A 143,702-nucleotide genomic window follows, 5' to 3' on the forward strand; every position below is an offset into this window, starting at 1 on the left:
ATGTCTGTAATTCCAGTGCTTACGAAGTAAAGCCCAGAGGATTAGGAGTTCCAGGCCAGTTTCAAATACATAGCCAAGTAGATGCCAGTCTCCGCTACATGATCTCAAAAATAAATAAATATATAAATAAATAAAAATTTAAAGAATGAATAAATACTTTTTTTTTTTTCGAGACAGAGTTTCTCAGTGTAGCCCTGGCTGTCCCAGAAATCACTCTGTAGACCAGGCTGACCATGAACTCAGAGACCCGCCTGCCTCTGCCTCCCAAGTGCTGGGATTTTTAAAGGCACGTACCACCACTGCTTGGCATATCTGTTTGTCTAGGAAAGGCATGCGCAACCACACCTGGCCATAGATAAATAAGTTAAATAAATAAATAGATAGATAAATAAACAAAACCTGGTGCGGTGTCACGTGCCTGTAATACCGAGGCTTGGAGATCGAGGCTGGAGGATCAGGAGTTCAAGGTCATCCTCACCTACAAAGACAATTTCCATTAAGACCCTTGTCTCAAAAACATACGGACAGACAGGCCGACTGGCTGACTGGCGGACAAACAAAGCCTGAGCTCAGTGGCTTGCCAAGATGGCCCTGGCAGTAAATAGAGCAGGTAGGCTTCAAATCCAGTCTGTCCATTCCTAACCCACGCGAACTGAACTTCACAGCCCGCGCCTCCCTAACTACCCGGCTCTCTGCTTCCAGGCTCTCCGCACACCGGTCGGACCGCCTGCTGAGCTCAGCACGAGCGACTCAGCCTGGCCCAGCACCGAGCCGGTGACCTGCGGGAGCGGGCGCCTCCTCCCAGCCGTGCTCCCTCGGCAGGTCACACCTTTCCCGCCCGCAGCCCCACGCGCGGCCCGCAGCGAACTACACTTCCCGGCAGGACGCGGCGCGCGCACGCGCACGGGGGGCCTCCGCCATGGCGACAGTGCTGTCCAGGGCGCTCAAGCTCCCGGGTAAGGAGTCTGCAGCCCGGCGACCACCCCGCCGTGGAGGCCTGGCCTGGGGAGAGGGGCAGGCGAGGCGAGGCAGGCGCGGCGGGGCCTGGCTGTTAGCCGGGAGGGCTGCAGCGCCCGGGGGACGGGAAGGGGCGCCCGGGTGTGGGTCGGGGACCGGGGACGGGAAGGGGACACTTGGGGACTCCCGGGGTAGAGACTGCTGGAGGCGCGCGGGGCCGGGTCGGGGCGGAGGGGCGCGACGGTGACTGTCAGGTCCCAGCGCGTGTCGCCGCGGTCTCCCAGGGAGGGCCGGCCACCGGAGCATCCTTCCCTGAGCTCCGGGACTCGCTGCTGCTATCTGGGGTTGGACCAGAGGGGGAGCCGGGGGCTGCAGGACTGTAAGTGAGTGGCCTGGGCGGAACAGCATCTCCACTCGCTGACAGCCGCCTTGCAGCAGAGAGCTAGCCGAGGCAGGTGTTCCCCTTCCTCCTGTGTGGAGGAGGAGGGCGAAAAGATTAGGAAAATGGCTAATTGAATCGCACGGGGTCACACGGCAGGGGGCTGTGCTGTTTGAAATGCGCTGTTTTAACCAAAGCGCATTTATTCTGCCGTTAGCAAAATTTGAACATTCAGAGTTTTCGAAAAATTTGTTGCTCTACTTAAACATTTAAACACCAAGTTGTAAGCATTTATCGGCTGATCTCCTAAGAGCGGAAGCAGTTGCTTTCCCCGGCATGTTAAAAAGGGTATCTCCGATGCCCAGCTTGAGGCTATTGGTGGGGCTCAGGGCCCTTGTTCTCCAAGAGTTTCTAGTCTGCTACCTTGAAACCAGCCTGGTGTCTTAGCTGACTGGAGACTTCATGTCTTTAGATCTTTTCCCCTTTCATGGGCCGCTTGGAACACTGGAAAGAACATCGATAAGATCTATCTTGGAATGTGTACATAATACTGAAATTAAAAGAGACATGTTTTCCCTGCAGGATTCATTTACTCTGAAGAAAGTACTACCCCACCCCACCCCCCGCCGTTTGCATGCTGTCAAAGGCATAATTAAATGACAGGCACTTTTAGCTTTTTTATTTGTTTTGGAGTCCTTGTTTTATTTCAGCATAGATGATTGTTATTCTCTGAGAATAAAGCTGCAGAAAGGGGGTGTACTTCATGGGCAGAGTGCTTGCTTAGCACACAGCCAAGCAAGTTCAATCCCCATCAGTGGAAAAAAACGTTATTAATATTCAAATGGAGGGGGAACAAGAGAGAATAATGAGATGAATATAAGCAAAACACAATACTATACGTGTGTAAAAATGTAATGACCCTGTCTCGAAAAAACCAAAAAAAAAAAAAATGTAATGAAACCGGCATTTTGTATACTATTCAAAATAATATTTAAAAAAAATAATTGGAGAATATCTTGCCTGATCACTTCTGTGTCTTCATTCAGAGAATGTGGTGCACACAGTATACTCCTCGGTGTATTGGGTTGTAGTTATTTGGTCAACCGACAGCATAAAGTGGAAGATTCCTGTGTTTGGAAGGCAATTTGGCCCTGAGGGCTGAGCTATGATCAATACTAAGGCCTGCATACAGATCTATATGCCCTGCTCTGTATGTGATGTGGATTTTTTTTTCTTTTTTGCTTGTTTTTCTCCTGGTCTTTCCTTGGCCCTTTTTCTTCACTACCCAAAATATAATTTGTGGTTTTTATATTAGGTAGAAGTTGCTTTCTCAAAGCTGTTTTTGGATACCTTGTAATTGGGGCTTCGAGGCTGCGGTCCTGGTTGTTACCGTGCTGTGTTTCCTTAGGTAACCCTCTTAGAACTTTTCTGTGTGGGAGAAGTGAATGGAACTGTGGCTAAGACCAGGAGACGGCTCTGGATTTGACTGGATCTGTTTTGATTTGACTTCTGTGTTGAGGATCTGATCCAGGGTGTTGTAAATACATGCTAGGCATGCAAGCTACTGGCTGAGCCTCATCTGCAGCCAGGCTCCAGACTCACTTGGTTAGCTGTTTTACCCCTATAAGCTTCAGTTTCCTCATCTGTAATAAATAGTGTTGTTCTAGAACATTCTCTACATGCCACACACACTGTGTTGCATGTTTACCTCACAGGGTTATTTGGAATGGTAAAAGAGATAGTTGTACTTAGGAATGTAATTATCTTCTCACACATTAGCTATTGTTTTGGTCATTAGTAGCTTCTGGGGGGGGGGCGGTACACTCTGAAGGCCTGATCCAGCAGTGAGTGACACAGGGACCGAGCTCTGCTGGGGATGCATTTCATCATCTAAAACCCTTTCACTGAGGTCACAATGGAAAAGCATTTGGCTCTCATGCCTGGCATGAGGTTAATAAGTAACAGAGGGACAATATGACATTCATAAAGCCTGTAGGACGGCTTATCTCTTAGGTATATGTTTTTTTAGTTTTAAAGTTAGAAGGTCAAACACTGAAGGGACTGTTGGAGTACAGTGTTATTGTTGTGGTTTGTTTTATGATACGTGACTTCGAGGACTGTATCTCTAGATAAACTAAGCCATATTGGGAATTATTTGCATTGGTACAGGCACATGTCCCATCACATGGGTGGGTTACAGTGTAAGCTGAGGTATAGGATGTCACAGGGTAGCATATGTCTCAGTGTATTTCCCTAAGCACACCTGGGCATAACTCAGTCGCATCCCTTCATAGGAATGCTTCCTCTGCACATTTGGGAACACTGTTGAGTCACTGTCTCAGTCTCCTAGGAGGAAAGCAGTGACTATGAAGAGCTTTTCTATCAATGTGTTATGAAACCAGTGTCTTCTCTTATATTCTTTGCAGACATAAAAGAAAAGTTATATAAGTGTGTGTGTGTGTGTGTGTGTGTCTATGTGTGGGTATGTGTGGGGGTATGTGCATGTGTATGAAGGAGCCCATGGTGGCTAGAGGCAGAGGATCTCCCTGGAGCTAGAGGAACAGGAGGTTGTGAGCTGCCTCATATGTGCGCCAGGAATTAAATGCAGGTCCTCTGCAAGAGCAGTGCATACTCTTGACTACTAAGTGATTTCCCAGCCCCTCTTTGCAGACATTTCACTGACTGGAAACCTGGGTTTGGGAAGAGGGCTCAGCAGGGAAGAGCGGTTGCTGTCCAAACCCGAGGCTCTGAGTTTGAATTCCTAGTACCCACATAAAAAGCTGGGCGTGGCTACACATGTGCCTATAACCCCAATGCTGTAGGGGGTAGAGGCAGGAGGATTCCTGGGACTTCCTGGCCACTAACCTAGCTCCAGGTTCAGTGTGAGATCTTTTTTCAAGAAAATAAATTGGAGAGCAATGTAACAGGACATCTGCCGTCCTCCTGGCATGTGCATGGGCACATACATCTGCATACACATTGTACATACACCACACACACACACACACACACACACACACACACACACACACACACACACACCCATACCACTACGAATACCTATACACCATGTATACACACACCACAATACATACATACATATATACATGCACACACATACCTTACACATGTGTAACACACATCACACACACATATACATCACATACAGGCACACCATAAACACACACATGTACAGGTGCTTGTGTACACACACACACACACACACACACACACACACACACACACACACACACACACACCCCTGGGTCCTCACCAAAAGCAACAGATTCAGAAAGAGTGAGTGCTCGGACCCTGGACTATGAAGCACAGACTCATGTCTGGTCTGAGTGTGGCCTAGGGCTAGTCAGGGGCTTCTTGTTCTGCTGTTTTGTTTTAGTGAATAGTCAGGAAAAAAACAAAACAAAACAAAACAACCTTGCATAGTCAGAACTTGCAGTCTGTAATAACTAAACCAAAGTTTGTTTTCATACTACCTGTGTTAATGTAAGTTTGAATAGTTATCATGCTCCAAAGGTTGGTCTAGAATTGGCCCTAATCTCCTGAGGTCTTTAAAGGCACCAGCCAATGATAGCTCTGTGCTCTGGTGTGCTTGTCTTCATACTTCAGAGGCCCTGGACTTTATACCGTAAGTTCTTCCTGTGATGACTTTGGAGACACGGTCCTGCTACTCCCTCCCCACTGTCCATGTAGCCTAGGCTGGCCTGGAACTCACTGCACAGCACAGAAGGACCTTAAATGCCTGATTCTCTTGCCTCCACCTCCTACATGCTGTGATTACAGGCATATGCTACCACACCTAGGTGAAGTTAGCCTATTACAATTTTTTTAAAAAATACATTTAGTGTGTGTGTATGTGTGTGTGTTGGTGTGGGGAGGCAAGGGGCATGCACACTTGGCACACATGTGGAAGTCAGAGGGTAGCTTGCAGGAAGGGAGTTTATGTCGTGTGGTCCTGGGGATTGAACTCACGCTGTCACATTGGCACCAACTGAGCCATCTCTGGCCATTTCCCAGACTGTCCTCAAACTCTTGACCCTCCTGAATTACATGCTCCACCACACCAGCTGCCAGTTTGACTTTTGTCTGTCACCGTTAGACATGATCCTTCACCCTAAGCCTGGATGCTGTGCCATTCCTTGCCATCCTTGAAGTCCTGTACTTTTACTAGAATGTTCAGTGATGATTATTCTCTGTGTACCCTTTATTCTGCAGTTAGGTTTGGCTTTATTGTGGTCTCTCTCCATCTTTCTTTTGCGTCTCCTTTAAGTACTGCATGATGGTCCAATTTTTTCCCTCCAGTTATACATATCCTGTATCAGTCAGTTTCTTAGGGTTCTTAGTGTTTTTATTTGGTTTGAGTTTTATGAATACCTGTGTGGGTTTGTGCATGTGACTGCTGTGCCTATGGAGGCCAGAAGAGTGCGTCAGATTCCCCTGAAGCTGGAGTTACAGGCAGCTGTGAGCTGTGAGCTGCCTGAAATGGATCCTGGCAACTGTACTTGGGTCACCTGAAAGAGCAGTGTGTGTGCTTAACCATAACCATTGAGCCATTTTTCCAGCCCTGGTTTGAGTGTTTTGAGATGGATCTCTTTTTGAAGACAGGGTTGGTCTGAAACTCACTAAACAGCCCAAGCTGGCCTGGAACTCGAGGCGGCCCTCCTGCCTGAGCCTGTAAGTACTGGGATTACAGGCATGGGCACCACAGTCTGTTTGGAAAGCTTTGGCCTTGGGAGGTAGGAGTAGCCAGTGCAGGCTTTGAAGAACTTACTTGCTCTTTAGCTATGGGCCAGTTTCCTAAATGCTTAAACCTCAGTTTCCTCCTCTAGAAAATGGGAGGCATTTCTGTCTTAAAGCTATTACACAGGCTTACCGAGGTGAGATACTCCAAGTGCTCAGAAGGAACGCCCAGCCGTGTTATCCTTTTAATTTAGCTAGGTTCTCAGTAGTCATCACCTGTGTCTGATTTCAGCAATATCTATTCTTTTTGATGATTCTATAATTTTTCTGTTGTTGACTTTTTTTGAGACAGGGTCCCACCACACAGCCTTTAAACTCATGATTCCCCTGTCTCAGCTCCCTGAGTGGGGAGACTGAGGGTGCCAGACAAGTAAGAACGTTTTTTCTATATATACTCTGTTATTTTCTTCATTGTTCTGATCCCTGACTGTTGATATTTCATCTTTTCTATTGAATTGTAGTTGCTTCTTAGAAGTATTACATCTTTTTATGAATCTTTATTTCAAAAAAGATATTAATTTTTTTTGGAATCCACTGGGAAATAATCTGTTTAATATTTCTTTCGTCTTATGGTAGGACTGGTCTATCTTCTTCCCTAAAGCAGTGCTGAAGATAAAACCCAGGACCTTATTCGTGCTGGGCAAATGCTTAACTCTAATCTATATCCCTAGTTGCCCACCCTCCCAAATGTTCTTTTCCTGATCTTATTTGCTGTGTTTTGTTGTAGCCTTCCTTGAGTATTTGTAGAACTCTGTAGTGTCTTAGGGAGTGAATGCTAATGTTGGTTTCTTTCCCAAGACTATTCCTGTTTTGATTGGGTAGCTATTTTCCTTTGGGTTAGTGGCTGAGCAGGTAGCAGAGTTAGCCAGGACACAGAGGGAGCTGGGGCAGTTGGAAGCTAGGATTTAATGAGGGCTTGGAGCTCAGATCCTGTGATGGTTTGAAAGAAAATAGCCCCCAAAGGGAGTGACACTATTAGGAGGTGTGGCCTTGTTGGAGGAAGTGTGCCACTGTAGGGGCGGGCTTTGAGGTCCCTTTTTCTCCAGCTTCCATCAGTGTGACTGTCAGTCAACTTCCTGTTGCCTGCAAGATGTAGGACTCTCAGCTGTTCCTCCGGCACCATGTCTGCCTGCACACCACCATGCTCCCCACCATGATAATAGACTGAAACTATAATCGAGCCACCCCAGTTAAATGTTTTCATTTATAAGAGTGGTTGTGGTCATGGTGTCTCTTCACAGCAATGAAAATCCAAACTGAGACAGATTCCTTTCCCAGCAGTTCACTTCTGGCGGCCTCTGTCCAGGCTCGCAGAATGCATGGGGCTCAGAGTGCTGACACAGCTTTGCTTCTTCTGTGCTGACTTTATCTCTTACCTTTGCTACTTGAGTTGTGGAAGTGGATCTGGGCTCGTTTTGGTTTATTCTGTTTTTGTTTTGTTTCTGTTTGTTTGTTTTGAGACAGTCTTACTATGGAGACCTTACTAAGGCTGGCCTGGAACTCAGAGAGATCCATCCTCTTCCCTCTTGAATACTGGGATTAAAACTGTGCACCACCATACCTGGCATCTTAGAGCTTGGGCTGGCCTGCAGCTCACTATGTAGACCAGGCTGATCTGGAACTTGTGGCAATCCCTTGACCCTGCATCCCACATCCAGATATTTTGTTTTGTTTTGCTTTTGAAAGAGGATCTTATGTAGCCCAGGCTGGCCTGCAACTTGCTTTATAGAGAAGGCTTCTAATCTTCCTGCTCCCACTTGCCCCAAGTGCTAGGATGGCAGGTGTGTGCATGTGCCCGGCTTTATGTGGTGCTGGACTCAAATCTGGGCAGGCACTCTCCTAGATTCCCAGTTTATGCTTTGGTCACCACCAGTTCAGTCCAGGGCAGCCTTAAGTTCTCCAACCACGATTATTGTGATCTTGTCACAGTCCAGTGATATTTTGTATTGATTTCTCTGAGTTATTGTCTGGTTTCTGTCTCCCAACTGTGTTGTGTTTATCTAAGTTGTTCTATTGCCGATAAAGACTGGGGAGTCAGATATTGGGGTGAAAACCTTATAGATCAAAGAAGCAGCGGCAGAGCGACCAGCTGATCTTCTCTCTAGACTTCCTGGACCAAAAGGGGTGAAGAAAAGCCCAAGAATCTCCAAGTGCCTCCCCACTCCTTCCTGTGCCCCTCTATCCATATCCCAGATCCTCCATGTTCTCTATGGCTAATTCTTGTCAACTAGTTCAGTCAGCTAGTTGCTGGCCCTGCCCCCTGATTCAAGGTTAACTTTATTAACACAGTCTCACAGTGCCATGGTACAATCCAATATCCTGCAATATTTCCCCCTTTTTTGTCTAAATAAAAAGGAAAGGTTTTAACTCTAACACAGTAAAACTATGTATAATATGAACAATTATCAAGTAAGAATTACATTCACAATGTCTAGTCCATTTGTATTTGAAGAAAATACTAATCTATCCTATAATCTATCTATAATAATAATCTATCCTATCTTGATGAATCCAAAGTTTTATACCTAAACTATTGTAGTGGGTAGCTGTTCTGGCTATGACCTTGAAGCACCATCCTTAGAGATGCAACAGGTAACTGCTCCACCTGCCAATGACCTTGAAGTACATGCCACTGGGGCATGGCCCCTCGGGACCCTTAAGACCTGAGGCACATAGGCATCTTGCCTCTCTTCGCTCCATGGTAAGACTTGGATGTGAGACTGATCCAGGCAGCTGGAACAGCATTCCAGAACCTGTATCAATTCTGTTCTGCACAGTGAGTTTTTCCCCTTAATAAATCCTTTGCCCTTTAAACAGACTTCCTGGATTTCTTGTATTACCAGCCTAAAATATCCTTTTAGACCTTAAAACATTTTCTTAAATAAGCAACTTAAGCTTTTATAAATTTTACATCTCTTGGTAATTTTTTTTCTAAATTTAGTAACAAAGAAAACTATATAACTATCTAGTCTTCAACCCCCATCAGAGATCTGAGAAGGATAAAATATTGCCTGAGTAAAATTTTTGGAAGTGCAGGGCAAGCATCTTCCAAAACTATAGAAATGACAGAGACAGCTGCCTGGACAATCACCCAAGGTTCCTTTGCAATGCTAGGGCATTCATCTTCAGCCTACGGGCCTAGAATATCTGACAGACTTTTCTGTGAAGCAGGAATTTTAAAGTACTGGCCTACTTTGTCTTTGCAAAGTTCGGCAATGAGCTTTCTTTGTGTCCTTCTTGTCCAATTTGGACAGCATTCTGTCAGCAGTTGAGGCAAGGGAAGTTTCTTGCCCAGTGGCTAACTTTCCCACAGTGAAACAAAATGTATGGAGGTTCGTCGGTGCCCATCATACTCTCTGAAGTAGATTGGTGCTGCCAGGAGTAGACATGTCTCACTGTCATGAAAAGCCTTATGTTATTAAAACATCTTAAATGTTATATTCTGTAGATCTCTGAAGTGTTTGAAGACCACCTATCTATCTAAAATACATGAAGCTAAATAAAGCTTTTTTCTGTCTACATCTAAACTCTTACTACAAGTTTGATTGTTATCTTAATTATCCTAAATAATTTTTTTTTTTTTTTTTGGTTTTTCGAGACAGGGTTTCTCTGTGTAGCTTTGCACCTTTCCTGGAACTCACTTGGTAGTCCAGGCTGGCCTCGAACTCACAGAGATCCGCCTGGCTCTGCCTCCCGAGTGCTGGGATTAAAGGCGTGCGCCACCACCGCCCGGCTATCCTAAATAATTTAAGAATAGCTTTCAAGGACTAGAACTTTACATTACAATTTTAAATGAGTTGCATAGGTACAATACCTTACAGTATGTTATAACAAAAATAACCTTAAATTTGTATTAATATACAAAAATCCATACCAATGCAAAGTATTTGAGACTAATAGTTGCTTTTTAGTCTAAAAGTAGATTCAATAATCTACCCTTTTATCCTATCATTCCCATATACCCTCTTTTTTCTTTAGAAAGAGATCCTGAATCTAACCTCCTTTTCTTAATTTCCTCCCTGACTATGACCAATAACAACTTGCAACTAATCCTCCTAAAAAAAGGCAAACATCCATAACCCACCGAATGACCAAAAACCATTAACTCTACCTCTTGGGAATGTGGGGTTGTGTTCTTAAAATTACCTCCTGTTGTCTGGGGGTGACGGCATCTTTAGGGAACCCTGAGAAAGTTGGGATAATGGTTAAGTCCTGGGAGAGCTGGCTGTATCATTTGTTGTCCAGTCTCTGTGTGATGGGAAAGTGCAGGGCTTATCTGAAGTCATGGCTGGTGCAGTCTATGAGGTTGGACCATTTTAGCTGGCCACTTTGAAGTTGTTCTGGATGCAGATTTTGAGGAAACTGCAACAGAGGCATTCTATGAGGCTGGATCACCTGGGCTACTTGTCTTATTGGTGTCTGGTCCTTTTTTTTTTTTCTGAAAACACATGCACACTTTTAAAGGTAACATATATCTGCATTAACACAAGTGTGGAATGTATACTGTGCACAAATCAACTAAAAATGATCTTTTGCTCCATGTTTGAGCAGGTAAAAGGCATCTGTCAACTTTATAAATCTGTTGTAAAGTATAACCAAACTGTAATATAAATCTCCATCTATGCCATATGAAAGGATGGCATGTAATAAGTCATGGGGACTCTGTAGCCAACAAGATTTATCATTCTCATCCAGTCTTAGAGCTGTTCCCATGTTGAGAGATCAGCATATACATCACCTGTCTTGTAGTTTTTCTTGGTTTCTTTCCTCATGTCTGCAACCAGGATTTTCAGGATGTCTCCCTCAGTCAAATCTGATCTTTATTAATTTTGAAGGAATTCATAACTTTTTGTTTTCTGTGGAAACAAAGGCATAACTTCTCACCAAATGCAACACATTTCCTGACTTCCAATCTGAAGTTAAGACAGCCTTAAAATATATAAGCTGGTTTAATTTAGCAATTTTTTCTATAATCTACTATCTCTCAGCAGTTGTTTTTTACTTACTAGCATTTAAAGATTTAAAGTTAGTAAAGCTCTATATAGGATCTAGATGCCCTGTGTTATAATATTCCCATCCTTATGTGGTTTATTCTTTTTATATTACTTTACTCTCTTTAAAGACTTTATTATTTTTAAACTATTTTTTTCTATGATAGTCTTTATCCATTTTTTTTCTTCAGCAACTAAACACATTTTCAAGCATATTATACCTGTTCAGAGGTTTTTTTGGTCTGGATGTGGCTTTTTTTGTTTTTTTGTTTTTCGAGACAGGGTTTCTCTGGTACCTGTCCTGGATCTCACTCTGTAGACCAGGCTGGCCTTGAACTCACAGAGATCTTCCTGGCTGTGCCTCGAGAGTGCTAGGATTAAAGGTGTGTGCCACTGCCGCCTAGGCGACTTGGCTTTTTGCAGTGGCTTCCTGGCTTCGTGAGCCAAACCTTTAAGGGCTAGGTTGTCTGCCTTGTGGCTATGCTTAGCACATGACACTGACACCTGGCTCTGCCCCCCTCAGGTTGGTTCAGCAGGCCATCCAACTGGTTCTGGGCTGTAGCAGCTGTGGCTGCTTACCTTTCCCTTTCCGTGAGAGCCTAGCCTCACACCCGCAGGCACAAGCTAGGTGTCAGGGCCCAGTGATGGGGCTCAGCCCCAACTTATCGAAGGGTTTCTTGAAGAGGGGAGTGAGGAATTGAGAAATGCTAGTTAAAAATATAGATGAAGAAAAAGACAGAGTCACAGGATAGTTTTGGGAGGGCCCTGGGTCAATACTCAGCAGTTTTGAGTTTATTTTTGATGGGCTTTTTATACACTAGCAAGGGGAGAGGCAAAGGGCTTCTCCCTTTCAAGATCAAAGCACAAATGTACAACCAAGTGTAGATCCTTCAATCCACCTGGTAACCACGCCCCATTGCAAAGCATCTTGTGATTAGGCCTTGAAGAATAAGACACTTGGTAACCATGCCTTTGCACCCTATTATGCAGCCTTGGAGAGCAGCATAAAGCCTGACTCCCTGACCTTGAGTAAAACCACAAGTTGGAATCTTTGTGGGTTCCCAGAGCCAGGAGCCACGTTTACTTGCCCCAGCTCTGGGAAGTTGTTGGGCCCACACTGCAGCAGGCATTTATACTAGTCTTGTTGTGAGTAGCTCCACAGCTGCTACATTGGGCACCAAGTGTAGTTGAACTTCCTTTGGACAACCAGCTCCCAAATAATGACACAGAGACTTCTTATTATGTACAAAAGTTTGGCCTTAGCTTAGGCTTGTTCCCAACTAGCTCTTATAACTTAAATTAACCTGTTTATATTAATCTACATTCTGCCTCGTGGCTCATTACCTCTCCATACTGTACATCTGATTTCTCCATGTCTCACTGGTGAATTCCACCTCTCTTCTTCCCAGAGTTCCTATCTGTGTCCGGAAGTTCTGTCTATCCTCTCCTGCCTAGCTATTGGCTGTTCAGGTCTTTATTAAACCAATCAGAAGATGCCTTGGCAGATACACATCTTCACAGTGTACAAAAATTTTATCCCGCAACACAATTGGCCTCTTCTGTCTGTCAAAGCAATCAGCCTCTTCAGGATTTGATGGTGTCTGTAGTTAGTTTTTCGCAACTAGACAGCTTGCCTCTGTAGAGATTGTTTTTATACTTCTGCTTTCTGTTTGTGGGTGTTCCTGTGACCCTAGACTTTATTTTTTCAGGCGTGAAATTATTAGTTGGGTTACATATTCATGAGATAAGGAAGAAGTGTCTTACCAGGTCAACAAGTGGGTTTTATGCTTAGATGCCTGGATTTGAATCTGGGCTTTGCTTCTCAGTAGGTTCTTGGTCGTAGGGAAATGACCTCTGTTTTTTAATTCTTTTGTTGATAAAATAGGGATTAGACCTCTCATGGGGTCATCATGAAGATTTGATGAATTAAGACACTTTTGGATCAGTTTGGATGGTAATCAGTCAAGACATTTTTAGTTCTTTTTTTTTTTTTCTGAGACAGGGTTTCTATTTTTAGCTCTGGCTGTCCTAGAACTCGCTGTGTAGACCAGGCTGCCCTTGAACCCATAGAGATCTGCCTGTCTCTGTCTCCCAAGTGTTGGGGTTAAAGGTGTGCACCACCACCCGGCAACATTTTCAATTATCACAGTATGGTCATCACTATCAATTCTGTGGACTCTGTTCCTTGTTCAAGCACTGATACATGTATCTACTTCTACTGCATTTCCTCAGGGAGATAGAGTTTCACGAATTTGCAGCAATTGTTCCTGTTGGGAATGTGCTGTTTTCTCCTTCCTCTCCCTTCCCCTCCCTCTCTTTCTCCTCCTCCTCCTCTTCTGCCTGCCTCCTCTCCTGGTTTTAAGGAAGGGAATTATGACAGAAATACCTCCTGTGACTATTAGAAGTGTGTATTCCTATACAAGAGCATCCATTAATTATTCTTCATAGATTCACTAAAATTGTCTGCATTTCTGTAGCGTATCTCGCCAGGGCCCCTTCCTTCCTGTCACAGCGTAATCATGGTAAAAGTGAATTGCCTTCAGATGTTCTGTTAGCTGGTATTTTGTTAGTTTGACAGTTTCACTTCTTTGGGAATTTAGGGAGGCAAAGATGGACAAGATTGATTGAGGTAGATGCTGCTTCTAAATTTTTCACTTGGTGCTTAAGATCCAGTGGTAAGGCCACAGGGTGGCCTGGGCACAGTTCAGAATCCTAGGAAGTTTTAGGAGGATTGGTGGGTGATGAGGCTACCAAGAGCTACCAATATTAACTGAGTCAATAAACCATCTGTAGGATGATGGCGTGGTTCTGTCCTGTCTGTGGTCAGATCACACCCTTTCATAATGTTAAGTTCCAGAAACCTTACTTTAAAAACTGTGGGCATGTCATATTGTATCCAGAGAAGGGTCACCTGAAACTGTTCCTTCAGATCATGGGTTGAAGGACACGAAAGAGTTTAACCTGGAGATAAGAAGACTGGGCAAAGGCTGTCAACAGATTTAGACAGTAATAATAGAAGCCAAAATTGATTATGACTATAAACCAGGCATGAAAGGCCATTTGTATGTTTTCTTACTTAGTCCTTATAACAATCAGGAGATATAACAATAGTTATTGTATTTTATAAATAGGGTAATTGAGCCCCTATAGAGTTGAAAAGGAAGGACACACATAGCTGATAAGAGAGCCAAATTTGTCTTTATGTCATGAAGACCTGGACTCTTTTCTTTTTCATAAGACAATACCTCATGTAGCCCAGGCTAGTGTAAACTCACTATGTAGCTGAGGCTGGCCTTGAGCTCCTGATCCTCCTGCCTTAGCCTTCCAAGTGGTAGATGGACAGTGGGCTCCTGACACTGGCCACACTCAGCTGTGTGCTGAGTGACTGCTTGCTGTGTGTGAAAGGGAACAGAGATTGTATGAACTTTAAAATTCACCCAGCCCTGAGATTTCAAGATCTAGTATGTTTTCTTGGTTATCAGAGGGATTTTTTAAAATATGTTTATTTATCAGGCTGGGTGGTAGTGGTGCACACTTTAATCCTAGTGCTCAGGAGGCAGAAGCAGGTGAATCTCTGTGAGTTCAAGGCTAGCCTGGTCTACAAATTGAGTTCCAGGGATAACCAGACTACACAGAGAAACCCTGTCTCAAAAACCAAAACAAAACAAGAAAACCAAACCAAAACAACAACAATAAAAAAGACACCCCCCCACCAATTATGTGTTTATCTTATATGTATAGGTGTTTTGTCTACATGTATGTCTGTGAACCACATGTGTGTCTGGTTCCCTCGGAAGCCAGAAGATGGCATTGGATCCTCTAGAACTGGAATTACAGACAGTTGTGATTCACAATATGGTTGCTGGGAGTCGAACCTAGGTCCTCTGGAGGAGCAGCCAGTACTCTTAACTGATGAGCCATCTCTCAAGCCTCTTTTTGTTTTTAAATTTTTTCTTTTATGTGCATGGGTGGTTTGCCTGTATGAAGGTATGTTCAGCACATGCATGCAGTGCCCATGGAGGTCAGTCAGGAGAGGATATGGGACCTGCAGGGACTAGAGTTACAAACAGTTGTGATTTGCTATGTGGGTGCTGGGAGTAGAACCCGGGTCCTCTGGAAGAGCAGCCAGTGCTCTTACCTGCTGAGCTATCTTAACGGCTCCTGTCAGGAGTATTCCTAACATGTTTGTTTATTTGCCTTTTAAGACGCAGGCTTACCATGCAGTCTGATAACTCAATATGTAAACCAGGCTGGCCTCGGTTTGGGGTTGATCCTCAATCCTCTTGCCTCTGTCTCCAGTGTTCTAAGAGTCAGAGATAGGTGGATCCTGGGGGCTTGCTGGCTAGCCATCCTAGCCCAAAATGGCCAGCTCAGTTTTAGTGAGAGACTGTGTCTCAAAAACTAATGTGAGGATTGATGGAGGAAGATACCCGGACATGACCTCTGGCCTCCACATGGGCACATATAGGCAAATGCATTCAGATACACATGTATGCACACACTTAGAACAGAGAGAGAGAGAGAGAGAGAGAGAGAGAGAGAGAGAGAGAGAATGAGAGAGAAGAGAGAATGAGAGCCAACTCCAAGCCAAGCATGGTGGCACACAACTGTAACCTCAGCATTTAGGAAATCAGGGCACAGTTTAAGATAGACCCAACTTGAAGACAAACAAAAGACCAAATCCAGTCTTCACTGTTCAAAATGAATAACTTTGAAAATGAAGACAAAGAGACACCTCGAGTTAACCGATTACCACATTACCTAGTGTAGTCTGAGTTTTTGGAAAGTGCTGAACGCTGCAGAGTGATCCTGTAGAATATTGTTTAATCAACCATTTATTAAACAAATGCTAAGCTTTATCCTCCAGGTTTCCCCTCTGCATCTGGCCTCCCTGTCTGTTTTACTGCTTCCTTCTGTGTGTTAGGACACAGAGGTCATTTCCAGAAGGACGTCAACAAGGCAGAGACCGGTACCAGGGGTGCTTCCTCAGTCCTGGCCGCAGCACTGTGCTTCCCTTTCTAATTCTCCAGAATTCAAGGTTTCCCGTGAGTTCTCATTAGTCACAGCGTGCGTTTCCCAAGAGAGAGCTTTTGTCAGCCACAGCCTGCCTCGAAGGCACAGGTCACTGCACCGAGAGCCAGGAGTCGTGTGGGGATGCACTCAAGCCTCTCTATAATTTACCCCTCAGAGTCAACGCAGAATCTGAGTAGAAGCAGGATGCAGACTGTGCGAACGAGCTTTGCATAAGTCTGCCACCTCTCCTAGGACGCATGCTCAGAATAGCAGTTTTTACACCTTTACTGAAAGGTATTCTTAAAGGATATTCAAATTGTAGGACAATTCTGAGAAGTGAGGTTTCGTCAAACACCTTCAGCTGACATGTAGTATTCAACTTGCTAACTTGTTTCCATAGAAACAACCGGGAAACCATAGACACCCAGTGAGAGAGAGCATACAGAAGAGAATTGTTCTAGAAGTTTACCAGGAACAATCATGCATCATGGCTCTGAGAAAATCTAAAGCAGGAACAGACCTTAGGTGTAAGGAGAGTTTCCTCAAGAGCCACAGCCTCAAGCTAGCAGTGGTGGTACACACTTGCAATCCCAGCACCAGGAAGGCTGCTGAGGGTAGGAGGGTCACCACAGGTTCAAGGACAGCCTGGGTTACATAGTGAGTCCCTGCCTCAAATGAATGAATGAATACATGGCATGCATCATGTGTGAATGAATAAAAATATTTAAAAATCAAAAGAGCCGTGGCCATCTTCATTAGTGATATTCAGTCAAATTTAGAAGCTTATAAGAGGAACAGATGTTTGGGCTGGCAAGATGCCTCTGTCAGTAAAAGCGCTTGCCAGCAAGACTGATGACCTGAGTTCAATCCCTGGACCTCACAGGAACAACCATAATTATCGATTGTGCTACAGAACTCTGGAAGTTATTTTCCTGTCTAGCTGAACCTGGTAACCATGGTCTGTTCTTTGCTTTTTTTTTTTTTTTTAAGGTATTTATTTTATGTGTATGGATATTTTGCATATTTGTATGTCTGTTTGCCAAATGCATGCCTAGTGCCCCAGGAGGCCAGAAGAGGGCTGGGGATCCCCTAAAACTGGAGTTGCAGCCAGTTGTGAGCCATCTTGTGGGTGCTTGGGAATCAAACCCTGGTCTTCTGAAGAGCAGCCAGTGCTCTTAACACACCCTTTTAATGACCCAGAGTCTCATATGTAACAAACTGGCCTTAAACTAAGCTGAGGATGTGTAGTAGAATGTTATTTTAAGGTGTGTTACTTTTGTTTATGTTGCATTTGTTTAACTCTGTGAAGCTGTGTTACTGTGTCTGTCTAAAACACTTGATGGTCTAATAAAGAACTGGCCAATAGCATGGCAGGAGAAAGGATAGGCGGGGCTGGCAGGCAGAGAGGATATATAGAAGGGGAAAACTGGAAGGAGGGATCTAAGATCTAGGATCCAGAGAAGGAGGAGGACTCCAGGGGCCAGCTACCCAGCTACACAGCAAACCACAGAGTAAGGGTAAGATTTACAGAAGTAAGAGAATGGGAAAAGCCCAGAGGCTGGACATTCATAAGTAAGAATAAGCCTCTGTGTGCGATTATTTGGGAGCTGGGTGGCGGGCCCCCCAAAAGAGCAAAAAACCTCCAACAATAAGGATGACCTTGAATTTCGGATTCTGGCACTGTTTCCCAGTGTTAGGATAACAGGCATGCACCACCATGCCTGGTTTATCCTAGGGATCAAACCCAGGCCTTTGTGCATTCCTAGCAAGCATTTTACCTGAAACTAAGTACACCCCAGCTTCTTTTTTATGTTTTTTGGAGACAGGGTCTTTTTTCATTATTACATTTAAAAAATTGTATGTATGTTGTTAGAAGACAACTTGTGGAAGTGAATCTCTTCTGTTGTGTGGGCCCTAGGGATTGAACTCAGGTCATCAGGCTTCGTGGGAAGCGTCTTTACCCACGGAGCCATGTCATTAGCCCATGAGGCAGGATCTTGCTTGGTAGCCCAGGCTGGCCTCACACTCATGGCAGCCCTCCTGTTAGAACAAGCACTGAGATTAAAGGTGTGAGCCATTATGCCTGGCCCTCTGCGCTCAAGGTTATTGTCTTAGCTTTCACGTGGGTGAACATGCAGCATGTATCTGACCAGACCTGGGTTATTTTAGTTAACATGGTGTATTTTTTTTTTTTTTTGAGACAGGGTTTCTCTGTAGTTTTGCGCCTTTCCTGGGACTCACTTTGTAGACCAGGCTGGCCTCGAACTCACGGAGATCCGCCTGCCTCTGCCTCCCGAGTGCTGGGATTAAAGGCATGCGCCACCACCGCCCGGCAACATGGTGTATTTTACTTCTACCCTAGCCTTTTCAATTTTCTTAACCCCCAAAGACAATAATTCTAGAACAGTTGACTCCCTTGGGGGCTCCTGTGCTGACAGCTAATTAATTATACAGAAAGCCGCTAAGGTGAAAACCATGTAAAGCTAGGGGTTTTTTTTTAGTGGTGGTTGTGATTTTGCTTCTGTGTCACCATGGTCTGGTGAGGCTCTTTCCTTCCGTGCTCTCCCTGACTCTGTCCTTCTGTCTTTTCAGGGAAGAAGAGCCCAGACCTCGGGGAGTACGACCCCCTCACCCAGGCCGACAGCGACGAGAGCGAAGATGATCTGGTGCTTAACTTGCAGCAGAAGAACGGAGGGGTCAAAAACGGGAAGAGCGCCCTGGGGGAGCCGCCGGAGCCCGACTCAGATGCAGACGTGGCTGGGGCTGCGAAGCCCCACCTTTCAGAAGTCGTCCCAGAGGGGTGCCCCTCGGAACCGCTTGGGGGTCTGGAGCAGAAGGCCACCTCTTCCCTGGTGCCCTACGTGCGCACTTCTGTCTTTCTGCTGACACTGGTGATCTCCATGGTCCTGGTACTCCTCTGCGCCTTCCTCATCCCCTGTCCTCCCAGAGACCTGCATAGCACTTGGAGCCGGCGCCTGGGCTCCCAAGGAGGTGAGTTGCGGGATTTTAAGACATAGACCTGTAAATTTTCATATGTTAGTACATTCAAGTTTTCCTCCAAACCGTTTTTTTATATTTGAGACAGAGTTTCACTGTAGCCTTGGCTGGCCTGGAACTCACTCTGTAGATCAAGCTGGTCTTGAACTCACAGAGATCTGCCTGTCTCTGCTTCCCAAGTGCTGGGACTAAGGACATGTACCACTATGCCCGGCCTAATTTCTTTTGGGAGACAGTGTCTCATCACCGTCACCCTGACTGGATTAGAATTCACTGTGCAGAACAGATTGTTCCTGAACTTGTGCCAGTCTCCTGCCTCAGCCTCCCGAGTGCTGGTTTCATGGCTGTGCACCACACCACTATGCCTGGCTTTCCCTCCAAATCTTAAAAACTAACGTGTGTTATGTGGTTTTCCCCGCTGTGCATGGGGTTGCTCAGGAGGTGAAGGTTTGAGACTAAAGGCTGGGTTGCTGTGCCTCTGAGCTCTGCTCTCACCAGAGTTCTCTGAAGGCAGCTCCAGGTTACAGTGGTGCTGTGGGTCCAGCACCCAACTGAGGGGATGAGACATGGCCGAGGCCTCCAAGTCTCCCGAATATATCCCTTTCTGCCCCCCAAAATTTTGCTTCTGAATCTGTGCTGATTATTAATTTACTTCAATGTTTTGCCACATTGATATGTTCATTAATTTTTGTCTCTTTGAATTTTATATAAATGTAATCATAATCCCCTGTGACTTTTGTTCAACATCATTTTTGTTTTTTGGAGACAGGATCTTACTGTGAAGTCCAGGCTGGCCTTGGCCTTCCACCTTCCTGCCTCAGCCTTCTGAGTGCTGGGATTATAGCCACGTGCCACCACACCTGGGTGCCACCACACCTGGGTTGTCAGTACAAGTTTTGTTTTGTATTTTTGTTTCTGAGATGCCCCCCTGAGATGTAGGCTAGTCCTGAACTCAGTGTGTAGCTGAAGATGACGTCGAATCCTAGATCTTCTTGCTCCCACCCGGGGTTCTTGGGGTTACAGCACTCAGTGCCACTGACTTTACCCTTTTGGGAAAAAATTTTTTTCAGTGTTGGAGGTTGAAGCCAGGGCCTTGTGCATACAACATAAACACTCTACCACTCACATCATTTTTAAAGAGACATTTCTGAGACTAATCTGTACTGATGCACTGTAGCTAGAATCTATTAATTTTAACCAATGTCTAATTTCCCATGTTATGAATACCCCGTGATTTATTTATCTATTCTACTGTTGATAAACAGTTAAATGATTTCTAATCTTTTTTTTTTAAAAATAAGTGATTCTAAGAACATTTTTATACATTTCCAAAGGGTTATTTATATACAAATTTCTCCAAGGCCGAAGCCTAGTAAAGTTGCCCGTCAGAGGATGGGTGTGTTCTTTCTGAACAGTTCTTTACATTATTTGCTGAAGTGGTTGTACCAGCTTGTGAATTCCCTACAGATCTGGCAGGCATCCTTTCACTCCTCAGACACATGGAGGGGATCCTCCCTCGTCTCTGCTCCCCACACAGGGCTGGGCGGAGCTCCACACCTGCCTCCCCACCGCAGGTGGGATGGTCCTGGCTCCCCATGGCCATTTTGACCTTGGCTCTGGAGAGAGGGAGTGTGACATGATGGTGCCAGAGCAAGGTTCCAGAAGTCAGGTCCCACAGCCTTTGCTGTGGGTGGGGTGGGGCCGTTATTATCTATAATCAATTTGCCTTGCTGGGCTGCACCCTCCCTGGGCCTCTGGCCAGGGGAACCAGGTTTCTTAGGGCTTCTCTTGCCTGTGGCATTTCTGAGTTGCCAAGTACTTCACTATACCTTGACTAGTGTGGGCAGGAACCCCAGGGGATCCATACATTACCATTCCTTAGGTCTTGTAGTCTCCAGTCAGTCTCCTTTCAGAACCTGACTGTTTGCTTTACGTAGGATGTCCAGGTTCCGGGCAGGCCAGGGGAGATGCATACCTCTGCCATCTTGTTTGGGAACAGACAGTCCACCTGGGCCAGGAGGGGGTGCTGGCAACATCTGCATCTGTCTTCTTTCTAACCTGGCAGAAGAGAACTAGTCTGTGGTAACTGGCTCAGGCCCTTTTTGTTTCATTATGTGTACGCCAGGCGGGGACCTGTCTCCCCTGGAGTTGGCTGACGTGAATAGAGATGGCCTTCGGGACGTGCTTCTGTCCTTTGTGACAACCAGGAATGGGACTGAAGGAGGTAAGAGATACATCTTCTGGAGGCTGCCGAGGGGGAGGTGTCAGCCGAGAGAAAGCGATAGTCAGCTTCCCAGGGACGATGCACTAGAGGGTCTGCCGGTCACTACAAATTCACCATGCATGATGTGCCTCATCAGAAAGTTCCTGATGTAAATAAAGATCATTTCAAGAAGCCAGGGCCCAGAATGGTGGTGCACGTGCACCCCTTTTATCCCAGCACTCAGAAGGTGAAGGCAGGCCAGTTCCTGTAAATTCAAGACCAGCCTGGTCTACATATTGAATTCTAGGACAGCTAAGGTGAATGGAAGCTGGAGGGACTTTGAGTGGTCACCCAGGCAAATGAAGACACTGGTTCAGAGAAGTGACTTGCTCATACCTTGGAATGACAGCCTTAGTAATTAGGTGTGAGTGTGTGTGGTTTTTCCATTGGCTTAGTGGCTGCATCTGAACCTACTGATGCTTTGTGTCTGCTTCCCGAAGTCAGTGACCTTCTGCTCAGGCCAGGGCCTGGTGGGATGTCTAGTCCCACCAGCACTGGCTCTACAGCTTCTGCCAAATGTCATTTCTAACTAAATGTCATTTTATTTACCAATAAAGACTCAGGAGTCAGATGTTGGGGTGAAAACCTGCTAGCTCAGAGAGGCCAAGAAGCAACCAGCTGACCTTCCTGTTTGGCCAGAGACCCAGCAAGAGAGCATTTCCAGTCATCCCAAACCAAAAAGACCAAGAAAATCCAAGTCCCTCTCTACTCCTTCTTGTGTGTCTCTATCCAACTTCCTGGCTCCTCCCTACTCTCTATGGCTAATTCCTGCCAACTAGTTGCTGACTCTGCCCCCCACCCAAGGTTGATTTTATTAACACAGTCTCAGGTTTCATGGTGTGATTAAATATCCCACTGTGTGTGTGTGTGTGTGTGTCTGTGTTGGGGGGAGGGGCAGAGCCACCTCAGGTGTCATTCCTCAGGAACCATCCACATTATGTTTTGAGACAGTGTCTCTCACTGGAGCTGGCTAGCAATCCTCAGAAGCTACCTGGCACTGTGATTCCAAAAGAGCGCCACCTCGCCAGACTTGTTTATGTGGGTTCTGGGGATTGAACTTTGCAGGCTTTCTTGCTTGTGTAGAAAGCGCTTTACCAATGGAGCCACCTCCCCAGCCAGTTTTCCACTGCCCACTAGATTGCAGTGAACGTTGAGTCTACCCTGCCCTCACAATCCTGGCAGGGTTGGTCATGGCTTATACACCTTTGCACACAGATGTTTGGGCAGGTGGCTTTCCTTTCCCCTCTCAGTTTAATTCTCCAGGTTTGCCCTCCCTGGGAAGGCTAGACAATTGGAGGATATTTAGGCTCCCTGGCTGGCTGGGAGTGAGAGTGAGGAGGGACTTCCTGCCCTGGCTTCCTCATAGCTGGGTTAGAGCAGCATGGCAACAAACTTGACCACTGTCAGAGCTGGTGGCAAGCTGGCCCTCTTAGAGAACTTTCTTTCTGGATTCAGTAATCTCTTCTTCCTTTGTCCCTGGGGGCATTAACAGCTCTGAGGGGCTATCCTGCCACTAGTGGGGTCCTCCACCCTGACACATCTTTGTCAGTGGTCTCCTTATTAAAGCCTCCATAGCTTACACTAGCTGAGCGTGCTGTTTCTGGGACTCTGTTACACAGAACAACCAAAAAACAAGCAAAAATGCCTCATTTCCATGATGGTTCCACAGGGTCCTAATTTACCTGCAATATCTACTAAATTGGCAATGGCTGTAGCATACCAGCTGATACAAGAACCCTACCTAGAGGGTGAAGAAATCCTGGGAAGTGCTTTTTTAATCATTGAGGCCCAGAGTGAAGGCTGGGGATGCTTTAAGGATTTCTGTACTGTACATTTGCCTGATATTACTAGGAATGCCTTTCGGGAGCATGTTTGATTATAGAGATGTGACTCTGTGACAGAGAAAGCTTCTGGGTTTAGGCAGACTTTCTTATGCTCTTAGCTTGATTTCATTTTCCTGGTCTGTGATTCATTCACCTTTGAAGTAAGGTTAAGGATACTGAAGTTATTTGGTATTCTGCCTACTTTGCTTTCTGTCAAGATGCAGAGACCAGACTAGAGTTTGGACACTATGTAGACAAACATGGTTTGCCCACAGATTGTAAAAGTAAGGATGTAATTGTTTTTGTCACTTTTTTTTTCCTGTGACGAACACAGCATGCCCAAAAGCAATGTACAAAAGAGTTATTTTGGCAATGAGCTCTCAGAGTCCTCCCTCCCCTGGTGACATACTTCCTCCAGCAAGGCTTCACTTCTCAAAGGTTCCATAATGTCCTCAAATGGTGCCACCAACTAGGGACCAACCGTTCAAACACATGAACCTGTTGGGGACATTTCTCATTCAAACCACTACAGTGACCATCACTAGCTACTTCCTGTGTGTGGAGCCCTGCTGTAGACACACAGCACATTGAATGAATTTGCTCCTCAATACAACCCTACCAAGTAAGCTAATATTATTGTCCCCTTTTCCAGATGAGGAAACTGAGATACACTGAGGCTAAGGAAACATTTTAGAGTCCCACATCTGATAAAAGGTAGAGTTGAAGTTCAGCTCCAAGAATCAGGTTCTGTAGTTCATATCCTCAACCCTCACACCTTATGGATGTACCTCTAAACCCACAATGCTTTGTGCCACTGGGAAGAGAAGGATAGAACTAGTTGCTCATGATTCATCCAACAAGCATGCATCGGCTGCAGCAGGCACTCTTCGCCCTTGCCTGGGTTGTGCTGATTAGGGAGCTGCAGTGTCGTGGGGGGGGGGGGGTGCAATCCTTCACTCTACCAAGAAAGAAACATGAGTCAGAGAGTGACTCTAGACTCAGTGGGGTTCTTTATTATTATTATTTTATAATTAATTTAATTTTACATATCAGCCACGGATTCCCCTGTCCTCCCTCCTCCCACCCCCCAGCCTTCCCCCCCAATCCACCCCCCATTCCCACCTCTTCCAAGGCAAGGTCTCCCCTGGGGATTCAGCTCAGCCTGGTAGATTCAGTTGAGGCAGGTCCAGTTCCCTCCTCCCTACACCAAGGCTGAGAAAAATGTCTCAGCATAGGCCCTAGGTTCCAAGAAGCCAGCTCATGCACTAAGGACAGGTCCCGGTCCCACTGCCTGGGGGGCTCCTAAACAGTGCAAGCTAATCAACTGTCTCACTTATCCAGAGGGCCTGATCCAGTTCCATGGGGGCTCCTCATGGGAATAGGAAGAAGCAGAGTGCTAGAGAGGTCCCCAGAAATCCACAAAGATACCTCCACAATAGACTACTGGCAGTGGTCGAGAGAAAGCCCGAACTGACCTACTCAGGTGATCGGATGGCCAAACAGCCTAACTGTCGTGGTAGAACTCTCATCCAGTGACTGATGGAAGCAGATGCAGAGATCCACGGCCAAGCCCCAGGTGGAGCTCCAGGAGTCCAGTCGATGAGAGAGAGGAGAGATCATGTGAGCTATTGAGACCATGATTGGAAAAAGCACAGGGACAAATAGCCAAACTAATGGAAAAACATGAACTATGAATCAGTGGGGTTCTTAAGCAGAAGAAGAGCACAGGACTAGACTGGTAAAGTCTAGAGGGTAATACCGATTACTACCTCTGGCAGGAGGTCGAACATGGCGAACCACACCCTGTTTCCTGTTTGAGGCTGTATTGTTTAGTTAGCACTGCCTAGGAACAGGAAGACTGAAGCTTTGTCACTGACGTTGGCTGAAAGTAGAAAGTGTGAAATGAGTCAAGCTGTCCGTTCCTGAGAGAGAAAGCAACGCTGGCAGGAAGTTGAGCTGTTCTTAAGTCCCGGCCTTAGCTGCTGTGGTTCCGACTCCTTGGCCCTGGGTCTTGTCGTCCCAAGTGTTCTTTTCCTGCCTAGGAGCCAACCAGAGAGCTGCAGACAGCCAGGCCTCCTCGCTGCCTGCTACTCTAACCTTCAGGCAATTTCTGAAAACACCCTTTTCTGCTCCCGGAGCAGCGTTTGCTGCTGGTGACTAGGGTTGGGATTTACTCCCTGCTCTGCATGGATTCTATCTAGGTCAGCGTCTGTGTTCCTGAACATTCCTTTCCCTCCTGAGTGGCTGTTTTGTTTCTCCTTCAGCAACTACTACTCAGTGTTCTGTCTTTTATTTACTGTGTGTGTGAAGGCCAGAGGACAAGTTGTAGGACAAGTTGTACCATGTGGGAATACTGGAATAGCGCTGGGGACCGGGGCCTGAACTCAGGCCATCAGCCTCGGCAGGAGACGACTTTACCTACCCTTTTGCTGGCCTTACTCTGTCTTTTGCTCAGCAAACAACTGGCTGCTTTGTGTTGCAGGCATCCTATGATGTGCTGAGAAATCAGAAATTAGTGTCTGTCTTCAAGGATGTCACTGTTTAGTGTGGGCGCAGGTGGCTGACAGGTAAACAGATGTGTTGGGAAAGGTGCCAAGATGGAGACATGGTGAGGTCGTGTAGAGGAGCCCACAGCGGCCGCTCTTACACTTGTCCTACACGAGGTGTGAGGTAGGAGAGATGACAAGTTCTGTGTTCACGCCTTGTCAGAAACACAGGAGGGAGCTGAGCACACACGTGTGAGCTGCCGCCTCACCGCGCACGGTTCGCTTTGCGTTTTCAGGTGTCTTGCCTGTGCCTGCCACTCGTCTCTTCTGCCCCTTCCTCATCTCTCCTACCTGCCTTTAGGTGGTGGCTCACAACCAACTGCAGATCTTGTGTGCCTCTCGGGGATGAATGGCAGCACACTGTGGTCCAGTCCCCTCCCAGAGGAGGCTCAAGATGTCACATGCTTGGATCTGATGCCGGGAAGCATGGCCAAAACCATCTGCCTCGTGACAGGGACACGCAAGATGCTCAGGGCATTCAATGCGACGTCAGGTAGAGTGGCCTTGAGCTTGCCTCTGCGAGCCTCGGGTTTGTATTTAAACAGCCTGCAGGGGAGGTTTGTCCTCGGACAGGCTGGAAGCTGCTTTGCTGCTCTGGTTCAGAAGTGATTATTAAGGAAACGAGATAAGGGGCTTGGGCAGATAGTAGACTCTTGTTGCAACCAGTTTGGTGGTAAGCTCTTCCCCCAGACAGAAGAGCCTGGGGGTGGGGAGGCTTGGATTGTGAATAGTCTCTCTGCTCTGTTCTCTGGGCAACAGGCAGGGAAGTGTCACCTCCTCTTTGAATTATGTGGGTCCATGTGTGAACCTGCGTACTGACTGGATACTAGGGAAAAGAGCTAGGCTTGGGGAGGCTGGTGATATGGCCTTTTAGCTTCTTTTCCTTCTTAGGTCCACAGACCAGAAGTGATGGAAATGAGTCTAGAATGATAAAGATGTCTCCTTACAATATGCTTGTCACAGGGGCCATAATCTCAAGAGAAGCTGACATCTTTCCCACATCAAGTGCCATTGTGGGGTGCTTTATTTTTACCCCTCCTTTTTGAGACATGGTTTTACACTGTACCCCAGACCTTGAATTCATTAAATCCTCCTGCCCCAGCCTCCCAAGTGCTGGGATTACAGGTGTGACATGCTTGGCTAGTGGAGTACCCCTGAGTGGGGGAAATTTGTATATATATTTTCGGTAGAGCAATTCCTTAGCATGCATAAAGCCCCTGTTTTGATTCCCAGCACCACATAAACGGGGCATCGTAGTGTAGCCCTGTGAGCTCAGCACTCATTTAAGAGGTAGAAATAGGATCAGAAGGTCAAGGACATCAAGGCTAGCCTGGGTTATATGAACTCCTATATTTAAAAAAAAAAAAAAGACACATACTCCCTTAGCTCAGGACTGAAGTTCTTGAAAGCCTTCTGCAATTTCTCTGGTGTGGGCTCCTTAGTGGCTGCAATGCCCTGTGGCAGACACATTCCTCAGCCCTAGTGGAATGAGCTCCTACTTGCCAGGGAGACGTACATATCTCTGTTTGCTATACAAAATCCAGATGTATGGGACCGGAGAGATGGCTCAGTGGTTAAGAGCACCGGGCTGCTCTTGTAGAGGACCCAGGTCCTAGCAGCACAGGGTGACTCACAATGAGCTGTAACTCCAGTTCCAGGGATTCTGATGCCCTCTTCTGACCTTCCTGGGCATCAGCATACATGTAGTGCATAGATATACATGCAGTCAAAACAGTCACATACATAAAACAATAAATTAAAATTCAGACGTGGGGTTGTTGCATGGAAGTGTGGCCAGACGCTCGAGCATCTTGAATCCCACTTCCTGCTCCCTTTGTCCTCAGACGAAGCTAAAGGGGAAAGTGGGGAGAAGCTGCTGTCCCCTGCTCAGCCCTCTGAGTTTTCTTTTTCTGGCTGGGGAACGCTGCGGCTGCCTTTTGCTGGGGCAGAAAGCGGAAGTGATCTGCCTCTTTCTCCTACCCCAGGGAAAGTCATGTGGACCCTGAACCCGAACCATCTGTCCAATGGCACCTTGGCCGCCCCAGTTGTGGTGCTGCCTGACCTGGATGGGGATGGTGCCAGAGACCTGGTGGTGCTGGCCATTGGAGAACTGCAGGTATGCTGTCTATTTCAGAGGTTTTAAATTTCTTATGGAGAATGCTTCAACTGTCTTGATCTCAGTTCGAGTGGTGTTATTGTGAATCCTGCCTAGGACCTTGTTTTTGTAATGGCTTAGGCTGAAATAGATTCTCTTGGTGAGGTTAAGTGAACCGAGAGCATTCCAAATTCATTTTCCATGATGCCATTGTGGTTCCAAGGACTGTGGTGTGGGAGAGCTCTGGAGGCAGATGGCCTATGTAAATTCCTTCTGCACCACTCTGTAGCTTTGTGGCCTTGGGCAAACTGTACTCTAATGATGTTCCTTCACATGTCAAACTAGAAAGTTCTATCTCCTTGTAGGAGGCTTATGGAAATTAGAGCTAACAAATTAAGTCCGTAGAAAACTGCCTATTTTTTACTCTATAAATATAATATTAGTTTTACTATATTGTATGCATTTAAAATTGACTTCAACTGTAAAACAGTGGGTTGGGTTGATAGAAGGCTCATAGGATGCAGGCTTTGGTTATAGCTCAGTTGGTAGCATGCTGGTGTAGCATGCATGAAGCCCTTGTTTGATCCCCTGTTGTAGCTGGTGATTTCTCTGGTCCTGCCTTGCCCAGCAGTCCAGACGAATCTCTTCCTCCTGAGGTTCCACAGCTGCTTATAAAATAATTACTCAGATGCTTATATCAATTACAAACTGTATGGCCTACGGCTTTAGCTTCTTGCTAGCTAGCTCTTTCTTCTTAAATTAACCCATTCCTATTAATCTGTATGTTGCCACGTGGCTGTGGCATTACCAGTCTGCTGGCATCTTGTTGCTCCTTTGGCAGCGGCTGGCATTTCTCCTGACTCCATCCTTCCTCTCTCTGTATCTCTGCTTGGATTTTCCACCTGGCTGTAAACTTTCTTGCCATAGGCCAAAATAGATTTATTTACTATCCAATGGGAGCTACACATATTCACAGCATACAGAAAGACATCCCACAGCACCCTGTACTGCATGGATCAGGTGTGATGGTAATACCTACACTTAGGATCAGAAGTTCAAGGTCATCTTTGACTAGTAAGCTTGAGATCAGTCTGGGACACAAGAGACCACATCTCAACAACAATAACAACAACAAAACTCATATGCAAGGGATTCACCTTGGTAATCCCAGCACAAAGGAGATTGAGAGTTCCAGGTCAGAGTGAGCTACACATTAAGACCTGTCTAAGAAATCAGACCAAAAACCTCTCTGATTCATCAATGACCAAAGGAAGGTGCTGGACAAGACAGACTTTCAGTGTGGATGTGGTAGTTTACGCCTATAATCCCAGCACTTGGAAGGCGAGGCAGGAGGATTGCTGTAAATGTGAGGACAGCTTGGTCTACTTAGTAAGTTCTAGTCTATCTAGTGCTCCACAGTAATGTCATGTCTCAGTTCCTCCCTCCTCCCTCTAGAAAGATAAACTTTGACTCTAGCCCAGTGGCCTCCCAAGCCGAGTGTATGCACTGTGAAACAGTTGCCCTGTAAACATATACAACAGATCTTTTCCCTAGTCAGATGAAAGACTAGATTAATGAGTGCTTATCTCAATGAAAACTTTTGTTTGTTTTTTGAGACAGGATCTCACTGTGTAACACTGGCTGGCCTCAAACTGACAGAGATTTGCCCGCCTCTGCCTCCCACAGTGCTGGGATTAAAGAAAAGAGGACCACCGTGCCTGGCCTTCAATTTTAAAATTTTAAAAAAGCTATATTTATTTTACTGTATATATGGATGTCTGGCCTGCATCTGTATACCTGGTGCCCTTGAAAGTCAGAAGAAGGCATCAGATCCCCCGTGCCTGGAGTCACAGATGGTTCTGAGCCGCCATATGGGGGCTGGGAACCAAATTCTAGTCCTCTGCCAGAGCAGCAAGGACTCTTAACTGCTGAGCCATCTCTTCAGCCCGTCCATTAAAATTTTATTTGTAAGCCAGGTTTTAGAGGCAAAGAGTTTGTGGTAAGTGTGGTTATTTTGGTTATTTTGTCTCATTTTACTACTTTACTTACTAATTTACTCAGTGTGTGTGTGTGTGTGTGTGTGTGTGTGTGTGTGCGAGCATGTGCATGTACCAGCCTCAGTGTGCATGTGGAGATCCGGGTTGCCTTGTCAGAGCCAGCTTCTCCCCTCCCACCATGCAGATCCCAGGGATTGGGTTCTCAGACTTGGTGACAAGTGCCGCCTTTACCTCTGGGCCATCTTGCTGATCCAGCCCATCTTAATTTAAAATGAGTTTTACTGGCTCAGTCTATTTTATTTTTATTTTTGAGACAGGATCTCCTTATGTAGCCCTGGAACTCATGATATAGACTAATTAGCCTCAGACTCAGAGATCTGCCAGCCTCTGCCTCCAGAATGCTGGGATTAAAGGTGTGCACCATCATGTCTGTCTCTTTTAACTAATATATATATTAATATATTATATATTAATTATATATTAATATATAATATATTAATATATAATATTAATATATAATTAATATATATATATATTCACCCATAAGTACTTTTTGTTAGTTTTCTTGAGCTAGCTACTTTGGTCTTTAGATTATCCTAAACCAAGGATCCAGGAATTGTTCACATGGTGTTTTTAAACTTTTTATCCTAGCCACTATGACTAGAAGGGGAAATCCATTATTCCCCCTTAGGAAGTGATTTCCTGAAAGCTGGAGAAAGTGTGGGAAACCCCTTTTGATGGAACCTAGTTCTCACAGCCCAGCAAGTCACCACACATGGGTACAGCATCAGCACATTTGGAGAGCTGGTTCTTTTGTTTGAGACTTCTGGGGACAGGATCACCGTGTAGCTCAGGCTTACCTTTAACTTGGACAGTCTCCACCTTCTTGTCTCTGCTTCCCTAGTGCTGGGATTTCAGGTGTCCACCACTGTGACTAGCAGATATCTTAGTCTTAATGCCTCATCTGCGTCTTACGCCCAGTGGTGTTGAGGGGCAGTGGGCCAGGCTTTCAGGACCCTCCACACTAAGGGCCCTTGTTGGAGAATCAGCTCACCTGCTCTTAACCCTGTGTTTCTGTTCCACCCATTGCTCAGCGGGCCTCACGGAATTTACTCATTCGAGCCGTAGTGTATAAATAATAGAACGGTCTCCATTCTGCCTGAAAGTGATAGTTACAGGCTAGTCCCAGAGAGGCCATGGGTTTAGAACAGCCCCTGCATATCCCCTGCTGGCTCCTTCTGACCTCTGTGTTGATTGCAGGCAGTGTGAGGAGCCATTTGAGCTGCAGACACAAGAGAGGGAATATATTTAGGGCTGTGACTTAGAGTGGTGGAATTCTTAGATCTGGGTGGAGTGTGAGCTGAACTTGGCAGAAGGGCCTGCTTTGGGGCGTGGGGACTGGTTGGTCTAGAGTGTTTGGGAGAAGGGACCTGAGAAGCCTGTAGTTATTGTCTTCACACCGTGTATCAGTCTGAGTCTGTGCCCAGACCCATGGTCACACGTGCTCCTCAAGCACTCAGGCTAATGGGAATGTCACTCCGTGTGAGGATCCCCATTACCTGTTAACCCCTGAGCTGTTTTTTTTGGAGGAGATGTTCATCCTAATGACTTCCATTCACTGTTACCACCTCAGTGCCATTTGGCTGGCATCTTGGATGAATCTGATCTCCACCTAGTTTAGGAAACCCAGTGGCTGTTAGCCTGGTCCCACTAAGCTGGTTACCCCAAAGGCTAAATATCCAGTTTTTTATACAGTCCTCTCAGACAGAGAGTCCCTTTTCCCTTGATCCCAGTCTTTCCATATGTCCTTTAACATATGGTATCCACATCTGCAAAGAGTTTTTTCTGTTCATGGTTATCTCAACCCAAGGATACTAATAGGTTTTCTGGCCTCTCCCGCCATAATAGGTTTCTCCACTGACACAGTAAGCCAATCAAACCGATTTGAAAAAATATAGCAACAGGTTTATTTGAGCAAAGCAACCTTCGGGCAGGTTCTTCAATCCCAGAGATGGTCCACACCCACAAATGAAAGCAGGGAGACTGTAGGATATAGGCAAGGTACAATGATGTGTCTGTAGATGGACTTTTCTTTCCCACCAGCCAGTTCCCACATATCCACAGAGACTTAATATTAATTTTAAATGCTTGGCCGATAGCTTAGGCTTGTTACTAGCTAACTCTTACATTTTAAATTAACCCATATTTCTTATCTACCCTCTACCACATGGCGGTACTTTCTTTTATTTATTTATTTATTTATTTATTTATTTATTTATTTATTTATTTATTTATTGTTTTTTTGAGACAGGGTTTCTCTGTATAGTTTTGGTGCATGTCCTGGATCTTGCTCTGTAGACCAGGCTGGCCTTGAACTCACAGAGATCCGCCTGGCTCTGCCTCCCGAGTACTGGAATTAAAGATGTGCACCACTGCTGCCTGGCTGGTACTTTCTTTTAACATGGCGTGTTCATCTTGCTTCTCTCTGCATCTGCTCATGACTCTCAAGACTCCACCCTTCTTCTTCCAAGTGTCCTTTGTGTCTTTCTGTCCCACCTATGCCTTCTGCCTAGCTACTGACCGGTCAGCTCTTTTATTAAACCGATCAGAATGTGCCTTGGCAAAGACACATCTTCACAGTATACAGAAAGATTATTCTATAACATTTCCCCCTTTTTGTCTAATTTAAAAAGAATGTTTTAACTTTAACATAGTAAAATTATAAAAAAAAAACCAGTTATCAAGTAAGAATTACAGTTACAATATCCAGTCTACTTGTATTTGGCAAAATTGGAAAAAATAATCTATTATGTATCTTATCTTTGTGAATCTAAAGTTTTATCCCTAGTTTACTTTTTATCACAACTAAAGAAAACCTTAACTTCAATTATTTAGTCTTTAACTCCATCAAAGACCCCAGAAGGATGAAATATTCCCTAATGACAGGGACATTTTGCTTCCTGGACAATCACTGAAAGTTCTTCTATAATGTTGGGGTATCCAACTCTGGCCTACAGGCCTAGAATATCTGACAGTTATTTCTGAGAAACAGGGAATTTTGAAGGACTGTCCTACCTTGTCTTGTCAAAGTTTGGCAGCTGCTTTTTTGTGCATCCTGCTGGTCCAGTTTGGACAGTATACTGTTAACAGTTGAGGCAAGGGTAGATTCTTGGTCCAAATGGCTAGCTTTTGCCATAAAGAAAACAAACTCCATACAGAGTTTTTTCAATGCCCATCATCATCCTCTTTTGAAGCGAATTAGTGCTGTCAGGAGCAGACATGTCTCACTGTCATGAAAAGCCTTAGGTTATTAACACCTTAAATGCCATATTCTGTAGGTCTTTGAAGTGTTTGAAGACCATCTATCTATCTAAATACATCTGTGTATGACCTTGAAAACATACCTAACATGACTATAAGTTTGACTATTACAGATGACTATTAATCTATATTTCTTAATTATATATTACATTTTTAAATGTGCTGCATAAACATAATACCCTAAACAATAGTAGAAACATAATAAAGTATAACAAAATTAACTTTAGATTTGTATCAATAAACCAAAATCCAAGTTTTGATTTCGATTTTTTTTTGGGGGGGGGATTGGTTACAAGTTATTAGTCATAGTCAGAAAAAAAAAACTACGCAAAAGAGTTAAATTCAAAGATCTCTTTCTAAAGTAAAATAGGGGGATATGATATAGAAATGATGAGATAAAAGGGTAGATTATTGAATCTATTTTAATCCCAAAAAACAGCTATTAATCTCAAAATATTAAAGTCCTAGGCCTGTAGGCCAGAGTTGGATACCCCAACATTATAGAAGAACTTTCAATGATTGTCCAGGGAGCTGGATGTCCCTGTCATTAGGGAATATTTCACCCTTCTGGGGTCTTTGGTGGAGTTAAAGACTAAATAATTAAACTTAAGAAAATTCAAATTTAAGAAAAAAAAACTAAAGACAACACAATAACATATAAGATCCAGACCCTCTGTATATTTCCCATTTTTATGTGGCTTATTATATTTTTTTTTACTCTATTCCTTTTTTAAGGACTTTAATATTTTGAGATTAATGGTTTTTTGTATTAAAGGAGATTCAATAATTTACTCTTTTATCTCATCATTTTTATATTATATTCCCCTATTTTACTTTAGAAAGAGATCTTTGAATTTAACGCTTTTGTTTAGTTTTTTTTCCTGACTATGACTAATAACTTGTAACCAACTCCCCCTCTCCCAAATGATGACAAACATCCATTACTAATGCTTTGGGAATGTGGGTGTTTTTTCTAAATTGCTTCTTGTTGTCTGGGGGCATTGGAATCTTTGGGGAGAACCTTGAGAAAAATCAGGATAATTGTCAAGTCCTGACTGGAGTGTTCTGTGAGGCTGGGTCATTTCAGCCAGCAGCCGTGAAGCTGTTCTGGAGGCTGGATCACCTGGGCCATCCATTTGAATTGGTGTCTGGCCCCCTTGCTTTGAAAATACATAAACTTTTTTTTTTTTTGGTTTTTCGAGACAGGGTTTCTCTGTGTAGCTTTGGATCCTGTCCTGGAACTCACTTTGTAGACCAGACTGGCCTCCAACTCACAGAAATTCACCTGGCTCTGCCTCCCAAGTGCTGGGATTAAAGGTGTGTGCCACCACCACACTGCAAAAATACATAAACTTTTAAAGGTCATATACATATCTGCATTAATACAAGTATAGACTATGCATTGTACATGAGTCAGCCAAAGATGACTTTTTGTATTAATGTGTGAGCAGGTAAAAATATATATCACATGTCTTGTAGTTCTTTTAGGTTTACTTTTTTATGTTTGTAGTCAGGATTTTCAGGGGGTCTTCCCTAATCAAACCTGCTTCATATCAACCTGGAACAAATCCACAGCCTCTCATATCCTTTGGAAATAAAAGCATAACCTCTTCCCCAAAGTAACATATCTTTTGTCTTCCATTTTGAAGTCAAGACATTTTAAAAACATATAGGTTGATTTGATCCAGCAGTTTTTATAATCCAATGTATTTTAGCAACTGTCATTCCTTCCTCAGCAATCAGAAAATCTAAAGACAACACAATAACATACAGAATTCAGACTCTCTGTGTATTTCTCATCTTTATGTGGCTTATTATATTTTTTTACTCTGTTCCTTTTTTAAGGACTTTATTAATTTTAAACTATTTTTTAATCTGAGACTATCTCTACTCTTTCTCTTTACTCTTCCAATGTTTATATTTTTAAACACACTGTAACCCATTTAGAGGTTATTTTCCATCTGGATCTGTCTTTACTTAGCATCTGTGCTGTTTTTTGATCGCATGAGACAAATCTTAAACTGCTATGCCAGCTGCTGCCGATGTAGCTTAGTTTAGTGCATGGTGGTAGTGCATGGCGGCTGGCGGCTGGCTCCTCCTGTAGGCAGCTGTTGGAAGACATGTCTTTGCTCTGTGGTTGGCATGAGAGACACCAGACTAGGAAGCTGCATTTTGGCTCTGTTTTTGCATGTTTAGAACCTTTTTAAAGCTTTGTTAGGGATTATGTGGAAATTCTGGCCCCATGCTGGAATGCCATGAGTAGGCAGAGTTTCTCTGTGTCCCAGCAGCCACTCTCAAATAATCAGACTGAGTCTTATTATTTATTACAGATGCTCAGCTGATAGCTTAGGCTTGTTACTAGCTAACTCTTACATTTTTAAATTAACCCATATTTCTTATCTACCCTTTGCCACATGACGGTACTTTCTTTTAACATGGCGTGTTCAACTTGCTTCTCTCTGCATCTGCTCATGACTCTCAAGACTCCACCCTTCTTCTTCCCAGTGTCCTTTGTGTTTTTCTGTCCCGCCTATACCTCCTGCCTAGCTACTGGCCAGTCAGCTCTTTTATTAAACCAATCAGACGGTACCTTGGCAAAGATACATCTTCACAGTGTACAAAAATATTATTCCATAATACATGTCTGCCACAAGCTGGGCTTGTGCCCAAGTATGGTCAAAAGCTGACCACTTTAGGTGGGGACTTGGGCAGCTGGCAACTTCAGAGGAGGAAGCTCCAGTAACCACCAAGAATGTGGAACTGGGCTTTTAGTGACTTTCTTTTATTTGGAGACTCTCTGAGTGGGAAGGGTTTGGAGAGAGAGAGATAGGAATTGGGCTTTCTGGATCATGCAGGGGCCAGCTGGAGGTTCCAGCTGAGCAGATACCATTACTACTGCTTCTCTTTTTTTTTTGAGACAGGCTTTCTCTGAGTAGCCCTGGCTGTCCTGGAACTTGCTCTGTAGACTTGGCTGGCCCTGAACTCTCAGAGATCCACCTTCCTCTGCCTGCAGAGTTCTGGAATTAAAGGCTTGCATCATCACTAGGCATTTTGTTTTGTTTGTTTTGAAACAGAGTTTCTCTGTGTAGAGCAAGCTGGCCTTTGACTCAGAGTGATCTACCCTCCTTCCTCCTGAATACTGACTGGATTAAAGTTGTGTACCACCACACATCTTTTCTTCTTCTAAGACAGGATCTCAGCAGGGTAGTGGTGGTGCATGCCTTTAATCCCAGCACTCCAGAGGCAGAAGCTGAGATAGGTGGATCTCTGAGTTAAAGGCTAGTGTGGTCTACAAAGTGAGTTCTAACATAGCCAAGGCTACACAGAGAAACCCTGTCTTGAAAGACAAGCCCTATAGACCTTGGGATGGCCTACAGCTCACTATGTAAACCAGGCTGGCCTGGAACTTGTAGCAATCCCTTTGATTCTGCTTCCCACACCCAGATATTTAGTTTTGTTTTGCATGTCCAGCTTCTTACTTCTTTTAATGCAAACTTGATTTCTATATTTGTAGCTGAAGACTTTCTAAGCTTTGCCCCTTGCTTATAATCAGTAAAAGTGTTCATATCTTTTAATTAATCAATTGATTAGTAAAACAGTTTTCTCTTACAATTTTGATTCTGGCCTTTTAGAGCATTAGGTTTGTTTTATAGTGTGTCAGCTCTTCTTCTTAGCTTTGCAGTACATTTATTCTGTTCATCTAGTCTTTGACAAGAGTGTTTTAGAATACATAATAGCAGAGTGCTATGGTTTTCCTCTAAAAACTCCACTTTGTTTTTCAAATCAAATAACACCCTTCTGTCTTCTCTAAAAGAGTTTGTAATGATAAACCTTGTCAGAAACTTTTGAAGGGGCTAGGGAGGTGACTCAGGAGTGTTTGCTGCTCTTTCAGAGGACTGGAGTTTGGCTCCTAGCACACATGTCACTCACAGCTGCCTGTAACTTCTGCTCAAGGAGCTCTGACACCCTCTTCTGGCCTCCAAGGGCACCTGCTCACTTATAGCATATACTCAACAGACAGATACACATATGTAAATAAAATAAAAATAAATGAAAAAAGAAAAAGAAAATCTTCTAGATCTGGGGCTAATAAACCGTGGCCATGAGTTAATTCCTCCCACTGTTTGTTTTCTCAAAAACTTTTGTTGGAGCGTAGTCATTTCCTGTGTTGCCTGTGACAGATTTCATGCTAGACTAACAACAGAGAGTAGTTTCTATGGAGACCATGCAACTGGGAAAGCCTACAATATTTACTCACTGGCCGTTCACAGGAAAGTGAATCTTGATTGTGAAGTTGGCGGTGGCCATGGCTGGACATCTGAAGCTATGGTGGGAGAATTCTATGGGCTGATACACTGATGCACCAGTGTGTTTGTCACTTTCCCATTACTGTGGGCAAACACCTGGCAAACGCAACTTAAGGGAGGAAGGTTTTACTGTGTCTTACAGTATGAAGGGGCATGGTGGGAGGAGCTTAAGGCAGCTGGCCACCTTTCATCCACAGCCAGGAAGCAGAAAGAGATGAAGGCTTATGCTCAGTTCTATTCCTTATTAAATTGTCACTTTATTTATGTGTGTGCATGTGTTTATATGTATGTCTCTATGAGTGTGTGTGCACATACATGTGTATGTGGGTGCCCTGGGGGGCAGGAGATGATTTCTGATCCCTTGGAGCCAGTTATGGAGATTTGTTAGCTGCTGGACGTATGTCTTGGGATTGAAACACTGGTTCTCATAGTTGAGCCACAAGTACTTACAATAGCTGAACCATTTCTGTAGCCTGTGACTTCTTTTTCTTATTCAGTCAATGCCCCAAGCAGATAGGATGAAGCTGCTCACATCCAGGGTTGGTCTTCCTACTTGGTTAACTCTTTCTGGAAACACCCAGAAGAGACACACCCAGATGTATTTTCCTGGTGATTCTAACCCCTGCCACGCTGGCCATCAGGGTCTCTGGTAGGTCCTGGCTCTTGTGAACGCTCCCTGCATCAGCATCTTCTATTTAGTTCTCGGCCTTGGGAGATGATACAGTCAGTAACTACGGTGTTCCATCACCTGAGGAATCCTAAAGATGCTCTTCACACATATCTAGTTAGAGAGCATACATTTGTCCCGTTTCTTATTCCCAGGGCAGGTAAGCAAGTAAGTTTGACTTTGTGCTTTCTAGCCATGGGAAGTGTTTCTGAGCCCCTAGCTCATGAGGCATTAGGAAATGAAAGACTTCTATTGACACGTTCCCATCTTTTATTTCTTCAGCCAGATCTGTGTTTTCTGCTGGTATCTGGTCGGACAGGGAGTCCCGTGGGCCGACCTGTGAAGTACAACATCGTGGGAGTGGGGAACCTGATTGGTCCCCAGGTTTACATCACCACCAGTGGGGCTGTCTACATCCTGTTTGGCTTTGGTAAGAAGCAAGACTGGGCGGTGGTGGTGGTGGCACATGCCTTTAATCCCAGCACTCGGGAGGCAGAGGCAGGCAGATCTCTGGGAGTTTGAGGCCAGCCTGGGCTACTGAGTGAGTTCCAGGACAGGCTCCAAAGCTACACAGAGAAACCCTGTCTCGAAAAAACAAAACAAAACAAACAAACAAAAAGAAGCAAGGCTGATTTTGGCTTCTGCTCCCCTGATGTCAGTGGCTAGGCTTCCTGTGAGGTAGGGCGAACACACACTGGGATTGCTGGTGTTATGAATTATTGAATGGGGGTACCTGCATGTGGTTCTGCTGATGCCCCAGAGGGGATCGTATATGTCTCTGGGCCCTGCCCACATGAGCGGCTGTGGAGGAATGAACAACAGGCCTTGACTGGACTTCTGCCTTGCCTAGACAGCTGGAGCCTGAAAGAGGCAGCTGGGGAATGCCATGCCAAGGAAAAGGACTTTTCCTTGGCTCTTAAAACAATGGTGAACCAATGCATGGCGGGAGGTGATTCCCTAACCTCCCTCCATACCAATGGCCTGAACCCTACCCATGATGCCTTTAGTAAAAATAGTGGCAAGGTCGTATGACCTGCCTGTTTTGACCTTAGTCAAGATGGCAGCTAGACCATATGGTTGCCCTTATTCAAGATGGTGCTGCCTGATCACGTGTTGCCCCTATCAAATATGGCGCTTGACCACATGTTTGTGTGGGTTTTTTTTTTTTTTTTGAAAATAAATTGAGCAGATAAGAAAACAGATAAATTGAAACATTTAAAAGTCAGTCAGAAAGAAATACAGATGGCCATATCAATCATTCATTTCCATTTGCACATAGGAAATAGACTTTGTGAAAGAAAGACAGAGAAGTAGCAGTGCAGCCGGGCAGGAGAGCAGCCTCAGGGGAATGAACCCAAGCCATGGGTCAGTGGCCGTGGTGAGGGAGGGGTGCCATAGTGCATTTTTCCACAATGAGGTATAAGGCCCCGAGGACTGATCTCTGGCATCCCAGAGGGTCAGCAAGGGCCAACTATTGAAAGGTACAGGCTGTTTCCATATGCCATCATATAGGGACAGGGGCCAAAGGGCTATGAGCCCAAAAGACATGTGGTACCAGCAAGCAAAATGAGACAAATCTGACCTCTAGCATCCCAGAGAGTCAGTGAGGAGTGGGCACAAGCCATCTCCATATGCCATCACATAGGGACCGGGCTGAGGGGCTTAGAGCCCAAAAGACATGTGGGCTCTAAGTGAGCAAAACAAGATGAATCCTCACTTGTGGGAAAATGTCAGAAGGGAAGGAAGGAATCTTACTGATCTGGTAGGGTGAAGAGTCCCCCGGTGGTGCTCCAGCCTGAAAAATGGTGGATCGTACAGGATCCCAGAGCTCCTCAGACTGCCGCGGGCAGGAGAAAGCAGTGGGATTGCCTGGTGATGTTGGGCAGCAATGTTATGAATTATTGCATGGGGTGGGGGACAGGGGGACCCTGAGGGTATCCCTCACATGCAGGGAAACCTGCTGGACAGATGCAGTGGCAGGCTGGGCAGATGCACACAATGAGGGCGTGGTGACGGTGGTAGCCAGTAATTCACAACCCAGATGCTGCATCCATTTAGAGAGTTTATTATAATAGAGAGATGAGGAGAAAGATAGGAAAGAGAGAGAGAGAAGGAGAGAGAGAGAGAGAGAGAGAGAGAGAGAGAGAGAGAGAGAGAGAGAGAGAGAGGTCAAAGGTGCACACCTCATGGGAGGAAAAGTGGAAGAGAGAGAGAGGAAGGGGAGGAGTTTTTCCTTAGAATGAGACTTTTATGTCAGGACGCAGGGTGGCGCCAAGGTGGGATTTGAAGAGGCGGATCAGAATATTAACAGCTGGTGTTGGCTCTTTCCATCTCCTGTTATAGGGCCTCTCACCTGTTGCAGGTCACTAACTCTGCTTTCCCTTGACGCCTTCTCTGGAGAGGGGACTGCCCTGCATGGGCTTGGTCACTTCCCCATCACTCCAAATGGGACCAGCTGGAGTGGGCTCTATTGGACCCATGTGACCTGCTCTGTGTCTTCTGCCTAGAACCCCACCCCACCCTGGGATAGGCTGGGTAGTTCTTTTAAACCCAGCTTCTCAGTGTTGACTCTTCCTGTGGCACTAGGAAATATACAAGCTGTGGCCCTGCGGGACATTTTTGTTCAGGCCCAAAATCGAGACAGCTCGCCACCCTCTCTGCAGATAGAAGAGCCGGAATGGGAGAAGCGCAGATCTGTCAACCTTTCCGAGCTCATCGATGTTTACAGGTATGGCTGAGCTCTGTCTTTGGCCATAGGGAGGTCTTCTGGAGACTCATGCACCATGGAGTCTCTGAGTTTGGGTTGACTAGTGACTAAGGGTGGGGACTGGTGACTAAGGTTTGGAGAAGGTGGAGCTAACCTTGAAATATCAACTCCTTCCTGATCTGCTTAACACAGTGAGAAATTCTCTTCTCTTGGTCGTGGAATGTTGGGTCTATGTATCAATGACCAGGGTGTACTTCATAACTGGATTACAAGGATGGATATTAACTTACGGGTCTAAATTAGAACTTCTAAGGGGATATATTTATAAAATGATTGTGAAGCTCTATGAAAGCTTTGACCTACTCTTTCCTGTATTTTTCTCCCAGTTGAAGAATTATTTTGACAGAAGCAAGAATAGAAGGCATGAAATCTTGTTTTGTTTTTTAACTTTTATTTATTTCTCAACTAAAGCATGTGGTTGTCATATGAAATGATCTGCATATTTTAACTACATAGCTCTCGGCTTGGGTAATAATTGTATTATTCTTTTCTGTCAGAATCTCAGGTATTATGTCTCAGTGAATTTGATGGAGTGATTCCAGCAGTGGAGAAAAAGAAATAATTTGATGAAGTAAATGCCAAGAGTTAGTGTCCAAGTTTAGTGACAGTTTCAGGCCACCTGCTCCCATCTCTGTCCTCTGTGCCATTGTCCTTGCCTCTGTTACTGTCCCCAGAGGGCACAGGCAGAGAGGTATCACACCACAGCTTTGCTTTGTGAGCTCTCTTTGAATGACAAAGTGCCCCACTTGACAAGACAATGGTGGGAAATGGATACAAGAGTAGAGTGGGGTACACATCCTGGGGTGTCCACATTTGTGGATTCACCCCCTCCTAACTGAAAATATTTGGAAAAAATTGTGTCTGTACCCACCATACAGACTGGTTTTCTTGTCACTGTTCCCTAATGCATGGAGCATTGCGACTATTTTCGTTGTCCTCCGAGTCATAACTAATCTAGAGGTGGTTTACACTACATAGGAGGATATAGGTTGTATGGAGACACTGGATCATTCTGTGTAGGGGTGATGAACGTGTGAGTTTGGTATCTGCAGCAGGTCCTGGCCCTGGTTTCCACATAGATAGACACTAAGGGACGACTGTATATGCAAGCAGACACACAATGGGAATCGAATGTCAAAAATAAATGACTGTGGGACTCTCGGCCACAGCAGAGACTAACTGTTGGGTTTTTTGTTCAATATAGTGATGGGGTTGAGCTTCTCCAGTTGGTGAAGGCCCCGGATGCCAACTGCAGCAGCCTCTTGATCACAACCAGACAAGGCCTGGTCCTGCTTCGGGGACAAGATCTTACGCCGCTCTGGAAATTGAGCCTGCAAGGCCTGCGCAGGTTTGCAGAGTGCCCTTCAGCGTGGCTGCTGTTCTGAGCAGCTTTCCCATTTGACAGCGTGCCTAGAACAATGGCTTGTTACCCATGGCTGGTGCAAGGGAAGCGGGGGAGGGGGCGCCCGTTCCTTTTCCGTATGTGCTGTTTATTGTTTCCGTGTCTGTTTGCAGCCAGCCCACTCCTGGGTATTTCACTGATGACCAGACATTGGACTTCCTTCTGCAGACACAGGATGGAGTTGGGATGAAGAAGGTAAACCATGGGCCTCCAATCAATCAGAACATATGGAAAGAATGGGCTGTGGGTCCAGCCCTGGGGGAGACACTGGGTAGAGTAAGAGCCTCCCTTGAGACCGCCAGTCTAGGGAGTGAATACAGTGGAAGCTCACAGCTCATCGCTATAATCTGCCGCTCTCCTAGACTAATGTTACGTTCGTTCTGGAGCCTGTACTTAAGTTAGGTGGGAGGAACCATCTTACAAAGCTGGGTGGGGAAAGGTGGGTATAAATGAGCATCACATTTCAGTGCAGGCAAACTAAGGTTTCGGAGGAGGCAGCTCTCAGCGGTGGCTGGTGTTATGGAAGGCTTTTGATAAAGGAAGGAACTATGGGTAGGGCCGTCAAGGTTGAATTTATGTGACTGGAAAAGAATACCAGGTCAGGAACACTAAGACCAGAGCTCAGAAATGGAAATGCTACAGCACGTTCAGGGATGCTGAACCATGGGCTCCACATTTTGGTTTTCCTGTAAGACTGTGTGTTATGAGGATGTAATACTTTGATAGACTATTTTCATTCATTTAATCTTAAAGGCAGAATTATAGAGTTTTAATTTTTAAAAAATAATTGGCCTAGATTTTTGTTGGCCATCAAAGCTAACCAACCATGGGCTGAAAATAGGCTAAAAAACTGTAACACTTACAGACTTTTTTCTTACTGGTCCTTTATTTATTTATATTTATTTTATTTTTTAATGCCGAATGCTGTTTATTGAAGGAGGGAAGAGGTCTTAAATACAGGCTTACAGCACAATGGGAGAACCCCGGAGGGCAGAAGTTCGCTACCGATGTTTTACAATCTTGCATCTAAGCTGTTAACGCCCATTATGCAGGATATACATACAAGGAGCTTCCCTTAACTTACTGTTCCTTAAATAGCACAGCAACAACTATTGATATAGTTATTGTATTGTGATAGGTATTGTAGGTAACCTAGAGAGTGATTTAAGTGTTCGTGAGGACGTGTGTAGCTACACGCAAATGCTTGCCCTTTCTATGAGGGACTGGGCATCTGCTGGTTCTGAGTGTCGGGTGTTGGAGCTCAGGGCCTCACAAACATGGAGGAGGAGGAATATCTGCTATCTGGGATGTTTTTCTTCCTTTTTGTTTCTGTGTGTTTTCTTGTCCGGCTGCTCTCCTAACGGCTGGCTCTCTCCTTTGCCTTCTCATTTGCAGATGATGGTGGTGGATGGTGGCTCTGGCTCCATCGTCTGGAGTCACAGTATCCCGTGTCACATGAAGGAAACACCAACCACTTCTGCAATTACTTCAGACCAGAAGTCTGTGTTCCTCTTCTGGGCAGAAGCGCTGACTGCTGCTTCTCTCAATTCTGTGAGTGAGAGCAGGATGGAGGGGTTGAGGGTGGGGGTGGGACTGTCCCCTTCTCTGTCACATAGACATGGCTGTAGCCCTACGGGGCTGATGTGGTTCCCAGGGTGTTTTCTGATCAGTCACCTTCTAAGGGGTTGAGTGGAAACAGATTTGTGCTCCTGAGCTGGGCTTCCCGTTTGCCTTTCCATCAACAATGTGAGCTACCAACAGTGAGGGGGCCGGATGAGAAAATCCCTCGAGACACCATGTTCAGAGCCACAGGCCAGTATGTTGCTGTGGAAGAGCAGAGATCATGATGATTGGCCTGGTTGGGCAGGCTCTAACGCAAGTAAACTTAGCTAGTAGAGAGCATGAGAGGGTAGAGAGAACTCTGGGAGCCAGACGCTGAAGAGGCTGAAGCTGAAGGGTCCGTGGGGGTCATGGGAAGGAGTCCTGACACCTTGAAGGCTGATGTACTGTTCTTGTGTCACTCTGAAGTGTCTGGGTGGGGTGGGTGAGGCCGGGGTTTATGAGGTAGAGTTGCTCCCTAGAATAGGCGCCAGGACTCAGCGGTAAGCATGGCCGACTTAGACCAGTGAAGTACATTATGCCTCACTTGCTGTGTGCCAGATGATGGAATTCCCTCTGTGGGGATTTGAACATATCAGGACGTAGCTCTGAACCTCTGGAGAAGGCAAGTGACCCAGGGTTGGGGAAGCATGGTGGACACACGGTTCTGAGTTTGTCAACCAGGCCCTCCCAACAAGTTACTCTTCGGAGCCTTCTGGTTTTGCTTTGTTTTGTGTTTAGCCTCCTGTTCTTACTCACAAAGATGCTGTCTAGCCCCTCATTTTGATGACCAGATTTACCCCAGAGGGGTTATGGTTGCCCTCAGTCCTGGTTTCCTCATAGAGTAATGTGGAGATTGGACCAGATGGCTTTCAAAATGGGCTTCTGTGGGTAGCCCCAAGAGTGACTTACTAACAGGGAGGTGCACATGAGAACTGTAGGTGGGGCTGGCAAGGCCTGTGAGTTGCTCGCCACCAAGGTTGACAACCTGAGTTTGCTCCTTGGGACCCACATGGTGGGAGGGAAAAACTGACATCAACCCCTCACTCCCAGCCAGTTGTCCTTCGACCTGTACATGTACACGGTGGCTCATGTGCCCATGCACGTATGCACACGTACACAAAATAAATAACTGGGTAGGTGCACAAAAGAAGGGAGATACTGATTTTGCCTGGGGCGATTAGGGAGTGTTCCATGAAAGAGCTTGGATGCAAGTTGTGGCTGAGGGTGGGAAGTCGTTGATGTGCAGAAGAGCGGGAGAGAGGGTGGTAAGCAGTCTGAGGAGGAATAGCATGATTGGCAGTGGCTTTTTAAGGAACCGGAAGGAAGCGTGAGCGGATTGAGAATGCCATGGGGGTAGGCAGCAAATGAGTGCAGTCAGAGCGTAGAAAAGTGAAGTGAGGAACTTGAGCTCCTTTGTTCTGTTTTTATTTTTTGAGACGGGGTCTCTCCACATAGCCCTGGCTGTTCAGGAACTCACTGCGTAGACCAGGCTGGCCTTGAACTCACAGAGATCCACCTGTCTCTGTCTCCCGAGTGCTGGTGTCATAACACCTGCCTTGAAAAGCTTTGACTTTGATGCTAAGACCTCTGGGCTCTGTTCTGTAGGCGGCGAGGAAAGTCATTTCCATGGCATGTTAGTTGGGCCTAAGGTCTGTCCCTCCAAACACCGGCCTGTGGAAATGGCCTCCTCTGCCTTAAGGGCTGGCTCACGGTGGGAGTGAGGGTGCAAGACTGTTCTGGCTTCTCCTCTCAGAAGGGCTGCTGCTCACACTGAGTCCTGGCAGGTGGGGCCAGCAGTCTGTACTTTAACAAGTGTGTGGCTGCCACACGTGGCTGCCACAGCCCATCCCCACTCAGAAGGCGTGTTGATAAAGCCCCCTTGTGGGCGTTTCTCCTGCTGCAGGGATTCGGAGACTCAACTCTCAGACCTCAGCAGTTTTTAGTTGTAATTGGTGATTTTCTTCTGTCTAGTCAAAAGGTCTGTTTCTCTGGGGAACTGATAGGCTTTTCTATGTTCAGCCTGATGCCTGCCGTTGGCATCAAACCCGGGGCTTTATACATGCTAGGCGAGCACTACCATGGAGTTACGTCCCCGGCCCCTCGCAGTTGGTTTTGACATCCAATGGAAGGAAATGTATTTGGCCACGGTTCAGAAATAGCTTTTCTCTCTACACAGCCTTACCTGCTGTAAGGATGAATGAGAGTCCCAGCTCAGCCCTGCCGTAGGTGGAGGAGAGGTCTCCACAGACATGCTTCTCCTCCCCCTCCTGCTTCCCTTCCCTGCTTCTCCCTTTCTGCAAACATTTGCAAGTATCCCCTCCTCCCCTCTTTCGCTCTCCCCTTCCTTCCTTCTCGTTCTCCCTTACATTTTTGACTATAGATAGTGGTTTGGAGTTAGGGGTGAACCTGTGTTTTGAACTCATGTCCCCGTAGTTGGGATCAGGAGTGAGCTGACTGGAACCTTCTGCTGTGCTCCCTTTCCCTCACGGTGTCATGTGGAATGTAGTCACCCGTGATCTCCTTTTCTGTGACTGTTGCCAGGATGACCCCCCAGGAGCCGAGCCTCCTGGCCTTTACCACCTTTACCTCCTGCATCCAACCTTCCCGTCTATCCTCCTGGACCTGACCAACACCACTGGCATAGTGACAGCTTCGGAGGGTGAGTCCCCAGACATCAGAGAGTGTATCTTGACGGTGTGAAAACGTTGCCCACCAAGGGAAGGATAAGGGCTTTTCAAGAGACAGTAGTCATTTTCCTTGGTGTCCCTGGAACCAGGGGCATTGCTGGAGAGTTTCCTCCGGGTTATAGTGCCAGGCTTCTAGGGCAAGATTCTCTGAATGTGCTGAAAGCTGAGCACACCCATCTCACCCCAGGAGAGCTCCGGGGGTGATGATGGAGCCTCAGCTGTGTGCCAGCTACCTTTAGGGCTTAGGGTTGGAAGTTAACTGTGTGGGATGTAATGGAAATGTTTCTTTCAGGGCATTGATTTAGTGATTACTTATGTGAATATTAAACATACAAATTGGAGTCAACAGAAAGACCAAAGGAGAAAAATTACCCATAACCATTTGGAAATATTCTGCTCTACTGTGTGTCTAAGTGATACTCTAAAGCAAACTTGAAGGCATATATTAGAGAAACCTCATTCAGCAACCCAGAGCCTGGAAACCAAGCCACTGCCGTTTGCTAGTCTCAGCTAGTCTCAGCTGGGCGGAGACTAGGTTAGCCACATCTCCCTTGTCTCGTTTTCTTTTTCAGCCAGGGAGGGGGCAATTAGACAGGTCTCATCTAGCCCAGGTTGACCTCAAACTGGCTCTGTAGCTGAGGATGGCCTTGAACACCTAACCCTCCTGCCTTTCCCTCCCAAATGCTTGATTACAGGTGTGTACCCTGACACCAAGCTCCTTCATGCCTTTCCACACTCTCGCCTCTGTGGACTTGCTCCTTACAGCTCTTTGCCTTGAGCTGAAGTGGTGCTGTGGCTCTGTGTCATGGGCTTCACGGGGGAGAAAAGCTGATCTGGAACTTGCAGGCTGTCAATTGATTGGGGAATTGAGGCGGCGGTGGGGGGTGGGGGGGTGGGGGGGTGAGAGGGTTTAGAGGGAGTGGGGAGTATCTGCTTACAAAACCATGTAAGAGATATAATGAACTGTTTTGCAACATTTGCATAAAACATTATTCAGGGAACATTAAATAATGGTGAAGTAAATAAGAATCTCATGGGCTGGAGATGTAGCTCAGTTGGCAGAGTATCTGCCTAGCATGCATGAGGCCCTGGGGAGGTAGAGGCAAGAGAGTCAAATGTTGTATATTTGTTTGTGTTCTGACAAATAAAGCTTGCCTGGAGATCAGAGGGTGGAGCTAGCCACTAGTTAACCACAGAGGCCAGACAGTGGTGGTACATGCTTTTAATCCCAGAATTTAGGAGGAGGAAGCAGGAAGATCAGGAGTTCAAGGCCACCCTGGGCTACATGAGATTGAACCAGTCTAAAAGAGAAACAGAGCCAGGAGGTGGTGGTGCATGCCTGTAATCCCAGGACTTGGGAGGCTCATGCCTTTAGTCCCAGCACTAGGGAGGTGGAGACAGGAATATAAGGCGGGTGGAGACAGGATCTCCCGCTCATTCAGTCTGAGGATTCGTAGCAACAGGACTCCTCATTCAGTCTGAGATTTCGTAGAGGTAAGAAGTCTCTGGTGGCTGCTGCTCTGCTTCTCTGATCTTTCAGCTTTCACCTTCAATATCTGACTCCGGGTTTTTATTGTTAAGACTAATTAAGATCGCACTTCCGTCAAAGACTCGTCCTTGGCTACAGAACCAGTTCAAGGCTGCTTACCAAGCTAGGCCAATACTTGTCTCTAGTCATCTACATGACCTAAAGAGTCAAGCGGCCCAGTTACCTAAAACCCTGGGCAGAGGAAAAGAGGAGGCAGGGTGAGCTGAAACCGATGTATTGGAGGAGAACTGGCTGAAGCTCATAGTGCAGCATATTAAAGGGAGCTCCGGTGAGCCTGCTGAGTAGTTGTATGGGAGAGAAAAAGGATTCTCATGCCCCTTTTAGACAACCGCTGTTAATTCCTATTTTAAAGACAAAGACCTCGTGCCTATAATCTGAATCCAAGAGATGATGAGCATGCTGCTGACTTCTTTGTTGTGAACTGCTTCTTGTCATTGTCCTTCCTCAGTTGGAATCAACGACATCTGGAAAGATGCCTTTTATGTCACTAGGACGACAAGGATGAGCCCGGATGGACACCCCACCTCTCTGGTGATCAGCAAGCTTAGCCTGCGCTGGGCACTCATGGAAGGCCAGATGGTCCAGCTGGAGGAGACCACCCCTAAAATTGGCCGTGGGGAGCTGAGGAGATTCCTCTCTAGAATCAAGTTTGTTGATTCTCCCTACCAGGTGACTGGCTTCTGGGATGGTTGGTTAATTTTTAATTAAAAAGAATTTTATTACATTTATGTGTGTGGGCCCACATGGATCCTGACACATGTGTAGAGATTGGTGGACGACTGCTAAAATTAGTTTTCTTCTGTGTGGGTCCTGGGGATTGAACTCAGGTTGTCAGGCATTTAGAAATGTGGGATTGTGGTTTTTAAAACATCCCAATGACGGGAGGGGGTAGATGTTTCTGGCATTTTCTGGGTAGGGACTAATGATGTTACTATCCATGCAGATATGGTTTACAGAACCTACATTACCTAGCAGTTATCTTGCTAAAAATGCCAGCCCTTTTCCCTAAAAAGTCCTTGGGCCAAGTTTGAAGTTGAAGAGCTTATCACTGAAAGGACACAAGTCCTTGGGGCTCATAAACTATTGGAGCTAAACTGGAGGACTGGGAAGTGAAGCGTTCTGATGTTTAAATTTCCCATTTCTTTGGAAATCCTATGTAAAGGGGATAATAATGGTCATTTTCCCACAGATCTAGTACAGTGGAATCCAGATTCAGAAGAACCATGCAGAGCGGCTCCTGTCCCTCCTGTCAGTTCTCTGGAGAGGTGACGACTTCAGGGTCATGCAGCACTTGGGGATCACTGCCCTCTGGCAGCCTGCTGGGGCTGTGTGATCACGCAGCATGATCTGCTTAGCTGCGATATCTCACGACCCTCCCATCCCTGCACTAACCCCTCCTCCTGGGAACTCTGTGTGGATAGTTTGGAAATGTGAATCTTATAGCAGTTGTTTTTTTTTTTTTTTTTTTTTTTTTTTTTTGTACCTCTAATTTATAAACCCTTGCTGGGAAATCCAATGGCCTACAAGCAAGGATATATGTTGTTTTGCATTAGGCCATGTATATGTGTGTGTGTGTGTGTGTGTGTGTGTGTGTGTGTGTGTGTGTGTGTGTGTGTGTGTATGTGTGTATGTGTGTGTGTATGTGTGTATGTGTGTGTGTATGTGTGTATGTGTGTGTGTATGTGTGTGTGTGTGTGTGTGTTCAGTGTTGTACAAAATTATTTTTGAGATATGCCCCAAGCTTCAGGGATTCCATTCCTTGTCCTCTTGAAACTCACCTGATTTGGTCATCCTGGTGTGTCTGGATGGCCTACCTCTGAGGTCCTGAGGGTCCCTCACCACTGTTTTCCCTCTGCCTATATTATGGTTCCTTCTCTAGACATCAGTGAGCGACACTGGAAGTTATGATGAGGCTAGTTATCCAGAATGTTCATCCTTCCATCTCCTAGACCCTCTACCTCTGTTAAGTGGTCATGAGAAAATGTTTCTATCACAGGGAGCGAGGGAGATAGTTTCCGTGGCTCCTGACCAGGTCCTTACATCGTGCCCTGTGAACTTTTGATGGTTCTGCAGCTACGAGCTTTGATTCTACAGTCATGACAGAAGGGTTTGCATGCGTGTTGGCCTCGGCTTAAAGGTTGGAAGTCCCATGGCCTTGTCCTGGCTGCAGCTCCACTCTGCTTGCTCTGAGACTTCTCTAGGGCATCTCCATCTCCTCCTCCCTTGCCTCCTCTTCTATTCAGGGATCTGTTTCTGGACTGTTGATTCTTGGGTCCAGTATGCAACCCCTCTGCCCTGTGTTCTTCCTTCCTCGTAGAGCCTTTGAAGCATTATATTGAGAAAATGCTCATGTAAATACTGTAACTTTTATAATGATCAAGTTCTTTCAGATTATCTCCATTCTTCTGCCTTCTATGTAAATGTGTGACCTCTTTTAGTTTGGGATCTTCCAAATGTCTGTATCATTGTCTGATAAGCCATGTGTTCCCATGGTGGCCAATGAAAATGTACTTCTCTTTTTGAGTGAAAACCAGATATTCTCCTCACTTGGGTTTGTATCATGTTAGCTTGTGTTAATAAAGAGATCCCAGAAAACTAGATTCTAGATTTAAGGGGCCATCTATGAATTGCCCACAATAGTTGTTATGGATAACAGGAAGTTGGTACTCAGTCCATCCTGCAGATTGGCCTCACCAGACTTGTTGGTACCTCTGCCATAAGACCCTAGAAGCATATTTGGGAGTTGTATGGGACCAGGTTGACTTTGGGAAGAGGGGACAATGAATAGGCTCCCCTAGAATCTGGAGGTGATTCTAGGGTCATTTCTAGTAAGTTGAATTTCTGTTAGTAAAAGGGCTGAATATAGTGTGTAGTCTTCTCAGAACTAGATTATAGTGGACCAAATTGTCAAGTGGGTGGTAGCCTGGTTGAGCTCCCAGAACAATGTGTTCTTGCAGTGTTGATATTCTGAGACGCCTGCCTGTGTAGGAAGGAACATGATACAGAGATGCTTGATGGAGACCTGTCTGGGTTTACTCTTTGGAGCTGAAGGCTGTTTATGCTGGCTGAGTCTCAGATAAGAGGAAGCCACAAAGACAGCATCACTGAATTCTCCTTGGTATTTTGGTAAATAACATCCTAACTTCTCCTTACTAGAAGTGTGAATCTCTTCCTTGCTAAATGCAATGGAAACTCTAGGCTTGCTTCCTGTTGCAGCTGGTACAGAAAGGTAGCTGAGGGTTGAGGTGGCTTCCGCTGGCCAACGTGAGTGCTGGCCTCCTGCCAAATGCCCCCCTACCCTTCCTCCTCCTTGCAGCGAGTCACCCAGATATCCAAGGCAGAAATTGCTCAACATGGGGTGGCCCACAAATCAGCCTGACCACTACTTAGAAGTAATGCCTTCTACAATGCAAGGGTCTCCCCTCCTCTCAACCTCTCCTTTTCTTCCTTTATAAGCCCTCTCCTCTGCCCTGCACAACATCCTCACCACTCCCCAAACATATGGTGTGGTGATACCAGCCAACCCCAGGAATGTGAATTGCTGTCCACACTACCTGTGTTGAGGAGGAGCCAGCGGGTCTGTAGCCAGAAAGCACTGTTTAAAATGTGAACTGTTACGGAACAAATAAATGCTATGTACAGGAATATACATGTGTGGTCTTCTTTCTTGCTAACCAAAATGGTTTACTTCCCTTATAGAAAAGAAAGGTGAGTAGATGGATGGCATCCTCTGTGGAGGGAACAGTGTGGACAGTTTCTGAGATGAAGGAACAGTGGGTACCCAGAGAGGAACGTCGGCCTCAGTCGCATTCATGGAGAAGCTCCTGTGTGAGTCTCCTCTGGGGACTTGGGAGGCCAATTCTAGGAGTGAGCCTGATCCTATAGGCTATAGAAACCTAAAATCAGACTACCTTCCAATGGCTTCTAGGATCATATTTAATAATGTTTTTACTTCTAAAATTGTATTATTATTGTGTGTGCCATGGCGTGTGTGTGGATGTGTGTGGATGTGTGTGGATGTGTGTGGGCAGCTTTTGGAGTCAGTTTTCTCCCACTGTAGGACCCCGGCATCAAGTTCAGGCTGTGGGATTAGTGCAGCAAGCACTTTACCTGCTGTGCCGTTTACCCAGCCTATGCTTCGTCAATTCTTATTGATAATTCTTATTGTTTTGAAACTTATTTTATGCATATGAGTTATTTGCCTGTATGTCTGTGTGTCCCATGTGTGTGCAGTGTCTGTGGAGGCTGGGAGAGGGCAGATTCCCTGCAGCTGGATTTACAGTTGTTAGCCACCATGCATGTTAGGAACCGGAAGTCAAGTGCAGGACCTCTGGAAGAGAAGCCGGCTCCCTAGCCAGCCCGTGTAATCGCACTTTGCTAGCTATTATGAGAACTCAAGACACTAGTATGCAAGTGTGCAAGGTGTCTTCAGCAGTGTTTCCGTCTTCCTGTGTATGATCCAGAAAATTCCCAGTGCACCATAGGTAAGCCACCATCAGTTTGCTCACCTGTTTCTTCAGCTTCTGGACAGCTGACTAGCTTCATCGGACCCTTAAAGGTAGAACTGTGTTTAACTTGCCTTTTTATCTGCATCGTATGGTCTAGAACCAGCCTTGAGCAGTCAGTGAAGAGACGGGGATTCTGGATACATGAGATGGGACAGGGGTAGAGCAAAGCAGTGTCAAGGGAAACGGGGCAGAGCAATGTCCTGGAGATGACTTAAGGTTCTCTTGTTCTAAACACAAGGCTCAAGAGACACTTTTGCTTAAGCGGACGTTAATAAGCAAACACAGATGGTAGGGTTAGCCTGCTCCCCAAACCCACTTGTCTTCTAACACTGCTCTTCTGTGGATGACCCAGCCACTTCTTCTAGCTCCTGGCTGGTCCCTTGTTGAAATTCCTTGTCTTGTAGCGCTGAGTAGAGGTCGATACCTTCGGAGACGGAGCGGATGGGATGGTCGGGGTACTGCTGGCAGCTGGTCAAAGGGTCCCCTGAGTGGGCTGCGCATGGTGTCTGGGGAAGGAAACAGCGGTGGTGCTGTGCGAGGCAGCTGGGGTTGGGGTCGAAGCTCTTCCTGTGCCTGCACTGGAACTCCAGCACCATCCTGGTGTATGTGTTGAAGGTGGTGACAGCCGATGCCATGCAGCAGGTGAAGGAAACCCAGGCCGTGCTAGGGGCAAGCACAGAGAAGGGACAGTAAGAGTCTGACTTGATGGAAAGAAAAGTGCCGTCTGCTCTGCCACAGACCGGGCACTGTCTTCTGGGGGACTTAGGAATCTGAGTGTGTTGCCTTCTACCGTGCTTCTGTGAGGGACAGACCAGGGGACTCCATCTGCCTTAGTTTTGTAGCCAATGCGTTTGATCCCATCGGCTGTCACCGCCACGCTCTTCTGTGACTCGTGTGTGGTGTGTTTATTTACCCCTGTAAAGTCTAGATCCCACAGAGCTCCAGCTCTCTTCGGTGGGGTGAGCATGAACTGATGCGCCCCTCACCCCTTCTTTCTTCCCTTCATTCACTTTGCCCTGACTCTGAGCCATCATCCCTCTTCTGCCCAACATTCTTTCGAACTTAATTGTCCCCAAAGTTGAGCCTTCGATAGTCATTCATGAAAACATTTTACTACAGATCTGAAGGCATCACACTTTGCTCTAGTGGAATTTGATTATTACGAAGACTGTGGTTCTTGGCACGGGGTGGGGGGTGGTGAACAGTGGGAACCGGATGTACATAGAAGCTGGGGGAATCTGAGGAAGAAAAAAGCACCCTAGGGAACTACGTCAAACACATTCCTAAAGACCTGGGAAGTCGAACCCCTAAATAGCTCTGTCCTTCTGTGAAGCCCAGGAAACAGGGTTTGTGAAGGTAGGAGGGGGTGCTTGGAGGTCAAAGGTTGTTGAGAGCCAGGCCAAGGACTGTCCTGCAGGTTCCTGTTTGTTGCCTGACAGTAGATCCAGATGTGATCATTCTAGGGAGACTGTCAGCCTGAGCCCCAAAGTTCCCTGTTTCTAGTGTGTGTGTGTGTGTGTGTGTGTGTGTGTGTGTGTGTGTGTGTGTGTGTGTGTGTACAGCCTCTTGAGTCCTTAACTTCCCCCTTGGTTGAGGCAGTTGTCTCTTTTTATTGTTGTTGTTGACACTGAGTACACAGGCTAACTGGCCTATGAGCTTCCAGGAATTCTGGGTCCCTGCCTCCCATCTCTCCATGCTGCTGGGATCATAGATGCCTGCACTACTGTGTGCTGCGGCTTCTACTCGGGCCCCAGAGATTTGAACTCGGGTCCTTATGCTTCTACGGCGGTTACTTTACCCACTGAGCCATCTCACCAACCCAGACCTACCCTTCTAATGCCAAGAAAGATTTGAAGTGGGCCAAGGTGAGGCCTGACTGGCCGGGGAAACCAGCACAGCTGACATGGGTTGGTGGGTGGATTAGAGTGCTCGATGCAAAGCGTGTACTGCAGCGTGAGGAAGTGGGTGGGACCAGAAGTGGGAGAGCCTCCCTCCTGTGTGCCTGCATCCGGATGGAAATGTGAGCCCAGCATAGTGTGTTTTCTGTGCCATTAACAATGCCCTCAGCACTTATCTGAGACAGTTTATGTGAATCTGGGTCATTAGCTTTGCAGTGAGTAGAGAATGTTCCTCCAGGGAGACAGAAAAGGAATAAAACCCAAAACGCCAAAAACAAAAACCCAGAGCTAGAGTAGGTGTGTATTCAGGAAAAGTGAGAAGGAACTCTTGAAGGTGGAAGGGACTCCAAGGAAAGAGTATTTGAGACTCAAACAAAGGAAATGCTCTGCTTGAATGTGTTGAAGGTGGCACTCCTGTAATCCCAGCACTTGAGAAGTAAAGGCAGGAGAATCAGGAGTTCAGGGCCAGCCTTGGCTACATAGTTAGAGGCTAGCATGGACTATATGATTTCTTTAACCCCGCCCCCCCCTCCCAAGGACATTTAAAATGATGAAGTCCTTGGTTTTGAAGGTTAGGCTGGGGAAGCAAACAGTGGTGATGTGTGAGGCAGTGGGCTGGCGCTGGTTGAAGCTCTTCCTGTGTCTACACTTGGAACTCCAGCACTGTCCTCATGCATGTGTTGAAGGTGAGGACCGCTGATGCCAAGCAGCTTTTGTTTGTTTGTTTGTTTTGTGTTTTCGTTTTTAGAGACAGGGTTTCTCTGCGAAACAGTCCTGGCTGTCCTGGAACTCCCTCTGTAGACCAGGCTGGCCTTGAACTCACAGAGATCCGCCTGCCTCTGTCTCCTGAGTGCTGAGATTAAAGGTGTGTGCCACCACCACCGCCCAGCTGCAGTTTTATTTCTAGCAGTTCAGTAGAATTAAGACTGGAAATCTAGAGTTAGGAAGAAGTTACTCTTGGAAAAAGGGAGTATATAATGGGTGGAAGATGATCGGATCATCAATAGATCAGAGAGAATTCAATCATAATTTCAAGATTACAATTATTGTCCATTTCTCTAATACCCTGAACCACAAAATATAGAACATACAGCATAGTTCCCATAAGCCATATAAAACCAGCCTTGCTGAAGCAACTGATTACAGCTGCTGAGCAGAAAAACTGTACCAGGTCGCATCCTCAAAGCAAGTGAGAAGAATGTTCTAGGCACCCTCAGAAGGCAGGGAGGGAGCAGATAGCTGTCCCCCTGGTCCAGCCCTGGATTTGACTGATGGAGGAGGAGGACATGGGAAGGTATATCCAGCTGAGGGTAGAAAATCCTGTGCATGGTTGCTGGAGTTCGGTTGTGGAGGTTCAGGGGATGAGGATTACTCACTAGAAAGCCCAACCATAATTCCAAGAATGTGGTCTCCAGTCCTCTGGACCTAAGTTGGCAGTTGCCTGGAAGACTTGTGAATACATCATATGGGCCACCATCCCCAGAAGGCCTATGGAGGGAATAAGAAACAGAGGCCTTGGAGAAGGCTTCGTGGCATCTGTCTGTTGGCATCTGGGTCAGTATATGTCAGGGCATCTAGGGGAGGGGGCGTCTCCTTGCATGACTATCTTTACAATGATTACCCCAAACTTTTGGCTGAGAGCTGTGACAGAATCTGAGTCAGTCTGTCATGGCCGGTGCTCATTTTGACTTCTTCCTACCCTTTAGCCTGCACAGTATGTGTGTGTGTGTGTGTGTGTGTGTGTGTGTGTGTGTGTGTGTGTGTGTGTGTGTGTGTGTAAAATCTTATTTTACTTTAAATTCTGTCCAACAATGACACTGTGGAAAAGCTATATATTCCAACTGAAAAGTTAACTGAGCCAAAGGCTTTACACATTGAGAAAGCTTCCAAATAAAGGGACCTAGAAGTAAGAGCGTATAAAGACACAGTCTCCCAGTGTCTTCTGCTGCCCTCTGTGTGTGTGGTTGTATGCATGTGTGTACATGAGTGTGCACAAAGGTCGTCTGGTCTCCCTCTGTTGCTCTCCGTCTTAATTCCCTCCGGGCGGGTTTCTTACTGAATCTGGAGCTGACTACTACTTTGCCCAAGCTAGCTGGCCAGCAAGCCCTAGCAATCCTCCTGTCGGATACTTCCTCGCCCAGAGCTGGGGTTCCAGGTCAAAGCTGCCATGCCCGGCTTTTTACATGGGTGATGGAGATTCTGACTTAGGTCCCCAACTTGAGCAGCAAGGGCTCTTACCCACTGAGCCATCGCCCCAGTTCCTACCCCCAACTCCTTGTTTTCCAGTCCCTTCCTCCTCTCATTAGGGTCAAAGAGCCAAGCCTTGAAGGTGGACCTTGGAAGGGACCTGTGAGCCAATGGTCATGTACACCTCTAATCCCAGTGCTAGGAAGCTCAAAGCCAGTGAGTCTAGCCTAGCCTACACAGGAAGGCCCTGGGCCCTGTCTCACAGTATGAGCAAAGCAAAACAAGGAAAGAAAACCTCCCAAGGAGCCCCGAGAGGAACCCAGCCTCTGGCACTCCATGGTCACTCACCTGACAGGACCAAGAAGATGGCCGCATAGGCGCTCAGCTTGAGCCCACAGCCAGGGTTACTGGTGAGCAGCAGATCTGTCAGTAGCAGGAGGAAGCTGATGAATTGAAGTCCGATGTAGGCAATTTGGGCACCCAGCGATAACCAGAGGACCTCTGCAAAAAGCCAAGAAAAGGAACCCCACCCAGACAGCAGTCAGTAACCACCATGGACACAAGTGCCCACCCTAAGTCAGAGGCCCAGGGGAAAGGAGGATAGACAAAGGTGAAATCAGCACCCGCGGTGTCTGGGAAGAACGGGCGCATCACACTCGATGGGCTGTAAACACTGCTGAGCTCAGTTGTCAAACAGATCACCCCATTTTCATAAACCCTGTGCTAAAGCTCATTATTGACTTTCTCTTTAATTAGGGCTTATGTTTTCATTCTCCCGATCTCTCACTCCTACTTCTAGTGAAACAAACTTGGCCAAGGTGGCATCTACCGGTAATCCCACTAGTCGGGGGGAAGAGGCAGGAAGAAGAGTGGTTTCTCAAGGCTAACCTGGTTACAAAGAGACTATCTCAACAAAACAGAACAAAACAAAACAAAACACAACAACAACAACAACAAACACCAAAAACAGCAACAACAAAAAGCCAATCTCCTCCCCCCAACAACGTCACAAACGGCAAGAAAAGGCCACAAACTCTTCAGGTTGTGTCCTGGGTTGGGTGCTGGTGACTTAATTTGTGAGCTGCATTCCTGCATCTGCATGAGTGTCAACTTTAGGGGGAATTCCTGTCAGCCTGTGGGGCTCAGAGGTAGAGAAAGGTGGTCGCAGTGCAGTTTAGATCCAGAAAGGCCCGGGTCTACAGTTACTGAACACGTACTTGCCACAGGCCTCAAGGGGAGGTGGAGGAGGGAAGCCTTCTCCATCAACCACTCCCCTCCAAATCGGAGAGCGGAGTGATATGAGCCTTGCAACGTGGCAAATTCCAGTAGTCCTTTCTCACCTCTCTGGGCTGGTGGTGTGAGTTCAATGAAAGATCGGCATTTCTCCCCTAAAAGACACAAGGGGCGATGTCATAAGGAGCTTCCTGGGGCTGTGGGCATAGAGATGTCCCACCCCACACCCAACCCTGCTCCATTTGCTCTGACACAGGCCCTGATGAGCATACAAGTAGCCACTCATTCAGCTGGTGTCCCATTCTGAAAACAGGAGAAAAGGCACGCGTGAATGAGGTATCCAAGATTCGTTTTTCTGGCCTTCCTCTCTGATTATGAAAACAACACTTTTCTGAGAGCATCTTTGTAGGGCAGAGTTCCAATTTCCAGATCTACATAATGAGTTCTATGTCTCAATAAACATTTTTTTTTTTTTAAAAGCAGATGAGATGGCTCAGTGGGTAAGGGTGCATGCTTGCCAAGCCTGACTTCTTCAGGCTGATCCCCTGGATCCACATGCTGGAAGGAGAGAGTGGACTTTTGCCCATTGTCCTCTGACCTCCACATGCATGTACACACCCCTACACAAACCCATACAGGATACAAATGAAAATGTCATTGAAAAAGCAGATCAAGTTGTGTACATAGGCCGGTGTGAGGGAATTACCTGGTTCTTCCACGGTTTCCTCACAGGATAGCCACATGCCACTGCGGAAGATAAGGAAGGAGAACCGGTCATCCCCAGTCTCCCAGGTGTATTGTACCACCTCCTGGGCTGATGTGTTGGGGACGCCCCCATCCAAGGACATCGGCATGGCAAAGCATTTGGCTGCCAGACCTTGCCCGCACAGGGGCTTGGGCACCTTCTGTGTGCCCACAAACCACTCGTTGCTGAGCAGGGATGCTGCGGAGAGGCTGAGTGATAGCATGCTGAGGATGGCAGAAACGAAGGTCCGCTGGACAGGGGAACCCTTCTGGAGCTCCATCTGCAACACACAAGCGGGGCGGAGGAGGAGACAGCTGGGAGCGTGCTCCTGGGGCCTCATTCACTCCTCCTCAACACCGATGACCAAGCCTGCCACCTGAGCGCTTTCCCCTGGGGAAGCTGTGCTTCAGTGTGGCCAGGAGCAAGCGCCGTAGTGATGCTGCTCATTTAAAGTGAATGCTGTGTGGCTCTTGCCACAGTAATTTGCACAGGCAGAGTGACGGACACTGGACAGGTTTACACAAGGATGAAGGTGATACCAGATGGGAGACAATTATCCTGAGGGATACTAACAGAGTGAACTCGATGTGAGCAGGGTGGTATCTTGTCTATCTGCTTTAGAAGGCAGGCGAGCATCATGCTAGCCTGGCTTCAGGTTGGCAAGCGGCATGCAATTTGTGCATGTGCACCTGGGTGGAAGGCCTCCTCAGGACCCCACTTACAGCGTGTGTCCTCAGGCAGAGGCAGCAAGGGAACAAGGGAGGCTCCCTGCAGATGCTCTGAGCTGGCCAACCTCTTTTGGGGTACTTTTTATAATTATTTGTTCATGTATAAAATAGTGGGGTTTTGGTAATATTTTCATACATATATATCACTGTATTTTGCTCATATTTGCCCCCTCCAGCCTTTCTTGTCCCCTCTTTCTCCTGCTGGTCCCTTCCTCTTCCCTAAATAATCCTGTTTCTGCTTTCATGTCATATGTAATATGCATCATTCAATCTGGATTCTTTGTTTAAGAGAAAACATGCATTATGTCCCTCCCCCTTCATCCTCTGACGCCCTCCTCTCGCCTTTCCTTCACTCACATAGTTCCCCCTCCACATTCATACCCTTTAGACACACATATATCAACTCATATATATTTCTATACATGACAGAAAACATGCAATATTTGTCTTTCCAAGTCTGGCTTACTTCACTTACCAAGTTGCTCACCAGTTTCACTTATTTTCCTGTAAATAACATAAGTTTATTCTTTATAGCAGAATATAACTCCATGGTGCGCATATATTATCAAGTTGTACCAGTCTAGGGGAAGCAGATGAAGTTTTGATGCCTTCAGGATAAAAGATGGCAGAGGGTATGTAGCTCATTTTGAGAATGTTTGCTTAATATGTGTGAAACCCCGGGTCTGATCCCCAGCACAATACATACCCAGTGTGGTGGTGCACACCTGTGGTCCCAGCACTTGAGAGGGGGAGGCAGGAAGACCGTCCCCAGCTACATAGTGACTTTGGAGCCAGCCTGGGCTACATCAGATCCTGTCTCAGAAATAAAGACCAACATTAACCTTGTCAACCTCATTATGTGATTTGGATTGAATTTGATTTAGGAAAATAATTGTGATCAGTCTTGAGCACCCTAAGGTACTCTTAATACCTGGGGAGGCTCAGGCTCAGCTTCCAGATGGTTCTTAAAGTAAACCATCTTGAGCTTTCATGGGATCTCTCCTATCAGAATTAATCAGGCCACAATCTGCTTAGCTTAAGAGATGTAAATAACATCACAGGCAAATGCGCAGATCCAACAGCATCCCTGCCCACCCCATCTTAGTACAATCTACATTCAACAGTTTACCACCCTGACCCTTTGCTCTTCGGAATCTCCAGGGATGAACACAGTGCATACCACACACAATGTGTTACTTGGGGCAGTAACAAGCATGAAGGTGGTCATGTATAAAAATGTCCAAAACACAAAATGGAAGAGTAAATTGTTTTGGGGAACTAATCTGCCAATGTGATTTTTTTTAAAGCATTCAGCAAATTAACTCCATCGAGGAATGCCAGCCTTTGCAAGACTCTGGGTGGCCTTGACTGAGGACACATGTGTTATCAATCACAGCATCTAGGAGCAGGAAGGGTCTTGGTCTGCCAGTCTGTTCTCTTGTGCTGTTCCACTGCTCAAAGATGTCCTCTTCTTTTTAGTCCAAAAACTGTTGGCTTCCACCGGCATTCCAGTACTGTGGGTTAAAATAATCTCTTCCTGATTGTTTTATTAGTTTTTTAAAATTAATCAAAGTAGTAGGTGTCACAGTGACATTTTCACTTTGTCCTTCTTGGACTCTCTTTGGGATGGCCACTGCTCACTGCCACCAGCCCCTTTGAAGGGGGCTCAACCAGTCCCCTTTTGTCCCATTACCCACCCCCTCCTTCCATTTAGATCTTTTCCCCTCCTCATGATCCCCTTTATCCATGATACACCTGTGCATATATACATATATAAAAATTCAAAGCTATTTTTAAGGTTTTTTTTTCTGGGTTTGGCTTATTTTATTTAATGTATTTTTTCCCACTTTATCTACTTTCCTGCAAATTTCATGATTTTTCTTTACAGATCAATAAACTTTTCTTTACAGATCAATAAAATTCCATATGTCTGTACACCAGATTTTTCTTACCCATCTATTGGTAGTCATGTAGGTTGGCTCAGTACCTTAGCTCCTGTGGAAACTGTGGCTTTAGGCGTGATGTATAGACATCTTTGTGGTGGGTGTCCTTTCTAATGATCTGATAGCCATTGCTTGCAAGTAAAACATCTTCACTAATTATTCTATAAAAAGACCAAACTGAGGATCTAGGCAGTTTCAAGTCTTTCACCTCAGGGTTCAATTTTAATAGCAATATTCAGCCTTAATTGGTTTGGAAAATCGTCTACTATCACATCACACCAGAAGAGATCTTGGCTTTATATTCAATCCATTTCAAGTTACATATTTACCCACGTTCCTCCAGGTTATTCAGACATAAAAAAGGAATATTGAGGCTTACACACACCTGTGGCCTCAACCAAGCTGACAAGCACATTATGGAAGGGGTGATTGGAGAAACAAAGGATGATCAACTTGAATGGACTCAGAGAGGTTCTTTCCTGAAAGAACACCCACCACAGAATGGGGCCTCGTCTCTCCCTTCATACCCTCTTCCTTCTCCACTTGCTGGAGGCAGGGCCTCCTGTAGTTTGTGACCCCAACCTGACTAGAGCTATATACCTAGAGGTTGACCTTGAACTTCGGATCCTCCTGCCTTCACCTCCAAGTGCTAGAATTACAGGTGTGCGCCCCAATGTCCGGGACTTGGCATGCTAGGGAAGCACTCTGGAGCTTCCTCAGCCCCAGGTAGTTAAACTGATGTCTCCTTCAGGAGCCTTTTCAAGAATTGCCATCCATCACAGCACATCCTTGGTCACGCGCCTTACTCACATTGGAAGAGCAAAGGTCATTTCACAAGTTTCTTTAAAGTGACTCGAGACCCAGTGACACAGTCTAAGGCAAGCTCTGCCTTGGCCTGTGCTCACAGATTCCTTCCCAAGGTGACTCTCTGCTTTCTAGACAGGAGACCGAGGAGGAGTCCCCCAGGTGCCGCTGTGGCAGCCACGTTCCCATCCATGCACATTAAGAGAGAAACGCAGCATCAGTGTATGATAAAAAGGACAGCCAGTTGGCGAGGTCCAAAGACCCAGGTGCTAAGGTTTCTCCTGTCAAATAAAAGGGGGAAGCTGGTTACCTTGGCCATGGTTAGCGTCTTGCTGCCTGTCTGGAAGGACGGAAGGATGTCATCTGTACAAGTCTCTTCGGTGTGATGTAGCAAGAGTGAAAGCTGAGTCCGTCCCCCCACCCTCCCTTGCCTCTCCCCTTCCAGCTCGTAGTTTGTGGCATGCCTCCTGATTAAATGCTGCTGTGCGGTGAACACGGGCATCCAATGATTGGCAGTGCAATCTCAGCCCAGCTGTTCTTGAGATTATGCCAGAGAACTTGCCAATCGGGGACCTGGGATTCAATACTGAGCAGCACGGATCAGCATTTGCAGAGGGACTTTCTGTCAAAAGTAAAGGGTGATTTATGTCCTCTCTACCCGTTGTTCCCTAGGTACGTGGTGTGACTGGAAGGGGCTTGATGTTTACAGCAATACACAAAACATATAGATCCACTGTCGTTACTTCAGAATCTCCCCTAGGAAGCAGTTCCAGGCTCGGTGGTGTCTTCAGGAGCCACAGACAGTCCGGCTTGTTCTCTGTGTGGTTTCCACCTTCCAGGCAGTTCATAAACTTGCTTCTCTCCATGTGGGATGTTGAGAAGCACAAGTTATTCTTTCTGTCCTCAGAACTGTACAAATTGGTAGTTCGTAGCAGCTGTTCTTTTCCTTCTACCCAGAATGCTCTCAGTTTCTTCTGACTTTTTTTTTCCAAGACAAGGTTTCTCCGTGTAGCCCTGGCTGCCCTGGAACCTGTAGACAAGGCTGGCCTCAGACTCCCCAGTGCTGGGATTGAAGGTGTGGGCCACCATCGCTTTGAACTTGATTGTAAAAAGCCATTCATTCTTTGAAAATGTTCTCCTTTTTGTCTTTGTCCCATCATGCCTCTCTCTAGCAACTTTTTTCGTTTTTAACATTAGTGTGTGTGTGTGTGTGTGTGTGTGTGTGTGTGTGTGTGTGTGTGTGTGTGTGTATGTGTGTGTAGCTGGGGCATGGCACATGTATGGAAAAAACTTTGGGAGGAGTTGGTTCTCTTTTCTATCATGTAGGTTCCAGGAATCAAGCTCAGGTTATCAGGCTTGGAGGCAAGCCTCTCTACCAGCTGGGCCACCTTGCAGGCTCCTGGATATGTTTTATGTATCATCCTATGAACCTTCATCCTGACACAACTCACTCTTCTTTGGGAGAAGAGGACAAGAATTTTGTGGTCCCTTTTTGCTGTGGAATAAGCTGGTTTCCTGACTGCATGGCTCCCTCAGGCCGCTGGGTGGCGCTACACCCTCATGTTTTCTTCTTTTCTGCCCTTTCCTTCCCTACCAGTCAGCAAAATGTGGGTGGAGGTGGCTACTTCCTCTGTAATTCTGCTTTCTTTCCTTCATTTGGCTGTCACCCTGAACATGAATCTACAGACTGCCGTGTGTCAGCCTTATGGAATTCAGGACTCAGAATGAACTTTGGGGCGTCCAGCCACTCCCGGGAGGACCTTTTAGAGGATTATTTCCTATAGTACATTTTTTGGTGGCCAGTTCCAGTTCTCAGTGACTCAACAGATCCTCAAATGCCTCCCATGGGAAACACAACATCGCAGTATCAGAAAATAAAGTTAGCCAACATTTCCTGATGAGTTTTGTGCACATTTTTCTCTCTTTAATTGTATCCTCATTCTCGCTCCACCCTAGAACAGTGACCAATTCTTTTCCCTTCGCCACGCTTCCACCCTTCAAATACTTGGAGACAAGTCTCATATCCCGCCTTGAGTCACCGCTTGGCACAGCACTGTGTCTTTGGTTTTTATTGCTCTGCTCATAAACCGCACCCCCGAAGCCTTAATAGCCCGAAGTTTGCCTTCTTCAGGGAAAAGGGGATGGGAGTGGCAGGTGAGGAGGCCCAGAGGTGGGTTTAGAGCAAAGCCAATGAAACTCCATCTCCCGGGCCTCTCGCTTATTTGGGCTGTTTCCAAGGGCCTGCTGCCCAATCCGAACTTATAATTTCATATTATTTTCCTTAAAGAAGGTTTCCAAAATATTAGTGTAGGCCTCCACAGCAGCTCTGACCTGCCCATTCCTAGGCTGTGCATTTTATGTGGGTGCCTGGCTGGATGTGACCAGTCTTAGCTCCCTCTCCCCAAGGACCTCGGGGCCCAGTGTCCAATTTCCTCTTCTTAACAAAAACACAAGTTTCTCTGCCTTGCCACAGAAAGTCAGGCCCCAGCATCCCACTGACTTCCTTTCATTGTGAGTTGCACTGACTACTTCCCCGCCCACCCTTTTCCTTCCCTCTCTCAGGACAGAAAAGGTAATTGCTGGTCAATGTAACAAAGCTAATTAGACTTGGCTCAAAAGCTCACAATTCAGTGTAGAGATGAATATCCCGCATCTCAATATAGTATTTCAACTTGGTACGTGGCACTGTTAATGATTCTAGGGTGATGTCCATGAGGCTATGTATGCACCTCACCGTTTACGACATCACAATGCCAGGACCTGGGACTGACCTTTTGCTAATGTCCTCAGTCACACTTCACTGTGCTTGGTGAAACCATTTTTACTAGATTTGCATAAAGAGACATGATGGTTTGGGGACACACATGCTTCGCAGGCAGAAACTCAATTTATTGCGTTTCCAGTATGCTGCAGATTAGAGATGATTAAGGATGCTGAGCAAGAGTACGTGTGTTTGCCTCTTCCTTAACACCGGGCCAGGGGCTAAGGGATCCAGTATTTTTGTCCCCCACGCCATCCACCCAGACATCTTGCTTGCCCTGCCTGGCGAGAGTTTCTCTGTGCTCCCAGGGCCCAGAATTCTTGACCCATGACCCCATTAAGTAACTCCTTCTGTTACTCAACAAACAAAAGGCTGGAGTGGAATTTAAGCGCTTTGGCTGTCACTGGCTGATGAGCAGACAGCTCTGCTTTCTGTGCCTCCACTTCCTGATGGGTACACCTCCCATGTAACTCCTCACGGCCTTCCTTCCGTGTCTGGTATGCTCATTTGGTTCTAAGGCAATGTGTGTAGTATAATCGGCCATGTTTTACGCATGGCTGACTTCAGCGCGGTCTTCACATCAACGAACAAAGAAGTTTTGTAAGGTTAACAAGGCTTATGAACACTGTTGGGAAACCAATGGGCAAAGACGTGAACACAGACATATGTCCAAATCGCTTCAAATGCGCATCACTCTTCCTGATTCACATACAAAAGCAACGAGGAGCCACGTCAAGACCCCAGAGGGCCGGGGGCGAATCGGACCTTCCACACAGATGCAGTTTTCAGCCAGTACATTTCCTCACACCTGTGGGAACATTCCTGCTTTTCCATGAGCAAAGGCTCAGAAAATAGCAATGACCTCATTACCAGTATTATCTTTAGTCTGACTAGAGGACAGGTCACTCAAAAGAGTGACAGGTCGGAAATGTTCTGTCCGCTTCAAGAGGAGTGACTCCCTACAGATTAGGGTCATTTCGATGTGGCGCGAGCCTTCTGAGCTTTAATCATATACTACGGGACATTGAACTTCAAGGTTTCCCAGAGGACATTTATTGTGTTCTCTGTGCTGTGTTCAACTCTGGACCTCCCATTCTCAGCTGTACCCATCTTGTAAGGGCCCGCATGACCCCAAGCACTCCTGAGGTGGGTCGGGAGTGCTGGGAACTTTCTCATTTATGTTCAGTGGGAAGGGCCAAAGGAAAAGACCTGGGGCCTCCCTGGAGCCTTTCCCTTTCCGCTTTGTCATGGAATTGTTAGAGGGCTTTTGCTATAGCAGTCAGTTCCAGGAGAGGAAGCCCCAGCTTTTCGTCCATGCCCAAGTCGCTGGTGTGAATCAGAGGGGCAGCCACAGCTGCATTTCCTGTGGAGCAATCTCTCACGCGCGCGAGTGACTGCTCAGACAGGGCTGGCCCGGGCTGCCAGGGGACTGAGGATCCAATGAAGAAGAGGGGTGTCCGGGAAACTGCTGCCCATAGACAGTGCAGGGTCACCCCTTTCCGCCTCAGCGCGCCTCCCTTCGCCACAACGTTTTCTTCCCCCTCTCCCCTCATCTCCACCCTCAGCCTGGGTGTCTGAGCCCGATGGGATTTCCACCACGCTTCCCCCAATGAGTAACCCTGAGCGTTTACTACGGCGCCCCAGTTGCCTAGCAGCGGTGGTTGCCACGGCGACGCACCAGAAGCCTGTTTTGAATTGTTTGGTGAGGCCCCGCCCTTGCGCCTCGGGCGCTTGGGACTTCCAGGACGGGCGTGGCAGGGAACCACGAGGTTTCTTCCTCTTTCTCTTCCTTGGGTGGGTCCTGAGTCCCGTTGGCCTCCCTTGATGTAGGACGTGGACCGGCCCAGGGCAGAGACTGGGTCCTGGGATAAATTCCTCACACCCTGACAAGGCGTGAGGACCCACCCGGTTGCTGTCAAACCCAAAGTCAAGCATTTCCCAAAGATGCAGGTCCCTGAACCCTTTCTGATGGAGGGGCAATGTAGGCCTGCCTTGTTTTGTAGATGCCAGAGGTAAGGCTGGGGACTTGAACCCCGCAGCGCATCTGAGGTGTAGTGGTTACCTACCTGCTTCCCCAAGGGATGATGGGAGAGGTGGGGAGTTCTCTACAGTTGTGGTCTGAAGATCTAAAGAAGTGGGAGGAAAGTGGAATCTAAGGAAAAACCATCCGAACTACCAAGCTAGGGGCTAGACGCTTCACTAATTGCTCCCTAGGCACCCACATCCCGCCAGATTCAGAGGCGGTATCTCCACTGTTCAAGTGAGGGCTCAAATTCAGTCTTTGACTTGCACCAGATCACAAATGCAGACATGGTGGAGTCGCCATTCAACCCTGCAAACGCTAGGAGGCTGACTCCTTTCGAACTAAAAGGCCGTCCAGCAAAGGGCAGGCAGACATCTTTTAACAAAAGTCACGGACTGCAGGTCACGTCAGGGAACCGCCTCTAGAATGAGGCACGGGAACACATGTGCTGTGCTTTATACCTCTTAGGTCCATGTTAACCAACAGACTCCCCAGTAACCTCGCTGTCCCCTCTGTAGAGAACCAACGATAAGATAATAAAATTGCAAGCTCTGACTGGCTTTGGCTACCGTGTTCATATCTGTCTGTAAGGGCTCTTCAGTTGATCGTGGCCCCTTTGGCTTCTTCTGAACTGAGGAAGCTGCCTGAGCCCATACTGCTCTGCCCCACAGTCTCACAAACGCCTCTTTCTTAGGTTTCCTTGGCCTTCTGAACACACTCGCCCACTGCCCAGTAACCCTACATCGCTCCCCCACCCCAACCCCAGGTGTGCATCACGCCACTAAAGGTGGGACTCAAATACTGAAATAAGGGAAATTAATCAGTATTCACAAAACTTCCGAAAGCTCTGTACCTACCTCCTGGGTGAGGCAAACATTTTGAGTTAGCCGAGAGGGATTGCTCATTCACCGGTGTAGTTCTGAAACAGAGGTGTTTCAGTTCCTTCTCTGATGGTTCTTATTCCGTTGCGTGGCTCAGGTGTTGAGGGAGGGGATTCACCAGGCCCCCTCTTGCCAGCAGAGGGGTAAGGTGGTATGTGGTGAGTTGGGAGAGGATGAATGTCCCTCAGGCAGGACACTGGCTTGGGTGGGGGTGGGTTACTATGACTTTGCTCTGTGATGTCACAGTGGCAGGCAGGGGGGTCTCTCCCCTCGATGCCCCACCCACTCCTCTCCCAACCCCAGAAAGACCAGGTTGGGAGAAGGGGCACACTGGGTACCTCTCAAAACCCAGATGCCTCTGAGGTCTTCCAATCAGTGCTTTTGTATATCAAAAAGACCTGGGGAGTTCATCCAAACACAACTCTGAAGGTTAGGGATGGCTGGCACGTGGTGCTAACCAGACCACACTGCTGTCCAAGAGAATTACAGTTGTGAGCCACATAGGTCTTAAACTGTTCTCACACCCCCTTTCAAAACAGTGTAATGAGCACATGCAGCAATACAACATGAACTCTTACCCCCTGCTGAGTGAAAGCAGACTGAACCCTCCTCCCCTCGCCGCCCCCAAACAAGTTGGGTCTAAAGAAGAACACACTGCTCCCATCTTAAATGCGTTAAAATGAAATATAATGACGACTCCGTTGTACATCTGCATCATAAGGGTTCAAGATCTTCACGTGTTGCCGCTGTGTTGGACTTTTTAACTCTAGATCATTCCTGAAAAGGTAATGATGCACAAAGGTTGCCATTTTAAAGGACCAGTGTCTGGAGACGTAGGAGATATTCACTATCAGGTTTATTTTTATTTTTTATTTGAAACAGGGCCTCACACTTGCTGTGTAGCTGAGGCTGGCCTTGAACTCCTGATCCCCCTGCTTCTACTGCCCAAGTGTCAGGATGACAGGAGAATTCACCATGCCTTGCATTTTCAGTTTTTGCTTTGAAACAGGCTCTTACTCAGTCTAAACTGGTCTGAAACTCACTATATAACCAAGGTTGGGCTTCAACTCATGGCAATTCTCCAGCCTCAGTCTCTGAGTGCCAAGATTTATAGGTATGAGCCACCATGTCAAGTCCACTATCAGAGTTTTAATAGGCACAGGTTGACCCTGGGGCATAACTCAGCTTCAGGTGAGAGATCCCGGAATTGCAAGGGTCTGGATAGGGACCTGCCCTGTCTAATACATCACCCTCAGTCTACCTCTCTGAGTCCTGTCTCCTCCTTCCCACGGCATCCAGGTCCTGACCCTTAGGACCTGTGGTTCTAGCCTCAGGACCCTGTTTTCCAGCTCCTCTAACTCTCCATTTTCTTTCAGCTTCCATAGCACACTGGTCTGGCCATAAACTCAGAAGTTACGTTCTTATTCCTTGCTTTTCTTTTCCTCCCCTTTCTTTCTACTTCCTCTCCCCCTTACCACCCCCTCCCTCCCCTCCCCTCCCCTCCCCTCCTCTTTCTCTCCCTTCTCCCCCCCCCCCATTCCCTCTCTTCCTTCTTTTTTTTTGGTTTTTCAAGACAGGGTTTCTCTGTGTAGTTTTGCGCCTTTCCTGGAACTCACTCTGTAGACCAGGCTGGCCTCGAACTCACAGAGATCCGCCTGCCTCTGCCTCCCGAGTGCTGGGATTAAAGGCATGTGCCACCGCCGCCCGGCTCTCTCTTCCTTCTTTCACAACAGTGTCTCCCTATGTAGCCCAGGCTGCCCTCAGCCAGTCCTCTTGCCTCAGTCCACTAAGTGCTGGGATTATAGACCGACTCAGCACCAGCAGTGACTTCTCTCGGTATCTTGGACTGTTTGCTTAGGGGGCTTCTTCTGTCTCTCCCACGATACTCTAAGCTGTTTGAGGATAAACCTGTTTCACTTCTATGATGTCTAGTGTGGTGCCAATTGGGAAAGAGTTGCTCAGCACATACTATTCTAGTGAATGACCTAAAGTATCCAGGCAAATAAGAAAGAAGGTCAAGTCTATACAGAAGGAAGGGCCTGCCTTGCTCTTAGTGTGTCTCAATGGTTGAGACAGGGTCTCACTCTGTAGCCCTGGCTTGACCTGGAATTCACTGTGAAGACCAGAGTGACTGCAAACTCACAATGACGTTTCTACCTCAAACTTCTGAGCGCTGGGATTAAAAGTGTGAGCCACATAGCTGGCCCCATGATCATTTTTAAAGACCAGGACAGAGCAAGGAATGTGGCTCATTCATAGAGGATGCATAAGGCCCTGGGTTTAATCCCCAGCACAGTAAACAAGCAGGCAGCAAGCAGAAAAGAATTAAAACAAAACAGCAGCAGCAGCAACAACAAATAAAAAAGAAAGAAAGGAAGAAGGAAAGAAGGAAGGAAGGAAGAAAGGAAGGAATTTAAAAAGGAGACATGGCTTGCATTTAAGTTCACGTGGGGAAGTGGACAGAACTAGCCAGGACAGTGCTAACAAAGGAAGGGCTGAGGCAGGGCCAGCCTTGATAGACAGATGCATTCTGAAGCAGCTGGGGTTACATGCACTGCACACTTTTGACGAGACAAACATGTGGTGGTATTTTACTTGTACTGAAATGTGATTTTAATTGTATGTTAATAAATAAAGTTGTCTGGGGGTCAGAGCTATTAGAGCCATAGCAAGTGCATGGCGGCAGTGGCGCACGCCTTTAAGGACCTGGAGGGCGGTACATTCAGGCAGTGACGAGACAGTCACATGTTTGGGTTTACAACCAATGAGAAGGCAGAACAGCTAGACTATATAAAGACACACACAGGAAGTAGGTCCCCTTTTTCGGAGAGCTCTCTTGGCTGAAGAGGATCCCTGAATCAGGAAGGGTGAGGCTCTTAGCTCTGACCTCTTGGCTTTCTTCTCTGAATCGGCTCTGTGTTTCTTATTTAATAAGACCGTTGGTTACATCTACACAAACAGGCCAATAGAATGGGTCAAGAAGGGAACAGAGCAACTTAACGAACCTCCAGCAGCTGTTGAAGGTGACACCTGTAATGCTTAGAGCAAAGGTGGTTTTTTCCCCTTTCCTATTTTTGAGACAGGGTCTCACTATGTAGCCCAGGCTAGCCTGGAACTCACAATGTAGCCAAAGCTGTCCTTAAACTGGCAGTGATCTTTCTGCCTCCGACTCTCCATGCCAGGATTACAGATGTGCAACACCATGCCCTGCTCCAACAACACTCTTTTTGACACACCCTATTGGAATACATTGGATAGGCGTGTGGCAAACATAACTCATATTCATAGCATATAGGAAAGTAAGCTCCAAATGAAGCGGAGAACTGGATTTCAAGTGAGATTACACAGGTACTAGAAAGAGCCATACATAAATTCCTCTGTGACTTAAATGTGGAGAAAAGATTTCAAATCATGACTTAACATCCAGATACTTGATATGAAAAGACTAATCAATTCATGTAACCATATCATAAACAAATGAACAAAAAACTACCACCATCAACAAACCAAACTTTTGGGTGGCAAAAATAACTATAAACAAAACCAGAGATCACAAGCTGGAAGAGAATCTTTTTTTTAATTTATTTTTTAATTACACTCATGATATTAATTATATTTGTGGTATTCATTGATTACATTCCCAGTATTCATTCAATAATTATATTTATGATATTCATTAATTACATTATTGTATTGATTTATTACATTCATGATATTATGTTCTGATACTACTGTCCATTTGTGGGACTTTTTCATCACACAAAACGGAGATTCTGTACTTAGGAAATCATTGCTTTATATTCCTTTCTTCTCTGTCTTGAGATAACGTCTAATCTTTCTGTCTCTATGAATTTGTATATTCTATATATTTCATATAATACAATTCTATAGTATTTGTCCTTTTTTTGAATGTAAAAGCATTTTATGTACAAATGCAGGAGAAATAATACTTAGATAGCCTGAACATAAAAACAGGTTATAATTTAAAAGTCCAGGGTTATTTTAAACAGTAAAATATTTTCTCTGTAGAAAATAGTATAAATGGGGGCTGGAGAGATGGCTCAGAGGTTAAGAGCACTGGCTGTTCTTCCAGAGGTTCTGAGTTCAATTCCCAGCAACCACATGGTGGCTCACAACCATCTGTAATGAGATCTGGTGCCCTCTTCTGGCCTACAGGCTAACACTCACTGTATACATAATAAATAAATAAATAAATAAATAAATAAATAAATAAATAAATCTTTAAAAAAATAGTATATTTTTGGTTGTGAGCCTAGCCTTTAACGGCTGAGCTATCCCTCCAGCCTGGTTTACAGAGCGAGATCCAGGAAAGGCACAAAGCTACACAGAGAAACCCTGTCTCGAAAAACAAAAACAAAAACAAACAAACAAACAAACTATATATATATATATATATATATAAATGATAACATTTCCCAATAAGCCCTTTTAAGCCAAATGATAGTTGAATTATATGTAGAAATATTGATTAGATTCTGGGCTACAAAAGAGACTTATTGGAAGAGAATCTTTATAATACATATCACAGATAAAATGCCAATATTCCTAAGATTTTAAGAACTTTTACAAAGTAAGAGGAAGCCAGATGTACTATTGTATGGCCCTAATCCCACATCCAAGAGGTAGAAGCAGGATTGTGGCATGTTCAAGATCAGCCTGCTTGACAAGTTCCAGGCTAGCCAAGATTACATAGTAAAACCCAGTCCATAAAACAACATCAACAAAAAACTAACCAACCAACCAACCAACCAACCAACCAACCAACCAACCAAAAAATGAACAACAATAACAATAATACTAAGTAAATTTAAAAATAGATAAATGAATAATACCAGTATGATGGTGCATGCCTTTAATCCCAGCACACCAGAGGCAGAGGCAGGTGGATCTCTGTGAGTTGGAGGCCAGCCTGGTCTATAGGTCTACATGCTGAGTTAGATACCATCTCTCTGCTATCAGAAAGGAAAAATTCAAAAGCTTGGCAATGCTCTCTTGGTGAGGATCAGGAAGAGTTAGTCCCTACACTGTTGGTGGGAATGCAAAATGGAACAGCCACAGGGAAGAGCATTTGACAGCCTCTAACAAAGCTACATGTACATTATCTCTCAACCCAGAAACCCAGCTTTTAGAGATTTGGAATTATTCATGACAGCATAGCACAGAGCACGGCACGGACCACTTTGGAGTAGTGTGCAGCTATAAAACGAAAAACAATTCAAAATGCAGGTGACTTCTGTGAACTGATAAGAATGGTTTCTAGGTAATTTTAAATGAAAGCATTCCAAGTGCAGGAGGGGATATGGAGCATGTTGTCTTTCGTGTAAAAGAGGAAAAGTGGGAGTCTCTTGACTTATTGCTACCACGGAGCCACAGGAAGGTGAGCCAGAGAACAACGTTGATGACTACTTGTTGGAAAGACAGAACGGAATGACTCTGGAGGGAGTAACACTGAGGTCCCTTTTGTGTGACAGCTTTGATTTTTAAAAGTATGACAGTGTTCTACATATTGAAGAATAAAATAAGAACGAGATGAGGAGGGAAGAAACCCTTGAACTGTAGGTAAACAGAAACAAATGAACTCAAGTGTATCTCACATGGCTATTGTGACCACACCAAAGGGCATGGGCAAAACAAAGGATACAGGTGAAGAATTTGGGAACACAGCCTTAAACAGTATAAAGTTAGGCTGAGGTGAAGCAAGCTGGGAGCCCAGCTCAGATTACATCTTATGTATCTTGTGAGAGGTGTGTGGCATGGTTGAGAAGCTATACTAGATGTCCTGTGGGATGAGGCAAATAAGAAAATGTGTTGGGCACTGGAGGGATGGCTCAGCAGTTAAGAATGCTTGCTGCTCTTCCGGAGGACTGTCAGTGAATTCACAACCACCTGTAACTCTAGCTCCAGGGGATCCAACGCCCTCTTCCGGCCTCCTTGGGCACTGCGCTCATGTGCACATACTCTCAAAGAGACGTGAAAATATACACATGATTAAAAATCAAATAAAATCTTAAAAACAAAATGAAAACTGACCTCAGCAGTTGGGCCCAGGTGGACATGTTGTGTCTCTAGACATGAAACTGAGGAAGGACCACAGCATCACTTCTGCAGTGTCCAGCTGGTGTCTGAGGAAGGACCACAGCATCACTTCTGCAGTGTCCAGCTGGTGTCTGAGGAAGGACCACAGCATCACTTCTGCAGTGTCCAGCTGGTGACTGTGGTGCCTGACTCCACACATGAGCAAACAGCCAACAAATCCTGAGTGAGTAATATCCTGTCTTTAAAAATTGGATCTGTGACTGGGCAGTGGTGGGGCATGCCTTTAATCCCAGCACTTGGGAGGCAGAGTCAGGTGGATCTCTGAGTTTAAGGCCAGCCTGGTCTACAGATTAAGTTCTAGGACAGCCAGGACTACACAGAGAAACCCTGTATTAAAAAAAAAAATGTAGTCTTCAAAAATGTTACCATTAAGATGATATAAAAAAAGGCCCAGAGGCTACTAAACAATTCTCTACTGCTTTCTAGGAGTAGATGTGATCATCTTCAAAACTTCTGGCTTCAGAGCCTTCTGGGACCAGAGCTCGCATCGGAATGTGGCTTCTGACTCTACACGCCCTTGGTTTCTTGTTTACACTTTTCTCATAAAGGGAAGTGGAACTGTGATTTTTTTTCTAGATCTGCTTCCGCTAGATTATTCCTGAAGGTGGAAAACTTGCTTTACTCAGCTCTGGGATTTCTACTGCTCGGAACATAGGAGCTCACTCAGTTAACATTTGCTGCCCGGGAATGGATCAAATGAGCCCAGCTTATCTGGTATCTGGAGCTTCACGTGGAGGTAGCAGACCGAATCTGTTCAAGTCAGGGAGAGTGGTCTGTTACCAGCTTTGCTAAGCTCCCCCTGTTATGGAAAAGGTAAAGGTGAGTAGGTAAGGCTGGACAGAGAGTTTAACATGAAAGGTAGTTGTAGTGAGCCAAGCATGGGGGCTTATGCCTGTAATCTCGGCACTGACAAGGCTGAGGCAGGAGGAACTCTCTGAGTTCAAGGAGTCTGGCCAGGGCTATGTAGGGAGTTCTAGGCCAGCTAGGGTTATATAGGGAGACCCTGTCTCAAAAAATCAAACAAAGAAACAAAACTTCCCCAAATGAAAAGTAGTAGTTGTGACAGGCTGAAAATAGTCCCCTAAAAAAGAAAATCCGTATCTTAATTTCTGGAGCTTGTGAATGTTGCCTCTGTGTCTAAAGAGCCATGGTTAAAGCATGAGAGTGTGGGGCTAGGCTCCCAACCTATAAGACAACGGGAAGGACTATGTTAAAATTATCTTTGATCCCAGAACAGAGAGGGAGAACAAGGAAAGAGATACCATGATAAATGAAGACCCCATGGGAATAGGAAGAAGCAAAGTGCTAGAGAGGTCCCCAGAAATCCACAAAGATACCTTCACGATAGACTACTGGCAATGGTCGAGAGAAAGCCTGAACTGACCTACTCTGGTGATCTGATGGCCGAACACCCTAACTGTCATGATAGAACTCTCATCCAATGACTGATGGAAGCAGATGCAGAGATCCACGGCCAGGCCCCAGGTGGAGCTCCAGGAGTCCAATCAGCGAGAGAGAGGAGGGATTATAAGAGCAAGAGATATTGAGATCATGATTGGAAAAAGCACAGGGGCAAATAGCCAAACTAGTGGAAACACATGAACTGTGAACCAATAGCTGAGGAGCCCCCAACTGGATCAGGCCCTCTGGATAAGTGAGACAGTCCATTAGCTTGAACTGTTTGGGAGGCACCCAGGCAGTGGGACCGGGACCTGTCCTTAGTGCATGAGCTGGCTTTTTGGAACCTAGGGCTTATGCTGGGACACTTCGCTCAGCCTAGGTGAAGGGAGGAGGGGACTGGACCTGCCTCAACTGAATCTACCAGGCTGAGCTGAATCCCCAGGGGAGTCCTTGCCTTGGAGGAGGTGGGAATGGGGGGTGGATTGGGAGAAGGTCAGGGGTGTGGTGGGTGGGAGGAGGGAGGACAAGGGAATCCGTGGCTGATATGTAAAATTAAATTAATTATAAAATTTAAAAAAACCAATTCAGTTTGATAAACTTAAAAAAAAAAAAGAGAGAGATTCTCCTTGATCCCTAATGGGTCAGAAGTGGAGAGGGCCACAGAGAAGAGGAACTCAGAGGCAGAGACTGCAGTGGTGGAGCCATAGGTGAGGGAACACGGAAGGGACCAGGAGCAGGAAGAGACCACGTCGACCCTCTTAGATGCTGGGCAGCTATGCTGCTGCCGTCGCAGTAACTGTGGGCCGATGAAACAGCGTCCGGACTTGGGGCCTCCAGAACTCTCAGAGAAGTTTCTCTTGTTTTGAGCCATAGAGTTTGTGGTAATCCCTCACAGCATTCTTAGGAAACTAGGACAGCCACAGAACTGGAAATGAGTTCGTTTTACTCCAGCTCATACATCATAATACTTTAAAGAGGCATGGCTTTTCCGAGTCTCGATGTTTTAAATCTTGCCCTCAGTTGGTAGAGTGCTTGTCCAGCATGCACAAGCCCTGGGTTTGATCCCCAGTGTCATATAATCCAGTGCTCTGGTGTGAGCCTATAATCCTAGGGTGTGGGAGGTAGAGGCCTGGGGATGAGAAGTTCAAGGTCATCCTCAGCTACTTATCAAATCTCAGGCAAGCCTGGGCTCCATGAAACCTTGTCTCAAAAACAACAAAACAACAAAACAAACAAACAAAATATCCAATTGCTTGTGCTTATTAGTCACACAGTCCTTAAATTTATTGTATTTGAACTTGTCAGGAATAATAAAGTGCTGACTAGCTGAACTTTATTGACTGGTTACAATGTGTCAGTCACCATGGTATGGTCCGTTTCCTGTTTGTTTTTTGACTCAGGGTCTTACTATGTACTCATTTCTGGCCTTGAACTTGACATCCTCCTACTTCATAGTTACCCCAAGGGCTAGGATTACTACCACATCTGGCTACTATGGGTTTTTTGTTTTGTTTCGTTTTTGGGTTTTTTTTTTCCGAGGTTAATAAAGATATTTTAATATAGAGGGGTAAAAATGCCCTCAATTCATTATATACATGTATGAAATCAAATAATAGTGAAAAAGAAATTTTATTATAGCTTGACACATAAGGACTACAAGAGAGGCATGTGGAGAGAAAGGTGTCCCAGAGCGCGGGTGTGGGCTCCTTAAGGGAGACGACACTTCTTCGTCATCGCCTCTCCCACAGTCACAGATACAGGACTTTGGTGGGTTTTGAAATTATTATCCTCAAAGAGCTGCTCAGGGACCTAAATAGACCACAGGGTGGTTCCTGAGAGCACTTGCCAGGTTTACAATGAATAAGATAAAGGTCTAAGTCACAGGAAAGCAGGAAGCTAGCTACCTTTACTGTAACCAAGTTAATAACCTTTTTTTTCTTTTAATTTTTATTATTATCATTGTTATTTTTTACAAATAACCCATGACTGCTGTGTTGGGGAATATTGTCTTAAAACGTGTTGCATTTTCCCCTGTTGCTTCTGTTAACAATTCGAAGATGTGTTTGATGAAATAAAATTAACCTGGGAGCGGGAGGCTGAGTCAGCAAGTAGCTGACAGGAAGTGGTAAGGAGGAACCACGTGTAGCAAGGGTTTTTAAAGTGGGAGCTCAGAGAAGGACGCTGGGTTTTTTGGAAGGTGCCAGCAAAGGGGGAAGGTTAGGTACTTGCTATCCGGCCTCTCTGAGCAGCAGAATTCCACCTAAACCGTTGACTCATGAGTTCTTTAGATTTAGATAAAGTTTCCCTTAGTAGCTTGAAGTTGTCAGTGCCTGAGGGAACAGAACCCCTCAGGCTGCGGCCCTTGCAGCCGAACCGCTGCTGGTAGCAGCAGAGCTGCAGTCTCTGACTAGGACAGCAGGTGCTTAAGGGGCAGCCACCGTAGATAACAAAAACGGGTGACACACTGCCGGGTGGTGGCGGCTGAGCGCGTCTTTAATCCCAGCCTCCGGGAGGCAGAGGCAGGCAGATCTCTGAGTGTGAGGCCAGCCTGGTCTACAGAGTGAGTTTCAGGACAGCCAGGAAAACACACAGAGAAACCCTGTCTCAAGAAAAACAAACAAACAAACAATCTAACCAACCCATGGCTTTTAATTTCAAATCAGTATTTTTAAAATTGACTTTTATTTTATTTTCTGTGTGTATGTGACACAGCATGCATGTAGAGGCCAGAGGACAGCTTACGGGGTCAGTTCTGTCCATTCTCCACATAGATCCTGAAGATTGAACTCAGGTTGTCAGGGTTGCAGGCAAGTGCCTTTATCCACCGAACCAACTCACTAGCCCACAAATCAGTAGTTTTAAAAATTACATATATTTATTCAGTGTGTGTGTGAGTGTGTGTGTGTGTGTGTGTGTGTGTGTGTGTGTGTGTGTGTGTACATGTGCAGCATGCACATATGCCATGGCATGCAGAGGCAGAGTACTTGAAGAAGTTGTGGTTCTGGGAACCAAACTCGGTTATTAGTCTTGGTGGTAATAGCCTTTACCCACTGATCATCTCACTGGTCCCAAAGTTAATGGTCTTGATTGCAATTCCCAGAAAAATGTCTTGGGAGAGGAATGAGGCTTTAGCTAAGGTCATATGCATTCAGGCTTTAACCCCACTCATTGCTACTTTAACATAAAACATCTATATATGAAAATGACAATATCTCTACATAGGCAACTTTCACAGCAAATGTTAACTGCATAGAAATTCTTGCTTCTCAGACTCTAGGGTGAGGGGTTCATTTCCCTTCCTATGTCCCCATAACTTCCTCTCTTTATCCTTCCTTAGTTTCCTCTCTGAGACTTGAGATCCCTTAATTTGACAAGGGTCAAAATCTATTTTCTATAATCTCCTCCACGTTGAACAGGGGCATAGACCTTACCTATCCAGGGATCAAGGGTCTCAACCTAGGGCTGGAGAGATGGTTCAGTAGTTAAGAGTACTTGCTACTCAAGCATGAGGACCAGAGCTTGAGGACCAGTGAGATGGCTCAATGGGTAAAGGTTATTACCACCAAGCCTAACATCCCAACATCCACATAAAAAAAGTCAGCCATAGTCTAATGCAGGCATGTAAACCCAAGGCGGGTGGAGACAGAAGGGTCTCTAAGGCTTGTTGGCTGCTAGCCCAGTTGAAAAATGCTAGCTCCAGGTTCAGTTAGACACCACACCTCAAAAAAACATAATGGAGAGTGATTGAGGATGGAACACACACACACACACACACACACACACACACACACACACACACACACACACACACACACCAATCTGTCTAAGAGAGAAATGACAGGCAATAGCTTGGAGATTAGAAGGTCATCATTTGAAGTCAATCTGGAAGAGAGGATATTATTACTGAAGACATTAGAACATATGAACAATAAAGGGTGCAACAGATTGTTAGGTCTAAGACTGTTTCCAAAAACAGCAGGGCCTTTTATCATGAGGCACATGATTAAATTGTTAAAGCTGAAGGCAGACTCTGACAGAGATTTAATCTGGATACATAATTCTTGGAGGACAAGGCACATATGGCCCAGTTGTCAGGCACTTATCTAACTCTACTAATGGCACAGGTTTTCCTTGTCTTGCTTTCAGAACACTAAGGACCTTCAGGTCTTATAAGACAGCCCATTGTCCTCATTGTCTTAATGTTTTTGTTTTATTTTTAATTATGTGCCTCTGTGTATGTGCATATTAGTGCAGTGCCCTCAGAGGCCAGAAGAGGGCATTAGACCACTGGAGCTGGAGCTACAGGTAGCTGGGAGCTGCCGATGCAGTTGCTTGGAACAGAACTGGGGTCTTCTGCAAGGGCAGCAATTGCTCTTAACAACTGAGTCATCTTTCCAGCTGCTGGATTTCTTCTCCTCCTTCTCTTCTTCCTCCTCTTCTTCTCTTCCTCCTCCTCCTTCTTCTTCTCCATTCACTGTCTCATATAATGTCCATAAGGCAATAAGGTAGGCTCTATGAGATCATTTTAAAGAAGAGGAACCTGAGGATGTGATGTCAACATCAATGGTGACATGTGATTTTCTGATACGATGTGACAAGACTGAAGTTCTTTTGGATGTTCAAGGCAGGTAGGAGTTTCCTGGCCTGGAGCCACACCTTGCCTGGCTCCCTATGGTACTTAACAAATATGACAGTTTCAAAATGAAAGAGAACTGAGAAGATGAATGGAGTGTGTGGAGAGGAGTTTCCATGGCATCTGGATCCTCTGAATCATCCAGATCCAGACACACTCCTGTTTTAAAAGGGATAGGGGAGCTGGAGAGATGGCTCAGAGGTTAAGAGTGCTGGTTGTTCTTCTAGAGGTCCTGAGTTCAATTCCCAGCAACCACATGGTGGCTTACAACCATCTATAATGAAATCCAGTGCCCTCTTCTAGCATACAGTATACACTGTATACATAATAAATAAATAAATGTAAAAAAATAAAATAAATAAAATGGATAGGTGCTCAAAGGTGTGAGCTCTAGGATCAGCCACCCTGGCACTCTGTGGTTCTGAGGCCTCTGAGAAGGGTCAAGGGCAGTGTGCTTCTCCAGCTTGTCTTTGAAGAGTCCCTGGCTGTGTTCTTTAAGGGCAAATGCTAGACACTTTACCATTTGAATCCTGTCCTGCCCATCTAGCAAAGATTTTAAAAACAGCAAGGATTCTGCTCACATGTCAGTCTCAAGCCTGACCATACTATCCCGGCTTCCCCACTTGCTATAGGGAGCGGCTGGTTTGGTAGGGAGCAATAGTATGGATTGGGAGTACAAGAGGATTGCAGGATTCCTGCCAAAAGCCTGGAGGAAGTCATTGAGACTGTCCATCATACATCTTTCAAACAGAGGTGATAAAACCTTCCTTGCTGACTTCACAAGGATGCCATAAAGCTAAAAGGAGGAAGTACAAACCTCTTAGGAACTTGGAATTTGGACAGCTATGTTTACATTCTACCTTTCCACACTTAGAAGTTATGTCCTCAGTTTCCATATACAGTCTTGGAGGGACTTAATTACAGAGCATTTTAGGATGCCAGGCACAGAATAAACATTGAATTGATGGAATATATTGTTATTAATAACGATAACTTACCTAAAAGAAAATTTAAAAGTGAGAGAGAATCCTGGAATATATCAGTTGTAACATCCACAAGGCTCCTGAAATCAGAGCCTGCAGTTAAGTATGCAAGTGAGTTTTCATTTGTTATTGACAATAAGCACTGCAAATATGTTTGAGGTGTACCCAGTCCTAACCGTCTTTCCCAGAGTGAAACTTTGCCTATATTTAGATTTTTAAAACATGTGTATGGGTGCTTTGCCTGAATATATGCCTGTGTCCCCTGTGTTTGCAGTACCCCCAGAAGCCAGAAGAGGGCGTCGGATCCTCTGGAACTGGAGTTAACAGACATTGTTAGCATTCATGTGGCTGCTGAGAACCGGTGTGAGAGCAGCCAGAGTTTTGTCATCACTCCTCAACTCCCATATTTAGATTTTATGTTCTGGTCTCCTGCAAAACCTCTTGTGCCCTTGTGACTTAATGTCCACCTTCTCCTTCCTCTGAAGCCTGTAAATGCCTCAAGAACAGAGACCGCATTTCTCATTGGCCATAAAGCCCTGCCAGGCTTGCTAAGAACTGTGTGGTGTTCAGATGTATGCACTACTAATTGGTGCTCCTGGGAAGCTGGGGTTGTTCCCGACTTTTCCAGCCACGTGATTCCAGGATGTTGTGTGTAGTGCACACAGGGAGGGCACAGCACACAGCTAAATCTTTGCCAGGGATGTGGAGCCTCTTACAAAGGAATGTGGGCACAGTTGTCTGCCCAGGGCTTATGTGCACAGTGGCATGAATGACAAGTAGGTTGTGGCCAGCAAAGAGGCTTGGTTAGGTCGCCTTTTGTTCTCTGCCCGTAATTTAGACAACAAAGGCCATGCTCTGACACTCCCTGGCCTTGGGAGCTTGAATATGTCATGAAGGCACGTTTGAGCCTCTGGTTTCTGGGGTTTAATACAGGGATGTTAATACCAGGTGTGCTTGCTTCACAGGGTTGCCAGGAGCATGTGAGATTAACATCCATAAGAGCATGTCCACTGTAAAGCATGCTGCACTGTAAGGTACTATTATGATGTCATTCATCCAAGGCCTAGAAATTGGTGACTTCTTGCTTCGGAGGTGACCATGAGCTATTTTCAAAGTGTCCATATCTCTTTGGCTAGCAGGAAGGGCACCTGTAGAGAAATCAAGAAATGAGTTCCTTGCTGATCCTAGCTCTCCACGCACAGGGTGGGCTTTGATTGCTCTTAGGTAGTACAGTTACAGTTACCTTCAGGAGTAGACGAGCACAGACTTGACCCTCCATCCAAACACTCATGGATTGTCCCCGACTAGCCACAGTTTTATCCAGAACACCCTGGAATGACTTGGATGTTTAGGCAGCAACTGTCTGTGAGTGGAGCCTGGAACGGTTTCCGGGAGGGAAGGTAACCAGCCCTGAGCTCTTCAAGCCCCCAGATGCTGTCTAGGTCTTTTACTATACCTCCCCCGTCCATTATGATACTGGTGGCTCACTTGTGTGCTAGGAGCTTTAAGCCTGTCCTGGTGTTAAGGCTTGAATGTGAGAATGACCCCCAGAGACTTAGGTGTTTGGACCCTTGGTCCCCAGCTAATGCATGGCACTGTTTTGGAAGGTTGTGGAACCTTTGGGACACGGGGCCTGGCTGCTGAATCCAGGCCAGGGGCAAGCTGTGAGAGGTTTTACCCACTTTCAGTTCTAGTCTGGCTTTCTGCTTCCGTGTCTGTGTGTGTTTAAGACTAACCTGGCTTCGAACTCACTGCATAGCTGAGAATGACCCTGTGCTTCTGATCCACCGAGCTCTACCTCTAAAGTATTGCGGTTAGCAGCATGTACCACCATGCACAGTTTTCTATGGTTCGGGAGACAGAACACAGAACTTTGCCCACACTGGGCAGGCACTCTACCAACTGAGCTGCATCCTCAGCTCCTACCGCTCCGCTTCTCACACTCCCACCAACATAGACCAAGAAGGTCCGCCTTCCTAGGAGTCTCTTCTCCCTGCCTTCCTGACACGATAAACTGACGTCTCCCAAAACCGTGAGCTGAGACAAACCTTTCCTCCCAGAAGCTGTTTCTGACAGACATTTTGTCACAGTGACAGGTTAGTGACAAAAGCCAGCCAGGTCTCCACGATGTCCCTTCTCGGGTCGGGGGGAAGTGACACATCAGCCCTGTTACCCCCAACAACAGATTTGGGGGACGTTTCAAGAAGAGAGGGTGTCTGAGACTGCTGTTTAATAATCACAGGATGCAGAATGGGGCAGAGGTCACTGGTTCCCTGGAAAAGCTTGGGTCTTCTCTGTTTATGTTCCTCAATGGCTCTGTTGGTTTCCTAACCTCTTCAGGAAGCTCATGGACAAATTACCCCCCTGCTACTTGCTCTGCTCATCACTGGAGGAGACTATGACACGTTGGGGTGGCCACAAGTGCCTTTAAGCTTAAATAATGGGAATCCCTGAAGTTCAGTATAAGAAGGGGCCTTGGTAATACCTGCTTGAAGGCTTCATGTGAGCAGAGGTCAATGTCCACAGCTGAGCGCCCACCTAGCTACTGCTCTAATGTCCCCCTGAGCTGAAATCCCCCCCCCCCCCAATTTCTCTGTGTTTGAGACTCATCCTACTGAGTACTGGGATTAGTGGTAGGTGCTACCACACCTGGCATCTGAAGTTCCTCTTTGTGATGAGCAAAGTCTCTCTCTCTCTCTCTCTCTCTCTCTCTCTCTCTCTCTCTCTCTCTCTCTCTCACACACACACACACACACACACACACACACACACACACACGACAAAACAAAACAAAAAGTATCACCACCAATCAAACTTGAAAGAACTTTGCTTCACTTCTCTAACTGAGGGAACATTGACTTGGTACCCAGAATGCACAGAGATCTCTTCGTTTCATTTTGTATGTTGTTCTCTCACTGAGCTCTCTCTCTCTCTCTCTCTCTCTCTCTCTCTCTCTCTCTCTCTCTCTCTCTCTGTGTGTGTGTGTGTGTGTGTGTGTGTCTGTCTGTCCTCCTTCCTCTCTGTCTTTTGAGACACGATTTCTCATAGCCCAGGCTGGCCTCCAACTTGCTATGTAGCCCAGGATGTCTTTAAACTTCTGATCTGTCTGCCTCCACCTCCCCCAACACTGGGATTGTAGGTGGGGTCAACCATTGAGTCCCTTAGATGCTGGGGATTGAATCCAGGGCTTCCTGCATGCCAAACAAGCACGTTACCAGTGAAGCTACATCTGCAACCCCCTTTCTTTCTTTTGCTCCTCTTTTCCTCTTAATTCCTCCCTCCTTATAAACTGGGATTTTAAATCGCTACTTTAGTCCCTAATCATGGGATGCGTTTTCCTCAGCTGAGGAAAGGGAAGGACAGAAAAAGCGACAGAGAGTGGCATTGCAGGAGGAAAGGACAAACACAGTCGGTTATTGCTCCATCCCCGGCATCTAACCTGGGCCTTTCCCACACTTCCTGCCCTGTTTTCATCACAGGTCTGATCCTTCAAGTTCCCCAGGACAAGGAGCACCCTGTTTAGGTGGCCCTGACATTCCTCAATGCTGCCCACCCCACCTGCCCCGCTGTGGACATCCAAGTCAAATAGAGCTTTCCTGTCTTTTGACACAGCCCCACATTCCTGGGCTGTTTCCATGGAAGGCAGGGAGCTAACAGAGGAAAATGGAACCAATGTGGGAAATGCATTCAAGAGCCACAGTGGAAATGATGCAGAAGGCGATAAAAGGTACCAAACCCTGTCATTACATCATTCAAAGGATTACTACTGCGAAGGTCTCATAGATGCAAATGTTAAGATTACATGTTTGGAAATGGTCTGAAGTCTGCCCAAGCTGTCCCAAGCCAGGGGAGCTATGTTCTCTTTCTAATGATGAGCCCTTGAGGCCCAAACCAAGACCTCTTGACAGGGAAAGGATGCTGAAGATGGCTACAGTGTGCTAGCTCGCACTTAAACTCCTTTACTCAAACCAGGCAGAGTCTGTTGGTGTCTGGAAAGTTCTGGGTATTTCCTGAAATCAGAGTTGGAGTTACAGGTATTTGCTACTATGCTCAGCTTTTGCTGTTGGTTTTTGGTTTTTCGAGACAGGGTTTCTCTGTGTAGCTTTCGAGCCTGTCCTGAACTCACTTTGTAGACCAGGCTGGCCTTGAACTCACAGAGATCCACCTGCCTCTGCCTCCCTAGTGCTGGGATTAAAGGCGTGTGCCACCACTGCCCGGCAATTGCTGCTGGTTTTTTGAGACGGGATCTCATTATATAGGCCAGGCTAGTCTCCAACTTGCAATCCTCCTGTCTCAGCTTCCTGAGTGTTGGGATTACAGGTGTGCCCACCATACCCAAGCCTGGCAAGATTTTTTGATGTGGCAAAAACTGTATGTCCCATGAGTGCTTCAGGCTGAAAACTCACCTCTATCCTCCAGACTGCAGGTGTCTCTGTGGAGTATGATAACACCCACAGCCTGTCATTAGTCCCTTTCAGGCTGCTGGGGTCTTTCATCCTGGAGCATGCTAAGACCCTCAAATAAAAGAAGCAAGAACAGTCCCTGGTATTTGTGTGGCTGGTACAGCAAGTCTCTGTGATAGAGCCCTATCAAACATATGCCTCTTGGAAGCTTTCAAGTCCTTTTAAGAGGTTGGCTTATTCCAAACCATCTTTAAATGTCAGTGGCCGGAAGAGCTGACTCGAGTCATCCTCTGCCTGTTTCCTTCTGGCTAAACTGGAGACCAAAACTGGGCCTGAGTGTTATCTCCAACTCTGTCTCCTCAAATGGGGAAAGTGGGGTAAAAATCAATCAAAAGAAAATGAAACAGAACATCAGGGGGCTGGGAAGATGGTTCAGGGGTACAGTGATAGCAGTGCAAGCTTGATCTTCCGAATTTGATCCTCAGAAGCTACATAAAATGCCAGGCACAGGGGTGTGCTGGGGAGGCAGGCCGGTGAATCACCTAACCCACCCTAAGAGGTAAGCTACCTGTCAATGAACACATCCTGTCCCAAAATAAGGTGGCTAGCACCTGAGTAACAACACTGAAGGCTGGCCTCTGGCCTCCAGGTACACACACACACACACACACACACACACACACACACACACACACACACATACACCTGCAGATGCATGCATGCGCCCATACACGGATATGCATACACAGGCATGCACACATACACAACACACATTCCCCCCCACCCCCCCCCACTACAACAAAAATCCTCCAGGACCAAAGAGGAAGGGAGGGAGCTGTAATCCTGGATTCTTGCAATGGACATCACTGACAAGACGGATGGGGGCCTTTCATCTTTGCATCTTAGAGCTATTTTTACTCAACCTGTATGATATGCACTATCAGCAATATTGCACTTGATTGTGCAGGTGGTGTTTGGACGTCACCAAGCTGAGAGTTGCACATCTTAGGCATAAACAGCGGCCACAATAAGGTTACTGCCTTGGGTAAAGATCACTATTGTTTCGGATTAAAAAAAAATAAGTCATCAATGTTCATTAATGAGGGACGTTTGAAATGTTGTCTCTGGTTCCAGTTCTGGGCAGCCTGGTGGGTCTGGCCACGCATACTGGAGTGGCCATAGAGTGGGTCCTCTGAAGACTGCCACACAGAGCCTACAGTGGTGGAAGTCTCATGCTCCAGCATGCAATTGCGCTGGGAGTCCCTTGTGGGCTGGTGTAAGTGAGAGAAGAATTTCATTTCCTGATCGGCCTGTGTGCCGACTGCCTGCAATGGCAAGCGGTCCTCTTGTCTCTGGCTCACGCATGGCTTCACTCTGTGTAGCTGGCCACAGTATCGCCCTCCATTCCTCTCTGATCCTCCATTTCTGGTTAATTTGGGAAGATGGAAGAGAAGCAACATCTGGCAGATGCTTTAAGGTACGACTACATGTCACACATGTGTGAAATCATCTCACTTTGTCTCACCAGTTTTGATGTGACCTGGGAGGGTCGATGCTTTTAACCCAAGTTAAAGAACAGAGGCAGTCACGGTCACAGAGGTCAGAGGGCAAGGTGTTTCTGTGATCCTCCTCTATTCTCACACACGGGGATGGTAACACTGACACATCAGATCCCAACATTAACATACTTCCATATGGGCCACTTCTGTGGTGGAAATCTTCATTTATATGTTTGCAAAAAACCAAAAAGGATTCCTTTTGCTTTGTGGGAGAAAGATCACTTCTAAAGATGGTAGAACATGGATCTGTGTGAACGATGCTGCACCTTTGACCTTTGCCATCTCTTGACAGAGAGTTTTCAATCCCTAGTTCAGCCCAAGTTTGAGGATGGTCGATGTCTGACATGAGCCTCGGGCCAAGGCACTGCTCTCCACCCCACAAGACAAGTATCTTAGAGGAAACAGATAGCGTTTTTAATAGCATAATAACCATTTGTACTATCAGCCTTATTTTGGTTCCTATTGCTTTATTTTGTTTTTGCTCATTAGATTTATTGCTTGTTGGCTATAATAGCTTAGACCTTATAACTCCATTAACATCTTTTTGAAATTGATCACATGCTTTGTGGCTCCAGAATCCCAAGAACAGGGAGAAGATGTGGCTTCTGGGATTTGACCTAATCGTTCCTGTGGGTGACCAGATGGCCTGTTCCTCATGATGAATCTCAGAGAAGAAGCCATGTGAATGATTGCAGTTCACTTTGCATATATTAATTCTTAAGTTTGTGTTTAATAATACACTCAAGGCAGATGTCTGATGAGTACATCAACTGCTCAGTCAGTCTCAGATAAATCCGGTAGGCCTGCCCTTCTGCAGACAGCCCTTACCAGCCTGCCCTCACTCCAGGCTAGAAGGCCGTTTCACAGCAGCAGTAAAACTGATTAAAACCCAGCCAGGTCCTTCCCTACTGACTTTCCTGAAGCTTCCTCTGGTAATAGGTATGCAGAACAATGATGTGTGAGGTACAATCAACTAACAAGTATTTGTGGCATCTTTTGTGGACTTCTCAGGAGCTAAGTATAGACACCTGATCCAGAAGAGGTAGGGGAGGTGACCCTTTCCTTCTCCCACACATGAACAATCAGATCACAGAGCTAAAAATCACACCCAAGAACAAAGGATATAAAATGGTGACAGTGTATATAAGCTATGTGCCTGGTCTCTTCCCAGACTATTTGAAAAAGTTATCCTGTAGATTAAGAAAGAGATGAGGGCCTGGAGAGATGGCCCCAAAGAGCTTGCTGGGCAAGCATAATGGCCTGAGTTTGAATCTCCAGAACCCATAGAAAACCAGATGTGGTAGCCCGTGTGCGTAATCCCAGGGACAGAGACAGAAGAATCCCTAAGAAACCGACAGGCCAGCTGTACACCATTTAGAAAACTTTTATTAGTAATAATAATAGTAATTTATAACAGAATAAATGCATTGGCATTTACAGTGAGCACTAAAACCCCCTGACATAGATGATGCAAGGAAGAAGTACATTTTTTGTGTAATTTACACAGTGTGTCGGGTAACACCCGCATAGGAAACGGGTTTGAGTTAGAGAAAGGAGCCCCTGGCTGAGGGCACCTAACCCTTCTACAGTGGACCCAATGCCCACTCACATTCCAAAGGGAGGTATAGATGTCTTCCAGGGCTGGTCATCAGACAGACATCTGCGGAAAGATTCCCTAAAACACAGAAAAAACATGAGAGCTCCACAGAGATCAGTCTCCCCGGAGCATCTCCAAGTCCCCCAGCTCAGAAGCATCTGGATTGGGATCAGAACCAAAGCTGGCTCCGATCAAGTTAGTGATCTTTAATTGTGGCTACCTATCCAAGGTTCTCAGACTCAAGTTTGTTCCAATTCTGGGACCATATGGGCTCCTTTTGGTTGGTGGCCTGGCCCACCTGCAGCATCCCCACATTGGTGTCTATGCTCTGTCTCCTTCCCATGGGGCCCTCATCTTGGTCTCTATGCTTATGGCATTTGTTGTCACCATCTCAGGACGAAGGGCCTGCCTTGGTCTTTGGCCCTTCCTACAGTTCCAAGAATGCAGCTGCCATTACCCATCTCACTCATGACCAGCGCAGTTGCTGGCCTTTTGTGTCTTCAGTTCCAGATGTGCCACTGCACCTGGCTGCTTGTCACACGTACAGCAGCCCCTCGGGGCTCACCTGCCCACCGAGACCTGTATCCTGTCCCTCCTTCCACTGTCCTAAGACCACCCCTCAGGCACAGGTGAACTTCAGATGGCCTCTCCTATCACATCTGCTTACACATTCTCGTTACCTCATACAGTATGCTTTCTTGCTGGGTCATTGTCCGAGTCCATTTGGGCAGCTGTAACAGAATACCATGGACAGAGTTGTGGTGATATATTGTGTACCCCAATAAAGCTTACCTGGGGATCAGAGAAGCAGAACAGCCAGCCACTAGCTTATTGCTATGAAATCCTCAGCCTCAAGAGAGCGAGTTCCTGTTTCCTCATGCCTTATATACCTTTCTGTGTCCTGTCATATTACTTCCTGGGATTAAAGGTGTGTGTCACCACTGCCTGGTTCTGTTTTTCTCATGTAGCCCAGTGTGGCCTTGAACTCACAGAGATCCAGACGGATCTCTGCCTCCCCAGTGATAGGATTAAAGGCGTGTGCTACCACTGCCTGACCTCTATGTCTAATTTAGTGGCTGTCTCTGTCCTCTGATCCTCGGGCAAGCTTTATTGGGGTACACAATATATCACCACACAGAGTGAATTATACAGAGCAGAAATTTTTTTTTCTCGTAGCTCTGGGGGCTGGGTCCCAGTGGATTTGGTCCCTAATGAGAGGTTGTTTTCTTTCCATAGATGCTTGTTTTCTCACTCTCTTCAAATAGCAGAGGGGACGCCTTGGTGTCCTCGTATGTAGACATTAGTTGCAGTGATGAACTAATTTATGTGTGGGACAGTCTCCTTTCTAATACCATCATATTGCAGGTGAGGGTTTCAATATGTAAATTTGGGGCCGAGTACCAACATTCGGTCAGTCGCAGTCACTGTCCCCTTGATACTTGGGATCATCGCAGTCGGGGAGAGAGGTTGTGATGGGAAGACCACGTGCAGCAACGTAAAACAAGTACTGCAGGGCCATGTGGGTACTTCCGCAGTCCACATCTGATAAACCATCTCCCTGCCCATTACTCAAGGAGAAGAACAGGAAGGAGAGACTTGGAATGATACAGTGAGGAATCCAAGAAAACGCAGGCCGGCCCGAGGACTTCACGGGGGTGTGGATGGCTGGAGACAGCCCCGGAATGCAATCAGAGAGGGCCAGGTTCGAGTGCTGGTTCGGTAGCTCAGGAGGGATGGGACCGTTCTGTATTTCAGATTGCTCACCCAGAACACCGTGGTAATTATACTGACCTGGCAGGCTGTTATGGGGTTGTTGGTACACCATCCGGGCATTCACCTATAATTCTAGAACTTGGAGCCTAGAGGCAGGAGGATCAGTAGTTTAAGGCTAGTCTCAACTATATATAGTGAGTTTGAGGTAAGCCCGGGCTGCATGAGACCTTTCCTTAAACAAACAAAACAAAACAAATCCCAAAAAAGTAAATTCAAACACACAATGTGACAACTGTACTCAGCCTGTGGATGCCAACCTGAGAAGACTCAGGCCGGGATGTGGAGGCTCATCAGCATGATCCCAGCACTCTGGAGGCAGAAGCAGGGGGATTGCTGCAAGTTTGAGGGAAGCATAGTCTAGATAGCAAGTTATAGAACCTGTCTGAAAAAGCCAAGAAAAAGGGGGTGGGTGAAGAAGGTGTCAAGGAGGGGAGAAGGGGGAAGGAGGGGGGATGAGGGGAGAGGAGGGGAGAGGAAGGGAGGAGGAGGGGAAGAGGAGGGGGAGAAGGAGAAATGAGAGAGGGGAGGAGGGGGGAGGAGGGGGGAGAAGGGGGAGGAGGGGAGAGGAGGGGGGCAGATTTAAAGACTAAACTGTGTTTTATTGTTGTTATTGTTGCTAACTGTGACCACACCAGAGGCTTGAAGGTGGGGAGGAACAAAGAGATCAACAAGATCGCATGTCATCTCAGGGTGGATCTCATTGGTCTCATTATCACTAAAAATTAACCTTGTTATTTTATGTGTTTTTTAAATATTTCTTTAACATGGTGTGTGTATGTGCAGGTGCGTGTGTGTGTGTGTGTGTGTGTGTGTGTGTGTGTGTGTGTGTGTGTATGTGTGTGTGTGTGTGTATATGTGTGTATGTTTGTGTGTTTGTGTGTATGTGTGTATATATCCATCCGAGTACAATTTGTGAGTTAGTGGTTCTCTCCTTCAATTCCAGAGATTGAATTCAGGTCATTCCAGCCTAAACCTTGTTTTTTTAGACATGAGAGAAAACAAACAAACAAACCTGAAGCATGGAGTGGTCAGCAAAACGACCCTCCTGTCCAGTCTTGCCCGAGGTGGCAGACTCTTACTCACAGAACATTTGCCGCTTGTCAAACAGAGCTTGACAGTGCACAGGCCGACACGTCAGTTGGTGAGGGCTGCCAGCACTCAGTAACATCCCCAGGGACACAGACTATGTGTGGAATTCTGGCTCACAGGGCAGCACGCTGGCACTTTCCCAGCTTCCCAGACATGGACTAGTGACATGATCCTGTGATGTGGGCATCCTGCTGGCCCCAGAGCTTACAACCTCCATTGGCTCCTTACTGCTGTCCACCAGTTTCTGCTCATCCTTGGGTCTCAGCTTGCCTGTTATTTGCTCAGAGGAAACTTCCCAGATGCCCTAGCGAGGTGACTCATCATATGCATCCACAATGCTGGATGCTTTTCCTCCATCATGTTCCTTGGGCCCCTTAACCCATTTTCCACTGGGTGGTCTCTGAGCAGCAGGTAGTACATCTTACTCACTGAGACATTTCTCAGAGTCTGGTAGAGGATAGATTTTCATCAATGCTGGTTAAACGGCCAAATAAGGTTGCTAACTGCAACAGTTGGACCAAAATTTTGGAACCACAACTTAGCATGTTAAAAAGGCAGGGGAGGAAGTGCTGGAGAGACTGCTCAGTGATTATGAGCTCTTCCAGAAGACCTGGGTTTGATTCTCAGCACCCATGTGGCAGCCCACAGCTGTCTGTACCTCTAGTTTCAGGGGATCAGCTGTCCCCTCTGGCCTCTGTGGACACCAGACATGCCTGTGGTGCAAGACATACATACAGGAAAAACACTCATATAGTTGAAAAAAAAGTCTTTAAAAAAAAACTTTTAAAAATGATAACCGGGCAGTGGTGGCGCACGCCTTTAGTCCCAGCACTTGGGAGGCAGAGCCAGGCGGATCTCTGTGAGTTCGAGGCCAGCCTGGGCTACCAAGTGAGTTCCAGGAAAAGGCGCAAAGCTACACAGAGAAACCCTGTCTCGAAAAAACCAAAAAAAAAAAAAAAATGTTAAGACAGCAGCCCGATGGTGGTGTTGGCGGTGGTGGGTGGTGGTGGTGGTGGTGGTGGTGCACACCTTTAATCCCAGCACTCAGGAGATAGAGGTAGGTGGATCTCTGAGTTCGAGGCCAGCCTGGTTTACAGAGCTGGTTTCCAGGACAGCCAGGAAAGGTGAGACAGGGACTGGAGAGAGGGCTTGCTCAGTAAAGTGCCTGCCATGTGAGCAGGAACACCTGAGTTTGGATCTCCAGAACCAGGTTCACAGAGGGGTGTGGCAGCATGCAGCTGTAACTCCAGTGCTGGGGGACTGAGACAGGCAGGTCCCTGATGCTTTTTGGCCAGCCACCTCGCTGAATCGATGAGCTTCATACACAGACAGAGACCCTACCCCTAGAAATAAAGTTGGGGAGAAACTCAGTTGATGAAACCCACACACGCACATGCACACACTAACAGGCACATACACCAAACACAACACAACACACAAGTAACAATGGTCTCGGAATAAAGGAGAGCTCTTCCCAAGGTAGGCGATTAGAAAAGTCATGATGCTACTTCCGAGTTTGTGGTAGGCGTATTATACGCCTGACTTCGAAAGCATGCTGCTTTCCTCTACTTTTTGAATCACTTTTATTAACACTTCATCAGGGACTTACTTAGTCCAAGGACGGGCATTTCAAAACTGCTATCCTAAAAGTCACGGCCATTAATTAAGTGTGGCAATTGCCGTTGCTCCACAATGCTGAGGGAAGCAGATCTCTGAGTCCCAAAGGTTCCCATGACAAATTTACCAAATATGCATCCATATTTTATTGCCTCTTGGCTCAAATTTTACCCTGAGTCCTACTTTTTTTTTAATTGAAAAGTTCTACCTCATTGTGGTGGCTTATTTAGCAGACAGGGTGGTGCTCACACTGTCTAGGACAGGGAGATGTCAACACCTAGAGATAAAGATCATTCCTCTGGGGAGTGTCATTTAACCAAAGAGGAACATGACCCTCACTGCTGTGGCCGGAATCCCCTTGTAGACTGATGCCACCTTTAGATCCACGTGCATGGCTGTGTTAGGGAACTGGTGTGAGGCTCCAGAGACAGCCCCGAGGTGACTTCCTGCCACCAATTCCCAGCTGAGCAATGGATACTCTACCCAAGACTAGGTGGGGTCTGAATTTGTTACACAAGGCCACGGACTTCCCCTTACGACAAAGGAGAAGCGGATGGGGGTGGCAGTGGAGTGAGTCCCTTGAGGGTGCTGGTTCACAGGACAGACTTTGCTAGTAGATAGGTTTGTGTCTCTGCCCCCACTGCCTCCGTGGCTTTGGGGAATTTGTAAATCTAAGTTTCCTAATCGGTTAAAATAAGGACAATGGCAACAATGCCATCTATTTCATAAAGTCATCGGCAAGTGTCAGTGAATCTCTGGGGTTGGTGCTTTAAATTTGTAATCTGCCAGTGCTCAACCTTGGCTTTCTGGGGAACTTATATATAATTACAGTCTTTAGTAATACATCTGTGTGTTTGTTAACGCTAGTGTTTCACTGGGAATTCATTGGGCCTGACTTTTCTGCACAGCCACTATGGGAGGCCATGTTTAGGTGCATGCTACTGCATTACCTATTCATTTTTCTTCCTTCATCCCTTCCTCCCTCCTTCCCTTCCTCCCTCCCTCCCCTCTCTCCCTCCCTTCTTTCTTTCCTTCTATCCTTCCTCTCTCTTTCTTTAAGATTAAATTTTGTGTGCACACATGCACACGAGTGCAAGTGTCCTTGGAAGGCAGACACATTGAATCCCAGGTACTAGAGTTACAGGAGGTTGGATGCCATGCTGGCAACCAGCCCAGGTTCTCTGCTCCAGCGGTACACATTCTTAACCATTGAGCCATCTCTCCAGCCCCTATGTGTTCTCTTTTAAGTAGATTTTATTTACTTGGCATACAGCAGTTGTACTTAGTGATGTTTTCACTAAGACATTGCATATAAGCGCATCATGTACATCCACCTCTGTGGTGGTATTGTGTCCCCCAAAATATTGTGCACCCTAATAAACTTATCTGGGGTCAGCGACAGAACAGCCACTAGATACAAAGGCTAGAAAATGGTGGCACTCACACCTTTAATCCTAGCATTCCAGAGGTAGAAATCCCTCTGGATCTCTGTGAGTTCAAGGCCACACTGGAAACAGCCAGGCATGGTGACACATGCCTTTAATCCCAAGAAGTGAGCCTTTAATCCCAGGGAGTGGTGGCAAAAACAGAAAGATATATAAGGTGTGAGGACCAGAAACTAGACATTTGGCTGGTTAAGCTTTCAGGCTTCTAGCAGCAGTTCAGCTGAGATTCATTCTGGATGAGGACTCAGAGGCTTCCAGTCTGAGGAAACAAGACCAGCTGAGGAACTGGCGAGGTGAGGTAGCTGTGGCTTGTTCTGCTTCTCCGATCTTCCAGCATTCACCCAAATACCTGGCTCCAGGTTTGTTATTATGAATAAGACCTTTCAAGATTCATGCTCCACACCTCTCTGCTCCACTCTCCTCTCCCCTTATTCCCATGCATTCCTCCAAACAGCCACCTCCATTTTCATGTCCTACATACACGTGAGATTCTGTGTATATAAAACCAGGGTCTACAAATGAGAGGAAATATATCCTGTTTATCTTTCTGAGTCTGATTTATTTTGCTTAATGTCATGATCGCCAGTTGTTTTCACTTTCCTGAAAGCAACATAATTTTGTTCTTTATGGATGAATAAAACTACATTGTATATATACATCACATTCTCTTTACCCATTCATCTTTGATGGACACCTAGTCTGGTTCTTGGCTATTGTGAATAATGCTTCAATAAAACAGGTGTGCAATCATTTCCGTGATGTGTTAGAGTCCTTCGTGTCTACAGCCAGGAGTGGTATAGCTGGGTCATATGACAAGTCTAAGCATTTAAAAATATTTTTATGGGGATGGAGAGATGGTTAAGAGCACTGGTTGCTCTTCCAGGGGACCCAGGTTTAATTCCCAGCACCCACATGGCAGCTCACAGCTGTCTGTAACTACAGTTCCAGAGGATTTGACACCCTCACACCAATGTACATAAAATAAAATTAAATAAATTATTTTAAATATTTTTACTTGTTTACTGTGTGTATGTATGTGTACTCATGCACGTGAGCATGTGCGAGCACTCGGGTGCCATTATGGTGATATTTTATTTGTTCTGAAATGTGGTTTTATTTGTATGTTAATAAATAAAGTTGCCTGGGGGTCAGAGCTAATAGCAAGCCATAGCAGAAGCTGGGCGGTGGTGGTACATGCCTTTAATCCCAGCACTTGGGAGGCAGAGCTAGGCGAATCTCTGTGTGTTCAAGAATACAGTCAGCATGGAGACACACACCTTTAATCTCAATACCAACCATAGAAGACCTGGAGGTCTGTATAGATGGGCAGTGACGAGGAGGTCATGTGGTTGGGTTTACAACCAATGAGAAGGCAGAACAGAAAGTCTATATAAAGACAGATACACAGGAAGTAGCACTCTTGCTGAGGAGGACAGCAGCGGCAGTGAAGGGTAAGGTTTTTAGCGCTTAGCTATTACTCTGACCTCTTGGGCTTTCATCTCTGCATTGGTTCTGTGTTTCTTATTTAACAAGACGGTTACATCTACATGTCATGACATGTATGTGAACAGCTTTCAGAGAACAGCTTTCAGGAGTTGGTCCTCGTCTTGCACTTTTTGAGGCAAGGTCTCTCTTGTTTCTGCTGCGGCAGCATGCACTCTAGGATAACTGGTCTTTGAGCTTCTGGATGATTCTGTTTATGCCTCCCATCTTATCAATGTAGAGTGCTGAGATTGGATTGCATATGCGTGCCACCATGTGGCTTTTTGTGTAGGGGATCCAACCTGGGTCATCAGGCTCGTTAGCTAGTAACTTCATTTGCTGAGTGCTCTTCCTGCCCTCCGATCCATACGATAGTTTTCATTTTTTGAGGAACCCCACACTGACTTCCATAATGATGGACTAATTTATACTCCCACCAACAATGGAGAGGTGCTCCCTTTACCCCACATCTTTGTCAGGACTTACTAAGTTTTCTTAATAATAACCATTCTGATGGATGAGATGGAATCTCAATGTCTTAAGTAGATTTCTGTCTTTAGAAAACCTTTATGTTCATGGCAATTTGAGCCCAAAGCATGGAGAGTCTCCATAGTCCTCATATATCACCCCAGCCTCCTCCCTTGTGGGCACCGTCACCACAGTGGTTCTTTTGTCATACCTGATGGACCTACACTGACATGCCATTAGTACCCAGTGCCCACAGTTGACATGAAATCGGACGCTCTCATCATGTTGGACATTCTATGATTTAGGCAAATGTAACATTCCACATGTGATGGATAATTTTTTTTTTTTTGAGACAGGATTTCTCTATAGACCAAGCTGGCCTCCAACTCACAGAGGTCTGCCACCAGATAGATGGCTAATCTTTATTATCACTTTGATTGGATTTGAAAAGGCCTAGGAGACACACCTCTGGATGTGTCTGAAGGTGTTTCCAGAGAGGTTTAACTGATGAGAGAGGACTCCCACAAAATGGAGCTGGCACCATGCCATGGGCAGGAGCTCTTACTGAATAAAAAAAGGATGTCAGCTGCCTCATCCTCTTGCTGCTGTGGCTTCCCCATCCTGATGGTCTGTCCCTTCAAACTGAGCCAGAGTAAGCCCCTCCCATCTCCTTTGACGCCTCCTCCTCCTCCTCCTCCTCCTCCTCCTCCTCCTCCTCCTTCTTCTTCTTCTTCTCTGGAGCTGAGGACCGAACCCAGGGCCTTGTGCTTGCTAGGCAAGAGCTCTACCACTGAGCTAAATCCCCAACCCCTCCTTTTTCTTCTTTAATTTACTCGTGTGTGTGTGTGTGTGTGTGTGTGTGTGTGTGTGTGTGTGTGTGTGTGTGTGTAGGTCAAAGGACACTTGCAGGAGTTTGCTCTCTCCTTTCACCACGTGGATCCTGGGGATGGACTCAGGTTGCCAGGACAGCTGGCAAGTGCCTGTTCCTGAGGAGCCATCTTGCCAGGTTTACCTTTTCTTTCTTTAGTGGCCTTTTTCTTTCGTTTTTAAAGCACATCAATAAGAAAATAGCTAATGAGCAGGTCAGGTGGTGGTGGTACACATCTTTAATCCCAGCACTTGGGGAGCAGAGACAGATTTCTGTGAGTTCGAGGTCAGCCTGGTCTACAGAGGAAATTCCAGGACAGCCAGGATTACACAGAAAAAACCCTGCCTTCAACTACCCCCCACCAAAACAAACAAAACAACAAAAAACCCACAACAATAACAACCCCCCCCCAAACAAACACAACAACAAAAAGAGAATAGCTAATGTTTGTATCTGCTACTACAGTATTGTAGTAAAGAGATGCACCGCTCTAAAAACCCTCAGGAATTCCCTATTCACTCTTCCTCCCTCCTAACTCCTGATCTTTTCAGTCATTACAGTTTTGCCTTTTCTGAAATGTCACGTAGTCTGTGGTCTGTTTAGACTGGCTTCTCTTATTTAGTCGTATGTATTTACCATGTCTTCTTATGGCTAAAGAATTCCTTACAGTTAGTGCTGAGTAGTCTGGATATACCACTGTCTGGATATACCACAGTCTGCCCACTCACCCAGGGGAGGACGTCTTGGTTGCCTCCAGGTTTTGGCAATTGTGAAAAAAACTGTCATAACCTCTGTGTGCAGGGTGTGCTGTAGATGCAGTTTAGGCTTATTTGGTAATTACCTACAAATTCAGTGTCTGTATCCTTTGGAAAGAGCGTGTTGAGTTGTCTTTAACATAGCTGGTCCATTTTGCATTCACACCAGCAATGGGCATGAGGTCTTTCTCTCCCCATCCTTCCTTGGCAGTACTTGATATGGTCACCATTCGAATGGCTTGCTAATAAGTGTGCGGGGCTGTGCAGCTCTCCAATGACACGTGACAGTAGAGTGTCTTCGCAGATGCTTGCCGTCTCTGGATCGCCTGTGAGGTCTCAGTTCAGAGATGATGCCTGTTTTTACATTATGTTTATTTGTTTTGTTCAGCTCTTTTTATTTCTTTTGGAGACAAGGTCTTTTGTAACCCAGGCTGGCCTCAAACCATGTACCTGAGGGTGACCTTGAACTCCTCTTCTTCCTGAGTGCTGGGATTAGAGGCATTTTTCATCAAATTCAGCTTAGGTTGTTTTCTAATTGCTGAGTTTTTAAGGGTCCTTTGGATGTACTGGACAGCAGTCCATTCTAATATGTGTTTTGCAAATATTTCCTCCCAGTCTGTGGCTTCTTGTTCTCTGGAGCGCCTACTTATTTTTAAAGTCCAACTTAGAGGTGACCTTCTGTGACATTGGGTTAGCCTTTTCTCTCTCTTAGTCCATTCCTGTTGACTTGTACGGCTATTCCGATGTACACAAACATTTTTATACTGTAAATATTTACCCACCAGGTGATGAAATTCTCCAGAAAAAGGTCATGCCTTACATTTCTTAATTTCCAAAGCTTGACATAGCATCTGTCACTAGTTATATACTTAACACACATGCACTGAAGGAACAGAGCATGCGGAATGAGGACACAGTCACCCCTGCTTCCCTCAAAAGTTTTCCTTTAGGGAGGTAGCATGAGCTTGCCCCGTGACTAGTGTTCTGTTCTTGGCTCTGTTACCATGCCTACGTACGGGTGGTTTTTGCTTGACTTCAACCGTCCCTACTGAACTTCAGGGCAGCATGTCCAATGCTCTCATGGTCTCCAGGGGGTTAGAAGCTCTTCCATCGTTTACATATAATCTTTCTTAAAGTGTGAGTGTGTGTAGACTCAACTCTTTTTGCACCTCTGTCCTTTTCTTCCAGTCAGTGAGCGAGAAGTCTTCACTTTGTGGCACTGTTTACCTTTGCGTCTGCCTCCGAGGTCTCATTGCTTCCTGAAGGGAGTCCTTTGCTCAGGGACACGCCCAGGCCTCTGTAGCCAAAGGCCTCTAGGATTTTGTTGTAGGTTAGACTCTTGCAAACTTACATCAGAACCAGTATTTGTTCTCTTTCCCCGCAACTTCAACACCCTCTGCTTGTCTCCATTCATCTTCACCTCCATTGCATTTGGGTTGCAATGTGCTTTTTTTTTTTTTTTTCCAACAATCTCTGCTCACTGACCCCACTGGCATTTAGCTCAAAATGCATTCCATTATGTTCAAGATGACTTTGCTTTCAATGGGGCTTCTATTGAGACCAGACTTGCATCCAGAGCGGGGCTGTGCCCCTGGGGAATGAAGCTGGGAGAAGAAAGACCATTTTCACATGATTTACAGGCTTGTGACCATTCGATTTGCAGGCATGAGTGCGGAGGCATTCACATGAGAACTCCAGGAGTAGCCCATAAAAACACACAAATGGTCTGCCTGCGAGACTGAAGCTTTCGATGGGCAGGAAAATGCATGGATGATTGAATCAGCAATTAATAATTAATAGTTCACAAGGCATTTTAGAGATATTTAGAGAGTAACCATTCTTGGTGTCTTGGGTCACTTTAGGCAATTTAAAGTTACCAAGTGTCTCACCCTTGTGATAAGAAGTCCAAATAATACAAATGTTCACAGAGTAGCAGCTAAATGACCCCCATTCTTCTCCCTGGCCCCCCATTTTACACTTTGTTTCTCTTTTCTCTTTCTTTAGTCTTTTTTGAGACATCCCACTCTGAAGCCCTGGCCAGTCTAGAACTCACTCTGCAGACCAGATTGGCTTCAAACTCACCCTGCCTCTGCCTTCCAAATGCTGGGATTAAAGCTATACACCACCACACTTACCCTAATTTTTTGATGCAAGGTCTTGCTACCCAAACTGACTTTCAGCTCACTATGTACCAGCTCAGGCTGGTTTTGTACTTGTGACAATTCTTCTGCCTCAGACTCCCAAGTGCTGGGATTGTAGGCCATTCCCAGCTAATTTCAGTCTTTCTTGGGATGAGTTCTTTGACTAAGTCTGGGGGCCTTTCTTCGCCATGCATTTGCATTCACTCATAAGTCTATTAGCTTTTATGGAAACTGTCATGTTATCTACTTCGTTCTGTGATGGTCATCTTTCAAAGAACCATTGAACTTGCGGCTCATCCTTGTCAGAATGTGCAAAAGCCTGGCATTCCAGCAGCTGGCTGGAAGCCTGAGCACGCCGACATTTATTTCATCATTTATGGTGGCATCCTGTGGATTATCTCTGCCTTCTTTCCTTTCTTCCTCTTCCTCCTCCTCTTTTGTGTGTTTGTGTGTCTGTGCAGGTGCATGTGCATTTGCACAATTATGTGGAGGCCTTTCTTCTAAAGTGCTCTCTCCCTCTCTCCTGCATGCTTGAGTGAGTGTGTATGTGTGTGTGTGTGAGTGTGTGTGTGTGCATGAGTGTGTGTGTGCACGAGTGTGTGTGCATGAGTGTGTGTGTGTGCATGAGTGTGTGTGCACGAGTGTGTGTGCATGAGTGTGTGTGTGTGTGTGTGTGTGTGTGTGTGTGTGTGTGTGTGCCTGTGTGTACACATGCTCATACCACAGCATTTGTGTGGAGGTCAGAGGCCAACTTTTTTTGGTGTCAGATCTTTTCTTCCCCCTCCCTGTGGCTTCCTTCCGGGATCTGCCTTTCTCCACTAGCCCTCCTACTAGTCCCTCTACCTTAGTGTTTGAGCCCTGGAGCTCATAGACAGGCTAGGCCAATTGGTCCATGAGCTCCCGGGATCCTCTTGGTTCTGCCTGCTCAGGGCTGGGCTTTCAGGCAAGTGTCTCTACCCCTGGCTGTTTACAGGAGGGCCGGAGATCTGAACCCAGGTCCTCACAGCTGTGTGGCAAGCCCTTTGCCCACTGAGCCCCATCACACCCTCCCTCTGTCCTCTTTCAGTTCCTTTTGTATTTTAAACAATAGAGCAACAAATATCTTTGCATACATATTTTTGTCATGTGTTTTTTGGGTGTGAGCATTGTCAAGATTTATAAATTTGTGTTAATCCCCAGTGAGAATGAGAATTTTTCTTTACTTTTTGGATATTTTTTAACACTTAAATTTGTTAGTTTGCACTTTTATAGTTCCAAGGAGTTTTATACATATGGTTTTAAGGAGTTCCTTTCCCAGTACTTTTATCAAGAAAAGTTTCAAGCTAGGTTTGGGGGTGCAGTCACAGCACTAGGGCAGTAGAGGCAGGAGGATCAGAAGTTCAAGATCATCCTTGGGGACATAAGTGAATCTGGGTTACCACGGGCTACAAAAAGAAAAAGAAGAAAAAGAAACCAAAGTGTTGGCTCATTTTCTATCGACTTGTCACAAGCTAGAGTCATTTGAAGGGAGAAAACCTTAAGTGAGGAAATGCCTCCATGAGATCCAGCTGTGAGGCATTTTCCCAATTAGTGATCCGTGGGGGAGAGCCCAGCCTACTCTGGGTGGTGCTATCCCTGGGCTGGTGGTCCTGGGTTCTACAAGAAAGCAGGCTGAGCCATGAGGAACAAGCCAGTAAGCAGCTCCCCTCCACGGCTTCTGCATCAGCTCCTGCCTCCAGGTTCCTGCCCTGCTTGAGTTCCTGCCCTGACTTCCTTCAATGTTGAACAGTGCTTAGGAAGTGTGAGCAAAATAAACCCTCTTCTCCCCAACTTGCTTTGGTCATCACAGCAGTAGTGACCCTAACTAAGACACATTTAGACAGGTTGAAAGAATTCTGTAGTAAACATACATGGCCATTTGGGATCCATATCAACATTTTGCTATCCTGATCCATTTTGTTCTGTGCATTTCAGGATGAGTTGATGACATTAGACCAGTAATATCTTGGATGCTTAAAAGAATTAGACATTTGTTTGCAGGCTTTTAAACTTCATTTATTGTTATTTTGTTACTTTTATCTAATTCTGTGCATGTGACAGGATCTCACCACATAGCCCAGGCTGGCCTTCATCTTGTCTTCCTCCATCAGTCTCCCTAGTCCTAGGACTGCAGACATGGTCACCACGATTGGTCTTTCCTTTCATTTATTTCTTATTCATTAATTTACTCAGTGTGTGTGTGTGTGTGTGTGTGTGTGTGTGTGTGTGTGTGTGTGTGTGCCTTTGCACACATGTGGATGTCAGAGGACCACTTCTGCAAACTGATTCTTTCTTTTCACCATGTGGAACCCAGAATTGAACTGAGATCCTCTGGCTTAGCAACCGCCATCCTTATCCACTGAGGCATCTCCCCTGCCCCCAGTCTGGCAATTTTCTTCATGAATTCTAGGTTTTTCATCTTCTTTGTGACGATTTCCCCATCCCGGTATTCTTCTAAAAGTTCCAGTTTCCCCCAGTGCCTTGATAATTGTATTTTTAATTTTGAAAATCCAAATGAAAGTATATTACATGTTGGGGTTGATAAAACGTAATTGGTTGCAATAAGAAACTAGCTGTCTCAAAGCCAAGGGCTCTCTTTAGAACTATGTGCTGGAACTTTCGACCGAAAATGTTTTTAGAACACAGAGGAAGCTGGAAGTTGTCGGGGGAGAGAAGGCAGCAGCAGGCAGGAAGAAGCGGGGTAGAAGCAGGTAGAGGGCCAGGTCTAGAGCTGTGTGTGCATTTTTGAGATTTATTTATTTATTTTATTTTATGTGCGTGTGTTCCTGGATGTATGTATGTATACAATGTATGTGCCTGGTGCCCAAGGAGGCTGGAACAGGGCATCCATTTCTCTAGGACTGAGGTTGCAAGCAATTCTGAGTTGACATGTGGGTGCTGAGAACTGAACCCAGGTCCCCTGCAAGAGCAGCCAGTGCTCTTAGGCTCCAGGATTAATATTTCGAAGAGAAGATTCTAATTCTAAAGGTCTTACCAAGAGGATTGTTTGTTTTGAGACAGGATTCAATAAAGACCACACTGACTTGAAATTAGCTATGTAGGTGAGGCTGACTTTGAACTCCTAATCCTCCTGAACTCAGCTCTCAAGTGCTGGATTACAGGCATTGCTACCATACCTGGCCATCACTAAAAGTCTTCTCCAACAATTGGATGAGGTTATTTCAGACAAGAAACAGGAAAAAATGCAAGCTTTGCTGTCAACAGTGCCCACTATATCTGTTACTTCCAAATTTAAGTAGCATGAGAAGGTGGCTCAGAGTTTGGTAATTAGATGAACAGTTTTGGTCTCTCTCTCTCTCTCTCTTTCATTTTATTGAAACTTTTTTTTCAATTTACTTACCAGCCACAGTTCCCCTTCCCTCTCCTTCTCCCACTTCCCTCCCACCTCCTCTCCACCCCCCCATCCACTTCTTAGAGGGGGTAAGGCCTCCCATGGGGAGTCAACAAGGTCTGGCACATCAAGTTGAGGCAGGCCCAAGGCCCTCCCCCCTGCATCAAGGCTGAGCAAGGTATCCCTCCATAGGGAGTGGGCTCCAGAAAGCTAGTTCATGCACCGGGGATAAATCCATGTCCCATTGTCAGGAGCCCCACAAGCAGACCAAGCCTCGCAACTGTCATCCATGTTCAGAGGGCCTGGTTCGGTCCCCTGCAGGTTCTCCAGCTGTCCATTCAGAGTCCGTGAGCTCCCACTAGCTCGGGTCAGCTGTCTCTGTGGGTTTCCCCATCATGATCTTGAACCCCCGCCCCTGCTTGTAAATCCTTCCTCCCTCTCTTCTACTAGACTCCAGGTGCTCAGCCCTGTGCCTAGCTGTGGATCCCTGCATCTGCTTCTGTCAGTCACTAGATAAAGGCTCTATGATGACAATTGGGGTAGTCACCAATCTGATTACAGGGGAAGGTCCATTCAGGCACCCTCTCCACTGTTGTTCAGCTTAAATGCTTTCTTTTATAAGTTGCCTTGGTCATGGTGTCTCTTCACAGTGATAGAACAGTAACTAAGGCACTAGTCCACCTGGCTAAGGCAGAGGAAGAAATTGCTTTAAGGGTATGTTTGGGTGCTATGAAAAAGAACACTTGAAAAACCACATTGTGTAACAAAGAAGCAAATGCTTTTTGTTGTGGAATATTCCTTTACACTGTGTGAAGATGTGCCACTTTGGCTGGTTTAATAAAAAGCTAAACGGCCCATAGCTAGGCAGGAGGTATAGCAGGACTTCTGGATAGAGAGAGCTCTGGGAAGGGCAGAGTTGCCAGTCAGATACGGTGGATGGAGGATGGGCAAAATGGAGATGAGGTAACCAGTGCGTGCAAGAACATATATTTAAAAATATGGGTTAATTTAAGTTATAAGAGCTAGTTAGAAACAAGCCTAGGCTAAGGCCACACTTTCATGATTAATAATAAGTCTCCATGTCATTTTCTGTGAGCTGGTGGCCCAAAGAAAAATCTGCCCACAGCTTCTTATTATTATCATGATATCAGGAAAATGAGGAAAAGATAGTTTTGAATCTGTAACGAGCAATTTGCTGTATCAGGAGAACTACATATAGTAGGAGTTCCTGCATGCCAAGCTTTTCTACTCAAAAAAGCAATGTTGTGCCACATGCCCAGACATTTCTGGGTGTTCACTGAAGAGGGATGAGAGCGTCAATCTGTACAAAAGGTGAGGGGACGAACGACTTTGACCCATCCACACAAGAAGCACTATTCTCCAGTGCAAAGGATTCATGGAGCATGAGCCCAAGATACACCCAACCCCAGGGATGAATCACAGGGGACCCTCAGGAAGCAAGCCAGACAAAAGGGAGCATGTGCTTTTTTTTTTTTTTTTTTTTTTTGAGACAGGGTTTCTCTGTGTAGCTCTGGCTGTTCTGGAACTCACTCTGTAGACCAGGCTGAGCTCGAACTCAGAGATCTGTCTGAATCTGCCTCCTGAGTGCTGGGATTAAAGGCACTCACCACCAACACGGCTTGGCTAGTTCATGTTTTTATACAGGTTAGATTCTGGAAAATGCTGTCTGTGGAGGAAGGGGCAGAGCAAAGGGCAGCAAAGGGATGCAAACGAAGTGGCAGAGATGTGGACTCAGTCAGGGTTTTGATTGTGGCTGCCTGGATGAATTCACATGCCCCAACTTTTCAAATTATGGGGGTAAAACAGTATTTAACTGTGTGAGGATTTGACTCCAATACAGCTGCTAGAAGTAATAATGTCAGAGAGTAACTATCCACCGCAAAAAGCATCGTGTTTCCTAAAAGATTCAAAATTTTAGGCTAACATGGGCAGCTTACATCCAATCCATAATTTGATATAGGAAGATCCAGTTTTCCTGGATATGATGGCACACATTTGTAACCCTAGTACATGGGACATATGGGCTAGAGGATCAGGAGTTCAAGGTCATCGTCAGCTACATAGGGAGAGTAAGGCCAGTCTGGACTCCATGATTCCCTGCCTCAAAAAATCCTATATAGGGGTCAGAGATGGTGGTGTATGATTTTAATCCCAATATTGGGGAGTCAGGAAGATTTCTGTGATTTTGAGGCTGGCCTGGTCTACATAGGGAGTTCTAGGTTAGCCAGTGCTACACAGTGAAACACTGTCTTTAAAAAAAAAATCTGCCAGGAGGTGGTGGCACATGCCTTTAATCCCAGCACTGGGGAGACCAATCTCTGTGAGTTCGAGGCCAGCCTGGTCTACAGAGTGAGATCCAGGACAGGCTCCAAAACTACACAGAGAAACCCAATCTCCAAAACAACAACAGCAACAATAACAACAACAATGACAACAAAATCCTATCTGGGTGGTGGTGGCACACGCCTCTAATCCCAGCACTTCCAGAGGCAGGTGGATCTCTGAGCATTTGAAGCCTGCTTGGTCTACAGAGTGAGTTCCAGGACAGCCAGCGCTGTTACACTGAGAAACCCTGTCTTGGAAAAAAAAAAAAAAAGACCAAGAAGAAAGAAAAAGTCCTATCTACATCTAATAATTTTAGAATTATTAATATACCAGGAGTAGAAGCTCACTCCTGTAATGCCAGTACTTGGAAGGCTGAGGCAGAAAGATTGTCAGGAGTTCTAGGCCAGCCTGATTTACAGAGTGACAGACCCTGTCTCAACACCTCCCACCCCTGTCTCAACATTCCCCACCCCCAATCCTAGTAAAGAACAAGGGAGATGTCTCTGTTGGTAACGTGCTTGCTGCACAAGGTGAGGACCGGAGTTCAGATCCCCAGCTGGATGTGGTAGCGTTAGCCTCTCATCCCAGAGTGACTAGACAACAGACTCCCTGGAAGCTCACAGCCCAGCAGCTATCCTGAAAAACACAGGGAAGCATGGCAGAAGGTAAGGGCTGACACTCTAGGCTGTCTTCAGGTACCTGTACTCCACTGTCTAAAGGACGAAATTTTACCAACTGCTGGCTGGGAGGATTTATATCTCCAGATGGAAACTTTCAGAAGCTCTGAGCTTTGTTTTTTGCACACCTGGACTTTTATTAAGAATGACCATGGACTTCTCTAACATCAGGTGCATCATATATTATACATTGCACACACACACACACACACACACACACACACACACACACACACACACACACACACGTACACCCAAGATTTTAAAAAGAAACCTCATTAAAATGTTTATTATGTTTATAGTGTGTGTGTGTGTGTGTCTGTGTGTGTGTGTGTGTGTGTGTGTGTGTGTGTCTGTGTGTCTGTGTGTGCATGCACACTTGCCATGGAAAGCATGTGGAGGTCTGTAGCTAGAGTTTTCCTGCCTGGCCCACAGTCAGGACAAATCTCTGTTACCTGCCAGTCCCACAGCCGCTCAGACCCAACCAAGTAAACACAGAGACTTATATTGCTTACAAACTGTATGGCCGTGGCAGTCTTCTTGCTAACTGTTCTTATATCTTACATTAATCCATTTCTATAAATCTATACATTGCCATGTGGCTCGTGGCTTACCGGCATCTTCACATGCTGCTTGTCATGGTGGCGGCTGGCAGTGTCTCCCTCCCCCTTCCTGTTCTCTCAATTCTCCTCTCTGTTAGTCCCACCTATACTTCCTGTCTGGCTACTGGCCAATCAGTGTTTTATTTATTGACCAATCAGAGCAACACAATTGACATACAGACCATCCCACAGCAGAGGTCAGATGACAATTTGTGTGCTCCTTCCACCATGTAGGTCCCCAGGATTGAACGTAGGTTCTTAGTCTTGGTGGCAAGCACCTTTACCTCCTGAGCCACCTCTGTGGCTCAAGTATTGTTCTTAGTGTTGGAGGAATTTGAGCTATAAGACTTGGAAAAACAGATGAACAAACCCGTCAGAAGAAAAGTCTAAGCTGCTGGCAAATGCATCGAGTCACCAGGATGAGCACAACTGGTATTATAGAATTGTTTCTCCAAAGAGAAGCTAGAGAAGCTGTTGTTAATAAAACCCTGTGTACAAAGGCCTCTGCTGAGAACAGAGCTCAGAACTCCTGAATGCTCTCATCTGGAGATGCAAGCTTTTCTGAACACCGGTTGACAAAATCCCTCCCTGTGCCATGAGCAGAAGAATGTTTTATAGCTTACAAATGGAGCCCAAAAGCACTCAGGCAGCCTGGCCAAGGTCACCTGGTGAGGCAGCTGCTGACCCAGGGATGAGGCCCAAGAATTCTGTCTCCTGGTCCTGCCCTGACTTACTCTGATCAATTATGAGAGCTCTGGCTCCCTGCTACATCTGGAAGAGGAAGAAAATCCATGGTGTAATAGGTTCGCTTTGAGTTTGACATGGTATCAGAATGCCCTAGCAATATTCCATCAGCTATAGGAGTCCTGGATCCAAGGCTAGCCCATCTCATTTCCCAACTCTTGTTTCCTGTGTTGGATTAGCTTGTTAGACTCTGGGGCTGATGGGATGCATGACTGCAGCCTAATTGTTTCTTGGTAAGCTAAAAGAATCAGGATTCGTTACTGTTACTACTAGTTTTTAGTTAGTATACAAAAATGATGGGTTTCCTTTTGACATTTTTAGGCATGCATGCCATTGTACTTTGTTCATTTTTGACCCCTGGTATCCTCTCTATCGCACCTTCTTCCCTCTGGTATAAATGTTGTCCTCAGATAGTTTCATAACAGCTTTCATGTCATATATATGTCAGTACAGATTCCACATACGACAGAAAACACGGTATTTGTCTTAGTTTTTGTTATTCCCCATTCCCCTCTCTCTCTTCCCTCCTTCTCTGCTTATATTTCTTCCTCTCCCATATAGTACTACTTTCTACTTTTATATCACACACACACACACACACACACACACACACACACACACACACACACACACACCAATGCCAATCAGGATTTTCACGGGTTTGTTCATCTGTTTTTCCAAGTCTTATAGCTTGAAGATGAGGTGGTGCTCTGGGGGACTCTGGGAAACTCAGTCCTGATAGACTGATTCTGCATGAATATTGAAACTTGTGGACCCAGAGGGGAGGACTGTTAGACCCTGGGCACCAATAAGTGGAGCACATGACTTAACCTGGGGTGGGGGCACACCCATGGAATTTGAGAAATGCTCTAGGTCTTACATGTGCGAGAGCTCCTCCTTGCCTGGCTGGCTTTGCCTCAGGGGTTTCAGGTTCTATCATCAGGAACCATCTTTCTGGGTGATTCATGCTAAGGTAGTCTACCAGTGTGGGACACATTTACTATGAGTTCTGTTGTGGTTCTTAAAGAAGGCTCGGTCATCTCAAACTCAGACACCAGAAAGAAGGGCACGTTCTTAGGGAGGTCAACATGCCCATCAAAAATGAGCTGGGCATGGTGGCTCATGCCTGTAACTCCAGTACTTGGGAGGCTGAGGCAGGAGGATTGCTGTGAGTTTGAGGCTCAGGCTGGGCTACATAGTTCGGAGACAATCTGGCTACAGGATGAGATCTTGCCTCATGAAATGAACACTGCCCCCATACTCCTATAAGTAAGCTGAATTAAACGTATTGGTTCACCAGTCATAATGATAATAATAAATTAATAAATAAAATAGAAGACATTAAAACAGAATTGGGAGCAATTGGGAAGAGGAAGGGGATTATCAGAAGGGCAAGGGGGACAAAAGAAGATAATGGGGTGGATATGACCAAAACATGTAATATGTGTATGAGATTATACCATGATGAATCCCCTTATTATGTATAATTAATATTCATCAATTTTTTTTTGAGACAGGGTCTCTTTACATAGCACTGTCTGTCCTGGAACTCACTATGTAGATCAGGCTAGCCTTGAACTCACAGAGATCCTCTTACCTCTTGAGTACTGGTATTAAAGGAGTATACCACCATACACAGCTTAGTATCTATCAGTTTGAAACTCAAAACAAATGGAGAGAAAGCAAGACAAGCATTCTTATTGGCATTCTGCCCTTCTTAAACCCAGAGAGGCCCTTTGGTTTCCAGCATGAAATCACTGCTGAAATCACTTACTGATCACTAGAAAACTAGAATAAACGGTGGAGGACTGCAGAAGCCATAGCAAGAGACTAGCAGCTTCACCGTGAGGCAGGACACAGGATTGGAGAGCGCAAATAAGAATGCAAACCACAGAGTAACTAGAGGGAAGGATAAAGAATTCTCCAGAACCCCAAAACTCAATAGTTTATTGGTTTTCTTCACCAAAGTTCAATCTTGGAAGTTATAACTATTTGTTTCACAAACAGACCCAGAGCCCGCATGCTCCGCCTGCGTACTCCACCCCCACACTCGACCTGCATGCTCCACCCCCACACTCCACTTGCATGCTCCACCCCCCACGCTCCACCTGCATGCTCCACCCCCATACTCCACTTGCATACTCCACCCCCCACGCTCCACCTGCATGCTCCACCCACATGCTCCACCCCCCACGCTCCACCTGCATGCTCCATCTGCATGCTCCACCCCCATGCTCCACCTGCATGCTCCACCAGGCCCTTGGGTATAGAGTTGTGTCCTTTCAGAGGGTAATGAATTATGCTGCATGAACTTTGCTTAGCGCAGCAGAGAATAGCACTATATATTTAGAAAGAGTTCTAGAGAAAAGAAGAAGAATGCTTAAATGATTTGAACAAAAGATGTAAGCTCCATGGATTTAGGAGAATCAATGACAAGGAATAGCTCTTTCTCCACAGACCCTAACAAATGAGGCATCAGTTACATTAGCATGACATGGTTATTAGTTTTAAATCAAGAACAGTCCTCACATGTGTTATTGTCTGAAGACACAGATGTCTGCCTCACCCTTTAATTATTGCCAGCTTCTGTGTGTGACACTATGTATTTTAGCTCAGTTAATGCAGCCTGTACTCCTTGGGGTAGGGAGACTGGGCACCAGCTTAACTGGGTTTAGTGACTGGAGGTGACATGTTTGAGGCAGGAGAAAGGAAAGACAGAGAGTAGGGATGCACAGGACCCTTTATTTTGTTTTCAGCTTTTCATGGACGAGCCTTGTTTTGCCAACTTCTCTCCCCACCCTCTCTCCTGCTTCTCATGTGTGAAAATTAAGGTCCAAGAGGAATAGGTTTAATGGAATTAGAATGGAGGGTGGAGATGCCTGGGAATGTACTGAACATTTAAAATAAAACAAAATGAAATACCTCTTGGTTGCCAGAACAGGAAATTTCTGCTCAACTAGAAGGGCTGGTTGCTGTAACAGGAGTCCTCCAGGGGCCCTTCTGGAAGGGGTGGGGGTGTGGCTGGGAGATGGCTCCTGGGGGATCCACACCTTCTTTCTAAGGATAGGCTGGGGACTGAGTCAGGCACTAGGGAGCTCAGGGCAGTGGGGTGGGTCTGACCCATGTCAGGGATTAGGTCAGAATGTGACCACCTTCTGGCAGGCTCTTCTTTGTCATCTGACACTGTGGGCCCAACAGGTCAAGGACAACTGACTGGGACAGCTTGTATAGAACCCAAATCGGCCTAGAGCCAGTACTAAGCTGGGTGAGCCTTCCCCTCCTCTCACTGGCATAAGGCCTCAGTTATGCAGGATGGACAGATGGGTGGATGGACAAAAGGACAACTTCGTCACTCTCCTCTTACACATAACAAGATATGGTCCTGATGTTGTTAGCCATTTTTGATTTATCCTTCAAATGCATAAATAAAGCACAGTCACCCACCCTGACCTGGAACCTCTCCCACAGTCAGATTCAAGATGCTTAATCAGACGCTAAAATTGGGGGTAACCGTGAATCACACCTGCGTTCCCTTGCCCACTGGGTCTCAAAATTTTCCACAAACTGGACAAAAGTATTTACTTACTTTCTTAGTGCAGGACTGGCTGTTTTCCTGTTATTGCTTTATTTATCTTTCATAATGAAGGATGCACTCAGGAGTTTATTACTGGACAAGCTTTGCCTAGAGGAGGCAGCAGTCTAGTTATAAGACAAAGTGAGTCCTATAGACATGACTTTGCCAGGATCTCCTCTAGGCAGCGGCTCTGTCCCCTGGCTGTGAGCACGTTTTGATGGCTAATCCAAGGCTGGTTCTGGGTCCTGTGATATTGGGGGACTGAGCTGGTGGAGGAGGAATGGAGCCACTACTTCTGCTGTCCTTCCCCATTGCTCTGTGGGCAGAGGTATCCAATCTTGGTTATGCAAGCCAGGCCATCAGCTGTCAGTTGTCATGGATCTACAGCCAACTGTTGGTCTCTTTCTCCTCCCCGCTCCTCTCGTATCTGTGAGTACCTGTGTATGTTCATGTGTGGAGACCTGAGGTCAACATCAGGTGCTTCCACACTGCTGTCTACCTTACGTTTTGAGGCAGGGTCTCTTACAGTGAATGTGGAGCTCAGCAATTCAGTCAGACTGGTTGGCCAGTGAGCCCCAGGGGTCCTGTGTCTCTGCCTCCTCAGCACTGCTATTACAGGTGTGGTTCCATGCCTGACTTTTATGTGTTGCTGGGGATCTGAACTCAGTGTCCCCTTTGCTGGCTTATCCCCCTGCCTCCACATCTCAAATTCAGGGATTGTAGATGTACACTGGCCAACCTAACTACTCCGAATTTTTCCTGATGGGGTGAGAGTACTTGGCAGAGAAGGCTCCAGAGGGGCCATGTGGTCCTTGGTCAGTGAGCGACCCTTGACTCACAGGAGCTGTCTCCCAGAGAGGCTGGATCGCAGACACAGCTGTGGTGGAGAGTTGTCCTTCCCGTTTCTACGGTGGGATGTTCCAGATGGAGCAGAAACTCCTCCAGGGGATTGGTTGTCAGTGACTGATGTCACAATTTGTCACCCCAGTACAAGCCTGGTGTCCTCCTTAGAGACTTCCTATCCTGCCCTGACACCACAAGCCTTCACGCTCAGCTGTGATGGCCATCACATAGTCAGGTGGCTATCTACATTTGGGGGGCCAGCTCATCTTGTTCCTCTCTGGTCTTCTTGCCCCACTGTGCACTCCACTATTCTGTGGTCCCCACAGAGAGAAAAAATGCATCATAGGACCCACTTAGCTTGGCTCATACTGGATATGTATCTAAGGATGATCTTGAACTTCTGATCCCCCTGCCTCTGTCTCCCAAGGGTGGGGATTACAGTTTGCTACCATACCCTCTGATTCTTTGTCTCTTATTGATCTTCTGTTATGGGTGATCAAGAAGCGAGTCACCCCAAAATGTTTTTCCTCTTTTACTCTATTAGTGCTTGCAGCCCCTCTGAAGACTGAAGGCTGAACTCAGGATATCCAGACATGAAAAGCAGATTAGCTTCTTAGGAGTCCCACTGAGAATGGGCTGAACCTGTGTCAAGACTGATTGTGGAAAGCCAGTGTGGTCCCAGCTGGAACTGGATGTTGGCAGGGGTGGTGCCTGAAGCCATCTAAGCTCCTCCTTGCTTCTGATGTCCTGATAGGTGTTCTGCACACTCTGGTTTCCTAACAGTGAGGTTTGTTCACCATGACCTGTTCTGCTCTGGAAAGTGAATAGCTCCTGTCTGCAGAGAAGGGATTAGATAAGAGCTTGAATGGCTAAATTGGGTAGGATGGCTTCCCTTTAATCCCAGACAAGGTGTTACCAGTGGAAAATCCTGCAGTCATTTCACTTGGCATTCAACAAATGTACACTCAGTTCCAGCTGGAAGCACAAGTTCCCACCCTTTAGAATACGCAAGGAAGGGGTGTAGTTAAGAAGTTATTATGGGACTTCCAGGGAGATGGAGCAGTAGATAAGTGAGCACCCTTGTGCCCCTAAACCCAGCCTCAGGGGTTGGAGATAAAGAGGAGTCAGACAGAGCCCTAGGGCTTGCTGGGCAGCCAGCCTAGCTGAAGTCAGTGAAAGACCCTGTTGCTGTGGGATGGTCTGTATGGCAAATGTGTTGCTGATTGGTCAATAAATAAAACACTGATTGGCCATTGGCTAGGCAGGAAGTGTAGGCGGGACAAGGAGGAGAATAAAGCTGGGAAGTGGAAGGCTGAGGCAGAGAGACACTGCCAGCTGCCACGATGACAAACAGCATGTGAAGATGCCGGTAAGCCACGAGCCACGTGGCAAGGTATAGATTTATAGAAATGGATTAATTTAAACTGTAAGAAAAGTTAACAAGAAGCCTGCCACGGCCATACAGTTTGTAACCAATATAAGTCTCTGTGTTTACTTGGTCGGGTCTGAGCGGCTGTGGGATTGGCGGGTGAGAGAGATTTGCCCTGACTGTGGGACAGGCAGGAAAACTCAAGCTACACCCTGTCTCAAAACATAAGGGGCGGAGTAAAAGAAGAATCCTCTGGCCTTTGCTTGCATGTGCATGGGTGCATATACTCCCACCCAGTCATGTGAAATATACCACACCCATACATGGGCAAAAGCAAAAAAAAAAAAAAAAAAAGGAGAAGTTACCACATGGCTTGGCAGAGAAGCCATTTCAGCCTCTTCAGGGATTTAGTCAAGTGTCAGCATGTACAGTGTAACTGCAGAGAGTGTCAGCATGTAGTGTGTAACTGTAGAGTGTCAGCATGTACAGTGTAACTGCAGAGAGTGTCAGCATGTACAGTGTAACTGCAGAGAGTGTCAGCATGTACAGTGTAACTGCAGAGTGTCAGCATGTACAGTGTAACTGCAGAGAGTGTCAGCATGTACAGTGTAACTGTAGAGAGTGTCAGCATGTACAGTGTAACTGCAGAGTGTCAGCATGTACAGTGTAACTGTAGAGTGTCAGCATGTACAGTGTAACTGCAGAGAGTGTCAGCATGTACAGTGTAACTGCAGAGAGTGTCAGCATGTACAGTGTAACTGCAGAGAGTGTCAGCATGTACAGTGTAACTGCAGAGTGTCAGCATGTACAGTGTAACTGCAGAGTGTCAGCATGTACAGTGTAACTGCAGAGAGTGTCAGCATGTACAGTGTAACTGCAGAGAGTGTCAGCATGTACAGTGTAACTGCAGAGTGTCAGCATGTACAGTGTAACTGCAGAGTGTCAGCATGTACAGTGTAACTGCAGAGTGTCAGCATGTACAGTGTAACTGCAGAGAGTGTCAGCATGTACAGTGTAACTGTAGAGAGTGTCAGCATGTACAGTGTAACTGCAGAGTGTCAGCATGTACAGTGTAACTGCAGAGTGTCAGCATGTACAGTGTAACTGTAGAGTGTCAGCATGTACAGTGTAACTGCAGAGAGTGTCAGCATGTACAGTGTAACCGCAGAGTGTCAGCATGTACAGTGTAACTGCAGAGAGTGTCAGCATGTACAGTGTAACTGTAGAGTGTCAGCATGTACAGTGTAACTGTAGAGTGTCAGCATGTACAGTGTAACTGCAGAGAGTGTCAGCATGTACAGTGTAACTGTAGAGTGTCAGCATGTACAGTGTAACTGTAGAGAGTGTCAGCATGTACAGTGTAACCGCAGAGTGTCAGCATGTACAGTGTAACTGCAGAGAGTGTCAGCATGTACAGTGTAACTGTAGAGAGTGTCAGCATGTAGAGTGTAACTGCAGAGTGTCAGCATGTACAGTGTAACTGCAGAGTGTCAGCATGTACAGTGTAACTGTAGAGAGTGTCAGCATGTACAGTGTAACTGCAGAGTGTCAGCATATACAGTGTAACTGCAGAGTGTCAGCATGTACAGTGAGTGTAACTGCAAACAGGTCAGAAGGCTGCCCCTCCAAACCCATGAGTGAATTCTGAGTAACTTTTTCCTTTGGATTTCAGCAAGAATTCCCTTAAATTTTTTGTACTTACTTATTGTCAATATTTTTGTACTCTTAAAATAGGGTCTGACTGTAGCCAAGCTGGCCTTGAATTCACCACACTCCTCCTACTTCAGTCTTAAGAGTGCTGACTTGGGGTTACAGATGTAAACAAGGAAGCAGTTGGAAGGAGGAGAATTGGGAGGTGCTGGGGGAAGGAAGGAGAAAGTGTTAAAACTATATGTAAATAAAAATGTATAAAAATAAATTTAAAAATTTTAAAAAGAACCAAATATATTTAAAAAGAACCAAAGAAGATACATTTTGTAGAGATGAAAATAAAAATACCTCTCTTCTTTTCTGGAACTTTCTGTTTACTGAGCACTTACAGTTAAATTCATTTGAGTTAAATTCAAAGCATACATGATGCTAGCCCTAGGAGTTAAAGCTTGCTTGAACACGTAGATGTTTAGAAATAGAGAGGAGAAAAGCCATAATTGCCTGAGGAGTTCTGGAAGGCTTCACCACGGAGGTGTCATTTGAATTGGTGCAGGCTGGGTTGGCACATTATTTTTTAATTTGTTAATTAATTACTTGAGAGACAGGGTCTCACTATATAGCCCTGGCTGACCTGAAATTCATTGTGTGGACCAGGCTGACAGCAAACTCATGGAAATCTACTTGCCTCTGCTTCCTGGGTGCTGGGATTAAAAGTATGTGGCACCCAGCCTTTGCAGGCTGAGCTTTCTTAACTTGGGGATCAGCTGGCAGACCTATTCAGGGAGTGATACAGAGCTTGTGCGGCTTGGAGGGTAGTGGAAGCCATGCTGGATTTGAAGCACAGCACAGGGCTGGCACAGAGAAGAGAGATCAGGAACACTGCCCACTCTCCCTCAGTCCCTCATTCCCCATCCTCCTTCTCTTCACTCATGACTTCCCTCCACTGCTAACTACTTCCTGAAAAGGCCAGATGTGGTTGCTTCAAAAGTGCCTTGCTGGCTTTCACTCAGGGAATTCTGTTTTCTAGCCAAAGACAAGGGCAGGCTTCTGTTTCCTGAGTCTCTTCCCATCCGGGCATCGCTGAGGAATCTGGAGATGTGGGATCCCTCCTGATCTCTCTCTCCAGTGGACCTTGGTTACGTGGTCTCGTATTCCCACGCAGTAGTGGGATTGTGGCTCAGCTGCCAGCAGAAACCCCTGCACCAGGATTGGTCAGAGTGGGAACTGTGATGACATTCCAGTTTCTACTTTGCCATTCAGTGGGAAATGGACACATTCAGGGAGCATGGGAATGCAGTCTTCAAGTCCCTGGAAAGAAAGGGAACGATAGTTCAGTGGTTAGACATCTCTGGAGAAATTAAGGAAGTAACTGTAATTTCCAGTCTAGAACTTATTTAAGATAACTTATTTGTTGTACCCAAAGCCCCTGAGATGCTCTAACAGATTAGGCCACACAGAACAAAGAATCAAAACAAATAGTATTTAAACAAGATAGAAATTTGTTTTCCTTTACTTACAAGCAAAGGAAAGCAGTCCAGGACTGGTACAGTTAACTGCTCAGAGCCCCAGACTCTTTAGTCTTAACACTGTGTTGTCTCTGTGGGTTCCATCTCACAGCCCTGAGTGGTTGCACCATCTCCAGTCATTACACCCACATTCTAAGCAGCAGAAAAAGACAGTGAGGGGAGGGAGCTGTCAGCCATTGTCTTGCAGAGATTTCCTGGAAGCTTTTGTGCATTGGCTAGAATTCGGTGGAGGCTGGCAGTGTCATTTCTTCAGGCAAGAAGAAAAAAGACAGACGATGTAGTGGGCCACTGGCAGCCTCTCTTACAAATGCCAAGAGCAAGAAGAGCACAATGGTGTGTGTGATCGGACAGTTGAAACGCCCTTTTTACTCCCCTACAGAATCCTTATCAATGGTAGGGTCCCACGAAGAGTCACTCACCCTGTTCCAAAGGTTATGATCTGATTCTCGGTACCTGCAAGAATGCTAAGAAGAGGAGAATGCACTCCCATTTGTTACCACTACCAGATTATGTGAAACCATCACCACGAACGAATCTTGCCTCTCAGGATTTCATCCACATAATGTCCACTCATCTCAGGCAGAGCATGAATGTCAAGGCCCTTCTGAAAGGACTTTCTCTGGTTCCCTGAACACAGGAAACAGCCTGTAACTGTGTGAGTCCCACCCAAGAAGTGTCTGGCATGCTCTCTGGTGACAGTGGACATGCACTTCCTCTGTAGCCTGCAGAGCATTAAGTGTGGTGACTGAGGAAAGAGCAGGGAGAAAGGGAGAGGCAGAGGAGGGAGAGGAGCAGGAAGAAGCCAGCCATGAAGGAAGGTAACGGTGGCTGAAGAGGAAAGGGTGGGAACGGGCCAGCTCTGAGCAAGCATCCAATGACTCTGTTTCTTTTCAGGACTCTTCCTAGTCTGTGGACACTGTCCCCTCTACTGTCCTCACATCCTCATTCCCTGATGGTCCCCACCCTGAGTCATTATTGTGACCAAGCTTCTTCTCCTTCACCCCAATCAAAAGCAACATCAGTACCTGTATCTCTGTCTTTAGACGTTCACAAAGGCGGCTGCTGCATTTACACAATGAGTAATACACTGCAGGTTCTCTCTCTCTCTCTCTCTCTCTCTCTCTCTCTCTCTCTCTCTGGTTTTTGAGACAGGGTTTCTCTGTGCAACAGCCCTAGCTGTCCTAGAACTCACTCTGTAGACCAGGCTGGCCTCGAACTCAGAGATCCACCTGCCTCTGCCTCCCAAGTTCTGGGATTAAAGGCGTGTGCCACCACCGCCTGGCCTCTGTAGGTCTTCACAAGATGTTTTATTTCCAACTCCTTCCTGCAAATAAATGTGATAAGCTTATCCACTTCCACGGTTGAGGTTATACCCAGCTTTTCCTAGAAGTCATATTTACGTTGCAAGAGAACCTTCCTTCTTCTCCATCTCTGTTTTCTCCCTCACCCGCTTTCTCCCTCCCTTCCTTCCTTTGACTTTTGTACACAAGATCTTACTGGGAAGCCCTAGCTGGCCTAGAACTCACTTTGTAGACCAGGCTGATTTTGAATTTGCAGTGATCCTCCTGCCTCTGCTTCCAGATTGCTGGCATCACAGGCATGTACTACCAAGCCAGGCTTGCAGGGGAAATGTCCAAGTCTAAAGTTGAAGATACATTAGTTGCTGGTAGCTCCCCAGCAAAAGGAAAATAACTGGGGGAAGCTAGGAGGCAGGAGGTAGTCCTACGGTGGAGGGGCTATAGGGCCCCGGAGAGAAGAATGGAGAGAGATGTAGGGCTCCTTACCCTAAACTGATATTACACAGAACTGGTATATGTCTAGACCAGTGCCACTCCATACTAAGTCATTAACACGTAGTAAATCATCACATGACAGGAAATGCAATGATCAATACTTCACAAAGCTTCAGGGCTAAGCCTGGTCTACACAGTGAGTTCTAGGCCATCCTGGGCTACAGAGTGAACCAAGTCAAAAAAGGAAAAAGAAAAAAAAAAGACAAACAATACAGCATACAGAGGCAGTGGTGGAAACCACCATCTTTTTTTTTAATTTTTATTTTTATTTTGCAATACAATTCAGTTCTACATATCAGCCACGGATTCCCTTGTTCTCCCCCCTATGGCCCCCCTCACTTTACCCCCAGCCCACCCCCCATTCCCACCTCTTCCAGGGCAAAGCCTCCCCCGCGGACTGAGATCAAATTGGTAGACTCAGTCCAGGTAGGTCCAGTCCCCTCCTCCCAGGCCAAGCCAAGCGACTCTGCATAGGCCCCAGGTTTCAAACAGCCAACTCATGCAATGAGCACAGGACCTGGTCCCACTGCCTGGAAGCCTCCCAAACAGATCAAGCCAATCAACTATCTCACCCATTCAGAGGGCCTGATCCAGTTGGGGGCCCCTCAGCCATTGGTTCATAGTTCATGTGTTTCCATTTGTTTGGCTATTTGTCCCTGTGCTTTATCTAACCTTGGTCTCAACAATTCTCGCTCATATAAACCCTCCTCATTCTTACTAATTGGACTCCCAGAGATCCACCCGGGGCCTGGCCATGGATCTCCGCATCCAGATACCACAGTAGTTGGATGGGGTTTCTAGCACGACAATTAGGGTGTTTGGCCATCCCATCACCAGAGTAGGTCAGTTCGGGCTGTATCTCGACCATTGCCAGCAGTCTGTTGTGGGGGTATCTTTGTGGATTTCTGTGGACCTCTCTAGCACTTTGCTTCTTCCTATTCTCATGTGGTCTTCATTTACCATTCTGTACAATAACACAACCTCTGGAGGCATCACGATCCCCGACTTCAAGCTCTACTATAGAACTACAGTAATAAAAACAGCTTGGTACTGGCATAAAAACTGACATGTGGACCAATGGAATCGAATTGAAGACCCTGACATTAATCCGCACACCTATGAACATATAATTTTTGACAAAGAAGCCAAAAGTGCACAATGGAAAAAAGAAAGCATCTTCAACAAATGGTGCTGGCACAACTGGATGTCAATGTGTAGAAGGCTGCAAATAGATCCATATCTATCACTGTGCACAAAACTTAAGTCCAAGTGGATCAAGGACCTCAACATAAATCCAGCTACTCTGAACCTGCTAGAAGAGAAAGTAGGAAGTAGTCTTGAACACATTGGCATAGGAGATCTCTTCCTAAATATAACACCAGTAGCACAGACACTGAGAGAAACAATCAATCAATGGGACCTCTTGAAACTGAGAAGCTTTTGTAGAGCAAAGGATACGGTCAACAAGGCAAAGCGACAGCCTACAGAATGGGAAAAGATCTTCACCAACCCCACATCTGACAGAGGACTGATATCCAGAATATATAAGGAACTCAAGAAATTAGACATCAAAATGCCCAACAGTCCAATTAAGAAATGGGAAACCACCATCTTTCAAGCAGGAACGGGAGGGAGTGGTCATTAGACCCCGAGGCTTTATGGTTACGGGGGGTGGGGGGTGGGAGAGAAGAAATGCCCAAGTCTCATGCCCCACCCCCAGTCTTTCGTCTGTGTCTTCTGTTGTCCATGCTCACTGTAGCCCAGAAGCTTAAACTTCAGGGAAACTAGGGTAACTCAGTCCAAAGCCGTTTGAGGGCAAGGTGAGGAAGAATGGAAAGTGGTCCTCAGGGGACAGATACCAAATTTAACACGTCGTTTTCAGAAGTTTATCTTTCAGCTGCAGAGGCAGAAACACCTACAGATCTCCAGTCAAAGGCAATAAGAGAAGATGATGCACACAGATAAAGTGAGGTCACTGATAGAGGTTCATCTTAGGAAGCCGAGGGGAGTGGAATGGGGAAGGACCCCTCTGGAGAATTTAGAGTTAGGGCTGTAGAGTGATGCAGAGCAGGTACTGGGGTCCTCAACAGCATCATCTAACTCATTTCATTAAAAAGGTCTTTTTTTTTTTTTTTTTTTTTTCTGAAGAGCTGCTGGCAAGCCCTGAGTGTGGTGCGTAGGTTTGAAATCCTCAGATTAGATGTGTCTGTCATCCAGGTCATCCTTCCGTCTCTCCCTTCCTTCCTGGCAGCAAGCATGAGTTGAATCCTTTGCGTGCAGCGGGCAGTGCACCTGGGATCATCGGCTCTTGGATGGTCTGGCTCTTCCCAGTGCCTTGTTCTCCTCGCTCCACGGAATAGCCTTTCCATGCTCTTTCTGAGCACAGGAACTTTCCTGGTTGCTTGTCAGGCAGCTATTGCTGCTGAGGGAGGAAAGGAAGACAATGCAGTCTTCCAAAAGAGCGAGGCCCAGGGCCACGAGAGCCCAGGGAAAGACTGGGTTTAAACAGAAAGGTTGTAGGCGACAGGGAAGAGGGATCTCTGAGACACTGAGTCAGTGCCCCGTCTCGTGTCCCTCTCTTTTTTTTCACAAAAAAGGCTGGGACTGTAACTCAGTGGTAGACAACTTGCCCAGAAAACATGAGGTCCTAGGTTCAAATCCCAATCCTTCCCTATCCCTTCCCCCCAAAGTCACACAGTAGTAGGACTATGAAGCAACACAGGGAGACTATGGGACACTTGGCAGGAATTTCTGACTGCTTATTTTGCTCAAGTGCCTCCCTCACCCTGTCTCAGGGGCCTGACTGTCTTGCCTTCTGCCAATGGTCTGGGCCCTATTTCACCATTTCTCGGGGTGGGTGGGAGAGCTACTTTTAGTCTACTTCACCTCTGACCCTTGGAATCACTACTTCTTATCAGTGGTACCTGTGTCTGGTCTCTCTGTGACATTTCTCAATCTCTCTGTTCTTACTGCTGTGTGCTAGACAGTGCGTTCACAGCTTCTCTTTCCTCCCTCGTAGGTCTCCTAATAGCCACAGAATCTCCACTGAGCCCCGCCCCCACCCAGGCCCGCTTTTTACAGCATAGGGTAGATGTTGAAGTTGGTTTCTGCTCTTGCCTTTGGCTGGATGTCTGATCAGCCATGGAAAACATCTGGATCTTAGTTTCCTATTTGTAAAATGAGAATGATACATAGTTTCTTTTCTTTTTTTTTTTTTTTCAGGATTTGTGGAGATTGAGAATCTGTGTAAAATGCTGGCCCCCGTGTCTGACTCTGGAACAGTGTGATTTTTGTATTAATATCTTGGGTACTAGTGTTAGTATTAACCAGTATTGGTATTGGGTATTAATATCAGTATAACAAGGCTCGGTGTAGACGTCTTTGGAGTTCGGGTGCGGATTTTGTTTCCATGTCACTCTCTGTGCCTGGTCATATGGCTCTTCTAGCATGGCACTGACTAACAGGTTTCACCATATGTACAAATAAAATCCCTTGTTCCCATGAGGAGAACTGAGGACAGGTTCCAAGCTTGTTATAGGCAACTATGGGCCCCTTCTGGACCTTCCTCATAGTCAGAGAACCCACGGATGCTGGAATTAGAGGTCCTTTGAGATATTTTAACTCACATGGAGAATCACTAGATTGAGAAAAAAAAAAAAAAGAATCTTACATGCCAGGTTCACATCAGGACTAGCGGCAGCACAATCAGAAGGTATTTCTCTTAACTCCTACTTCAGTGGTCTTGCCACCTAACTGGAGTCTGTCATGCTGGATATTCTCTATCTTCTCTCCTTCCCCCTTCTCCCTTTCACTTTTATCTATCTATCTGTCTGTCTGTATCTATCTATCTATCTATCTATCTATCTATCTATCTATCAATCTATCATCTATCTATCTATCTATCTATCTATCATCTATCTCACTTTCATCTATCTACCTATTATCGATCTCTCTAGCATCTGTCTCTATCTATCTATCTATCTATCTATCTATCTATCTATCTATCTGTCATCTTTCTATTTATTTATCTAACTAGCTGTCATCCATCTGTCTATATAGCTGTCCTCATCACTATGTCAGTCACCTTTTTCATTGCTATGACCAAATAACATGACAAGAACAGTTTAAGGGTAGACTGGGTAGACCTGGCTCACATTTGGAGGGTGCGATCCACCATGACAGGAAAGGCAGGATGGAGCAGGTCAGGGCATGGCAGTGAGAACATGTGACAGATGTTGTTGATAGCATGTAGACCAGGAGTAAAGAGAATGCCAATCCTTTACTTGCTTTCTTCTCCCCTCCCCCGCCCCTTTTTTTTTTTTTTTTTTTTTTGGTTTTTCGAGACAGGGTTTCTCTGTGTAGCTTTGCGCCTTTCCTGGAACTCACTTGGTAGCCCAGGCTGGCCTCGAACTCACAGAGATCCACCTGCCTCTGCCTCCCGAGTGCTGGGATTAAAGGCGTGAGCCACCACTGCCCGGCTCTTCTTCCCCCTTTTTACCACCCAGTTCCCGGTATGTGGGATGGTCCTCCTTCATCCAGGGCAGGCCTGCTCCCCTCAGTTCGTCCTGTGTGGAGACACTGTCACAGGTACACCCAAAGGTGTGCTTCACTAACGCCTTAGGCATTTCTTTTGTTTTTAATGTCTGTGTGCAGGTGTGTGTGTGTGTGTGTGTGTGTCTCCGTCTGTGTGCCTGTGGAGGCCAGAGAACAATGTCATGTCTCATCCTCAGACATGCTATCATCTCTCACTGTTATTGAGCTCAACCAAGCAACTAGCTGTGCATCAAGCCCCAGGAACATTTTGATTTTTTTGTTTATTCGAGACAGGGTTTCTCTGTAAAGCCCTGGCTGTCCTCGAATTCCCAGAGATCCATCTGCCTCTGCCTCCTGAGTCTTAGGATTAAAGGAGTGTGCTACCACCTCCTGGCTGACTTTTCTCCTTGTTTAACCTCCCGGTGCTGGTAATACAGTGATTCACCACCACGTCCTGGCGTTTTCACCTGGGTTCTGAGGCTTGGTCCTCATGTTTTCAAGGCAAGCACTTTATGGATTGAACTGTCTCTCCATTCCCGAGACATTTTTTTAGCACAGTGGACTTGGCGGTGCAGATTACTGTCACACACACACACCCCCCACACACATCCACACACACACACACACACACACACACACACACACACACATCCACACATCCACCTGTCTCATCTAACTCATCTTTCTGAAGCTTTCCTAAGTTTAGGCTTTTCCAGATCCCTGAGTTATGAAGAGTGGGGTAGCTTCACACACTCTTTCCTGTGCCTTTTGTAAGTGCAGCAACTGCCTACTTGACTGGCTTATCAGGACCCTGCATCAGTCTCTTTCTCAAGGTTTCAAACTTGTTCTTGTCACAGACCAGTTCTCCTGGTTAGTTTGTGAAGCTCGTCTGTTTCACAGAGGGGCTGCCAGCTGACACTCTCCAGAGGCTCCCCGTGAGTGGTGAAGGTCTGGGACAGTTTACCAAGAACTTTGTCTCCCCCCCCCCCCCCAGGAGCCCTGAGACCAGCCTGATCCTATAATACCAGCGAGCACTTTGGAGAGAGAGAGAAGGACCCTAAGCAAACAGACCCACGCCCTGCTTCTATCAACACAAATATTTCTGCCCTCGGCACACAAGGATCAAGTTCCCCAAATTCCATTTAATTTCCTTGGCTCCTGTATTGAGTTACAGCCGGGCCACAAGGGATCTTGGCACCAGAGGCTTGCAAGGAAAAGGCTGTTTGGTTGAATTTTGTTGCTCAGTTCTGCAGACATTGTAGGGTCAGATAAGGTTGTGGGTGGCCCATTAATTCTTTCTACATGGTGTTCTGAAGTGAACCTTAACTCTGCCACACTCTGAGATTCCCTGCTCTAACGATTCCCAAAACAATGAACAGCCATCCCAGAGTCCATGCCAAGCTTTCTCAGGAGCTCTCTTCTCGTGCCTTTCTCCCAGCTATATGCTTCTGTAAGAAAAATTGTTTCAGCTTCTTTGAAGACTGTAGCCCCAAGGCAGCTGCTTGGAGGCATATGTGTACCCTGTCTGGTTGATCACATGAAAAGGTGAGAAGCAGAGTTCCGAATCTCATTCTTTCACTGCAGGGGTTTCAGTGAAAGCTGTGGATATAGTTTCTTTCCAACTTTAGTGTCCTAGTTAGCTTTAACTGTTAACTTTACACAGCCTTGAGTCACCTGAGAGGAAAGGCCCTATAGAATAATTGCCTAGATCTAGATTGGTCTGTAGTGTGTCTGTGGGGCATTGTCTTGATAATTGATGTAGGAGGGCCCAGCCCACTGTGGGTGGCACCATTCCCTGACCAGTGATCTTGGGCTGTATAAGAAAGCAAGCTCAGCATGAACCCAAAAGCAAGCCAGGAAGTAGTCTTCTGTGGTTTCTGTTTCAAGTTCTTGCTTGAGTTCCTACCCTTACTACCCCTAAGGATGGACTGAGACCTGGAAGTGTGAGCCAAACAAACCTTTCTTCCCTCCCCTAAGTTGCTTTTGGTCATACTAGCAGTGTTTTATCCCAACAACAGAAAGAAAAATAGAACACTCTGATAGCTATATGCTTTGTATTGCTCTATGTGTGCATGTGTATGCATGAACACTCAAAAACCAAAGCAAAACATCAAAAATCCCCACAAAACCAACAAGCATGATGGTACATACACATAATACCAGCACTAAGTAGATAGAAGTTGGAGGGTCAGAAGTTCGAGGCTAGCCTAGGTTACATGAGGCACCGTTTCAAGCAACAAAATTAAAACAATAGTAAGAACCCAGAAAACTTTAAGAAATCAATCTACCAACCAACCAGTCAAAGTAGATCCAACAAATGAGTTCAACAAGGTTTTGAGATATAAAATCGATACCAAAAAAATCCATTGTATAGGTTTTTTTTTCCTTTAAAATTTTTATTTGACAATAAGCAAACAGAATTAACATAAGCAGCTTCAGATTAGCTCTTCTTGCACCAGTGAGGAGCAATTGACTTAGCAGGAATTGAGTTAAGGACTCCTGTTAACTGTCCAGGACTGAATCCAGGACTGCAGCAGGGCGCCCTGGCCAACCAGGTCTCAGCAAAGCCGTCTTCCTCATTGCTTTTCCCAGCTCTTTTTAATGGAGCCACAAGACACAGATACTTGTTTAGCTGTACTCTCTGGGATTATCCAGGTTGGGCAGTCTCCGGTTGTGCTGGCGGGAGACAGGACTTAGAACGAGTCTCATTAGATGGGGCCATTATGTGCCACAGCTCCTGATCAGAACGGAGGCGGAGGCATCGCACCTGTCTCTTCATAAGGACGGATACTTAGCCATCTTCCTGTGGACCTGGTCTTTTTACTTGGGTTTTTTTTTTTTTTCCTTCTCTGCTTTTGGAGTTACTATCTTTTTATTAACAATATAACAACCCCATCATAGTGCCAAATATTCACCAGATGGAGCTTAAATTTGATCAAAACAAACTGGGGCATACAATTATTTAGAGTCTTTAGGGCAAACAACAAGAAAGAGTCCCTCTAAACTACCGCCCTACAACAGCTCGAGTCTCCCCTTTGCAGGGTGGGAGTGAGAAGAGGAGAGACGTGCCACTCATTGTTCAGGTGACACCGCAGCGGGGTGGCCAGGACCGTCAAGTGACTGACTCCCTATTTCCCAGACAGCTGCTTGTGCAGCTTGGGCACATAGTCATCCCACTCCGCCTGGTAACACGTGCCGGCTACCGGGCCTCCCAGGTGATACTTCTTGCGGAAGGCCGCCACCTTGAATTTGCCGCGGTGGTCTCCTGACCGGTTGCTGAGAACAGGCTCGTCACACTTGAGGGGCTTGTCCTGCTCGTACACCAGCCAGACGTAGCGATGGAGGCCGGTGCCACTGGGAGGTCCGGAACCCACATAATCCGAGAGGACCTTCCCACTGCCGATGTCGTTGCCCTTCATGTTGACCACCAGAAAATGGTGCCACTCCCTGTACTTGGGGTCCTTCCTGCTGGGAGCATCGGGGTCTGTGAGGACCAGGGTGTAGAGTTTCCCTGGGTCAAGGCCATCCCATGAAATGCTGCTGGGTCTATTCTTAACCTGGGTGGGCGTCAGCACTTGGCCGAGTTCATCCACCTCCACCCCACCATAGGTGACCCGCAGTGGGTGTTGGGGCCGCTCATCCACCTCCTGTAGGCTCAGGGGCCCGGCCCACTTGCTGATGTCTACCGGCATGGCTAGAGGCTGTGGTGGCGGTTGGGTACGAACAACTGGAACCCACGTGCTGTGCTGAGAACTGCCTGGTGACCACGTGAGCCCTGCAGCCGCGGGGAGCACACCCCTTTGTATTCTTATATACCTCAATGAATGATTCAAAGAAGGGTATTAAGAAATCAATTCAATTTTTTTTTTTTTTTTGGTTTTTCGAGACAGGGTTTCTCTGTGTAGCTTTGCGCCTTTCCTGGGACTCACTTGGTAGCCCAGGCTGGCCTCGAACTCACAGAGATCCGCCGGCTCTGCCTCCCGAGTGCTGGGATTAAAGGCGTGCGCCACCACCGCCCGGCATCAATTCAATTTTTTTTTTTTTTTTTTTTTGGTTTTTCGAGACAGGGTTTCTCTGTGTAGCTTTGCGCCTTTCCTGGTACTCGCTTTGGAGACCAGGCTGGCCTCGAACTCACAGAGATCCACCTGGCTCTGCCTCCCGAGTGCTGGGATTAAAGGCGTGCGCCACCACCGCCCGGCCAATTCAATTTTTTTAAAGTGATAAAACACTCAAGAACAAATTTGACAAAAATTGTGAAAACCATAGTGTGAAAAGTACAAGAGATTGTTGAAAGGTACTGAACAGGCTTTAAATCAATGAAAATCACTCCATGTTTGTGGGTAAGACTTAGGAGTTAACAAGAAATAAGCATCCTTTAAGATGGTGTGTGGATTCAATGAAAGTCCTATCTAAACGGTTGTAGGCTTCTTTGTAGAAACTGTTGAGTTTAAAATTCGTATGGATGGATTTGCACGGAGCCAGAACAGTTAAAGCTATCTTGAAAAGAACAAAGCTGGAAGATTCACGTGTTTTCTGATGTAAGGTCAGCACAAAACAGTAATAATTGAGGCAGTGGCATACCAGTACAATGGGAGATGCAGGGATCTGCGCATTGCTTTTGAATCCAGATGTACACCCACGTGAAGCAGTTTTCAACAAAGACGCAAAGCACTCCACAGGGAAGAAATCAATCTTCAGTAAGTGATTCTGAAATCACTGGACGTCAACATGCAAAAGAATAACATTGGGTCCCAACCTAAATACTAGATATGTTAATGTGAAGCAGAACAAGAACTTAAGTATAAGAATTTATAAACTATTAGAAGAACACATACAGCTACATTTTTATGACTTTGGATTTGATAATGGATTCTTAGCTATAACACCAAGATCAGGGTGGCAATGGCTCAGTGGATAAAGGCACCCATTGAGAAGCCTCAGGACCTAAGTTTGGTCTTAGGACCCAGGTGGTGGAATTTGTTATCTGGCCTCCACAGGTATGCCATGGCACACACACACACACACACACACACACACACACACACACACACACCAAAGTAATGTAACAAATCAAAACCAAACAAATAAAATACACTAAGACATGAACCACAAAAGAAAAAGACAAATTGAACTTCATTAAAATGAAAATATATATTCTGTGTTTCCAAAAGTATTATTAACAATGAGAAAAGGCTGAGATGGGCCAGCAAGATGGCTCATTAGGGAAAGGTGACTGCCACCAACATGACTATCTGAGTTTGATTCCCGGGCCCCACATGGTTGAAGGAGAGAACTAACTTGCATAGGTCATCCTCTGACCCCTGCACACATGTAGTAGCACATCCCCCTTAACATCTATACTAAATAAAAAAAATTTTAATGTTATTAAAAAACAATAAAAGGCAATATATAAAATGGATTTTTAAACATTTTGCTGATCACATATTTGATAAAAGTCATATCTTGAGTCTATAAAGAATATTACCAAGTCAGGCGGTGGTGGCACACGCCTTTAATTCCAGCACTTGAGAGGCAGAGGCAGAGGCAGGTAGATCTCTGTGAGTTCAAGGCCAGCTTGGTCTACAGAGTGAGTTCTAGGACAGCCAGGGCTTCACAGAGAAACCTTGTCTTGAAACTCTCCCCCACCCAAGAAAAAGAATATTTACAATTTAATAATAAATTCCAACTAATTTAAACAAAGGGTTAAGGCCTGGAGCAGACATTTCTCTTAAGAAGATATATAAATGACCAAGAGTACAGGAAAAGATGGTAGACATTGTAAGTTATCAGGAAAATGCAAACCAGTATCTTAATGTCAGTCATACCCACCTAGATCTGCTAGAACAAAAATAGTCAAATACAGTAAGTGCCAGAGGGTACATGGAAAAATAGAAGTCCAAAAAGACTCCTGGTGGAGAGGAGAAATGGTACTGTTTGCTTCTCAAGTGACTGCCCATAAAAGCTACTTTACTGCCCAGCATCGGCTTCTGTATATACACCCTAGAGAAAGTGAAAATATATATCCACATAAAAAGTTGTATATCAGTGTTTATAGTAACAGTATTCACAATAGCCCAAAGTTGGAAGCAAACCAATGTCCATGAATGGATGAATGGATAAGCAAAATATACTTATATACAATGAGAACAGAATTCTACTTAGCCATAAAAGGAAATGAAGTTCTGATACATTCTATAACATGGATGGACTTTGGAAACATGATGGTAAATAAGGATCAGTTAGAAAATGCTACACTCTGGGCCAATGAGATGACTCAGTGGGTAAAGGTACTTTCCAAACGAGACTGGTGACCTGAGTTCCATCCCCAGAACCCACACAGCGTGGAAGAAGGGAACAGATTGACAAAGTTGTCCTCTGACCCTAATCACACTGTGGCACATGAGCCCCCGCCCCTGAATCATGCACACACACACATACAACAATAAATACACGTAAGATAAAAAATCCAGTCTATATGAATCCATTTCTATAAAATATCTTTAAAAGGCAAATCTTAAGAAGATGGATCTAGAAGTTCTTCAGTGGTGGCTTTGTGTGGCTGCTGAGGAAATGAGCGGACAGCTGAAGGGCACACACAGGGTTCCTTTTGCCATGAAGAAAATTGTGGCTCGAGTTTTCCTGCCTGGCCCACAGTCAGGACAAATCTCTATCACCTGCCAGTCCCACAGCCTCTCAGACCCGACCAAGTAAACACAGAGACTTATATTGGTTACAAACTGTATGGCCGTGACAGGCTTTTTGTTAACTGTTCTTACAGCTTAAATTAATCCATTTTTATTAATCTATTACCGTGCCACGTGGCTTGTGGCTTACCGGTACTTTACATCTTCCTTGTCCTGATGGCGGCTGGCAATGTCTCCTTCCCCCAGCTTCCTGTTTTCTCAATTCTCCTCTCTGTTAGTCCCGCCTATACTTCCTGCCTGGCCATTGACCAATCAATGATTTATTCATTAACCAATCAACAACACATTTGACATACAGACCATCCCACAACAGAAAATATTCTCAGTTTCGGGGTGTTGGTGGCTTACATGTATCTGACTATCACAAAAAGTCACCAAAATGTAACTTTTAAGTGACTGAATTATTTGGCATGTGAATTACATTTCCTTAAAGCCGTTTTGTAAAACAAACGAAAACCTAAAAGACATTGGCAGTGAAGGCTCCCTAGGGAATGGTTCTTCTCTCTAGGCAGTCCTGCCTGTTGTCAGGTGGCCACAGCTCCTCACTATGTGGGCTTCTCCACTGGGACCCTGAATGTACTTACAGACAGCAGCTGTCTTCCCCGGAGGGAGTGACCCAAGACAGAATGAGGCGAGAAGTGCAACACCCAAGACAGCCTGAGCCTGGAGACGACTGCAGAGTGCTATTGACCGCACAGGTCAGTCCTGCTCAGTGTGGAGTGGCTTACCAATGATGAGAATATCAAGGCTGACAATCCTTTGGAACCAGTTGGAGCCTGGATGGCACTGCCTTGCAGGAAGCTTTCATTATGAACTGGGGCAGTAAGCGTAAGACACTTGGTAAACGTGAACCCAGCAGGTAAATATTAAATATCCATTTTATTGTTGACCTAGGTGGTCGAAAGATAGATGTGACTTATTCGTGTTTATTGCTTTACTCACGCAGAGCCCACAGAGTCCTAGAATTCATGGACTATTAGTCAAATTGAGATATTTTAAAAATTTTTTTAATTTACATTTTTTTTCAAGACATAGTTTCTCTGTGTAATAGCCCTGGCTGTCCTGGAACTTGATTTGTAGACCAGGCTAGCTTCAAACTCACAGAGATCTGCCTGTCTCTGCCTTCTGTGTGTTAGGATTAAAGGTGTGTACCATCACCGCTGGCACATTTTGTTTGTTTATGAGTGTGTGTGTTTAGAGACCAAAAGATATCTTGTGGGAGTCAGGTCTTTCTGTCAAGTCCAAAGGAAACTCCATTCAACAAATTCCAAAAGGCACCTGTGGTGGCTAATATGTTTTCTGCTCACCCCACCCCCTGCCCTAATAGATTTCTCCACTGATGCAGTAAGCCAGATCAAGTCAAATTGAAAAAGTACAAGAACAGGTTTATTTGAGCAAAGCAGCTCCCGAGCAGGGTCTCTAGTTCCAGAGATCGAGTCCGGAGAAGCTGCATCCACAGGGAGACTTTATAGGTTGTAGGTGTGAGGTAATGATGTGTCTGCCACAAGCTGAGTTTATGCCCAAGTATGGTCAAAAACTGAGCACTTTAGGAGGGGACTTGGGCGGCTGTCTTCTTCAGGGGAAGAAGCTGCAGTAGCCTCCAAGAATGCTGAACTGGGCCTTTTGGTGCCTTTCCTTTGTCTGGAGGCTCTCTGAGTGGGTGGGGCTTGGAGAGAGACAGAGATGGGGCTTTCTGGATCATGCAGGGGAGAGCTGGAGGTTACAGCTGAACACCCAATAGCATACCAAAGTATATGCTGGCTTCTAGCACCCCTCAGTATCACAAGTCCCTGTTGCACATTTCAAAGACCATGCTAGCTCTCATCCTAGCTCTCCTCCCCTCCTCCCCTCCTCAGACTTCCCCAGCCCACAGGCTTCCCTACCCTGAGCTACTCATTTTCCTTATAACCCTGCTATTTTGGCTGTGTGTCTCCCTCTCTCCCCTTCTCTCTCTGTCTTCCTCCTCCCCTCTCTGACCTCCTGCTCTTCCCCCACCCACCCATCTTCTCTTTACTCCCCATCTCTCATGTTTTTGTTTCTATTTCTGTTTTCCCCTCTCTCTGCTCTGCTCCTGCTTCTCTTCTGGCCAGGTCCAGTCTGCTGGCCTTGTTCTGTCTACTTCCTCCTCTGCTCTGGACTCTTCCAGATGCCTCTGGCTGTTCTCTCTCATATCTACAATAAAAGCTTTACCCTTAACTAGACCATGGAGCAGTCATATCATTAGTTTACACACTGTCCTTCTACCGTGTATCCTAGGGTCACTGGGCTTGGTGGCCTTGACTTGCTGAGCCATCTCCCTGGCCCCCTTGAGGTATAATTTGGAGACTATGTATCTCTATTGGCATTTAGCTGACAGGAAGAAACACAGATGTGAGGGGAAGCTGGTAAGTCTAGCATTTACCAGGAGCAAGGCCCAGAGTTCTTTGGCCTTTTTGCCTCCCTCGTGAAGTCAACATGGATTTATCTCTTCACAGCTTTGTTATGTGGGCTGGGAAGTATGCTGCAAAATTAACAGAAGGAAAGAACTAACCCAGGACAGACATGCTGGGTGAGTCTGGGGAGAAGCACTTTACACCCCCACTTGTGTGGCTGTGTGGCGGCTGGCTCTGCTTCAGGCCAGTCCCAGGGGTGCGGTTTCAGACAGGATGGAGATGAGGGTGTGGTAGGCAGATGTCTGTGATCCCCTAGCTCCCTGCCCTTTCAGCCACCTCTCCCTCCCATGCTAATGGCTTTGGAAACACAGCACTCTGAACCCTAGAGGCCAGCTCCAGGGCCACTGTGAGCCTCAGACTGCTTCCTGGCTTCTGTTGCTTAGGATTCTCACAGGCAGCCTGTAGAGTTCAGGTTTAGCGCAGTTTTAAGTGTGGTTCCTGCCATTTAGGACATTTCTTTAATTGACTATGTATTTCCATTTCACTTTCAGAGTCTGGTGTATCATCTCCAAGGGTTTCTGAGGAAGTGTCCATACTCATTTAGCTCCGGCTGATTCACTCAGCTGTGTGAGAGATTTCATGCTTCTATAAATCGCTTATCTGAACAAGACCCACAAAACGACAATGTTAGTGGATGTGCCAGTGCAGACAGGGCAAATTCCATGTGGTCCTACTCCTTGATGAAGAGCTGCAGATGGTCAGTGGCTGCCGAGAGACGGAAAAGCAGTTGCTTTAGTGACAAGCTCCCACACAGGTTATCCAGTCCCAAGTGGTCAGCACTGGACACACACATACTCAAACAAACAAAAGAAAATGGAGTTAGTAGGTTATATGTGCATATACACACATATAATGTGTGTGTGTATGTGTGTAACAGTAATAAAGAAGAGATTATGAATTTAGGATGGGAGGAGTTAGATAGAGGAGAGGGTGGATCTCCAGTGACGTAGATCAGTGCCCATGCACGAAAACAAAACAAAACAAAACAAACGAACCATGTTAATTAAAAAAACAACTTGCTGTTTAGCTTGAACTGTTTAGGGGGTCCCCAGGCAGTGGGACTGGGATCTATCCCTGGTGCATGAGTGGGCTTTTTGGGGCCCAGTGCCTATGGTGGGATACCTTGTGCAGCCTTGGTGCAGCGGGAGGAACTTGGACCTGCCTCAACTGAATGTACCAATCTCTGCTGACTCCCCATGGGAGACCTTGCCTTGGAGGAGGTGGGAATGGGGGGTGGGTTGGGAGGTGGGAGGCTGGAGGGTGGGAGGAGGGAGGAGAGGGGGATCTGTGGTTGGTATGTAAATTGAATAGAAAATTTCTTAATTAAAAAAAAAACAAAACTTGCTTACCATCCTGTTCAATTTTTCTGGAATATTCAGGAGTCTTAGCTATTGGTGGGATCCTGGCATGTAGGTGATGCTTTCATCCTTTGGAGGTTGACCCATGAAAGGGAGATCTTTCATGTATGGCTGTGCATGACTAGAAGCCAGTTTGCAGAACCTTGGCTCCCCAAGTTTCCTCCCGACTCACTTTCTCTGTTCTTCTGCCACAGACACCAGGGTTTCCACTTGACTCATAGCAAATCTGCTCTTTCTTAGGGGAGAGAGTGCTGATAATGCTTTTACTGGCCCTGCTGGCCATCCTAAGAAGACCCAGGACTTCCCTTTGCAGTGAATGAGAGGACAGGGAATCTTGCCCGGAGACTCCTACAAGATGAGTTTAGGATAACACAGACAAAAGCCAGTTCTGGATTCTCAGCAAGCTCCTGAATCCCAGGAGGAGCTCTAGAGGTTGGGGATTTAGCTCTGTGGTAGAATGCTTGACTTACAAAGGCTCTGGTTTTGTCCTCAGCTGTGGGGTGTGTGTGTGTGTGTGTGTGTGTGTGTGTGTGTGTGTGTGTGTGTGTGTGTGTGAAGGAGAGAGAGAAAGAGAGAGAGAGAGAGAGAGAGAGAGAGAGAGAGAGAGAGAGAGAATCACAAAGAGTCAAAACAAACACAAAAATAGCCCACATGAGCTCTGGAATTGTTCTCATCTTTGGAGGTTCCTTTAAGTTGGGATTGTTCAGAGAGCCTAGCTTGGCTTGGGCTGATCGTGGCGCAAGCTCCTGCCCCTCTGCCCCTCTGTCCTGTGGGTTGAAATTGCCATTCCTCTGTGGGCCTGTGGAGGCCAGAGAATTCTCCTTAAGTAGTGATCTAGCTGCTCCTGTCTTGTGGCCTCTTTCTCACCTAACAGTTATTGTCTGTCTTTCCTCCCCTCTGGCAAATTTATTCTAAAATTTAAATACATTGAAGTGAAGTCCCTCCCTCCGTTTCTCCCCGCCTCATTCTTCCTCTATCCTCTCTGCTCTCTCCTCTTCCCCGCCTTCCTACACTCTGGAGCACTTGTGTAGAATGTTAATATTTTAAGACCGACTGTCCCCTTCCCACAAGCCCTCCGCAGAACAGCGCAGGATATAAATGAATAAGAACTCTGCCAGATAACCACATCCAGCCTGTAGGGTCCTCCCCTCTCACACACAATGCATATGGAATACAGTAGATGATTCGTTCTACCTCAAATCTTAATTTCTGTATTTTACTTTTCCACTTCCTGTATTAAAACATTATTATTCATAGCTCTCTACTCCCACTCCAAGACGCAACACGATCCTTAGCTTTCTGTGGGTGGCCTGGAAAGGTTCCTGAGCAGATGTTTGGGGGATTTGCTTTCAGCATCTACAGACTGAATATTTAATAAGTTGTCACCTGGGGATCTTTTCTCAGGACTTTCTACTTTTCCCTCTTGGTTTGGTGTTCTTTTTCTTAGTTTTATGTATTTATTTGATCACTTATTTATTTATTTAGTGTGTGAGTGTGGTGTTTGTGTGGAGTGTGCACATGGGTGGGCATATGGAGGGTGGGGGGCAACTGCTGTCCTGTTCTTTCACTACCCACGGCACTCCCTTGGGACCAGCCTCTCACTGAACCTGGAGTTAGACTGCAGCCATCATTCCCAGTGATCCTCCTGCCTCTGCCCCTCTGCATGCCCACCCTACTCCCCACATCTCTGTATCCACACTGGGGTTAGACCTGGATTTTCACATGAGTGTTGGGATCTGAACTCAGGTCTTCTTGCCCAGGTGGCAAGCAAGTGTTCTTGCTGCGTCGTCTCTCCAAGGAAGCCCAAGAAAACTGCTTGTTCCAAAAGAAAACAGTGTGTGTCTTGTGACAGAAGCAAAAATGCCCCGATCCACGAGACAGCAGCAGAGGGTAGAATACTACGTGAACTTGGCAGGGTTGAGAGCGACTTTGAAATAATCTCAGAAACAGAAACTTCACCAGAATACCAGTGAGCAGGATGGAAAAAGTTTAAATAATTTGATGAGAAAATCAGAAAAACCAAAGCAAATGAAATGCAACAGACATTCAGAGAAACAAGAAAAAGTGTTATTTGAATATTTAAAATGAACATGAAAGATACGGAAAAACATTACCTTTCATACGTTTTTTTTTTTAAAGCTAAAAATTTGGGATTTTTGAATGCTATATTTTCAAGTAATTTTATTGATGATGATGGTAATGGTGATGATGATGATGATGATGATGATGATGATGGTGGTGGTGGTGGTGGTGGTGGTGGTGTCAGGGTCTCATGTAGCCCAGACTGGTCTCACATTCCCTGTGTAGTCAAGCATGACCTTGAACGTTTGCTCTTCCTGCCTCCACATCCTGAGAGCTGAGACTGCAGACATACATCAACAGTCCTGGTTTATGTGGTTCTGGGGATCCAACCCAGAACCGTATGCACTCGAGGCAAGCACTCTACAGCTGAGTACATCTCCAGCCTCCCAGCAATTTCAGATTATGAAAGTACCTTCTTACACGTCAGCCTTTCATCTGCACGTAGCCATGTTCCTCGTCTGCTCTAGAAGCCCAGGCAGAGGGTTCTGAAGACCTCTATGGAAGGGTGAATTAGAGGAGCCATTTCTCAGTGCTTGTAGGACTTTGATAGCCCAGAGTCCCAACCTCTCCCTAATTAGCACATCTAACCTATTATCTGGAGCAGCTAGTGCCCCCTTCTCTGACACTAAAGAAGATAAAAAGAGGATTGTGACCTGGGAAAGCTACCTGATCCTCTCAGTGGTGAAGACAGGGACAGGACTCCAGTTCAGGATCTCCCAGCCGAGTCCAGCTGCACTATCAGTTACCTGTGGAGTAGCTGGAGGCTGACGGTTGTGCAGGAGTCTCTTGGCTAGCCCCAGGTCAACCTCTCTGGCCATACTTACTGCGTCTTCTATCTGTGTTGCTAGTGGTGCTGGAGGATGGCTGGGCTTCAGGGCCACTGTTTGGACTTCAGGTTGATCTCACGGAGACGGCTTCATCTTAGTGGCTACCTGCCCTCGCTGCCACCCACTGATTATGTGGATTCTGTCTTATCCTGTTATCACTCAGGGAGCCAGGGGTCAGCCAGCCCTTGAGGAAGAGACAGAGGCGTGCATGAAAGGGCTAATTCAGGAGTTTCCACGGTAGATGGGTATGATGAACAATTCTGCTCTTTTCCAGAGAGTTCAGACTCTCTCTGGTTGTCATCTTCAGAGCTCCACTCAGGCAAAGACGGTCACAGCAGGAAGCAGAGCCGTCCACTTCAGCTCTGCCAGCTGTGGGAGGCATACTACCAGGATACCTCTCCACATCCCGATGAACACTGCTCTGGTCCTGACACCACTTGGCATTCTGAACTTGTTGCCTCAAGGACTAGTGCCCAAGCCCCACTTACTGTAGACTAGGACAGGACGCCATGTGTGACTGAGCTCATTATTTGTAATATAACCTTACCACTGATCAGCAGGCTGTTGCTTCACCTTGTACTCATGAGTATCTTTTCCATGTGCCTGAACTATTCAGCTTGGCTTGTGTCCTGGGGTGGCCATCATCTCTGCTACTAATCGCTGAGGCAGTCTTCCAGGAGGAAGAGCCCCTTCTCCAACAGCAGCTCCAATACTCCTAAACTGCAGTGAGCCTAGCCCACCCCCAGAGGTTGAGGAAGGCCATACAACTATGTGGGGGGTGGTATTAGCAGGACTGCTTGGGGGAAAAAAGCAGGAAACAATTCATTCTGTTTTCTACAGCCAGATATTCAAGGCTTTTGTTTTTATGTGAAGACTCAGAGCTCGAGTGTCCACTGTCCAAATGGACAAGCAAACCACCATCTTCATGACACCATGGAGTTTCTTCTCCAACAAAATCTAGGATTCCCTGGGTCTCCGGGAGGATTTCCAGAATACTGTAGCCCAAGAACAGTGAGGGAGCCAAGGACACTGAAGGAGCAGACACAGATCTGCTGGACTCCACGCTGAACTCCTGCCCAGAGATCCAAATTGGTGTGGAAGACAAGAGTGAGATCAAGGAGATGCCATCTCGTTGTTGGTTGATCTTCGTTGTTAACTTCCTGGATTTAAAGTCACCTAGGAGACACACCTCTACGAGTGTCTGTGGGGGTGTTTGCATAGGATTAAAGGAGGGGCAAGGACTTTCCTTGAAGTGGGAGGTCTTGATTAAGATCCTGGAGAGCACCAGCCAGCTATTCCCTTATACATAGAGAAGGCTCTCATTAACGGTGGGAGCTCTATTGTGCCTCTGAGTGCACTTTCTTCCTCTTTTCCTAATCACATTAACTCAGCCACCTTGAGCTTTGAGTCCCTCAGGAGTTCAGGTGACACAGCTGTCATCCAGAACCTTCATGTCTCTGGCACCATCACCCCTGCAAGACCACAGTGGCACCAGACCCCACCCACGCACAATCTACACTGAGAAGTATGAGACAGCCCCCAATGTTGAGAGCAGTGTGTTGCACAGCAGCTGGCCCTCCACACCGTGGATCAACATTCCCAGGGGGTTTTCAATCTACAGAACCTTCTAGAAGACAGCCCATCTCTGTGAAAACTCATCAAAACATAAAGGGTCTTTAAAAGCTCTTTCCAGATCATCCATTTGGAAACATGGACAGTGACAGAGTAGAAGCCCCCAAAGATGTCATGGGTTAACACTCCTGAAGTGACACTCTGCACTGTTCCTGATGTTCTACAGAGCAAGTTCCAGGACAGCCAAGGCTCCACAGAGAAACCCTGTCTCTAAAAACCAAAATGAATGAATGAGCGAATGAATGCATGGATGCACATGCCACCATGCCCACCTGTTTCTGAAGTTCTTAGTAAGAGGGGATGCATAGAAGGTCCTGGCTGTAAACACAGAGGGCTTTTACTGCCTCTGTCAAGATTCTGTCCCTCACCACCCCAATGTCACCAGGACTGATGAAGAGGTGTTGGACAGGTGGGAAAGATGGAGAATCAAAGAGGTTTCTCTGGTTTTGTTTCATGTTATTCTTGTTTTTATGGTTTGTGTGCTTGCTTTTGTTTTGGTTTGATTTTTTAAAATTTTTTTTGGGGGTGCTGCAGGGGCAAGGGGAGGATATGGGGAGACTGGGAGGTGATCTGAATTAGGCTGTATGATGTGAAATCTCCAAAGAATCAATAAAGAAATTATGTTAAAATATCTGTCCCTGGTCACTATGGTCATGATAGTGTTGAGTGCTACTGTGGACACAGCTTGAAGACAAAAGTCTCAGAGCCCCACAGAGGAGCTGAACAATGCTGGGAATGAAAAGCAGCTCCAGATGGAAGGCAAGAAGGCTAGTGAGTCCAGACTGAGGCTCTTACCCAGTAAAGTTTCTCTGCCCCACGACAAACGTCCATCGATGAGAGTCTCCAGGGACACAACGTAGACTCAGAGATCCTATCTATGTTTGGGACAGTATTCATCACTGAAAAGCACAGGGAAGGTGGGGAGGAGTGAAGGGATGGCTCAGTGGTTAAAAGCTCACACTGCCCTTGCAGACGATTTGAGTTTGGTTCCCAGCAACCACACCAGGCAGCTCACAAATGCCTGTGATGCCAGCTCCAGGGGATCTCATTTCTCTAGCATCCTAGGACACTTACACACACACACACACACACACACACACACACACACACACACATACACACACACAATTAAAAATGACTTTAAAAAAGTGACAGCATGTAAAGGTAGTGGCACTGTAGCCCAACAGGGCCCAGACAGAAATCCAGAAAGAATCTCTAAAGATGATGTGGACAGTTGTCAGATACAGCCATACTAGTTCAAGACCTCAACAGTGACCCAGAACAGGGTAGAATTAGCTACAGGTTTGGATTATCTTGCTGTTAGTAGAGTCATAGACAGGTCTTTTGGAGCCTAGTTCAGAGGTAGCTGGAGGTATAGGCCTGGGGAATGGAATGTGTCTACAGAGCTGGGTGCAGGATCTCTGGCTTCTTTGGGCATCTGCCTGACTAGGTGGGCTTTGGCCCAAGTTTCCACAGCCTACAAGAACTCAGGAGCAGAAGATGGTGATTGAGTCAGATATGGCGGTATACATCTGTAATTATAGCACCCTGGAGCCTGAGATGAGTGGATTTCTTTGAATTCCGGTCTAGCTTGGGCTACAAAATGGGTGTCAAACCAGTCCAGGCTACATAACAAAATCCTGCCTCAAAAAAACAAAACAACAACATTCCCACAGGACGAAACAAAGCAAAACAAAAGGAACGGGGCTTAGGGAATGGTTCCATTAGTCAAGTGCTTGCTGAGCAAGCATGAGAACCCAGGTTTGGATCTCCAGCGCTCCTAAGCGGCAACTCACACCTGTAGTCATAGCCCTGACAGGAAGATTCCTAGGAACTTCTGGCCCGCTGGGTCAAATCGAGGAGCTCCTTAGTGAGAGACCATGGCTCAAAAACTACAGTGTAAAGAGGAGACTCATTGGGCAAAGTTATTGCTAAGCAAGCATGAGGACCAGAACTCAGATCCCTCACACCCAAGTCAAATTTGGACATGGGGGCCTGCATCTACCAGTGCTAGCGCTGGGAGCAGATCTTGGGGGCCACTGGCCAGTCAGTGAAACCAAACAGTCATCTTCAGGTTCAGTAAGAAACCTTGTCTCAAAAAAAGGTGGAGAAGCAATTCAGGAAGAAGTCCCATTGACCTCTAGCAGCTTTTACCTGCTATTCTGTACACACAAACATGCAAAACACACACACACACACACACACACACACATACACACACACACACACACACACACACACACACACACACACACACACACACACGAATGTGCCTTTGGAGAACCCAGCTTTGCTGAGTCTGAAGTTTTATCATATTTTTCAATAGACATCCCAGGAGCAAACAAATTCTGGCAGAGCCAGAGTCAGGTCAACCCCTCATCAACAGACGTTTCATTTATGGCTCTGGGGATGTCGTCCTGGAATTAGTGGATGTCATTGTCTCTGTTGAAGAATCTGACACAACCACCTCTGCCTCAGATACCTCAGGCAAGTCCCAGAGGCTAGGTGTCTCCCTTTGGAGTTATTCACACATTCTTTGAATGTCAGGAGACTTACTCAGCCACCAGAAACCAGTCAGGGTGCCCAGTCTCTGGAGCCAGGCTACAGCTCATCAGGTCTCAGGGACTCAATTCTCCCTCAGGTTTTGTTCCCTTCTATAGCAGGTGATAGGGGACATATATACCAATTGATTGTATGCCCATTTCCATAAAAATCAAATATGATGTGCATTTGTATACGATCCTACAAGAAAGTACCAATCAATAAAGACTTAGGGCAGAGTGGGAGGGTGACTTTTCCAAAGAAAAGGAAGTTTAAAACATCTTTTACTTCATTTGAGTTTCTGTAGCACAGTCATAATGAGGAAGGCTTCTGTGGAGATGTTTAAATTGTTGGTCACTTTCCTTAATGGCCTCCAGTAAGACTTTAACAGACCAGTCATGAGTAGGCTCATTTGTCATGGCCTCTATTGTTACACTTTATTTAGAGTGTGTGTGTGTGTGTGTGTGTGTGTGTGTGAGAGAGAGAGAGAGAGAGAGAGAGAGAGAGAGAGAGAGAGAGAGAGAGAGAGAGAGAGAGAGAGAGATGCATGCCATGATTCACATCTGGAGGCTATAAGATATAAGGGAGCGGGTCTCTCCTTCTGTCACATGGGCTCCAAAGATTCAACTCCAGTTGTGAGGCTCGGTGGCACCTCAGATTGTGAGGCTTGGTAGCAGGTGCCTTCATGCCCCTCTTTTGGGGGCCTCTTTTGTCCTTCTTTCTGAGAATTTGCTGACCACAGCCAGATTCTCATTTGCTTGTGGACATGTATGCATTTGTGCAGTTCCTAAACTCCTCACGTTCCACGAAACCTTAGATGTTGAGTATATTGGTAAAAGGAACCCTGCGTATATTTCCAAAGCTGGCATGACACTGTAGTACAGGCTTATATGGCATATGGCCACTTAGCAGCACATCACAGAGAGTTTTCAATGTCTAAGAATTCCTAGAAACACATAAGTAAATGACTACCCAATCCTTCTTGTGGATAAATCCTAACCTCTAATTTACGACTCACTCTCCTGTTCCTGGGTGGTTATACCACTTCTTTTCTTTTTCTTTTGTTGCTGTTATGAACAGTGTAGTAAAGACCTTCTCAGAATAAAAACCTTCATTACATTTCTGTCTTTGTTTCTGTTGCATCCCCAGAGACTCGGTTAATTACTAAGTACAAAATTATAGAGGTTTTTATACCAACTGCAAACTAGTTTTCCTGAGTATTACTAGTAATTTGCACTCTTACGGGCAGCATATGAATTCATGGAATCCTAGCTTTGCCAATGTTGAGTATCATCAAGAAAAATATGTTTTGATTATCTAATCGGTGTGAACAATATGAGCTAAACTTTGGCTATTTCGCAGCTATGCAGATTTCCCCCTCAAATCTTTTAATATGGTGTGTTAATTAAAAAAGAAATTTAAAGCTGTATGTGGTGATGCATACCTGTTAACTTAGCAATTGGGAACTGAAGACAGGTGGACAATGCACTTAGGGCCAGCCTGAGCTCCAAAGCAAGTTTGAGGCCAGCCTGAGCAATATGATATCCTGTCTTTGAAAAAAAAAATCTTTTTAAAAGTATAATTAGATATTTTAAATGTTTTATTCCATTCAACTAAACAATTCTTCAACATTTTTCAGTATTTAACATCTTGAATCATTCAGCATTATTGACTAGATACTTTTTTGTTAGGCATCAATTAGAAATACGAAGATAAAAAGTACATAGTCCCTTCCTTTCTTCTAAAAACTTTGCCATTTCCTTAGGACAGTAAGAGAAGGTGGAAGAACCAGATGGATAGGAAGTAGTCTATGTTTACTAGGTACTATACAGTTACTAAAAAAATGTATTCAGACCTAATTCTCCAACAGCTTCACAAGAACAATGATTTTTATCTATTCTGTGGATTAGACATCTGAGACTTCCAAAGTGAAATGAGTTGCTCAAACCCAGGATTCTAGGGATGACTTTCCAGCTCGGAATCCCATCCTGCACTGCTATGGCTCGAGGGTCTGGGTGGTTGAGCACATGGACAACCATTTTTGGTGAGTAGCTGAGAGCTTTCCACGAGGCCATCAAAGGTGAGATAGAGGGGACCTGTAGATTACAGGCAGGGAGGGTGGGGAGGGGAGCGGAGGCACAGAGCCGAGGGTCACAGTGTAGAGCCGTTGGCCGTGACGCACAGATTGTCGAAGATGGTGTTGGGCGAAGAGTCTAGAGGGAGTCTTGTGATGAGCGGCGAGGCAGAGGTGGAGAGTTAGGAAAGCCAGAGGGTCGAGCAAAGGCCACCGTTGCAGTCACAGCAAGGCTCATGGGTCTGAGGGTGTAACCCAGGCAAGTCACATACCCTGGTCAGCCAAGCTGGCCCTGCCCACTTCTTTCTCCAGCCTCTTCCAAGGCCGTTCCAGCTCCAATCTCATTGGCCTCTTCCAGTGTTTTGAGTGTCCTGCTATCTCTCATGTTCTTTTTGACCAAATAGACTACTGGGCTATGTGTCAGCAATTGTGTGAGTGACCCCTTCCTACCCTCAGCAACCACTTCTATTTATTCAGTCAATTCCCACGCACCTCATTTTTTTTTTTTTTTTTTTTTTTGGAAACAGGGTCTCACTCTGTAATCCCAGCCACGCTGTAACTCACTATGTAGGCCAGGCTTGAACCACTATTCCTGGTCCACACTTACTTTCTTCTAATCACATTCTGTCTTCTGTCGTGCTCACTTTCACTTGTAATTACATATTCATAGGTGCTTTCTTGAGCAACGCTTGTCTCTTCTAACAGCTATAAGCTGTGTTGGTGGAGCAAGGAGTGTCTATCTGTTTTGTTTCCCTAGTCTGGGGCTCAAAGCCTAGTGCAGAGTATATATGCACTTAAAACAGATTTAGTTGAAGGGGGACGACAGAATGATTGATCTGAACTAGAGAGGATGATGTTAGTG

At 46.1% G+C, this 143,702-nt stretch overlaps 3 protein-coding genes across 4 annotated transcripts; 1 reads left to right on the forward strand and 2 right to left on the reverse strand.

Moving 5' to 3' along the window:
* The first annotated feature begins 824 nt into the window (after positions 1-824).
* Fam234b (family with sequence similarity 234 member B) lies at positions 825-51,766 on the forward strand. Of its 2 annotated transcripts, none has more exons than XM_052719850.1 (13): positions 825-956; positions 18,691-19,089; positions 21,191-21,319; positions 26,029-26,220; positions 27,713-27,843; positions 38,397-38,544; positions 40,701-40,842; positions 42,086-42,229; positions 42,397-42,478; positions 43,679-43,834; positions 46,427-46,544; positions 48,570-48,790; positions 49,311-51,766. In XM_052719850.1, the coding sequence occupies exons 1-13, from the start codon at positions 920-922 to the stop codon at positions 49,314-49,316; spliced, it is 1,905 nt and encodes a 634-aa protein (XP_052575810.1). In that variant the 5' UTR covers positions 825-919; the 3' UTR covers positions 49,317-51,766. The 2 variants fall into 2 exon arrangements, with proteins under 2 accessions (XP_052575810.1, XP_052575811.1); XM_052719851.1 differs by having other exon boundaries at positions 21,221-21,319.
* A 485-nt stretch (positions 51,767-52,251) lies between these two features.
* On the reverse strand, positions 52,252-63,288 carry Gsg1 (germ cell associated 1). The gene is made up of 6 exons (XM_052721932.1): positions 62,478-63,288; positions 58,654-58,972; positions 57,932-58,102; positions 57,063-57,215; positions 55,904-56,015; positions 52,252-53,292 (listed from the first exon to the last, which is right to left on the reverse strand). The coding sequence occupies exons 1-6, from the start codon at positions 62,667-62,669 to the stop codon at positions 52,953-52,955; spliced, it is 1,287 nt and encodes a 428-aa protein (XP_052577892.1). The 5' UTR covers positions 62,670-63,288; the 3' UTR covers positions 52,252-52,952.
* A 63,015-nt stretch (positions 63,289-126,303) lies between these two features.
* LOC128099454 (phosphatidylethanolamine-binding protein 1) lies at positions 126,304-126,882 on the reverse strand. The gene has a single exon (XM_052721391.1). It carries the CDS (start codon positions 126,880-126,882, stop codon positions 126,319-126,321), a length of 564 nt encoding a protein of 187 aa, XP_052577351.1. The 3' UTR covers positions 126,304-126,318.
* Between the last annotated feature and the right edge of the window lie 16,820 nt (positions 126,883-143,702).

Source organism: Peromyscus californicus, unplaced genomic scaffold (assembly GCF_007827085.1).
Source record: "Peromyscus californicus insignis strain IS unplaced genomic scaffold, ASM782708v3 Scaffold_6__1_contigs__length_162567912, whole genome shotgun sequence".
In the NCBI taxonomy this organism is placed as follows: domain Eukaryota; kingdom Metazoa; phylum Chordata; class Mammalia; order Rodentia; family Cricetidae; genus Peromyscus; species Peromyscus californicus.

Bases quoted from the DNA above. Each gene is read 5' to 3' on its own strand.
- Fam234b (XM_052719850.1), top strand. From the start codon at position 920: ATGGCGACAGTGCTGTCCAGGGCGCTCAAGCTCCCGG. The intron at 21,320-26,028 runs GTAAGAGATACA...ACCTGCCTTTAG, and splicing joins CAGGAATGGGACTGAAGGAG to GTGGTGGCTCACAACCAACT. The intron at 42,230-42,396 runs GTTTGCAGAGTG...GTCTGTTTGCAG, and splicing joins AGCCTGCAAGGCCTGCGCAG to CCAGCCCACTCCTGGGTATT.
- Gsg1 (XM_052721932.1), bottom strand. From the start codon at position 62,669: ATGCCCGTGTTCACCGCACAGCAGCATTTAATCAGGAGGCATGCCACA. The intron at 58,103-58,653 runs GTAATTCCCTCA...TGTGTCTTTTAG, and splicing joins GGAAACCGTGGAAGAACCAG to GGGAGAAATGCCGATCTTTC. The intron at 57,216-57,931 runs GTACGTGTTCAG...GGCTTTTTGCAG, and splicing joins CCCCTTGAGGCCTGTGGCAA to AGGTCCTCTGGTTATCGCTG.
- LOC128099454 (XM_052721391.1), bottom strand. From the start codon at position 126,882: ATGCCGGTAGACATCAGCAAGTGGGCCGGGCCCCTGAGCCTACAGGAG.